Source organism: Salmo trutta, chromosome 27 (genome assembly GCF_901001165.1).
Source record: "Salmo trutta chromosome 27, fSalTru1.1, whole genome shotgun sequence".
NCBI classification, from domain to species: domain Eukaryota; kingdom Metazoa; phylum Chordata; class Actinopteri; order Salmoniformes; family Salmonidae; genus Salmo; species Salmo trutta.
The window spans coordinates 1,539,070-1,683,248 of NC_042983.1; the positions used below are offsets into that span (position 1 = coordinate 1,539,070).

At 41.9% G+C, this 144,179-nt stretch overlaps 2 protein-coding genes across 50 annotated transcripts; one reads left to right on the forward strand and one right to left on the reverse strand.

Annotated features, from left to right (window-relative positions):
- Positions 1-12,183: 12,183 nt before the first annotated feature.
- LOC115164110 (calcium/calmodulin-dependent protein kinase type II subunit beta) lies at positions 12,184-104,098 on the forward strand. Of its 49 annotated transcripts, none has more exons than XM_029716238.1 (26): positions 12,184-12,575; positions 29,258-29,352; positions 45,764-45,823; positions 46,068-46,109; positions 46,642-46,696; positions 47,050-47,115; positions 54,646-54,718; positions 63,599-63,701; positions 63,871-63,954; positions 64,257-64,351; positions 65,370-65,492; positions 65,711-65,794; positions 66,173-66,215; positions 67,712-67,804; positions 78,152-78,189; positions 81,522-81,554; positions 83,700-83,777; positions 86,460-86,504; positions 90,028-90,073; positions 93,859-93,942; positions 97,014-97,160; positions 97,493-97,675; positions 98,778-98,853; positions 98,999-99,093; positions 99,376-99,609; positions 99,748-104,098. In XM_029716238.1, the coding sequence occupies exons 1-25, from the start codon at positions 12,514-12,516 to the stop codon at positions 99,606-99,608; spliced, it is 2,136 nt and encodes a 711-aa protein (XP_029572098.1). In that variant the 5' UTR covers positions 12,184-12,513; the 3' UTR covers position 99,609; positions 99,748-104,098. The 49 variants fall into 49 exon arrangements, with proteins under 49 accessions (XP_029572098.1, XP_029572100.1, XP_029572099.1 ...); XM_029716240.1 differs by having other exon boundaries at positions 78,155-78,189; XM_029716239.1 differs by lacking the exon at positions 54,646-54,718 and adding an exon at positions 59,602-59,674.
- Positions 104,099-105,787: 1,689 nt separating this feature from the next.
- On the reverse strand, positions 105,788-112,221 carry si:dkey-174n20.1 (retinol dehydrogenase 11). The gene is made up of 4 exons (XM_029716291.1): positions 111,809-112,221; positions 110,045-110,287; positions 109,430-109,732; positions 105,788-106,247 (listed from the first exon to the last, which is right to left on the reverse strand). The coding sequence occupies exons 1-4, from the start codon at positions 111,954-111,956 to the stop codon at positions 105,988-105,990; spliced, it is 954 nt and encodes a 317-aa protein (XP_029572151.1). The 5' UTR covers positions 111,957-112,221; the 3' UTR covers positions 105,788-105,987.
- Positions 112,222-144,179: the final 31,958 nt, after the last annotated feature.

Below are 144,179 nucleotides of genomic sequence, written 5' to 3' on the forward strand. Positions count from 1 at the left end.
CCAAATACCTCCGTTTTGTTTATGCGTACAGATCACTATCCAAAGGCATAACGCGTGATCGTAAAACAAGAGACAAAAAGTCAAATAGTTCCATTACCGTTCGTAGAAACATGTCAAGCGATGTTTACAATCAATCCTTAGGGTCTTTTTTAACATAAAACGTCGATAATATTCCAACCGGACAATAGCGTATTCATTACAGAAGAAAAAGAAGGAGCAGAGGGCCAAACGTGCCCTCGCAGTAAACAACTCACTGGTCCCAGGTAGTCCACTGATAGACTGAGCTTCTATTCTCTGCCCAGTAACAGGAGATGCATGAAACAAGTTTCCAAAGGCTGTTGACAGCCAATGGAAGCCTTAGGAAGTGCAAAATGACCCCACAGACACTGTAGTTTGAACAGCGATTAGATAGAACTACAAATCACTTCCTGGTTGGATTTTCTTCTCAGGTTTTTGCCTGCCATATGAGTTCTGTTATACTCACAGACATCATTCAAACAGTTTTAGAAACTTCAGAGTGTTTTCTATCCAAATCTACTAATAATATGCATATCTTAGTTTCTGGGAGTGAATAGGAGGCAGTTTACTCTGGGCACGTCAGTCATCCAAGCGACTCAATACCGCCACCATCCATAAGAAGTTAAGTGCTTAGCCCGCAGCCTGTGTCTTCTGCGTGTATACTTCAGATAAAGGCAAATTTAGTACGACATCCAGGAACTTTATGTATACTAACTATGACCAATAAGCATACGATCAGCTCAATTCACGTCACAAATAGTACGGTTAGTATGAGTATTCGAACACAACTTATGTAATGTAATGTCAGAGGAAGATTTGCATAGCTAACGTTGCACCTGCCTATAAGGTCTGCTACTAGTGCTAAAACAACATGCTTGTTCTCGTAAGTCTTGTGTATTTTCTAGGGTAAAAATACATGTAAAAATGGTACTCGTCTAGCCTGAGTACCAGTCTTTTTAGCTAACATGCTACAAATTAGTGTCAGCAAGCACTCAGCAATGTAATGCTGGTTGCGTAGTCACGGCGTCAGCATTACTGGCCTGAGTCTATTCTGCACTTAGTCACTCTTAGTATAATTACTTCCAAACTAAAGTAATTGGTTCACAGGCTACTTAAAAAACCTGGTGGATGTCACAGCTGTCGTGGAAGATAGAATGGGACCAAGGCGCAGCGGGTTGCGTGCTCAACATATTTATTATAAAAAATGCAAACACCACGGAAAAACAATAAACAAACTAACGACAGAGACGCAGACTCAACAAAAGCAGTGCTCTCAAACAACTACCCACAAGTGACAAACAAAACACACACCTATTTATAGGACTCCCAATCAGAGGCAACTAGAAACACCTGCCTCCAATTGAGAGTCCAGCACCCAACCTACACATAGAAAAACTACCCTAGAACATACACATAGAAATACAAACATAGACCAGTGACCAAAAAAAAACGTAATACATAAATAAACTACCCTCTGCCACGTCCTTACCAAACCCACTTCACATTGGTCACATTTTGAGTATGTCAAACTACAACCAGATATCAGTTGTCTGTCCTGGAATTCACCTAACAATCATTGACAATGTAATCAGTGCTGTGTGTATCAACTCTACCTTTTCTACAGATGAAGGACAGAAGAGAAAGCTTGTCATGGAGTCCCCTGACTAAAATATAGGCTGATACAGATGTCTAAACTGAGAGGCCGTGCACTCAGCATAAAATTATTCAAGATTAGGCTTACTTTTCGTCTTTTTGTTTTTATTGAATCGAAGGGGAACTGTCTTACAGTGAATATGGAACATCATACGAAGGGATGACAACTAACATGTACCAGCAGACAAAATGCTGATGGGTACCATATCTGTATTGGCTTGTGAATGACAACAGAATAAGAATATTTGCACATTGTTACAGTACCAGTCAAAAGTTTGGACACCTACTCATTCAAGGTTTTTTCTTTATTTTTACTATTTTCTACATTGTAGAATAATAGTGAAGATAAACTATGAAATAGCACACATGGAATCATGTAGTAACCAAAAAAGTGTTAAACAAATTAAAATATATTTTGTATTCTTCAAAGTAGCCACCCTTTGCCTTGACAGCTTTGCACACTCTTGGCATTCTCTCAACTAGCTTCACCTGGAATTCTAAATAAATCAGTGTCACCAGCAAAGCACCATCACACCTCCTCCTCTATGCTTCACGGTGGGAACCATACATGCGGAGATCATCCGTTCACCTATTCTGCATCTCACAAAGACACAGCGGTTGGAACCAAATATCTAAAATTTGGACTCATCAGACCAAAGGACAGATTTTCACCGGTCTAATTTCCATTGCTTGTGTTTCTTGGCCCAAGCAAGTCTCTTCTTCTTATTGGTGTCCTTTAGTAGTGGTTTCTTTGCAGCAATTTGACCATGAAGGCCTGATTCATGCAGTCTCCTCTGAACAGTTGATGTTGAGATGTGTCTGTTACTTGAACTCTGTGAAGCATTTATTTGTGCTGCAATCTGAGGTGCCATTAACTCTAATGAACTTATCCTCTGCAGCAGAGGTAACTCTGGGCCTTCTTTTCCTGTGGCGGTCCTTGTGAGAGCCAGTTTCATCAAAGCTCTTGATGGTTTTTGCGACTGCAATTTAAGAAACTTTCAAAGTTCTTGAAATTTACTCACATTGCCTGACCTTCATGTCTTAAAGTACATGATTCCATATGTGTTATTTCATAGTGATGTCTTCACTATTATTCTAAAATGTAGGAAATAGTCAAAATAAAGGAACCCAGGAATGAGTAGGTGTGTCCAGACTTTTGACTGATACTGTATATTTAAAATATATATTGGGGACTGGAAATTATGCAGACAATTACATTGATAGATGCCACAATACATCTGCAATATTAAAGCTGAGCTATCCTCTAAAATATCAGCTTCCAATAATTATACTTCACAATAGTGTTATCTAATTTGTCAAAGTAAGTTACATTCTGTATTTGTACAAGTGATGAGCCTGTGAAAGCTGTTGCCGTTGACAGGTGAAGGTTGCTGGCCGGATACTTGGCAATACTGTTCCATTCATAGGAATGCTCACAGCAAGAGCATGTGGGCATTATGCTTATAAGGGCTCCATTGCTGGTCTTCTCTATGCTGCATGTTCTGCTGCAAACTGGACATCTCTTGAAAAACTGCAGCAGGCAATCTTATTAGGTGGTGTTGACTAGGAGGGACTGTGACAGGGTAATATAATAGACAGCCAAGTGGTAAATTGCATTTTGTTCTAAAGAAAGGATGAAGCTTTTTGCTAATGCACTTCACAACCAAAATGACTAGTTGTATCTGCTTGGCTGGGGAATAAGCCTGCTAGTTTATCAAGCTGGGTATTTTTTAATACAACTTTTCCCGTAACACACTACCTGTCGTTGTTGATTAAGCCTTCTGTGTCATCAGGGCAGTACCTCAGGTCAGCATCAGAGGCTTCATAATGGAGAGTCTTTTTCTTAGGAGTTGAGGGACACTCTGGCAAAAACGGAGGTGGCACAGGGATACTTGTGTCGCATGATACTTTTATTCTGAGGTCTTGCCTGATAAGCTGTGAAAATAACGTTTAGCAGTGAATTAAATTATTTTTGGAGGTCGCTAAACCATTGCAAACACATTGCTGGACATGGTATGATACCCACCTTTGTTCCTTCTGGTAAGTCCCGGCATCCGTTCATGACCAAACGATCAGTCTGGCACCCAACTGTGCAATTTGTCTAACAGAAAAACAGGGTCAACGATTGTCATCATCCCTCAATTTTAAACACAGCTTGAGAAATAACAATCTCGTTTGGAAGCCAATTCTATGCTTTACAGATGTAGTGACTCCAGATTGGATTAGATTCAGGCCGGAGACACCGTTACCCTATGCAACCAACGGTGACATGTTTTGTTATGGGTTGGGTTTGTTGCTGCTGGTTAGTGCACTGTTGGCTAATAGCTGCATCCAGTGCTATAGAAAAAAGAACGAAACCGTCGATCGAGATTATATTCCTTAAAAGCGGCAACACTTTCTTGCCATATCAGATATATCGCCTTATATCCAATATTAGTAAAGTATTTTCCTGTCCACACGACATTCAGAGTCCACTTTTCTCATTTTCGCAGCACTCATTTTTCAGGTCAAAAGTCGTCAAGCAATGAAGTGGCCCTTGATCCGGCTCGAAGGAAATGTTTCGGCCGGCGGGTAGAGCGTTGGGCCAGTAACTGAAAGGTTGCTGGATCAAATCCCCGAGCTGACAAGGTAAAAACATGTCGTTCTTCCCCTCAACAAGGCAGTTATTAACCCACTGTTCCCCGGAGGCCGTCACTGTAAATAAGAATTTGTTCTTAACTGACTTGCCTAGTTAATTTAAAAATGTTATTACAATTTGATCTAGCTACTGGTATACTCACCACCATGGCTGATGTTTGGATGATTTACAGGTGGATCTTGGCAAAAGGGGGCATGAATTGTTGCCATAATTACAATCCAAACCCTACCTTAAATTACGTGGGACGCACTTAGGTTCCAAACTCTGTTTTAGACGAGACTGACTTTGAGTAAAATTATCCTATTTACACTTTAGTCAATTTTGACACTAGAATAAATGTTTCTGACTCATATCGATGCCACACAGGCTGTTTTCGAAGCGATTAGTTGGTTTTCAGGGGAAGTCATTCTTTAACAGAGAAACGTTTTCTGATCACCTGTAATAATCGACTTTTGACAATATTCCTTTTGTTTAAGTAATATAAAGTTAGGTGGGTTGTCTATTGAGACACCCAACAGGGGGACAGGCTGCACTGAGGGAGGAAGGGAAAGACGATCGCCAGAGATGCAGAACATTCAGGACCAGATCACTAAGCATTTCTGCGGTGAAACAGGAACTCCTGAAACAGTAGGTGCCATTCCTCAAGAGCTACAAACACATCCAGACAAGCTCCAGAGCCCAGTTCACACTGCCAGGTCCTCAGCTGGTCTCAGGAGCGCTGATAGACATGGCCAAACACTTGGGAAACCTGCAGTTCAGAGTCTGGGACAAGATGCAAGGGATCATCAAATATACTCCTGTGAGTATATAACACTGCAAACCCCTGCCTCTCACTGTCTGATGATCTGAGCAGTGTGAAACACCTTAGCCCAAAACATGCAGCTCCCTGACAACCCAGAGAGGAACAGGTTTAATGCCCAGGTTCTGGCATCTGAGGGGTTCAGCTGGGAGGTGGTGGAGGACCACCCTCACTGGTATATAGGCGTGGCCGAAGAGTCAATCCACAGGAATGGGGAAGGATTTACAACCTGGACTGTACAACTGAGGAGTGGTAACCTGTAGATTTCGCTCTGAAGAAGATACCCCAGAGGATCAGACTGCAGCTGGATTATCAGGGGGAGGTGTCCTTCTACAACACCAAAGACATGACACATCTACATTCATAAAGACACATTTACTGAGAGACTGTTCCCATACTTCTCTAATGGAAAGGCTGGTGATGCCAACCACCCTGATATGCAAATCTGTCAACCAGAGGTGTCTGACAGTAAATTCATTTTTCACGCATCATGTTCAAAACATCTATACCTGACTTTGTTGAGCTTCACAATAAATTGTAGATACTTTTGAATGATTTGGAGATGATGTGCGAAAAATGATAATATTGGTCTTATGACTTGAATGGGATTTGTGCCACAAATGCTGAAACGTTAGCACGTTAGCATGTGGAAACGGTGCCCGTGAAACTAAACCAAAACATGGATTTGCTTTCATACCTTGTCCATAGGCTGCTTACAGCAAAAGGAAACCAATTTGTCCTTTTGTTATTTGGGTGAACTATCCCTTTAAAGATTGAATCAATACATGGGAAGCCTTTGTATGACAGCTGTTCTGATTTGCATCAAACTGATTTATACAGACATTATTTAACATAAATCAACATCAAACTATATACAGTGAGCTCCAAAAGCATTGGGACAGTGGCACATTTTTTGTTTTGGCTCTGTACTCCAGCATGTTGGATGATACAATGAGGTTAAAGTGCAGACTGGCAGCTTTAATTTGAGGGTATTTTCGTCCATATCGAGTGAACCGTTTAGAAATTACAGCACTTTTTGTACATAGTTCCCCATTTTAGGGGACCAAAAGTATTGGGAATTTCACTTATGTGTATTAAAGTTAAGTATTTGGTCCCATATTCATAGCATGCAATGACTACATCAAGCTTGTGACTACAAATTTGTTGGATGCATTTGCTGTTTGTTTTGGTTGTGTTTCAGATTATTTTGGGCCCAATAAAAATGAATGGTAAATATTGTATTGTCACTTTTATTGTAAATAAGAAAGAATATGTTTCTAAACACGTCTACATAAATGTGGACGCTACCATGATTACGGATAATTTTGAATGAATCGTGAGTAATGATGAGTGGCAAAGTTAGACGCACAAATATCATAACCCCAAGACATGCTAACATCTCAGCATTGCATTTGTGGTGGTGGGGGGTAATGATACTGTATTTCTGCATCTAACTTTCTCACTCATTAGTCACAATTCATTCAGAATGATCTGTAACCATGGTAGCATCCACATTAATGTAGAAGGTTTTAGAAACATTCTATTCTTATTTACAAAAAATGAATCAAATGACACAATACATTATTTACCATTAATTTCTAACACTTTATTTTCTTTCATGTTAGCTTGAGACTCATATGGTGAGTGGAGGCTGGCTAACCACAGGGAAAAACAACTTTATAAGAATTTTGTTCGTTTTTCCCCAAAGTTACCCAATTGTGTTTTTCTCTGGGTTGGAATGGACCATGTGGATCATGCAAGTTGTCAAATATAGTAGAGTAGGAGGTTTTCTAAACTCTCTGGTTAAGGTCCCTTTGGTTAGAAATTTGACAATAGAATGAAACTGTTCCAGTATTCTATCAAGTCAGACACACAGCCCTTAGACCACATCCTGTAACGTGTAAAGGAAGTTATTTGACAGCAACATGATTTACTGTTTAACTGTTGCACACCACAATCACCTGTAGGCTATTCATTGACTGTAAAGACATATCTACAAAATGTTTTATGTTATATTATTTGTTTTAAAATTGCTTCATATTATAGCATGTATTATAAACTGGGTGGTTAGAGCCCTGAATGCTGATTGGCTGACAGCCGTGGTATATCAGACCGTATACCACAGGTATGACAAAACATTTATTTTTACTGCTCTAATTATGTTGATAACCAGTTTATAATAGCAATAAGACACCTTGGGGGTTTGTGGTATATGGCCAATATACCAATTCTAAGAGCTGTGTCCAGGCACTCGTCTGCTTAAGAACAGCCCTTTATAACAAATATTCAGATGAAACTTATTGTGCTATTTAAATCAAATCAAATCAAATCAAATTTATTTATATAGCCCTTCGTACATCAGCTGAAATCTCAAAGTGCTGTACAGAAACCCAGCCTAAAACCCCAAACAGCAAGCAATGCTTGTGAAAGAAGCACGGTGGCTGGGAAAAACTCCCTAGGAAAAACTCCTGAGAAAGGCCAAAAACCTAGGGAGAAACCTAGAGAGGAACCAGGCTATGAGGGGTGGCCAGTCCTCTTCTGGCTGTGCCGGGTGGATATTATAACAGAACATGGTCAAGATGTTAAAATGTTCGTAAATGACCAGCATGGTCAAATAATAATAATCATAGTAATTGTCGAGGGTGCAACAAGCACGTCCGGTGAACAGGTCAGGGTTCCGTAGCCGCAGGCAGAACAGTTGAAACTGGAGCAGCAGCATGGCCAGGTGGACTGGGGACAGCAAGGAGTCATCATGCCAGGTAGTCCTGAGGCATGGTCCTAGGGCTCAGGTCCTCCGAGAGAAAGAAAGAAAGAGAGAAAGAGAGAATTAGAGAGAGCATATTTACATTCACACAGGACACCGGATAAGACAAGAGAATACTCCAGATGTAACAGACTGACCCTAGCCCCCCGACACATAAACTACTGCAGCATAAATACTGGAGGCTGAGACAGGAGGGATCAGAAGACACTGTGGCCCCATCCGATGATACCCCCGGACAGGGCCAAACAGGCAGGATATAACCCCACCCACTTTGCCAAAGCACAGCCCCCACACCACTAGAGGGATATCTCCAACCACCAACTTACCGTCCGAAGACAAGGCCGAGTATAGCCCACAAAGATCTCCGCCACGGCACAACCCAAGGGGGGGGCGCCAACCCAGACAGGAAGACCACGTCAGTGGCTCAACCTACTCAAGTGACGCACCCCTCCCATGGACGGCATGGAAGAACACCAGTAAGTCAGTGACTCAGCCCCTGTAAAAGGGTTAGAGGCAGAGAATCCCAGTGGGAAGAGGGGAACCGACAAGGCAGAGACAGCAAGGGCGGTTCGTTGCTCCAGCCTTTCCGTTCACCTTCACACTCCTGGGCCAGACTATACTTAATCATAGGACCTACTGAAGAGATAAGTCTTCAGTAAAGACTTAAAGGTTGAGACTGAGTCTGCGTCTCTCACATGGGTAGGCAGACCATTCCATAAAAATGGAGCTCTATAGGAGAAAGCCCTACCTCCAGCCGTTTGCTTAGAAATTCTAGGGACAATTAGGAGGCCTGCGTCTTGTGACCGTAGCATACGTGTAGGTATGTACGGCAGGACCAAATCGGAAAGATAGGTAGGAGCAAGCCCATGTAATGCTTTGTAGGTTAGCAGTAAAACCTTGAAATCAGCCCTTGCCTTAACAGGAAGCCAGTGTAGGGAGGCTAGCACTGGTGTAATATGATCAAATTTTTTGGTTCTAGTCAGGATTCTAGCAGCCGTATTTAGCACTAACTGAAGTTTGTTTAGTGCTTTATCCGGGTAGCCGGAAAGTAGAGCATTGCAGTAGTCGAGCCTAGAAGTAACAAAAGCATGGATTAATTTTTCTGTGTCATTTTTGGACAGAAAGTTTCTGATTTTTGCAATGTTACGTAGATGGAAAAAAGCTGTCCTTGAAGCAGTCTTGATATGTTCTTCAAAAGAGAGATCAGGGTCCAGAGTAACGCCGAGGTCCTTCACAGTTTTATTTGAGACGACTGTACAACCATCCAGATTAATTGTCAGATTCAACAGAAGATCTCTTTGTTTCTTGGGACCTAGGACAAGCATCTCTGTTTTGTCCGAGTTTAAAAGTAGAAAATTTGCAGCCATCCACTTCCTTATGTCTGAAACACAGGCTTCTAGCGAGGGCAATGTTGGGGCTTCACCATGTTTCATTGAAATGTACAGCTGTGTGTCGTCCACATAGCAGTGAAATTTAACATTATGTTTTCGAATGACATCCCCAAGAGGTAAAATATATAGTGAAAACAATAGTGGTCCTAGAACGGAACCTTGAGGAACACCGAAATTTACAATTGATTTGTCAGAGGATGAACCATTCACAGAGACAAACTGATATCTTTCCGACAGATAAGATCTAAACCAGGCCAGAACTTGTCCATGTAGACCAATTTGGGTTTCCAATCTCTCCAAAAGAATGTGGTGATCGATGGTATCAAAAGCGGCACTAAGATCTAGGAGCATGAGGACAGATGCAGAGCCTCGGTCTGACGTCATTAAAAGGTCATTTACCACCTTCACAAGTGCAGTCTCAGTGCTATGATGGGGTCTAAAACCAGACTGAAGCGTTTCGTGTACATTGTTTGTCTTCAGGAAGGCAGTGAGTTGCTGCGCAACAACTTTTTCTAAAATTTTTGAGAGGAATGGAAGATTCGATATAGGCCGATAGTTTTTTATAATTTCTGGGTCAAGATTTGGCTTTTTCAAGAGAGGCTTTATTACTGCCACTTTTAGTGAGCTTGGTACACATCCGGTGGATAGAGAGCCGTTTATTATGTTCAACATAGGAGGGCCAAGCACAGGAAGCAGCTCTTTCAGTAGTTTAGTTGGAATAGGGTCCAGTATGCAGCTTGAGGGTTTGGAGGCCATGATTATTTTCATCATTATGTCAAGAGATATAGTACTAAAACACTTTAGTATCTCCCTTGATCCTAGGTCCTGGCAGAGTTGTGCAGACTCAGGACAATGGAGCCCTGGAGGAATACCCAGATTTAAAGAGGAGTCCGTAATTTGCTTTCTAATGATCATGATCTTTTCCTCAAAGAAGTTCATAAATTTATTACTGCTGAAGTGAAAGCCATCCTCCATTTGCGAATGCTGCTTTTTAGTTAGCTTTGCGACAGTGTCAAAAAGATATTTCGGATTGTTCTTATTTTCCTCAATTAAGTTGGAAAAATAGGATGATCGTGCAGCAGTGAGGGCTCTTCGATACTGCACGGTACTGTCTTTCCAAGCTAGTCGGAAGACTTCCAGTTTAGTGTGGCGCCATTTCCGTTCCAATTTTCTGGAAGCTTGCTTCAGAGCTCGTGTATTTTCTGTATACCAGGGAGCTAGTTTCTTATGACAGATGTTTTTAATTTTTAGGGGTGCAACTGCATCTAGGGTATTGCGCAAGGTTAAATTGAGTTCCTCGGTTAGGTGGTTAACTGATTCTTGTCCTCTGACGTCCTTGGGTAGGCAGAGGGAGTCTGGAAGGGCATCAAGGAATCTTTGGGTTGTCTGAGAATTTATAGCACGACTTTTAATCTTCCTTGGTTGGGGTCTGAGCAGATTATTTGTTGCAATTGTAAACGCAATAAAATGGTGGTCCGATAATCCAGGGTTATGAGGAAAAACATTAAGATCCACAACATTTATTCCATGGGACAAAACTAGGTCCAGAGTATGACTGTGGCAGTGAGTAGGTCCAGAGACATGTTGGACAAAACCCACTGAGTCGATGATGGCTCCGAAAGCCTTTTGGAGTGGGTCTGTGGACTTTTCCATGTGAATGTTAAAGTCACCAAAAATTTGAATATTATCTGCTATGACTACAAGATCCGATAGGAATTCAGGGAACACTGCATATGGCCCAGGAGGCCTGTAAACAGTAGCTATAAAAAGTGATTGAGTAGGCTGCATAGATTTCATGACTAGAAGCTCAAAAGACGAAAACGTCATTGTTTTTTTTTTTGTAAATTGAAATTTGCTATCGTAAATGTTAGCAACACCTCCGCCTTTGCAGGATGCACGGGGGTATGGTCACTAGTGTAACCAGGGGGCGAGGCCTCATTTAACACAGTAAATTCATCAGGCTTAAGCCATGTTTCAGTCAGGCCAATCACATCAAGATTATGATCAGTGATTAGTTCATTGACTATAACTGCCTTGGAAGTGAGGGATCTAACATTAAGTAACCCAATTTTGAGATGTGAAGTATCACAATCTCTTTCAATAATGGCAAACTTTGACACTCTACTTTGTGTCAAAGTTTTACAAGGACTCTCTCCTCACAAGTGTCATGATTAAATATATGATCAAGAGCCTCACATACAGCATATCGTTTGGTTATTGTGCTGCCACAGAATGAATTGTGAGCAAGGCCTCAAAAAAGCTTCAGAGCTGCGAGAAAATGTCTATATATTATTGAAACAATGTTGCGATTGTTTGTGAGAATGCCAACAGGTGTGGTTCCCGTGGGGGAAAGATTCTATTGGGGAAAGGTTCCCGTGGGGGTTGCCATGGAAGCCAAGAAGGGGAGTGAGGGGTGTGTGTGTGTGTGTGCGTGCTCAAACACACATGCATGTTGGGGTCTGGGAGAAGAAGTGTGTCCATCTGATGAATGGGCATGTGCCTGAACTCAATTTTATACAGTAATCTCACCCATTCATTTCTAATGATCGGTCATTTTTGACCGGGAACATCACAGGTGTACAAAAGTTAAATAAAACACACAAAATGTAATGAAAATCATCCAAATGTATATTGTGTGTTCAGATGCCCTGTGTGGACAAAGTCATGGAACTTTATGACAATCAGGTTAAACGAACTACATTTTTCAGAGCGAGAACTTCTAATTCGACCGGAACACAGCAGGAGGGTTAACATAATGTATGTATTAGGCTATTGTTTGTACTACATTGTCATTACGTTTTATAGCTGTAGTGAAATCTACATTATGCGCCTTACGCAAAACACAAATAACCTAGGTCTTAAATTTGTCCCTATTTGGAAGCACTGGCGCCGCGATTACGTTACCCAGGCACGCAGTTAAGCGCAGCGCCCAATCGAGGGCAGCGCTGAGCAGATCGAGCTATAGGGCTTTGGAGCGCTTCGCTTTGCACAGTCGAGTGAACTGGTGAGGAACGATACAGTACACAACAGTTGAAAAATAGTGGGGGAGACGAGAGTAAACAGCCACCTTAGACGCACGCCTGCCATCCTTATCAAACCATACCCTTATACGGCAGCCGATAGGTTATCTTTGAGTCGCCTGCAGCGCAGAAAGAGTTCTCATATTTTGAGAAATATCTGGCTACATACCGCGCAGGAGGATCATAACAAGCAAAGGAGCAGCCGTGAGAGAAGCACGAGATACGGAGACATGGCTGTGACAACCTGTACACGATTCACGGACGAATTTCAGCTATATGAAGAGCTGGGAAAGTAAGCCTGTTTGTTTTAGTAATTTGCAGTCGCTGACTTGTCATTTGCGTGGGTGTGGATGCGGGTTTGTGTTGTTGCGGTGGTCTTTTTCGGGGTGACAGCGGCGCAAGGCAAGGGTGACAGCTCGCTCAAAATACGCTCTCTTCACACACACACACGAGATTCTTGTTCCCTGCGCTCTTAAAAATATTATGACAGTTAGTTGGTCAATGTGTCTGAACAAAGCTCTCCATAGGCATTGGGTAATATTGCTTTGGTTGGCGAGCTCTCTCTCCCTGGCTCCCCCCATCACCCTATCAGCAGGCAACAACCACAGGTAGCGGTCCAGGAGACTGACATGTTGAGCTGTCTATAAATGGGGCGGCTGTTTGGTGTTTTGCTGCGCTGCAACTTTCGAGCAACCCCCGCAGAGAAAGATGTGCAGTTTTATTGCTAATCTCATGCTATTTTACAAATTTTTCCATGAGGTTGAGAGAGAATGTTGCTGTTTTAGAGCAAATGTCCTGCTATTCTACACATTTTGCCATGAGGCGTAGAGAAAATGTTGCTGTTTTAAAGCTAATGTCCTGGAATTTTAAATTAATATTTTTAAGCACTTAAAAAAATAGCATGGACCAGAATGACATGCTCCCCCACTACTAATGTTTCTGCAGTGAGGTTTCACCAAATTCAGACAACGATTTTGTAATTTATTTGCAGACAATTGTTGTTTGCAGCTCAAGAAGCAGTAGTAGCAGTATTCAAATCAGGGAGCGAACGTTTCTTGCACCGATGGGATTCGGTTCTAAACATTCACCAAAAAGAGGCCACCGGTTGAGAGAGGCCGATTGAACATTCATCTCAAATTAACTTTCATGTGTTTTTTTCACAACCTGAGCCTCTGAGTTTTATGCATATTATGTCAGTAGCCCATTCATAGACACTAACTACCTTTAGCACCCATTGATGAAGGTATGTTTTTCCCGGGGGACTTTTGTTGACCTTCATACAACCGACTGGGGTCATTTTGACCACAGAGGTATATTTGTCATCATAGCCCAATGGTGGTTTATTAAATTGACTTTGTCAATCAACTTGTTTTTAATCAATTGAACATTCTAAATCATTGTTTAGTGTTTCTGTTAGGGCTGGGAGATATGGACAAAACATATAATTTTGATGGTATTTGATGTTTTTGAATAGTAAAAGATCTAAATATGCTTTCTGAGTATCTCCTAACCCTATTTTGGCAACACATAAATTATAAGTGATTTCAATGGGTCTTTCTCCATTTCTACTAGAGGTCGGCCGATTAATCGGAATGGCCGATTAATTAGGGACGATTTCAAGTTTTCATAACAATCGGTAATCTGTATTTTCGGACACCGATTGGGCGATTATTTTTTATTTTTTTAAATATATATATTTTTTTATACACCTTTATTTAACTAGGCAAGTCAGTTAAGAACACATTCTTATTTTCAATTACGGCCTAGGAACGGTGGGTTAACTGCCTTGTTCAGTGGCAGAACGACAGATTTTTACCTTGTCAGCTCGGGGATTCGTTTTTGCAACCTTCCGGTTACTAGTCCAACGCTCTAACCACCTGCTTTACATTGCACTCCATGAGGAGCCTGCGTGGCAGGCTGACTACCTGTTACGCGAGGGCAGCAAGAAACCAAGGTCAGTTGCTAGCTAACATTAAACTTATCTTATAAAAACAATCAATCTTAACATAATCACTAGTTAACTACACATGGTTGATGATATTACTAGTTTATCTAGCGTGTCCTGCGTTGCATATAATCGATGCGGTGCCAGTTAATTTCTCATTGAATCACAGCCTACTTCGACAAACGGGTGATGATATAACAAGCGCATTTGCGAGAAAAGCACCAATGTACCTAACCATAAACATCAATGCCTTTCTTTAAAATCAATACACAAGTATATATTTTTAAACCTGCATATTTAGTTAGTATTGCCTGCTAACATGAATTTCTTATAACTAGGGAAATTGTGTCACTTCTCTTGCGTTCCGTGCAAGCTTTCAGGGTATATGCAGCAGTTTGGGCCGCCTAGCTCATTGCGAACTGTGTGAAGTCCATTTATTCCTAACAAAGGCCGTAATTAATTATGACATAACATCGAAGGTTGTAGAATGTAACAGCAATATTTAGACTTAGGGACTTAGGGATGCCATCCGTTAGATAAAATACGGAACGGTTCCGTATTTCACTGAAAGAATAAACGTTTTGTTTTCGAAATTATAGTTTCCGGATTCTACCATTTTAATGACCAAAGGCTCGTATTTCTGTGTGTTATTATGTTATAATTAAGTCTATGATTTGATAGAGCAGTCTGACTGAGCGATGGTAGGCACCAGCAGGCTCATAAGCATTCTTTCAAACAGCACTTTCGTGCGTTTGCCAGCAGCTCTTCGCAATGCTTCAAGCATTGTGCTGTTTATGACTTCAAGCCTATCAACTCCCGAGATTAGGCTGATGTAACCGATGTGAAATGGCTAGCTAGTTAGCGGGGTGCGCGCTAATAGCGTTTCAAACGTCACTCGCTCTGAGACTTGGAGTAGTTTGTTCCCCTTGCTCTGCATAGGTAACGCTGCTTCGAGGGTGGCTGTCGATGTGTTCCTGATTCGAGCCCAGGTAGGAGCGAGGAGAGGGACGGAAGCTATACTGTTACACTGGCAATACTAAAGTACCTATAAGAACATCCAATAGTCAAAGGTATATGGAATACAAATCGTATAGAGAGAAATAGTCCTATAATTCCTATAATAACTACAACCTAAAACTTCTTACCTGGGAATATTGAAGACTCATGTTAAAAGCAACCACCAGCTTTCATATGTTCTCATGTTCTGAGCAAGGAACTTAAATGTTAGCTTTTTTACATCAAATCAAATTTATTTATATAGCCCTTCTTACATCAGCTGATATCTCAAAGTGCTGTACAGAAACCCAGCCTAAAACCCCAAACAGCAAGCAATGCAGGTGTAGAAGCACGGTGGCTAGGAAAAACTCCCTAGAAAGGCCAAAACCTAGGAAGAAACCTAGAGAGGAACCAGGCTATGAGGGGTGGCCAGTCCTCTTCTGGCTGTGCCGGGTGGAGATTATAACAGCACATGGCCTAGATGTTCAAATGTTCATAAATGACCAGCATGGTCAAATAATAATAATCATAGTAGTTGTCGAGGGTGCAACAAGTCAGCAATACAAGAGTAAGTGTCAGTTGGCATTTTCATAGCCGATCTTTGAGAGTATCTCTACAGCTCCTGCTGTCTCTAGAGAGTTGAAAACAGCAGGTCTGGGACAAGTAGCACGTCCGGTGAATAGGTCAGGGTTCCAGCAGGTCTGGGACAATAGGTCTGGGACAGGTAGCACGTCCGGTGAACAGGTCAGGGTTCCATAGCTGCAGGCAGAACAGTTGGAACTGGAGTAGCAGCACGGCCAGGTGAACTGGGGACAGCAAGGAGTCATCAAGCCAGGTAGTCCTGAGGCATGGTCCTAGGGCTCAGGTCCTTCGAGAGAGAGAAAGAAAGAGAAAGAGAGAATTAGAGAGAGCATATTTAAATTCACACAGGACACCGGAAAAGACAAGAGAAATACTCCAGATGTGACAGACTGACCCTAGCCCCCCGACACAAACTACTGCAGCATAAATACTGGAGGCTGAGACAGGAGGGGTCAGGAGACACTGTGGCCCCATCCGATGAAACCCCCGGACAGGGCCAAATAGGTAGGATATAACCCCACCCACTTTGCCAAAGCACAGCCTCCACACCACTGGAGGGATATCTCCAACCACCAACAAACCATCCCGGGACAAGGCAGAGTATAGCCCACAAAGATCTCCGCCACGGCACAGCCCAAGGGGGGGCACCAACCCAGACAGGAAGACCACGTCAGTGACTCAACCCACTCAAGTGACGCACCCCTCCCAGGGACGGCATGGAAGAACACCAGTAAGCCAGTGACTCAGCCCCCGTAAATAGGGGTAGAGGCAGAGAATCCCAGTGGAAAGAGGGGAAACCGGCCAGGCAGAGACAGCAAGGGCGGTTCGTTGCTCCAGCCTTTCCGTTCACCTTCACACCCCTGGGCCAGACTACACTTAATCATAGGACCTACTGAAGAGATATGTCTTCAGTAAAGACTTAAAGGTTGAGACTGAGTCTGCGTCTCTCACATGGGTAGGCAGACTATTCCATAAAAATGGAGCTCTATAGGAGAAAGCCCTGCCTCCAGCTGTTTGCTTATAAATTCGAGGAACAATTAGGAGGCCCGCGTCTTGTGACCGTAGCGTACGTGTAGGTATGTACGGCAGGACCAAATCGGAAAGATAGGTAGGAGCAAGCCCATGTAATGCTTTGTAGGTTAGCAGTAAAACCTTGAAATCAGCCCTTGCCTTAACAGGAAGCCAGTGTAGGGAGGCTAGCACTGGAGTAATATGATGACATTTTTTGGTTCTAGTCAGGATTCTAGCAACCGTATTTAGCACTAACTGAAGTTTATTTAGTGCTTTATCCGGGTAGCCGGAAAGTAGAGCATTGCAGTAGTCCAACCTAGAAGTAACAAAGGCATGGATTAATTTTTCTGCGTCATTTTTGGACAGAAAGTTTCTGATTTTTGCAATGTTACGTAGATGGAAAAAAGCTGTCCTTGAAACAGTCGTGATATGTTCTTCAAAAGAGAGATCAGGGTCCAGAGTAACGCCGAGGTCCTTCACAGTTTTATTTGAGACGACTGTACAGCCATCCAGATTAATTGTCAGATTCAACAGAAGATCTCTTTGTTTCTTGGGACCTAGAACAAGCATCTCTGTTTTGTCCGAATTTAAGAGTAGAAAGTTTGCAGCTATCCACTTCCTTATGTCTGAGACACAGGCTTCTAGCGAGGGCAATTTTGGGGCTTCACCATGTTTCATTGAAATGTACAGCTGTGTGTCATCCGCATAGCAGTGAAATTTAACATTATGTTTTCGAATGACATCCCCAAGAGGTAAAATATATAGTGAAAACAATAGTGGTCCTAAAACGGAACCTTGAGGAACACCGAAATTTACAGTTGATTTGTCAGAGGACAAACCATTCACAGAGACAAACTGATATCTTTCCGACAGATAAGACCTAAACCAGGCCAGAACTTGTCCATGTAGACCAATTTGGGTTTCCAATCTCTCCAAAATAATGTGGTGATCGATGGTATCAAAAGCAGCACTAAGATCTAGGAGCACGAGGACAGACGCAGAACCTCGGTCTGACGTCATTAAAAGGTCATTTACCACCTTCACAAGTGCAGTCTCAGTGCTATGATGGGGTCTAAAACCAGACTTAAGCATTTCGTGTACATTGTTTGTCTTCAGGAAGGCAGTGAGTTGTTGCGCAACAGCTTTTTAAATTTTTTTTGAGAGGAATGGAAGATTCGATATAAGCCGATTAGTTTTTTATAATTTCTGGGTCAAGATTTGGCTTTTTCAAGAGAGGCTTTATTACTGCCACTTTTAGTGAGTTTGGTACACATCCGGTGGATAGAGAGCCGTTTATTATGTTCAACATAGGAGGGCCAAGCACAGAAAGCAGCTCTTTCAGTAGTTTAGTTGGAATAGGGTCCAGTATGCAGCTTGAAGGTTTAGAGGCCATGATTATTTTCATCATTGTGTCAAGAGATATAGTACTAAAGCACTTTAGTGTCTCCCTTGATTCTAGGTCCTGGCAGGGCTGTGCAGACTCAGGACAACGGAGCTTTGGAGGAATACCCAGATTTAAAGAGGAGTCCGTAATTTGCTTTCTAATGATCATGATCTTTTCCTCAAAGAAGTTCATGAATTCTTCACTGCTGAAGTGAGAGCCATCCTCTCTTGGGGAATGCTGCTTTTTAGTTAACTTTGCGACAGTATCAAAAATAAATTTCGGATTGTTCTTATTTTCCTCAATTAAGTTGGAAAAATAGGATGATCGAGCAGCAGTGAGGGCTCTTCGATACTGCACGGTACTGTCTTTCCAAGCTAGTCGGAAGACTTCCAGTTTGGTGTGGCGCCATTTCCGTTCCAATTTTCTGGAAGCTTGATTCAGAGCTCGTGTATTTTCTGTATACCAGGGAGCTAGTTTCTTATGACAAATGTTTTTAGTTTTTAGGGGTGCAACTGCATCTAGGGTATTGCGCAAGGTTAAATTGAGTTCCTTGGTTAAGTGGCTAACTGATTTTTGTCCTCTGACGTCCTTGGGTAGGCAGAGGGAGTCTGGAAGGGCATCAAGGAATATTTGGGTTGTCTGAGAATTTATAGAACGGCTTTTAATGCTTCTTGGTTGGGGTCTGAGCAGATTATTTGTTGCGATTGCGAACATAATAAAATGGTGGTCCGATAGTCCAGGGTTATGAGGAAAAACATTAAGATCCACAACATTTATTCCATGGGACAAAACTAGGTCCAGAGTATGACTGTGGCAGTGAGTAGGTCCAGAGACATGTTTGACAAAACCCACTGAGTCGATGATGGCTCCGAAAGCCTTTTGGAGTGGGTCTGTGGACTTTTCCATGTGAAGATTAATGTCACCAAAAATTAGAATATTATCTCCGATGACTACAAGGTCCGATAGGAATTCAGGGAACTCGTTGAGGAACGCTGCATATGGCCCAGGAGGCCTGTAAACAGTAGCTATAAAAAGTGATTGAGTAGGCTGCATAGATTTCATGACTAGAAGCTCAAAAGATGAAAACGTCATTATTGTTTTTTTTGGGGTAAATTTAAATTTGCTATCGTAAATGTTAGCATCACCTCCACCTTTGCGGGATGAGCGGGGGATATGGTCACTAGTGTAACCATATTGCACTTTTACTTTCTTCTCCAACACTTTGTTTTTGCATTATTTAAACCAAATTGAACATGTTTCATTATTTATTTGAGGCTAAATTGATTTTATTGATGTATTATATTAAGTTAAAATAAGTGTTCATTTAGTATTGTTATAATGTCATTATTACAAATACATTTTAAAAAATCGGCCGATTAATTGGTATCGTTTTTTTTTTTATACCTCCAATAATCGGTATCGGTATCGGCGGTGAAAAAAAATCATAATCGGTCGACCTCTAATTTCTACTGTTCAATCCAACTCCAAACAAAAATAATTTTCAGCATTTTCATACATATCTGCATTTCCTGCACTTTTATTATCATTTCCACACTGTACCATGCTGCATGATATGGGCAACAAATCTGTCACTCAAGAAGAGAGCAGTTGCTGGACTACGGAGTCACAAGCACTTTCTTACTTTCTTGACGTTCACTCTGCATGGTCAGATGGATGCAACAATGTTGGTGACATGCTGCTTTCCACAAGCGTTCTATAATTACACTATTAGTGTGTGTATCTTACTGTCTGCAAACTACTGTTTCCTAGTTTATTGCTAAAATAATTTGTGTTTTTCTGGAGTCATAATACCAGGTTATCCAAACACTCTTAGAAAAAAGGTGCTATCTAGAACCTAAAAGGGTTATTTGGCTGTCCTCATAGGAGAACCCCTTTGAATAACTATTTTTGGTAAAACCCTTTGCAGAGAGGGTTCTACATGGAAGCCAAAAGGGTTCTACCATTCCTATTGTTTCACCAGCAGCGACGCTAATTCTGGCTATGGGGTAAGTAAATAAAGAAAACTAAGCTATATTTTTGGTCATTGTCTTTTAGGATCAATGGACGAAATGTTGACGCACCGGCCCTTTAAATGGCAATCGTTTTTATCACATAAATATGACAATGTAAATTTAGGACCCCTTTAGGTATAAAAAATATATATAAATCAATTATTTGATTAAAATATTGAATTTGGCCTTTAGTACCAATTCCCATAGAAACACATTGAATAACACATTCATAAATGGCAAAAAAGACAGTCAAAAAAGAAATCATAAGAAATAAGGTTTTGAAGTATCTGTCCTATATCTAGGAGCTATAAGAAAGCTCAGGAAATTCGTTTTTTTAATACACATATTTAACCCCTTTTTTGGGGTGTGCACAAAACTACCTCCATACTTCCATTCATTTTATAAACCGGGTACCAGTAACCTTCAGACGAGTCCCGTGACACTTTTGGGGGGTCGTAGAGCAAAACGGAGACCACCATCGTGTTTGTGAGAGTCTCCCCTTTAGCCATTTTCGTGAGACAAACACCGCTGTAGCTCAACCATCTTCCACCGCAGATGTGGAAGGCCGCCATGTGGTGGATTGAGAAGCAGCCAAAACAAAAAACTGACGGATTGGTTTTATTTTTTTTATTATGTTATTTATATTGACAAATGCATCAATAGACTCTAGGAGTTATTGCCACACTAAATCCAACAATTAAAGCATGGATGGTGTTGTAAAGCTGTCTTTACTGTATGTCTCCAACCCAGAGCATATAAAGCATTGAGCTACAGTATAAGCCCACTTAAACCTTGTCGTAAAGCACAGGAGCTGCATATACCATGTGCTGCCTTTCCTTTTTCTCTCAGGTCCAGCACCTGTGGATTATTTTGGGATGTGCAATTACACTGTTGAAGCTAAATCGTAAACCACCAGACTTGCCTTCCGTAGCTCTAACTGTAGTGCTGCTGTGGGTTGTTACGTAGGCCTGCTGTAGCTGGGTCATTCCATGAAATTGGAGCCTTTTGGACATGCAAACTTTTTAAGAAATTCACTTTAAAATATCTCTTCATTCAACATTCAGTTGCATGGTGGATATGTTTAGCCTACAGACTTAGAAGAAGAAAAAATATCTCAGGCATTAAATCCTGTGAACTAAGAATATGTTATTTGATCTACACTTGTAAAGTACCACAATATATGTCAACCCTCTTACAGACACTTACAGTTGAAGTCGGAAATATACATACACTTAGGTTGGAGTCATTAAAACTCATTTTTCAACCACTCCATAAATTTCTTGTTAACAAACTATAGTTTTAGCACGTCGATTAAGGACATCTACTTTGTGCATGACACAAGTAATTTTTCCAACAATTGTTTACAGACAGATTATTTCACTTATAATTCACTGTATCACAATTCCAGTGGGTCAGAAGTTTACATACACCAAGTTGACTGTCTTTAAACAGCTTGAAAATTCCAGAAAATTATGTCAGAGCTGTGGAAGCTTCTGATAGGCTAATTGACATAATTTGAGTCAATTGGAGGTGTACCTGTGGATGTATTTCAAGGCCTACCTTCAAACTCAGTGCCTCTTTGCTTGACATCATGGGAAAATCAAAAGAAATCAGCCAAGACCTCAGAGGAGAAATTGTAGACCTCCACAAGTCTGGTTCATCCTTGGGAGCAATTTCCAAATGCCTGAAGGTACCACGTTCATCTGTACAAACAATAGTACGCAAGTATAAACACCATGGGACCACGCAGCTGTCATACCACTCAGGAAGGAGACGCGTTTTTTCTCCTAGAGATGAATGTACTTTGGTGCGAGAAGTGCAAATCAATCCCAGAACAACAGCAAAGGACCTTGTGAAGATGCTGGAGGAAACAGGTACAAAAGTATCTATATCCACAGTAAAACAGGTCCTATATCGACATAACCTGAAAGGCCGCTCAGCAAGGAAGAAGCCACTGCTCCAAAACCGCCATAAAAAAAGCCAGACTATGGTTTGCATCTGCACATGGGGACAAAGATTGTACTTTTTGGAGAAATGTCTGATGAAACAAAAATAGAAATGTTTGGCCATAATGACCATCGTTATGTTTGGAGGAAAAAGGGGGAGGCTTGCAAGCCGAAGATCACCATCCCAACCGTAAAGCACGGGGGTGGCAGTATCATGTTGTGGGGGTGCTTTGCTGCAGGAGGGCCTGGTGCACTTCACAAAATAGATGACATCATGAGGAAGGAAAATTATGTGGATATATTGAAGCAACATCTCAAGACATCAGTCAGGAAGTTAAAGCTTGGTCGCAAATGCGTCTTCCAAATGGAAAATGACCCCATGCATATTTCCAAATTTGACACCAAAGTCAAGGTATTGGAGTGGCCATCACCAAGCCCTGACCTCAATCCCAGAGAAAATTTGTGGGCAGAACTGAAAAAGCATGTGCGAGCAAGGAGGCCTACAAACCTGACTCCGTTACACCAGCTCTGTCAGGAGGAATGGGCCAAAATTCATCTAACTTATTGTGGGAAACTTGTGGAAGGCTACCCAAAATGTTTGACCCAAGTTATACAATTTAAAGGCAATGCTACCAAATACTAATTGAGTGTATGTAAACTTTTGACCCACTGGGAATGTGATAAAATAAATTAAAGCTGAAATAAATAATTCTCTCTACTATTATTCTGACATTTCACATTCTTAAAATGAAGTGGTGATCCTAACTGACCTAAAACAGGGAATTTTTACTTGGATTAAATGTCAGGAATTGTGAAAAACTGAGTTTAAATGTATTTGGCTAAGGTGTATGTAAACTTCTGACTTCAACTGTATGTAACTTCCCAACTATTATTTAAACGCATGTTTGCGATTAAATATTTTAAAAAGTATTTGTTTAAGTATGTATCCCTTGTACAATGTAAACTGACATAATGTCAACCTGATTAAGTCACCATTGGTCCTCTAACTGTCACCAAAAATGTCATACTTGTCGTTGAAGATGTTGTATGGTAGATAGAAGGACCAAGGCGCAGCGGAAGTGTGGATACTCATATTTTTAATGTTCAAAAAAAGGAGTAGAGCATCCACTTGAAACAAACAAAACAACAAACAATACTCGCAACAGTGTGGCAGGCTCAAACAAACGCAGCAGTGCTCGCAACAGTGTGGCAGGCTCAAACAAACGCAGTGCACACAACAATTCCCCACAAACCCAAAAGGCAAATCAGCCACAACCCTCTACAGCTGTGCCTGATTGGAAGTCACACGGCCAAAATTAATGAAACCACAAAACACACAGACTCTTCAGCCACGTCCTGACCCAACTACACCCTCTACTGGTCAGGACGTGACACTAACAGGGTTGACAATTAGAGGGTTGAGGTTTTAGCATGGGACCCACATGGTGTTCATCAAATTAAGAATTATTTACATGTTCTAGGGCTGGGCGATATGGCAAATAAATTATCCCGACATCTATATATTTTCATTCGATAACGATAATTATCACGATATTAATCAAATCATGTTTAAAAGGTGCATATCTTCTTCAAACTCAAGAATGCCTGAACAAACCGTGGTTAGAGCGTTGGGCCAGTAACCGAAAGGTTGCTAAATCGAATCCCCGAGCTGACAAGGTAAAAATCTGTCGTTCTACCCCTGAACAAGGCAGTTAACCCACTGTTCCCCGATAGGCCATCATTGTAAATAAGAAGTTGTTCTTAACTGACTTGCCTAGTTAAATAAAGGTTAAATTTTTTTAAATTATGTGAGCTACACATACAATTATACTTGAAGGAAAATTGTTCCATGTTTGCGGCCAGGGAGCACGTACCTGGGGTCAATTAAATTGATAAGCCTCTTGAAACCTTTCTTTCGACTGTGCTAATTGGTAGCATGTCCTTAGCAATCCAATGCATAATAGCATTTGTGATCTCTTTGTCTTTTCGATGTTTGCTTGTAGTGCATAAACACTCTGTGTTGACTGCTTCGGGCTAACATCCCTAGATTGGCTGGTGCTTGAGGGACGTTTATCAATACCAACGCGCAAACTCAAACTTCCTCCATGTTCCATCGAGTGATTTTGCTTCAGATGTTGAAAAAGGTTTGTCGTATTACCTGACTTCGGAGCCACCTGTCTACGGCACAATTTGCACCGAACATTGCTCTGCTTTTTGTCGGACTTCAAAAAGCCAAACCACTTCCAAATTACTGAAACAGTTTAACCCTTTATATCAATCATTTCTTCATTGGGAGCTGCTCCTTCTCCATGGCTATCACTGCCACTGTTTTTCGCCTATATCACTCATTTTTCGTGGTTAGTTGTGGCTACTCTATCACTCGAGGTGCTAAGTGGTTTTTAGTGGGCATATACCTCTCCAGGTGCATATTGTCACTTCTCCACACGCTCCTGCTGCGTCACAGAGGTGAAATGGACTGCTGTACCTAATTAATCTATATCGACATTATCAAAAATGATTCTAAACGTTTTTATATTGTTATTGAGGGAAGTAATTACCTCGATAATAATTGATATTGATTTATCGCCCAGCCCTAGTTGATGTGTTTGACCAACACAGTCAATGATGATTAAAAAAATTAAATAGACCAAAAAAAAATAGTACTTACTTCATTTCCCACCATACTGTTCAGAAGACCCAAATGATGTAACCTGCTGTGAATCATTTCTCTTGTGGGAATGGTACCTTATTTTAAAGGGGTAAAATGTTTGCGCTAATCACATGAATACAAATAATAGTCTTCTGAAATTACTTTGTCGAAACAGCAAAATCACTAGGCCTTTACAATGATGGTGAAATTTAGTCATCTTTGGATTAATTTGACTGAACTCTTCCTAAAAGTGATACAGGGTTGACAGAGGGACATGTCAAAATGCTGCATTTTGGCACTTTATCAACCCTTTATTTAAATAAAAAATCAGATTTATTGAATTCTCCATGTGGACTATATTAAAGTGCACTTAATTTAGTATAACAGATTTTTAATATTGGCGCATCATTTCTACATAAAATATCAAAGGCACTCATTTCGTGGAACGGCCGAGCTGTGATTGTAGTGTTGCTTTTAATTCAATCACTTTTTGACAGCATCCCTTTTGATTTGAACTAAACCTTCCATACATATTAGAAGTGCTTAGAAAGTGACTGTTTGGACCTGAATGCCAAAACATTCAGTTCACCCATTTTGCATACCTCACCATACCATGAGACATTCATGTCTTCATCACTGGAAAAGATAAACGTTTGAGATTGATATTTTTTAAAAGCTTACAAACAGGGTGTCAAACTATTAAAAAATAACATTCATGTCCATTATCTTGTAGCTTTCTAACTGTGTTGCACTGTGTTATGGAATAGGCTAAGTAGGCCTATGCTGTTTCTCTCTTTGGTGTGTGTATGCCTCCCAAAAAGAGACCTGGCCAAGTGTGAACTTTCCAGGCGCAGTTGTTGTTGGTCGTGGTGTCTGTGAGTCTCGTGTGTGTGTGTGTGTGTGTGTGTGTGTGTGTGTGTGTGTGTGTGTGTGTGTGTGTGTGTGTGTGTGTGTGTGTGTGTGTGTGTGTGTGTGTGTGTGTGTGTGTGTGTGTGTGTGAAATATGAAAAAGAGTAAAACGTGTGTGTGTGTGTGTGTTTCAGTGTGTGAGTGCGTCTCTCAGTGTGTCTCTCTCCAGTCGCCATTATATGTAGGGTGTGTGTGTGTGCTCGTCCATGTGTCTCTACCAGGCCCCATTACGTGCACTGAGTGTGTAGCTTTCTGATTTCCCAGCAGCCTTCAGTCATTCCAGCTATGCGGGGCGAGGTGCAAGTGGCCCAGAAGAGGAGGGGAAAGGCCACATGGCCCCCCTCCCCCTTCACCCCTCCATGCCCCAGTCGGCTGACAAGATAAATCACTTTAACGTCTCTTCAGAGACATACAGGGAAGAAACAGGAACAAATAAAGAGCACTGTGTTAAGATATTGACTCTGGTAGCTGGGAGCTCTGCCTAGCCCACCTGCACACACAAACCAGCTGTGCTCAAGGCAGGGAAGACATGCAAGGAGTGTGGGCTCCACTCGGTCGTCCTTATGGATGTTGTTGAATTGTTTGTTGAAATATGTGACAACATGAATGTGTGTGTCTGTGAAAGTGTTAATATTCATGTCTGGATAGCTGAAGTTTAACCCTTGCTTTCCCTTTTCCAAACGGTGTAATATTTTCCAAACGGTGTAATATCAGTGATAACGTCAAGCACGCCCCTCATTCTCATCGACGGGGTTGCAGTGGAGCAGGTTGAGAGCTTCAAGTTCCTTGGTGTCCACATCACCAACAAACTAACATGGCCCATGCACACCAAGACAGTCGTGAAGAGGGCACAACAAAACCTATTCCCCCTCAGGAGACTGAAAAGATTTGGCATGGGTCCTCAGATCCTCAAAAGGTTCTACAGCTGCACCATCAAGAGCATCTTGACTGGTTGAATCACTGCCTGGTATGGCACTACAGAGGGTAGTGCGGACGGCCCAGTACTTCACTGGTGCCAAGCTTCCTGCCATCCAGGACCTCTATACGGTGTCAGAGGAAGGCCCTAAAAATTGTCAAAGACTCCAGCCACCCTAGTCATAAACTGTTCTCCCTGCTACCGCACAGCAACCGGTACCGGAGCGCCAAGTCTAGGTCCAAGAGGCTTCTGAACATCTAATCAAATGGCTACCCAGACTATTTGCATTGCCCCCCATCTCCCCCTCTTTCACACTGCTGCTATTCTCTGTTGTTATCATCTATGCATAGTCACTTTAATAACTCTACCTACATGTACGTATTACTTCAACTAACCGATGCCCACGCACATTGACTCAGTACCGGTACCCCCCTGTTTATAGTCTCACTATTGTTATTTTACTGCTGCTCTTTAAATACTTGTTACTTTTATTTCTTATTCTTATCCTTATTTTTTAAAATTGCATTGTTGGTTAGGGGCTCGTAAGTAAGCATTTCACCTGTTGTATTCAGCGCATGTGACTAATAACATTTGATTTGAAGGAGAAAGGAATGTCATGAACTGGTGCAGTTAGTACAGTTTGATTTAGTTCAAACTGATAAAGCAAGTATTTGTAACTAAACTGCTCTGATTCTTTTTGAATGTGGATTTTTGTACTTCAGTAATATTGACATGAAAAGAAAGTGTTTGCAAAACAGATTTTGCAGCGGACATACTTGGTTTAAAAAACAACAACAAACAAAACAGCACAAATGCTTTTGTGTTTTTACCTTCTCACGTGTCACACTCACACACTGATCTTACAGTGTTTGCTGACTTTGTGGTGGGAACCTCAGGGGAACCTATTATCCAGACTCTTATAGTATATTCTATTACCACCATTAGCACGCCACCCAAGGACAGAAGGCAGACACACTGCTGTGCTGGCAGAAAATGTTATTAGAAAATACCCCTTGTATAACATTCAGAGAAACTATGGCTCCTTCATTGCAATGTTAATGTTATACACTGTCATGACGTGCCCTGGGGGGAGGATCATAGCCCCCCCTCTCTCTCTCTCCACAGTTTTATGACTTTACGACAGGTCATAAATACCTGGTAGAAACTGTCATGCAGTATTGAGAGAGTCTACCAGAACTAAGAGAGACTTGGCCAAACTCCTAAATCCCCAAAATGGGAGAATTAAACAATATTTCCACTTCCGAGAATGTGGGAATGGTCCGTGGACAGATAAGGGACAGTTATGATGGTGATCTCATGAAGGACAGGAAACACACATAACGGTATCTCTTAAAGTGTACATTTCCCAGCTGTCAGGTTTACATCTAAATATTGTGAAATGTATGTGATTAAACATGAAACTATTTGTGAAAATATGTAATGTGATATTAACCTTCTAAATTAGAGTATGGATTTTCATATAAAGATTAACTAGTCAGTGGCCACACCCCCATAAGCCCAGACATCACATTAGCCGTCATAGAACCACAACCTTCTTCGACAGCGGATAAAACCCACTCCTGAAGAAATTCGCAGCAGACTAGAAAACATGCAGCTGACGCGTCATGTTGAAGTAGTTGGCACTACAACTCTACCAAAGGACAAGACCATACCACTTGGAGCTTTGGCTACACGGCTGGAAATGGTTAAACTCTGAGACTATCAATCACTACAGAATAAGAGCAAATCTTAGATGTATAATTACTAGTCTGCAGCTAGACATTACGTAAGTCTAGAACGAGAATACAGACAAACGACGAAGCATCTATTCTATGAGAACATTTCTGAATGGTACTCTGAAGCACCCATTCTAACCACCTACAACCATGAAAGACATTGTGACTTCTGGGAAAGTTAAGCAGAGACTCTGATGAACCCTACAGGACAATCGAGGATTTCAACAGAAAAGACAACAACGACAGACGGGCGTAAATATATAAACATTGCAATTATTCTCGAATGAGCGGCCGTTCATGCACAAAGGATTAGCATTTCAATAAATATAATTCTAAACTTTGTGTAGTGAATCCATTTTGTCTTTCCCGCTCTTTCTCAGTCCCCACCCATTTCCTTTGACTACCAAGCCGTCATATCGGCTTAGCCCACTACGGGCTTTTCTATCATTGTTGGTAACTAATATCTACTGTTTGTTTGTGATGCATTTCTGTGATTATTTAGTTAGTTAGTAAATAAACAATTAAGCCAATTTGCATATAGCTGATTCGTTATGGAAACTAGTATTCGTGCAGACCAAGAATTTTACTACATTTGGAATGAGACTAATGAGGTAAAGATTAATAATAATTAATAGAAGACTGTACTCGATAAGATATGAAAATATCTGAAGAGTCGATTCGGGAAATAGAGACTATAAAAAAATGATGTGGTGCCCCGACTTCCTAGTTAATTAAAGTTTACATGATTAGCTTAATCACGTAATAATAATTACACCTCGAGAATTGATTTGATAAAATAAGTCTTCACATTTAATGATAGTCCAGACACGTCAACACTATGTAATATGTCTAACCGGATGTTCTGTTCCTTTTGTCTTTGTTTACAGGGGAGCCTTTTCAGTGGTGCGCAGATGTGTCAAGCTGTGTACTGGACAGGAATATGCCGCCAAAATAATCAACACCAAAAAGCTATCCGCAAGAGGTAAGCATTTTTAAGCTCTGTGCTGTCTTTTTTTAATGTTTACATTTAGGTTGCACTGCTGTATCCTACTAACCATGAACCATCTGAATAGGCCATGATCCAGTGTTGCTCAACCTTGGGGGACCCCTATTATTAAAACTATTTACAAACACCTTATATTCATCAGCATTAAAAAGATGTATCCTACCGTACAGTATATTGTCATGAAAAAGCATTGGCCTGTATTTCCCACTCGTATTTCTCATTCGTTGTAATGTTAATCAGTATCACACATGTTGGGTAACTGTTTTAGAAAAAGCCAAGGCCAAATGCCATGGCCATGAGATCCACTCAGGGCCTCTAGGTCCACAATGACTGCAGGGTGTGTTTCACGCCTCCAGCTGCACAGTGTAAATCTCCTGCTGCCCTCTCTGCCTCGTAACTGGAGCCCTAAGGCGGCTCTGCCCTGCCAGGTGTCAGCAGACCTGGGTTCAAATACTATTTGAAATCTTTCAAATACTTTTAGCATTTGCATGAGCCTGCCTGTGGTGCCAGATGGACGGAGTTTGCAGTGTTCTTCTACAGCTATTTAATTGGGTCCATTGCACCAGGCAAACTCAATCAAGCACAGCTAAAGTATATGAAATGATTTCAAATAGTATTTGAACCCAGGTCTGACAGACAGACAGACAGACAGATGAGGGCTACTTGTTATTGTGGTAAGCAAACATTTCAACAGGTATTAGTGGGGGGATCCTCCTGGAACTTGAAGAGGCCGGTGTTGTCTCTCTCTCTCTCTCTCTCTCTCTCTGTCTCTGTCTCTGTCTCTCTGTCTCTCTGTCTCTGTTTGGTGGCAACTGTCAGACCAGTTTTAGAATGACACAACAGGGACTTGAATCTGGGTCGTTGGGGTCAATTCCACTTTTGACTTTGGGAATTAAAATGGCTGACCCCCACTCAGCTGGACACTTTTTTTGTCCATTTTAAATGGTTGTGTTGCCTCAGGATGATCAGATGTCATAGATCTATTTTGATACAAATTATTAAGTTTGATTTGGAATTTTTTTGGTATTAATTTCCAGGTTGTTATTTATACAGGAGCTGAATTGAAGATACAAGGACTAGTTTATCTCCAATCTTTTTAGGCAACAGTTTGTTTTGAAGGCTCTGGCTGGCTGTCCTTCCACGTAGTGGGCCTGGGGATCTAGGAACACATTAGTGAATGTAATGACATTACTGCCATGACCAGATTATCCTGCCTGCATTACCATAAGGCCCCGGCTAACACTAGTCACGCAGATTGACTTGATGAGACTGTTACACACCAGAAGTTTTAATCAGGGCAGAGAAAAAGGGGGAGAGAGAGTCGAAACAGCAGGTCCAGTCTATGTTTCAACTTGTCAACTTGTCAAAGGAGTAGGCTGTCCTTGTAAATAAGAATTTGTTCTTAACTGATTCCATATGTGTTATTTCATAGTTTTGATGTCTTCACTATTATTCTACAATGTAGAAAATAGTAAAAAATATAGAAAGATTCTGGAATGAGTAGGTGTGTCCAAACTTTTGACTGGTACTTGCTGGAACGGAAAATATGACGCTGTACAACGTGACGGTCGGCTGTACAATACTGGGCTATTTAGCTAAAGAATCCCCGCAGGGCACGAGGAAGGAGTAGTATGTCCTTGTAATAAGAATTTGTTCTAGTTAAATAAAGGTTGCACTAAGAGCATAACATTCCTGCCCTCTAATTTTCTAATTCTTGTCTAACCAATATCCAAACAGAGATTAAGTGAAAATAACAATCTCATTTATTTATCAAGACCAGTCCCCATGATTGCCTCAGAGGAGTGCGAAATGGTGGTAAAATAGTTGGACTTTTGCTTCTAACTTCAATATGCTCTTTAAATAAATAAGACCTACACAATTTTTAACAGCACATTACTCAACACTAGTGAGACTCTTACTGTAGGCCTACCATAGGCGAAATATTGGTGTTCTCTTTTTCAATGACGTGACTCTCTGCCAATAATTACATTTAGAGGATTGGAGGACTCTAAATTAGTATTTAAGGGGCATTTTCTGTTAGGATCTGTGACAGTATGAGAATATCTAAGGGGCTTTTATATAATTCAAAATTAATGAATATGTCACGGTTGTCGTAGGAAGGAACGGACCAAAGTGCAGCGTGTGTGTCGTTCCACATTTTATTTTCACTGTGAAACTATGCAATACATACAAATAAACTGAATAACAAAAACAACAAACCGTGACACAGAGATGAAACATACACTAACTCAAAGACAATCTCCCACAAACCCAGATGGGAAAAACACCTACTTAAGTATGATCTCCAATTAGAGACAACGAGGACCAGCTGCCTCTAATTGGAGATCATCCCAAACAAAACCCAACATAGAAATACAAAACTAGAAAACCCCCCTGTCACACCCTGACCTACTCTACCATAGAAAATAACAGCTTTCTATGGTCAGGTCGTGACATAATAATAATAATAGTAATAATAATCGCTTTGTTTAAAAAGTAACAATATTTTGGAGATTTTGTTTACATTTAACATAGAGTGAGCGAGAAAAAGGCAATTCTTGAACATGGGGTGAGACATTCTCACTAATTTGTCAATAAAGCCAGTTTGTTATTTAGAATTATTTATTTCTGGAGAAACCTAACTTGATTATTTAGCAGATATCACTTGCTTATATTCATGAAGATGATGAGCGATCGGCAAAGGCAATCTGTAATCTGCTGGCATCACGTCACAACATCAACATCACTCTAATTACAGTCAGAAAACAGTTGAAGAAACTTGCGTGGACTTATGGAAAGGCTCGGTAAGAAATGTTTTATATATATACACTGCTCAAAAAAATAAAGGGAACACTTAAACAACACAATGTAACTCCAAGTCAATCACACTTCTGTGAAATCAAACTGTCCACTTAGGAAGCAACATTGATTGACAATACATTTCACATGCTGTTGTGCAAATGGAATAGACAACAGGTGGAAAATATAGGCAATTAGCAAGACACCCCCAAAAAAGGAGTGGTTCTGCAGGTGGGGACCACAGACCACTTCTCAGTTCCTATGCTTCCTGGCTGATGTTTTGGTCACTTTTGAATGCTGGCGGTGCTTTCACTCTAGTGGTAGCATGAGACGGAGTCTACAACCCACACAAGTGGCTCAGGTAGTGCAGCTCATCCAGGATGGCACATCAATGCGAGCTGTGGCAAGAAGGTTTGCTGTGTCTGTCAGCGTAGTGTCCAGAGCATGGAGGCGCTACCAGGAGACAGGCCAGTACATCAGGAGACGTGGAGGAGGCCGTAGGAGGGCAACAACCCAGCAGCAGGACTGCTACCTCCTCCTTTGTACAAGGAGGAGCAGGAGGAGCAATGCCAGAGCCCTGCAAAATGACCTCCAGCAGGCCACAAATGTGCATGTGTCTGCTCAAACGGTCAGAAACAGACTCCATGAGGGTGGTATGAGGGCCCGACGTCCACAGGTGGGGGTTGTGCTTACAGCCCAACACCATGCAGGACGTTTGGCATTTGCCAGAGAACACCAAAATTGGCAAATTCGCCACTGGCGCCCTGTGCTCTTCACAGATGAAAGCAGGTTCACACTGAGCACGTGACAGACGTGACAGAGTCTGGAGACGCCGTGGAGAATGTTCTGCTGCCTGCAACATCCTCCAGCATGACCGGTTTGGCGGTGGGTCAGTCATGGTGTGGGGTGGCATTTCTTTGGGGGGCCGCACAGCCCTCCATGTGCTCGCCAGAGGTAGCCTGACTGCCATTAGGTACTGAGATGAGATCCTCAGACCCTTTGTGAGACCATATGCTGGTGCGGTTGGCCCTGGGTTCCTCCTAATGCAAGACAATGCTAGACCTCATGTGGCTGGAGTGTGTCAGCAGTTCCTGCAAGAGGAAGGCATTGATGCTATGGACTGGCCCGCCCGTTCCCCAGACCTGCACCTTTTCCCCTTTCCACATGTTAAAGATTCCAATTCATAAAGTGTTTTTAGTCACAATCGGCCCCAACCCCAATTAATACATTTGGGCACAATCGATAGCGTGCTGGACTTAGGGCTAGAATGTTGAGGGTTCGAAACCTTCTTCCTGCTTGTTTCATTACATTATTATGCCGGTCTCAGAGCAAATATCCTGGATTGTCACTCCCATCTCGTTCCTCGCTCTTTTCCACGCATCATTCAGCACGCTTGTGGGCGTGCTGGCAGGATGTACTGTTTTTTATTCTGTATATATGAATTACAAATCAGCCTTTACTTAAATCCTGTTTCTAGTCTATTAGTTACAATGTGTAATCATTGATGTCCCAGGAGCAAGAGTGGTAAACACTGTTGAAGTGTATAATTGTAATACATACATTCAGACACAGCATCATTCAAATAATGGAGTTTGATACACCTGGTATTGGATATGACTGAAAAAAACGTACTAAATAGGGATTTTCGTAAATTAACTTTATGACCAAAAAATATACATAGTCGTTTGTCTCTACAGTAACTAACATTTTCCTCTCAGTTGTAAATTTTTTTGCTTGACTCGTTATGACGTTATAACTACTTACATTTGCTTCCCCCATAATGTTTTGTCAGCCATCTTTGCTGAAGAAAGTCACCACGGACGGGTGGCTGGAGTCAATTTCGTCATTGGAACCACTCGATATGATTGGTCATATAAAAACATTGGGACCCAAATGCATAATGAGTGCTCTAACTCCCCCTTGTGGTGGTCTGGAGCAATGAAGCCCTGACGCTGGGCACCTCTAAGTCCCGCTGTGTAAGCTTGCAACTTTTAAAGGAGGAACCACTGGATTACTTTCGATTACTAGAAAGTATTTTACTCAATTATTTAGATCAATGGTGAGCTCACCCGTGATGTGATGAATTATAAATAGTAATTGCTATTAGCTAATTCATATTGTGGTTTCTGACAGCCAAGAGTTATCTAAATACATCAATCTTTCCTCAGTTGCACTAGCACTAGGACTAATGTAGCCTACATTTTCCGGTTGGTTGATTGTGTGTGCTGTCGCTACGTCTGTGAATGAATGAACACTGCATACAAAAATAAACTGGTCAGGACATAACTTTGTAAGGACTATGTTTTGTGCAAAATGTTTCTGTGAAAAAACAGTGTGGCTAGCTCAAATGCTGACTGTTGAAACTGAATGTTCTAAATAGCGTTCTAATCATACGGGTTTGAGTGTATGCTGCAAGGACCACTGTAGAATCATCACACCCGTTTGTTGGTACATGTGAAAAGGTTCATTATAATCCACATAATAATTCTAATTTCCTGTTTCTGCAGGGTTATTTTCCTGCTGTAGAAAACTGGCTCAAATTAAGTTTCTACATCTGTATATACAGTGCATTTGGAAAGTATTGAAAGTATTCACGTTTTGTTACGTTACAACCTTATTCTAAAATTGATTAAATAAATAAACATCTTCATCAATATACACACAAAACCCCATAATGACAAAGCCAAACAGTTTTGTAATTTTTTTGCAAATGTTTTAAAAATAAAAAACAGATACCTTATTTACATAACTATTCAGACCCTTTCCTATGAGACTCCAAATTGAGCTCAGGTGCATCCTGTTTCCATTCATTGTCCTTGAGATGTTTCTACCACTTGATTGGAGTCCACCTGTGGTAAATTCAATTGATTGGACATGATTTGGAAAGGCACATACCTGTCTATATAAGGTCCCACAGTTGACAATGATTGTCAGCTCACAAACCAAGCCATGAGGTCGAAGGAATTACCCGTAGCGCTCCGAGACAAGATTCTGTCGAGGCACAGATCTGGGGAAGAGTACCACAACATTTCTGCGGTACTGAAGGTCCCTAAGAACACAGTGGTCTCCATCATTCTTAAATGGAAGAAGTTCGGAACCACCAAGACTTCCTAGAGCTGGCTGCCCGGCCAAACTGAGCAATCAGGGGAGAAGAGCCTTGGTCAGGGAGGTGACCAAGAACCCAATGGTCAATCAGGCAGAGCTCCAGAGTTCCTCTGTGGAGATGATTGTCCTTCTGGAAGGTTCTCCCATCTCTGCAGCACTCTACCAATCAGGCCATTATGGTAGAGTGGCCAGACGGAAGCCACTCCTCAGTAAAAGGCACATGACAGCCCGTTTGGACTTTGACAAAAGGTACCTAAAGGACTCTCAGGCCATGAGAAACAATATTCTCTGGTTAGATGAAACCAAGACTGAACTCTTTGGCCTGAATGCCAAGCGTCATGTCTGGAGGAAACCAGGCACTGCTTATCACCTGGCCAATACCATCCCTACGGTGAAGCACGGTGGTGGCAGTATCATGCTGTGGGATTTATTTCAGTGGCAGGGACTGGGAGACTTGTCAGGATTGAGGGAAAGATGAATAGAGCAAAGTACAGAGAGATCCTTGGTGAAAACCTGCTCCAGAGCGCTCAGGACCTCAGACTGGGGCGAAGGTTCACCTTCCAACAGGACAACGACCCTAAGCACACAGCCAAGACAACACAGGATTGGCTTCGGGCCAGGTCTCTGAATGTTCTTGAGTGGCCCAGCCAGAGCCCAAACTTGAACCCAATCAAACATCTCTGGAGAGACCTGAAAATAGCTGTGCAGTGATGCTCCCCATCCAACCTGACAGAGCTTGAGAGGATCTGCAGAGAAGAATAGGAGAAACTCCTCAAATACAGGTGTGCCAAGCATGTAGCGTCATACCTAAGAAGACTTGAGGCTGTAATTGTTGCCAAAGGTGCTTTAACAAAGCACCGAGTAAAGGGTCTGAATACTTATGTAAAGGTGATATTTCTAACCCTGTTTTGCTTTGTCATTATGATGTATTGTGTGTACATTTGGGGAGGGGGGGAACAATTTCATCCATTTTACAATGAGGCTGTAATGTAAAAAAATGTGGAAAAAGTGAAGGGGTCTGAATACTTGCTGAATGCACTGTAGTATGAAAAGAAAGGAAACATTACGTCTAGTTGTGCTGTATTGTACTGCTGTGTGTACAAAACCCTCAGAACAGCCTAAATTCCTCAGGGCATGGACTCTATGAGGTGTCGAAAGCATTCCACAGGGATACTGGCCCATATAGTGCTTCCCACGGTTGTGTCAAGTTGACTGGATGTCCTTTGGGTGGTGGACCATTCTTGAGCATGAAAAGCCCAGCAGCGTTGCAGTTCTTGACACATTCAAACTGGTGCGCCTGGCACCTTACCCCGTTCAAAGGCACTTAAATATTTTGTCTTGCCCATTCACCCTCTGAATGGCACACATACACAATCCATGTCTCAATTGTCTCAAGTCTTAAAAATCATTTTTTTAAACCTGTCTCCTCCCCTTACACTGATTTGAAGTGGATTTAACAGGTGACATCAGTAAGGGATCATAGCTTTTGCCTGGATTCACCTGGTCAGTCTATGTCATGGAAAGAGCAGGTGTTCTTAATGGTTTGTATACACAGTATATATACTCTCTACCTATATGGCAGAAGATAGCTAGCTGTGTGTTATGTATCTACTGTACCTCAATGACCTAGTATTTGAGTTGATGGGATGTAGGCTACAGGCTTAGATCAGTGGTCTCAAACAGCGGTACTAGGACCCCTGGGGGTACTTGGCCAATCCACAGGGGGTACTTGAGAAGACTCATGAGACCATAGGCTAACTGGTAAAATGCACATGAGGGGGTACTTCACGGGTACTGTTCTTGATGTTTCACTACATGGACTTTAGTCAACATATTTCCCATTCAAAGATACATTTCATTCTGGTGTAACAAATGGACATGAACATGATTTTGACTTGCCAAATCGTATTTATGTTTTTGTTCAAATCAAATGTTGCAAGATATGATGAAATAGGCACTAGAGTAGGAGGATTTCGAGGAAAAGAGAGTGAGATTGACAGATGAATGTGTGTGTGTGGGGGGGGGGATAGAGATAGAGAAGGCACCCCAGGCACTTGGAAGCTGCGGGCCATGCGTCTGTGCTTCTACATGCCTTTAGCACGGGACTCTCATCTGACACACACACACACCCACCCACTCACCCACCCACCCACCCTAATGCTAGCATACTGGACTTCTATTGGATATAGTAGAATATTCAGCCTGTCCCTTGTTCCCTTATTCATGAGTAAGGTGGAAAATATGGTTGCCTTCCATTCCAATACCATGATGAGTCACAGTCATAAACTCTTCTCATAGACACCATTAGGTTAGAACAAACTCAGTCATACATTACAAATGCCGTATCTTAATTTGAACCAGTTTCTCACCGCAGGAAAATAATTCTGCAGCAACTGGAACTGTGAATTATTATGTGGATTATAATTCATATACATTTTTTTGTAGGTGCAAATCAAGTCTGGACATGGACGATATATTGGAGATAATATTCGACAATTACTTGAAACAATTGAACATTATGAAACATCGAAGATACCAGGCCTGCTCTTCATAGCAGATTTTGAAAAGGCGTTTGATTAAGTACGACTAGAATTTATATATAAATGCCTAGATTACTTTAATTTTAATGAATCTCTTATACAATGGGTTAAAGTTATGTACATCGACCCCAGATGTAAAATAGTGGTAATGGTAAATAACGGTTATTTCTCAGAAAGTATTGAGCTTTTAAGAGGAGTAAAACAAGGCTGTCTGTTGTCTCCATATATATTTATGGCCATTGAAATACTAGCTATTAAAATTAGATCCAACAAGAACATCAAGGGGTTAGAAATCCAGGGGATAAAAACAAAAGTGTCAATGTATGCCGATGACTCTAGTTTTGTCTTAAATCCGCAATATGGATCCCTGCACAGTCTTGATCACTTTTCTAGCCTCTCTGGATTAAAACCAAATTATGACAAGTGTATCATATTACGTATTGGATTGTTAAAAAATAGTGTTTACACTACCTTGTAGTTTACCAATAAAATGGGCGGATGGTAAATTAGATGCACTTGGTAAGGACATCTCAAAAAATATAAATGAATTTACCACAATTAATCGCAGTAGAAAGTTAGCAAAAATAGATACGATTCTGCAACCATGGAGAGGCAAATACTTGTTTATTTATGGAAAAATCACATTGATTAACTCTTTGGTCCTATCACAGTTTACTTGCTTACTAATGGAACTGCCTACTCCAGATAACTCATTTTTTAAATAATATGAGCAAAAAAATATTTTGTTTTGTTTGGAATTCTAAGCCAGACAAAATTAAACGTGAATATGAGTTTGGGGGGCTAACGTTTTAAAATATTAAAGCTTTAAACCTCTCACTAAAGCTTGACTCATACATAAGTTATACTTAAACCCAAGTTATACTTAAACCCAGTAGATTATTAAGAAAGGCTCATCCTTTGTTCAAAAATGGCATTTTTGCCTTTATACAGATTACAACTTATCATTTCCGACTACTTGAAATGTACATTTTGTTTAAAGTATCGCCCTTTCTTAAACAAGCCATACAAAGCTGGTTACAATTTCAGTTTTATCCTACAGAAAAGATAGAACAAATGTTATAGTTAAACTCAAATATACTGATTAATAAAAAAACATTCTTTATGGACAAAAAAGTATTATATTTGTTAGCGATATTATGAATAGAAACAGAGGAGTTTTATGTCACATATGCAGTTATCGAAAATATATAAGAATATCTGTTCAATCCAAACTTACAACCATCTGATTGCAGCACTACCACAAAAATGGAGGTGGCAAGTGGAAAAGGGAGAAGGTAGGGAACTTGTTTGCCTGTCATATATTAAAGATACAAATTAGCTGAAAGGAACTGGCATAAATATAAAAATATACCAGTTTCGTTTGAGGACAAAATATTGACCGCTGTGCCATACAGGTTGCAAAATTAATGGGAAGAGATGTTCGATGTACCAATTCCATGGCATTTGGTTTATGAACGGGTACAAAAAAACTACACTTGATTCAACACTTAGAGTTTTTCAATTTAAATGATTATATAAAATTGTTGCCGCCAACAGAATGCTATATATATATATATATATATGGGGCATAAAACAATCTCAGATCTGTAGATTTTGCTGTGAAGAGACCGAATCAATAGATAATTTATTCTGTCACTCAGAAACTTATTCCAAAGTCTGTCTGCAAGCTGAAAATATTTGCACTGTAATTCTGTGGACCTAATTCAGATGTCATAACAATATGCCCAGCGCTTCAGGCCTCCTCCTCAAACCTCTCTCGCTCTCTCCCCACCCGCAAAATGTCAGTCCCATCTTGTCTGTCCATCACGCATGTAAAGAACTAGCTTTCCTGTTCTATCCACGCTGATTGGTGAAGTAATGTAATGAGCTAAATGTAATTTAAAAAAAAAATGATTTCACAGGTTAAAAAGGAACAGAAAGGAACAATATATACCAGTACTTTTTTGGGGGGTTGAACGAGTTCAGAATTGTAATTCTCTGGTCGGAACAGTGGAATGGAATGAAAAGAATAGTGTTTCTGTTCAGAACGAAACAATTGGAAAATAATTTCAGTTACAACCCTTGGTTTAAACTGTCCAGTCCAGCAGACGAACAGTTAATGTCAGCTGCCACATGTCAGGGGTAGTGGGGTGGGGCTGTTGGCACAGCCCGCAGCCAATCCGAGAGCTTGTTTATTGATGTGGAGACTGGGCAGGGTTGCAGGAGGTCAGCTATTGGGCCAATATATTCTCAATGGAAATATGAGACACTGTTTAGGAGATGATAGAGATTGGCAATGAGAGAGTGTGCGTGTGGGTGGTGTGTGTGCTGTTTCCGAATCACCTCCAATACAGTTGCAGTAGGATGACCTGTATTTAGGCCTATTTGTGTCATTATCTGGGTGTAAAATGACTGACTGACTGGGAGAAAATGGCCAAATTGTATCATCTCCCCATATGCTTCTTATGGCTATTGTGTCTTGGCATAATGAAAATGACAAGTGGTCATATTTTGGTTTGGTATTCCTTGAAACCCATGTCAATCTGGTGGAATATGAGATGTGGTGATGTGTTTGATACAAGTGTGTGTTTAATGTATTCCTTTATAGTCTTCTCCTCTTTCTTCTCCTTTCCTCAGTGACATGATGAGTCGCAGATAGTCAGTCTTCCCTCCCACACTCAAGCATGCAAAAACCTCAAACAGAGAGCACCACCAAAATAATGTTTACACACACTCAATATCATAGACTTACTCACAGTATCAGACATGCATGCCCACACACAGAAACACACACAAATGTATGCACACAAGGGCAAAGTCACACTTTCTGTCTCGCTCTCATTCACTCTCACATGCGCATGGAGGCATGAACACACACACGTACAGAGTGGAGTTCATCGATCGCTGTGGGGTTTTTGGGCAGCAGCGAGGTCGTTTCTGTGGATTTTCTCACCCAATGAACACATTGCTCATGCTCTTCTCCCCCTCCGTCCCCTCAGGACCCGTCCTCCACCTCCTTCTCCCCTCCTCTCCCTCTCCTCTCCTCTCTTATTTACTCTGCTGCATCACAGAAAGGGAAGGCTGGGTGGATATAGGCTAGGCTAGCTGCTTCACAGCTGAACAGAAAACAGCTACAGCTACTATGGTGACAGCGAGGTAGAGATGTACTGGACAAGCCTAGCTTACAGTTGACCGTGGTTTAACCTAAACACACACGGTTCATATAAAATTCAGCTCGCTATGGTATTTGTTTTTTTGGTGTGGAAATCTTGACCCTGCCCAGCACACCTAACCCACACTCTCAATGTACTGTCAGTCCAAAGACTAACCCATCTTGAATGTGACATTAGTCTGACACTTTACTGTATGTCTACTAGGGATGCAACGATACAGTGGGCCCACGGTTCGGTATGTATCACGGTTTGTGGGCCACGGTACGGTTTCGGTATCTTTATATTTAAGAAAAGTGTGAGCTTGTATGACTCTCATACAGGGGACAAGTTTGCAACACGTAGCTCTTCATCTCCTTATCCAGTACATAGTGAACCGTCACAGTGATGTAGCTTTGAATTGCTCTGGAGGTCCAGCTATCAGTGGAGAGAGTTAGATAGGGTGTCTGTGAATTAGTTTTCAATTTCTCTCCTGATGTTTCATAGAGTTTAGGAATTACTTTGCTGCTGACATGTGTGCCGGAGGGTACATTGTAACGCGGTTCAATTTATTTCATCAGGTGACGAAATCCCTAGTCAGTAACCGCCGAATAGGGCCGCAAATCTTTGGCTATGAATACTCCCACTGCTTTCGTTATTTCTTTATGTTTTTCTGAATTTGTCACAAATTGTTGTTGGAAGGCAGCAGCGAGTGATTGTTGTGTTTTCGCTAACTTGTGGACTCTCCTTGCGTCAGCTCCACCTGCAAGGGATACGGCTGGGTGATGGCGACGTAAATGACACATCATGTTAGAAGTGTTTCCACTCGAGTAGCCGACAGTGTCAAAGCAATGCTCGCAGACTGTACTTTGTTTGTTTACGGTCTTCTAACCCTCGTTATCGTATTGAACGCTGAATCCAAAATGTTCCCACATAGCGGGTTTGAAAGACGGCGGTACCTCTTCAAATTAGCTTCTCTCTGTCTCACTAGCGCTCGCCATTGTCACGTTGGAGCTGAGAATATTTGTTTTTAGTTTCCCCTCTTTTCATGGGGCCCCTTTAGGGAGGTTTCCTACTGAAATGTCATTGCAAATCTTCCATTGGTTGTATCAGGGGGAGGGGGTTGCGCTCAAAGCGGTTCCCACATTTTGAGACATTGCTGTGGAGTAACGTTTGTCAGCCCTCAGGAGACCCCTAACGGCCTGGGGCCTCAAGCAGTTGCCTGCCAAACCTGTTCACAAGTTGCGTGTATGGTTCTGTGGACCTGAATGTACAACGTGCGTGTAGTCTGCAGCGCAATAAACAAGTTTTGGAAATTCTAGGAAAATGACAGGCATATCGTAATTCCGCGGTTCATGTGTGCGTATTGAACCATAGGGAGCGTACCGAACGGTTCGACAACATACTGTGTACCGTTGCATCCCTAATGTCTACACACAAACACCTGCTGTAGTAACACACACAAATAATTATATAATGTATTGGTAATCCTGTGGTCCTCAGTATATCGGGATTTAGGTAGCTGGTTTCCTAACAAGTGTCTCTGTCTGTGGCCTACAGATGTAGGATCTTAATTTGATCACTCTTTTGTTGCTGCGAATTTTCCTGCATAACAGGAAATGCAAAATGTCAGGCTTGATTTGCCCTAACAAAAAATGCATCAACCCCTACAAAAAACTCCTTAAAACTCATTAATTATAATACACATAATAAATCACATTTCCTGTTGCTGCAGGATTCTTTTCCTGCTGTAGAAAACTGGCCTAAATTAAGATCCTACATCTGTATGGGCCATTTTGGAGTAAAACATGGACTATTACGAGACCAGATCTGTCTATTGATTGAACAAGCAGATTCAGTCAATGTCTGTCTGCTACAGGTTTAGCTTTCATCGATTGACAGAAGGTGGTAAAAGACAAAATAAGATCTTCCCAGTCTGAGTGGAAGTGGGCAGTGGGTAGTAGGTACACAGTGCAATTGTATTTTTAGCAGTGCTTATGTGAAGAGGCTTTGCTATTGACAAAGACCAGCTAGAAAGAAAAAGACAATCAAAATAACTTTATTCATGAGTGCTGGCTGTCTTTGGTTGGTTTGTTGCTGGTCGATGGAGAAGCTTTTGGGTACATCTCAACTCTCTTCCTCTCAGAAACTCTTGGATGCATCTCAATAATCTAATACTCTCCTCTTCTGTTTTCCTTCATCTGCACTGATTTGATATGGTGGTTGCCTACACCACCAGCCTACACGAGTTTTCACCTGTCCAGTTCTTTCACACCAATTAGGATGAAGGAAAGGAGACAAGGAGAAAGAGACAGAAACTAAAACAGGAAACGCCCGTGCTCAGGTCTGTTCAACGCTGGTCCGACCAATCTGATTCCACACTTCAAGATTGCTTCGATCACGTGGACTGGGATATGTTCCGGATAGCCTCAGACAACAACATTGATGTATACTCTGATTCGGTGATCGAGTTTATTAGCAAGTGTATAGGTGATGTTGTACCCACGGTGACTATTAAAACCTTCCCCAACCAGAAACCATGGATTAATGGCAGCATTCGCGCAAAAATGAAAGCGCGAACCACTGCTTTTAATCATGGCAAGGCGACCGGAAACATGACCGAATACAAAGTGTAGCTATTCCCTCCTCAAGGCAATCAAACAAGCTAAGCGTCAGTATAGAGACAAAGTTGAGTCGCAATTCAACGGCTCAGACACGAGACATTGGGTCTAGAGTCAATCACAGATTACAAAAAGAAAACCAGCCCTGTCGTGGACACCGACGTCTTTCTCCCAGACAAACTAAACAACTTCTTTGCTCGCTTTGAGGACAATACAGTGCCACTGACACGGCCCGCTACCAAAACCTGCGGGCTCTCCTTCACCGCAGCCAACGTGAGTAAAACATTTAAATGTATTAACCCTCGCAAGGCTGCTGGCCCAGATGGCATCCCTAGCCATGTCCTCAGAGCATGCGCAGACCAGCTGGCTGGTGTGTTTACAGACATATTCAATCAATCCCTATCCCAGTCTGCTGTTCCCACATGCTTCAAGAGGGCCACCATTGTTCCTGTTCCCAAGAAAGGTAACTGAGCTAAACGACTATCGCCCCGTAGCACTCACTTCCGTCATCATGAAGTGCTTTGAGAGACTAGTCAAGAATCATATCACCTCTGCCCTACCTGACACCCTAGACCCACTCCAATTTGCTTATCGCCCCAATAGGTTCACAGACGACGCAATCGCAATCACACTGCACACTTCCCTAACCCATCTGGACAAGAGGAATACCCATGTAAGAATGCTGTTCATCGATTACAGCTCAGCATTTAACACCATAGTACCCTCCAAACTCGTCATTAAGCTTGAGACCCTGGGTCTTGACCCCGCCCTGTGCAACTGGGTTCTGGACTTCCTGATGGGCCGCCTCCAGGTGGTGAGGGTAGGAAACAACATCTCCACCCTGCTGATCCTCAACACTGGGGCCCCACAAGGGTGTGTTCTCAGCCCTCTCCTGTACTCCCTGTTCACCCATGACTGCGTGGTCATGCACGCCTCCAACTCAATCATCAAGTTTGCAGACAACACTACAGTGGTAGGCTTGATTACCAACAACGACGAGACGGCCTACAGGGAGGAGGTGAGGTCCCTCGGAGTGTGGTGTCAGAAAAATAACCTCACACTCAACGTCAACAAAACAAAAGAGATGATCGTGGACTTCAGGAAACAGCAGAGGGAGCACCCACCCCCCTATCCACATCAACGGGACAGTAGTGGAGAAGGTGGAAAGTTTAAGTTCCTCGGCGTACACATCACGGACAAACTGAAATGGTCCACCCACACAGACAGCGTGGTGAAGAAGGCGCAACATTGTATAAAAGTGATAATGCTCTCGAAGCCGGTGTTTAGAGGATACAGTATATTGGCATATTTTTCCATGCCTAACAACACCTGTGCCAATATGTCCTCCAAACATCGATTTCTCGGGCATTATCACTGAATTGGAACTATATCACTTTTTTTCTCTCCACAGAACATGTTGGTATCCATTTTTTGTTTGTCCAGAGGAAACCAATCTGTCAAAATATGCTAGCTCACGTCTAAATTCGCTTGCTTACCTATTAGCTAAATGTTTATTTTTAACTTTGCTATAATTATATTTTCGAGGCTCATGATGTTGTCATGGAAAATATTAATGTTATTTCCAACAACCAATGAGCAACTTCGCCATAAACCCATCTGCATATTGAACGTTGAGATTTTAGAAAAGCCCGTTTCTTTTGCAATGACATGGAGTGGCAAGGAGTGGAAAGTTAGCTCAAAAGACTGGTACCCAGACTAGAGACATTCAATCCCCTCCTGGATCAAGATCCCCGTTGCCCCAAAAATTTGTGGGGTGCACTTCCGGTAATACTGTATACCCCGGTATGGTACAGAAACGGTATGACGATTTGAACATCTGTTTACCGCCAAACCCTAGTACAGGCTTATGTAACTTTTATGATAATCTCCAACTTGCATTTCATGGCAGTTAGTCAGTCACTAGGCAGTCTATATTTTGTCAACTCCACTCTGTTAGAAATATTTTTATGTCTGTGTCCCTCCCTAGTCCAAGCAACCAGTGGCGCTGTACTAAAGAGATGCTGACATACAAGTTGCATCCATTTGTTCTGTTACACTTATGTGCATTTGTGTATTACGCCAAAATAAAGTGTAGTCAATGTATATAACTTTATATTGCATCTGTTACAGTATTCAGGTCTATGTGGGTAAGTGTTTGTTATTTCCTCCTCAGATCACCAGAAGCTAGAGAGAGAGGCCCGTATTTGTCGCCTGCTCAAGCACTCCAACATCGGTGAGTCTTTCTGTAAATAACCAACGAACCAAAGCAATGTCACCTACCTACAGTATGCTGCAATATGCTGCTTCAATCTGCTATTATCAATCTTCAATATATCTATATCTATCTATATACATACATGTATACATATATTCTGTAATATAAAGTTTGCTGATTCAATGAATCTATCATCTATATGAATCTCTAAGCCGGCACAAAGTTTTGATATCTACGTCTTGTTTGACTATTCCACATTCAGTACCATGGCGACGGAAGGCTCAGGTTCCTGGGTCTGGCCTCGGTGCGTTTTGATTTATCCTTCCGTTGCCATGCATTATTACTGGCCAAGTATGAATAAAAGGCTTTTTAACGTTTCTACGCGTGGCGTGCGTGAGAGTGCCTTGAGTTTACATTTTGGGGAGTTTTTGCCCCCTAATGCTTTTGCAGTGTTCGCACTACCTGATTGTTCGCACTTCTTCTTGTTGCTTGTTCCAAGTCATTCTTTATCCCCCGTTTTCACAAGAACGTACAACTCTCGGACAGCTACTTTTGTATCAAAGAAGCGCTCTTCCACTGTTTCGTTGAGCCTTATACTGTACACTTTAATCCAAATGCCATGATGTGTTTGAAATCAGAAGGCTATTTGGAAAAAGGTTTTACTTGCAATGATCTTGATATGTGGTTGTTTTAGCTATTTTGGTTGAATGCACCGATTGCTGATTGATGCTCTGGATAAGAGTGTCTGCTAAATGACTAAATGTGAATGTATACAGATTTCATTTGACCCCTCCATGGCTTAGTTCTCCCTCTCTTTCTCTCTCTCTCTCTTTCAGTTCGTCTTCATGACAGTATATCAGAGGAAGGCTTCCACTATCTCCTGTTTGACTTGTAAGTTCTCTCTCTCTCCTCTCCTTTTTTACAAATGTTTTACCTCTTTACACCTCTGTCATTTGTCTATCCACTCACTAAAACCCCCCTACTCTTTTACACTACTCTCCTCTCTTATACCCTCCCTCCCTCGCTCTCTCCCATGAGATTCCGCCGGTTAACCGTACTAGTTCTAGTTTCCATGGTAACGGCTTGCACTGGGGATGAGCGGATGAGAGAGAGTACGGTTGCCAAGGGTAACGGGAGTCCTGGTGTAGCAAGCCGGCGCGAGAGGGGCTTCAGACCTGACTGAGAGGAATGCTGATGAGCTGCTCTCTGATTGGTTAATGAGCTTGTCTCTGATTTGTTGGCAGGGTGACTGGAGGGGAGCTGTTCGAGGACATCGTAGCCAGAGAGTACTACAGTGAGGCTGATGCCAGGTAAGACTGGCACATACAGTACATGTCTCTCTCCCTCTCTCTCTTTCTTTCGTTCTTCTGCTCTCGCTCTCTCTTTTTCTCAGTTTCTCTCTCTTTTCTCTCTTTCTCTCCCTCTTTCCCTCTCTCTTTCTTTCTCTATCGCTTTCTCACTCCATCTCACTTTCTTGTTCTCCTTTCACTATCCCACTCTCCTTTTGCTTCTTCCCTCCTCTTCTACCTTGTTTCTTATCCACACCCTGAATCTCAATACCCCAGTGTTTCGAAAACCAGAGGCGCAACATTGCGAGACTTTCAGGGCCACTTGCGAAGTAGACTCGGCAGACTAGACCAGGGTTTGGGGTTGGCAAGTCAATGGGAGAAGTAAAAAATCCGTACATAGTTGTTAATTTTCTCTTTTTTTTTTTTACAAGTTTTCATTTTCAGCAACTTTATATCAAAGGAGTGTTTTTGATTTAACGGCTTGCACATGTGCATTTTGGGGCAACACGACCGTTAGACCCGGTGACATGTTTCTGCACATGAGTTTAGCTAGAGCTAACGCCGCCATGACATCGCCTACAAGTGTGATCAGGGATTTGAGAGGCAGTTTTTCTGCCTATCTTCAAACTGTACTGTCTTTGTCAGTACCTTGAAGCAGCTTCCTATTCTCAGGTCTGACTTGGTTTGATAAGGTGCAAGAGAAGCACTATTATCAAAGGCTCTGGGAAAGAGAAGTGGAATATCATCGCTGTCAGATATCTAGCTCTTTGAGATAAGCAATAATAAGGACATCGGACCAAGGGAAGGAAGCCAGTGGAGAGTATTGAGATTGACCCCATCTGTGTCTCAGTAGCCATACTGTCTAGTCCAGTCAGATATGAGCTATAAGCACTGATCTGGAGACTGATATTAGAACAGTGAAGCTATACACACCCTGTCCTTCTGCAGTCTCTCTCTCTGTGCTTCCTGTATCCTCCTCTCTATCTTTCTCTCTCTCTCTCTTTATTTCTCCCTCTTTCGTTGTCTTTGTCATTCTCTTTCACTTTCTCTCACTCATTTTCTCTCCCCTTTTCCCACATTCTCTCATTTTCTGTCATCTCTCTCTTCCTTTCACTGACGCAGTGTGGCTACCTCTACAGCTACCCTAGCAGTACTGTAACACACATATACACACACACCACAGGGCAGGGTGGGGCAAGGTCATTGCCTTATCTCTCCAGTGAGTGTATTCAGACAGTCTTTCACTCCTGATATTACAACCCACACACAATGGCTGTTTGGAGGAGGCACATCACACACATTGGTTAGTGTGTGAACTGGTAAGGGAGAGTGTGTGTGTGTGTGTTTGGACCTGTGTGTGAAAGTTGGGGTGTGTGTGAAACAAAGTATGTGTGAAGACAAGTGTGCATCTGTCTATGCACTGAATGTCAATGTGTGAATATGGAGAAGATGAGAGTAGGTGTGTGTGTCAGTCATCCAGGTCAGCCTTGCCCCCTGTTTCCTAGGAGACCAGCAATAACTGGGCCTTTTAATTAGCTGACATAATTAGTCACACACAAAAAAAATGTATAGCTTAAAATTGTAGATATATTTTTTCTGTCATGTACTGGAGTTGCCATGGCAAAACACAAAACAGGATATTAATTGTTTTCTGGCATTAGACACAAGCAAAATGTTTTCGACGTTGTTAGCTAAATGAATATATGGGCAGTGTGAAGAGTGTGACTGTGGTTTCTCTGTCCTCCGAGAGAGAGAGAGGGAGAGTGTGCGCGCGCGCCACGGAATGTAATCAGAAAATTTCCCTCTACTCACTGATTAAAAAGCACTTAAATGTCCCCTTACGGCCTATCTAATAACCACAGACTGTCTCCAATAAACTCACTGAGCTGATCCATAACAGAGCATTATTCCACTCTAGGGTTGCAAAGTCTGCGGAGGTACTGTAGGGGGTCTAGGTTTTTTTGGGGGGGGGGTATTTTTTTATGCGAATATATGTTTTATTTTATAAACCTCCCTAGCTGCAACAGAATACCATTTGTATGTCACTGCGTCCAGTATGAAGGAAGTTAGAGGTAGTTTCACGAGCAAATGCTAACTAGCAATGACTGGAAGTGTACAGGAACAGTTAGTCTCCTAGCTGTTCCTTGTTCATCCAACTCTGGGGAAGTACATACATGGCTTCATTTCCAAAATCTCAAACTATCCCTTTAATATGGAGGAAATTACAGTCATTGGAGCCAATTACATAGTTTTTTCTGTGTAGAGAATTCTTAGGCCAGCCGTCTAAGTGCTAATTTTCGAGATGGAAAAACAGTTTGTCAATGTAAACCACCAAAACCAGATAGAAAGCATGCAGAAAGGATATTGAACTATATACACTGCTCAAAAAAATAAAGGGAACACTTAAACAACACAATGTAACTCCAAGTCAATCACACTTCTGTGAAATCAAACTGTCCACTTAGGAAGCAACACTGATTGACAATACATTTCACATGCTGTTGTGCTGTTGTGCAAATGGAATAGACAAATAGACAAAATGGAATAGACAACACCACTTCTCAGTTCCTATGCTTCCTGGCTGATGTTTTGGTCACTTTTGAATGCTGGCGGTGCTTTCACTCTAGTGGTAGCATGAGACGGAGTCTACAACCCACACAAGTGGCTCAGGTAGTGCAGCACATCCAGGATGGCACGTCAATGCGAGCTGTGGCAAGAAGGTTTGCTGTGTCTGTCAGCGTAGTGTCCAGAGCATGGAGGCGCTACCAAGAGACAGGCCAGTACATCAGGAGACGTGGAGGAGGCCGTAGGAGGGCAACAACCCAGCAGCAGGACCGCTACCTCCGCCTTTGTGCAAGAGGAGCAGGAGGAGCACTGCCAGAGCCCTGCAAAATGATCTCCAGCAGGCCACAAATGTGCATGTGTCTGCTCAAACGGTCGTAAACAGACTCCATGAGGGTGGTATGAGGGCCCGACGTCCACAGGTGGGAGTTGTGCTTACAGCCCAACACCATGCAGGACGTTTGGCATTTGCCAGAGAACACCAAGATTGGCAAATTCGCCACTGGCGCCCTGTGCTCTTCACAGATGAAAGCAGGTTCACACTGAGCACATGTGACAGACGTGACAGAGTCTGGAGACGCCGTGGAGAACGTTCTGCTGCCTGCAACATCCTCCAGCATGACCGGTTTGGCAGTGGGTCAGTCATGGTGTGGGGTGGCATTTCTTTGGGGGGGCCGCACAGCCCTCCACGTGCTCGCCAGAGGTAGTCTGACTGCCATTAGGTACCGAGATGAGATCCTCAGACCCCTTGTGAGACCATATGCTGGTGCGGTTGGCCCTGGGTTCCTCCTAATGCAAGACAATGCTAGACCTCATGTGGCTGGAGTGTGTCAGCAGTTCCTGCAAGAGGAAGGCATTGATGCTATGGACTGGCCCGCCCATTCCCCAGACCTGAATCCAATTGAGCACATCTGGGACATCATGTCTCGCTCCATCCACCAACGCCACGTTGCACCACAGACTGTCCAGGAGTTGGCGGATGCTTTAGTCCAGGTCTGGGAGGAGATCCCTCAGGAGACCATCCGCCACCTCATCAGGAGCATGCCCAGGCGTTGTAGGGAGGTCATACAGGCACGTGGAGGCCACACACACTACTGAGCCTCATTTTGAGTTGTTTTAAGGACATTACATCAAAGTTGGATCAGCCTGTAGTGTGGTTTTCCACTTTAATTTTGAGTGTGACTCCAAATCCAGACCTCCATGGGTTGATAAATTGGATTTCCATTGATTCTTTTTGTGTGATTTTGTTGTCAGCACATTCAACTATGTAAAGAAAATAATATTTAATAGGATTATTTCATTCATTCGGATCTAGTATGTGTTATTTTAGTGTTCCCTTTATTTTTTGAGCAGTGTATATACAGTACCAGTTCAAAAGTTTGGACACACCTACTCATTCAAGGGTTTCTCTTTATTTTTACTATTTTCTACATTGTAGAATAATAGTGAAGACCTCAAAACTATGAAATAACACCTGACCGAACCGGCTGAAATCGATCTTATGTGTTTTGAAATTGTGTTTTTTACATTGGATAAAGCTAGACTCAGAGCTACAAAATGGTATATCATACACTACAGTTGAGGAACAATGGGAAAATAATTATGCTTTGAAAGTTGATAATCTTGTAAACTCACTTTTGAGAAAATGGCCTTTGAATGTTTTGGTACTACTACTCGAGAGCCATTTGTCGACATCCATTCAGCATCGTTCACACCGTCTTAAGTTTTAGCACCACCTATCTCTTTAAGGGTTGATCTGAGCGTTATGTACTAACAACAGCAGTCAAGCACCCAAGCTAACTTGCCAACTACTTCCAGACACAAATGAGAGAACAGCTCACGGAACATTACTCTCCCTAGCAGAGCTGGTTAGGCTGTTATGTTATCCATAGCGTTGGTGACTGCAACTGTGCTGTCAGACTGTCTGTTCGAAAAATTCAGAGTGTTTTGCGTTGAGTGCACACTGGACGCTCTGGCCGATGAGTAGGGTTGATTCGAACGTTCTGACCTCACAATGGCAGTCAAGCACCCAAGCTAACTGGCTAACATTGGCTAGCTTGCTAGCTACTTCCAGACACATAATGAGAGAACACCACACTCTGACCATTTTACTCATCCTAGCAGAGCTGGTTAGGCTGTTTTCATGTTATCCAGAGCGTTGGTGACTGTAACTGTGCTGCTGGCAACAATTTAATTCAGATTTTTTGCCAATGTTTACTGACACCGGCATATTCAACGGGTGTTGAGCGTTCATAAATTCATCAGTTATTCTGTGTTTTGGCACACTCAGACCAGAGTGCTCTGAAATTGGAGTAGATGGCCAGACTGAATTTACGAACGCACCCGAAATGGTTACTTGCATAGTGTTGTATTTTGTTAAGACATGTGACTAGCTAGCAAGGTAAACAGTAAACCATAATCCCTACTCATGACATTACTACCCTGCATGAATCTGCAGGTAGCTAACCAACCAGGTTCAATGTTCGCTAGCTAACATTAGGCTATAGCTAGCCAAGCAAATGGCTCTGCGATATGAATAATAAAACCATACACGTAATGTTAGCTAGTGAGCCAGCCAGCTAACATTAGCTAGCCAGCTAACAGCATACTTTAACTTAAATGAAACCACATTCTGTCAATATTAGAAACGTGTAATATCTGAAAATGTAGCTAGCTAGACTATCTTACCCTTATACATCATTCATGGATGGACGCGTCTCCTGTTGGATGCCATGGTTGCCCTTAGTTTGAAGATGTAATCCAGAGACCGGTGTTTTCTCCATCTCCTTAGCTATCATACTCAAATTCCACTGATTTCAAAACTTGGTCCTCCAGAAAGTGGAGAGAAACACTTGCAGTTTTACTACACGATAAAAAATAAAAGCCGCGTTAGACAGGATTACCTAGACATACTGACCAGCTCAAATAGACAGAAGCATGCTATATGGCAGACCAATCCCAACTTATCTCTCAGCATTTCCAGCCCACTCATTATCTCAGCCAATCATGGCTTTTTCTGTGGCTAAACCAACTATGCTTGTAATTTAAAAATGTTATTCGTATTTACAGATGGCATACAAGTTTGTTATTGAAGGCACATGAAAGTTCACATGTTCGAGAAGGCATTTCTGCGAAAAAAAAAGTTTACTTTCAAATGTCTCTCCTGTGAAGTAGTGACCCGTGACATACGCCTAGTTTCCTGAAACGGGTCACATATGGAGTCATGTAGTAACCAAAAAAGTGTTATACAAATCAAAATATATTTGAGATTCTTCAAAGTAGCCATCGTTTGCCTTGATGACAGCTTTGCACACTCTTGGCATTCTACAATGTAGAAAATAGTAAAAATAAAGAAGAACTCTTGAATGAGTCGGTGTGTCCAAACTTTTGACTGGTATTGTATATATTTTATTTTTATACCATCTTTGAGAATCAACAATCAAATAAAAGCCAGACCGTCAGGGAGAATCTGCTTTACAACAGGAACATGTTCTTTACGCTGCCAAGATACCTTTCTAGCTAATAGACCAAGTTAGAGTTTACACTTCCTCTTCACATGAATTGGGAGGTCAAAATAATGACTCTCAACTAGTTACTTCTACTTGCCAGTATCATTCACCTGATGATGATCAGACAAGATGTGATTTTTTGAGGGGGGGGGGTCACTAATATGATGGGGGTTCCTGGGTTGCCTGTTTGTTCCTGTGCAAGAACATTTTGAAATCCCCTGGTATAAAGTACTTTATAAACTGGGTGGTTCGAGCCCTCAATGCTGATTTGGCTGATAGCCATGGTATATCAGACCGTATACCACGGGTATGATGAAACGTTTATTTTTACTGCTCTAATTACGTTGGTAACCAGTTTATCATAGCAATAAGGCACCTTGGGGGTTTGTGATATATGGCCAATATACCACGGCTAAGAGCTGTATCCAGGCAATCCACGTTGCGTCGTGCCTAAACAGCCCTTAGTCGTGGTATATTGTTACAGATACCTCCAAAAACGACTTAAGTAGTACTTTATTTTAACTTAAGTACTTAAGTGCTTGCCATGTCCACTTATGCGTCTGTGTGTGTCTGCATTTTCGTGTGTGTGTGTGTGTGTGTGTCCTCCCACTCAGTATCCATCCTACAGGCTGTCTTCCTGTTCTGCTATTAGTCACATTATATCCTGCACATTTAACTCCTTCACCACACACACACACACACACACACACACACACACACACACACACACACACACACAAGTGGTAAGGCACATTAACCCCTTCACTGCACACACAATGCAATTTTTTCCATCCACTCGTTGGTTAAAATAACAGTTACACATCAATCCACTGCTCTCCTCTCTCTCTCTTTCTCATTTTCTGTTCTCTGCCTTGTTCACTTTTCTCATGTCAGTCTCTTACTCTCCCTATCTCTCCCTCCTCTCTTGCCCGCTATCATCTCTTATTCCCTCTTTTCTCAAGCTCCATCCCTCCTTTTCTCGCCGCTCTCCTCCCGTTCTCTCTCCTCCCTCTCTTCTCTTTCTCTACGTTGTGAGCACATCTGGCTGTGCTGTTGTTGATAGTCTTGTGTCTCATCATGTTGAAAACGGTTTTGTCTCCTCACCCCTCACTGCATTCATCCACTTCTTCTCCTCCTCCCATCTCTCTCCATCTCCCCTCTCCTCTTCCTATCGCTCTCTTTCTCCATCTCCACCTCCCCTCCCTACTCTTTCTCTACCCTTCTGGCTCCAACATATCTGCCATCTCTCCTTCTCCATTTCTCTGTTCTATCCATCAAATGTGCATTCTTTTTTCACTCTTCAATATTCCGTCCATCTCACTGTTTTACTTGCTTTTCAAAATCATGTTCACCTGCCAATATTTTTCACCTGTCCACATTTCTCCTCCACCCTCCCATCCTCTCTTCTTCCACCTTGCCTCCCTCCATCTCTCCCTCTCCTCCATCTCTCCCTCTCCTCCTCTCTGTTTTGTCTTCACAGTCACTGTATCACTCAGATTCTAGACAGTGTTCATCACATTCACCAACATGACATAGTGCACAGGGACCTGAAGGTCAGTATGTGTAGAGACCAGCTGCACTCCTCTTCCTCCCTCCTTCCTCTGCCCGACATCTCCACCCCTTGCACCTCTGCCTGCACCCTCGTCCCCTCCGTCTCAGTCTCCCTGTCTGTTCGTGTGTTTTTCTGTCAGTCGTTCAGTCTGTCAGTCTGTCTGTTGCTGTGTTGGGTCTCGATGTGCTTGTTTATTTTATTCTGAGGTTCCTGCATTTGCCTTTCTATGTTGCTCTTGTTGCACTGACTGTCTGACTTCCCCCTCCATCCTCCTCCCTAAACCTTTGACCCCTCATCCCTCTCCCCCCTCCAACCTCCTCAACCCCCTCAACCCGCCACCCCCACCAGTGCACATGCCCAGCTTCTCAGGTTTCAGCGACCGTTTCTCACTCCCAAGGATGCGTCCCAAATGGCACCGCCTGAAAAACAGCCATCATTCACCTTTTATGGTGACAATAATGCTTTTATTTGCTGTATACTTTGGAAGTATTGGAATTAGGCCACGACGGTATCTAAATAGCAATGGCGAACTTGATCGAATGTCTTGTTGGCAGAATGTTTTCTTTTGCAGAGAGAGACATTTGTTGTATCAGAATGTTTCCAAAAGACAAAAAAAACTATTGCAAATTATTGTGGACCTGTAAACAGATTGTTTGAATTCAATAATGTTTTGTGTTTACTTTTAATCTAACCTAAATATGCTGCACTGCCCGGGAAATCTGAAACATTGTCTACTCTGAATTTTTTACTACAGTAGTCTACACACTTCAATGCAAATTATCAACTGTCTGTTCACCTGTTAAATTCTACTGTGTTATAAACTGTGCTCCTTTTCTAATACATGGAGCATTAACTTGAAATTATTATAGCTTATCAATAGGCCCAATTAAATGAAAGATGCGCATGGAAATCTGTTGTAATAAGTTATTCTGCAATGGTTATGATATATGTATTATGTTTACAAATGAAACATCGTCTACTCGAGAAATTTGACGTTACAACATTCAGAGAGAGCCTACAAACGTCAATGGAAAAGGTTCTACTGTTAAACTGCGCTTCGGGATCGGATCGCATAGAGCAAAATACTTGAAATAGCTCACCTATTTACTTCTGTAAAGTGGGTCCAATTAAATGAGAGAAGGGACGAATGGAAACCTAACTTGTTGTAGGCCTGGTAGGCTATTTCACAAGTATGAAACCATATCAGTCAGAAAAGGTGAGGAATTTATTCCATGATCATGGAAATGAAATAAATAATAGGAAATAGATTACTATTTAGAATTATTTTCCAATGCAAATATAAAATAAATAGATTTTTGCTCTTCTCACGAATGGCATCTTATTATATTCAGCTATCGGTTTGTTTGTATGAATAAGAGTGTCAGGCTAGGCTACTTTTGCTTTCTTGCAATGCAATATTTCAGCCAGTAGAAACTGTGGCTGAAATACTTTTTTCCCTCACTGTAGCAAGGCAGCAACAAACAACAACACAGCATGGTAGAAACACAACATGACAACAACATGGTAGCAACACAACATGGTAGCAGCACAAAACATGGTACAAAAATTATTGGGCACAGACAACAGCACAAAGGGCAGGAAGGTAGAGACAACAATACATCACGCAAAGCGGTCACAACTGTCAGTAAGAGTGTCCATGATTGAGTCTTTGAATGAAGAGATTGAGATAAAATTGTCCAGTTTGAGTGTTTGTTGCAGCTCGTTCCAGTCGCTAGCTGCAGCGAACTGAAAAGAGGAGCGACCCAGGAATGTGTGTGCTTTGGGGACCTTTAACAGAATGTGACTGGCAGAACGGGTGTTGTATGTGGAGGATGTTGTTTACTATATTCATATGTTATATACTGTACTCTACAGTGTCATATATAACGTCATATATATTGTCTTGGAGTGAGACAGAGATGTACAGTTGAAGTCGGAATTTACATACACCTTAGCCAAATACATTTAAACTCAGTTTTTCACAATTCCTGACATTTAATCCTAGTAAAAATTCCCTTTCTTAGGTCAGTTAGGATCACCACTTTATTTTAAGAATGTGAAATGTCAGAATAATAGTTGAGAGAATTATTTATTTCAGATTTAATTTCTGTCATCACATTCCCAGTGGGTCAGAAGTTTACATACACTCAATTAGTATTTGGTAGCATTGCCTTTAAATTGTTTAACTTGGGTCAAACATTTCAGGTAGCCTTCCACAAGCTTCCCACAATAAGTTGGATTAATTTTGGCCCAGTCCTCCTGACAGAGCTGGTGTAACGGAGTCAGTTTTGTAGGCCTCCTTGCTCGCACCAGCTTTTTCAGTTCTGCCCACAAATGTTCGATAGGATTGAGGTCAGGGCTTTGTGATGGCCACTCCAATACCTTGACTTTGTTGTCCTTAAGCCATTTTGCCACAACTTTGGAGGTATGCTTGGGGTCATTGTCCATTTGGAAGACTCATTTGTGACCAAGCTTTAACTTCCTGACTGATGTCTTGAGATGTTGCTTCAATATATCCACATAATTTTCCTACCTCATGATGCCATCTATTTTGTGAAGTGCACCAGACCCTCCTGCAGCAAAGCACCCCCACAACATAATGTCACGCCCATGCTTCACGGTTGGGATGGTGTTCTTCGGCTTGCAAGCATCCCCTTTTTCCTCCAAACATAATGATGGTCATTATGGCCAAACTGTTCTATTTTTGTTTCATCAGACCAGAGGACATTTCTCCAAAAAGTACAATCTTTGTCCCCATGTGCAGTTGTAAACCGTAGTCTGGCTTTTTTATGGATGTTTTGGAGCAGTGGCTTCTTCCTTGCTGAGCGGCCTTTCAGGTTATGTCGATATAGGACTCGTTTTACTGTGGATATAGATACTTTTGTTCCTGTTTCCTCCAGCATCTTCACAAGGTCCTTTGCTGTTGTTCTGGGATTGATTTGCACTTTTCGCACAAAAGTACGTTCATCTCTAGGAGACAGAACACGGTATGACGGCTGCGTGGTCCCATGGTGTTTATACTTGCGTACTATTGTTTGTACATATGAACGTGGTACCTTCAGGCATTTGTAAATTGCTCCCAAAGATGAACCAGACTTGTCGAGGACTACAATTATTTTTCTGAGGTCTTGGCTGATTTTATTTAGATTTTCCCATGATGTCACGCAAAGAGGCACTGAGTTTGAAGGTAGGCCTTGAAATACATCCACAGGTACACCTCCAATTGACTCAAATGATGTCAATTAGCGTATCAGAAGCTTCTAAAGCCAAAGATTTTAATTTTCTGGAATTTTCCAAGCTGTTTAAAGGCACAGTCAACTTAGTGTATGTAAACTTCTGACCCACTGGAATTGTGATACAGTGAATTATAAGTGAAATAATCTGTCTGTAAACAATTGTTGGAAAGATTACTTGTGTCATGCACAAAGTAGATGTCCTAACCGACTTGCCAAAACTATAGTCTGTTAACAAGAAATTTGTGGAGTGGTTGAGAAACAAGTTTTAATTACTCCAACTTAAGTGTATGTAAACTTCCGACTTCAACTGTAGGTAGATATCTTTGTCTAAGTGCATGGACACACACACACCCCTCCCCCCTACACTCGCAATAACATCTGCTAAACACGTGTATGTGACCAATAAAATTGGATTTGACACACACACGGTGCTGCCTGCGGATGTGACCTGGCTAGTATTTATTCATTGGGAGAAGACTAGGGATCGTAATATATAGCCCTGAACTTTACTGCCAGGCCAGTCCAAGCCAGAGTCAATCAGCTAGCTAGCTCACACCAAGACACTCCCATAATATCCTCTTTCCTTCCTTCCCTCTCTCTCTTTCTCAAACTCTATTTCTCCCTTGTTTAAGCTCTAATATTCCTCTCTTTTTGCTCTCTTCTTCTCCTCTTCTTTCTCTCTCTCTCTCTCACTTGGTGTCATTATATCTCATAGACAGTATATGAGTTCTTTATTGCATTCTGAAAAGTAAATATTCTATGTACTATATATTTTAGACACACATAATGATTTACTGCAGTCTATTTCAACACACATCTTCTGCAGATGTCACTGCTAGATAAGTATGTTGCATCAATAGATTGAAATAACTACACACTGCAGATCGTTTTACTTAGCGTTGGCTCTTAGAATTAAGTCGTTTTTACTTTTATTTGGTATTTTGCTTGACAGACAAAGAACCCAACCAACCAATCACTGAACCTTTTTTACCCTCCCTTTCCCCCCGAAAACACACACGTACGCACATGTACATGCACGCACACACACACACGCCTGCATCTCAACACAGTCCCTCTCTCTCTCACACAGCCCCTCCAACCCAACATGCGTGTGCATGCAGCAGCACACCTCCCTGTGTTGGATCATGATAATATAAATACTACCTATCTATGCACACATGTACCTGGCCTCCTACCATATATCCGTCTCCTCCCCACATAGATACATGTTCATAAATTCTCATACCTTTTCATAAAGTCATCATACATTTGATGTTGACTTCTCCTTTTTACTTAAAAGTTGACCATTGTTCTTTCATTTATTGGATGGGTGAAGACCAGTTATATGGTGGGATCTCCAGTCCACAAAAGGCACCACCATATTGCTCACATCTATACAATTATTTTTAGATTAGTGGTCACCTAATTGGTAGCTAATATTTTAGATAATTGGTCACTCTTATTGCCAAACCATTGGGTGATAACTTGGCCATGGGTTGGATGAGGCCACAAGAAGGTGTGTCTGTGTGATAGAAGTTGCGCCCCCCCCCCCCCCCCCCCCCCCCCCCCCCCCCCATCCCCTGGCCTTTGCACGGGAATGTAGCAATGCCGTTCAGACTAACATGCGCCCCCTGGTGTTTGCATGCAGTCATTGCATCCAGCAGATCCTGGAGGCGGTGCTACACTGCCATCAAATGGGCGTGGTGCACCGAGACCTGAAGGTGAGTGACAGGTATCACCTTACTGCCTGTATGTTGTCTCCTGTGTGTGTCCAATGTGTATGTGTGCGTGTGTGTAACTGTTGCTCCTTCAGCGTGTGTCCAGTGTGTGTATAGGTGTGTCTATCCTCTATTTGTGTGTTGGTGTAAGTGACATTTTCCAGCATCACTGTTTGGATTGTAGCTTTAGATAAGTATTTTGTCTCATCTGTTATGCTGTAGCTTGTCAGGCCTACCCATCAGTTTTCATATTAAAAAGCAATCAAAAGCAGTCAGTTGGCCATGGTCAGTCTCCTGTTTTCAGGTCAGATTCTCCACCTACTTTAGCACCGTCTCTCTCTGCACCATGTGTTCTGTGACCTTTGGCCTATCTGGTTGTGTCTTGCCAAATGCTGCTCGCTCCCCTATCTCTCTCCTGTTGTTGAAACAGCACCTTTAACCCTTGCCAAATGCAGACCCTCTCTTTCCTGTCCTCTTGTTGAAACAGCACCTCTCCTAGTCTGTGGAGAATGCCAATATGCGTGCTTGTTACGCTAGCTGACTCATGGCTCTTCTATGCTAGGCTAGGCTATGCCATGCTATGCCTTGCTAAACTATACTATGCTATGCTGTACTATGCCAGCCCTCTCTTGGAACAGGGTTTGTTTCTCCTACTCTTCAGCCTAGGCTGCTGTATTACAATTAGCCCCATGTTATTCTGTTTCCCAATAGCCTACAGATTTCTAAATAGCAATCGCTTTGTCCAATTTATTTGTCTCTATGGTGCTTCCAATGGAGTTGTATAGCTTCCAGTGAGACTGTATTTATAGATGAAACTACTGCAACAGAAGCGGTTGCCGTTTACTGAGTCTACTGTGATTGGCTTGCGGTCAGGGCAGTCCTTTCCTGTTCTGTCCTATCCTGTGTGTCTGTGTGTATGCTTGGGGGTCTGTGAGCAAGCTTGTGTGTTATAACAATTATTCTATTATTCTATAGTCTATGGGCAATTCCACAGTAACAAAGTGATGCTGAGACTCAGATTTTTCACTTTAAAATGTATGTAAAATAAAAACCATTGATTGCAAAGTTAAATAAACCATAAACCATAAACCTCAACTTTTTGCACAAGGACTACTTTGAACAATTTCCGCCATATTTGTATTTTTTTCCAAAAACACATTTACTTGAACAGTGCAGATGGTGTCAGAATTACGGCACAAACAGAAAACAACACAATTCTGCTACCAAACTTTGTATCTGCACTGTTCTTCAAGGAAATATTTTTTTGTACAATGTTTAATGGAAATTGTTAAAGAGCAACTATCCTTAAAAAACAACTTCTCATTTAGAAAACAGCCTATGTGGCATCGATATGAGTCATAAACATTTATTCTACTGTCAATATTGACTACAAAGTGTAAATAGGATAATTTTGGTCATAAAGTCAGTCTCATCCAAAATTGAGTTTTGTGAGACTTGTGGTTGCGACTCCATCCCAATGTAAATGAATGTTGGATTCCATGGAATTGCCCTTTATGCTAATGCCAGTGGCATGCCCAGGCCCCCTGGGCTGTGGCAGCATTCCTCTTGAAGTAGTGTTGTGTTTATCAGAACTGTTGTGGCTATTTCTTTATTTAGCGGCCACACCTATCAGGTTACGGTCCGCAGTACTGGGGCAATTCACCCAGTAGGTCATAGTGTGATATGACTGAGGACAACCTCTGAGAGTGTCTGAGTGGCGAGAAGAACATTCCCATGGTGGAAGCGCGAATCAGCAAATAACAAATCAAGTTGGGACCACCAAACAGTTATGAATAATTGATTAGTGTGAAAAGTAAAGCACGACTACAAAGAAGGCACACTGTTCTGTTGATATGTTTCTTCTAAAGTCCCAAAACAGAGAAATTGGGCTAAATTACTTAACCCAGTCTCTGGTTTCACAATTGGAGTGCCATTTCAATGGAGGCCTGTCTGCATCTCGTCTCTCTCTCCTCTCCTCCACTCCCTCAGAAGGAATCTGAGCAGATAGAGTCATGTCTGGAATGTTGCAACAGATCCCACTCTGCTCTGCGTGGAAAGGAAAGATGGAGAAAGAGAGAGGGAGAAAGAGAAAGAGAGAGCTGGGAATCGTTCCATCCCAAACACCCACACACAGGCCCTCACTGCTCTCCAGCGCAGCAATCTCTCACACTCGCATTCCCTCACCTAACCCACTTTATTTAGTGTGTGTGTGTGTGTGTGTGTGTGTGTGTGTGTGTGTGGAGGGAGGGAGGGAAGGACCTAGATTTGTGTGTTGCTGCAGAGGGCTGCTATTATGCGATGTGCAGAGAAAGATGTTTGTCTGTCCCTGTGTCTGTCTGTCTGCGCGTGGTGAATTTCTGTGTGTTTGTGCGCGTGGCCTGGACATTGTGTGTTCGGATATTGAAATCTATTTATTGGAAGCTTGCGGTTAATCTAAATTCCACCCACAATCATAGCAGGGATTATCCTAGTGCTTGCAGTGTTGGCAAGTTTGAACTTCCTCCATGCAAATGAGTAAACCCTGAATCATATGATGTGGTTGAGGGGGAGATGACACCAAGGTAACCGCCTCAGGATTACAGTCCCTCTCTCGTTCGTTCTCCCTTGCCCTCACTCTCTTTCTCTCTCTTCCCTCTCCTTCGCTCTCTCTTTTGCTGTTTTTCTCTCTCTCCCTTCACTCACTCGCTCTCTTCTATCTCTTTCCCTGTCTCTCTCTTTCACTCTCTTTTTCACTCTTCCTCCTCTCTCTTTTGAGGTCTTTCTTTTCCTCTCCTTCTGTTCTCTCTCACTCTCTCCTCTGCTTCCGAGCAGCGCAGAGCCCAAGTTTTGTTGTCATTGCCTCATTTGGGGCAGCGGGTAGCCTAGTGGTTAGAGTTTTGGACTAGTAACCGAAAGGTTGCTAGATCAAATCCCTTAGCTGACAAGGTAAAAATCTGTCGTTCTGCCCCTGAACAAGGCAGTTAACCCACTGTTCCTAGGCCGTCATTGAAAATAAGAATTTGTTCTTAAATGACTTGCCTAGTTAAATAAAGGTAAAATAAAAAATTAAATGTTCAAGTCAGTATTATTATGGCTCCAAACAAGTTAGGAAGAGAGGTAGAGAGAGGAGGGATGAAGGGGAGATGAGGGAGAGCGGGAGAAGAGGGGTAGAGAGGGAGGGTGTAATAATGAGACATGAAGAGGAAGACAGGCTGCAATGACATGAGCTACTGCAATGCAGGGTCAGCACTGACACTGTTAACACAGTGTTTATACCTCACACACTCTCTACAGGCGTGTGTGGGTTTGCGAGGGAAGTAACAGAGAATGTGTGTCTGAGATAGTGCCTCACTCTCTATCATACAAACTATCTAGGTGAAGTAAATATGCCAGAAGTCATCCTTTATACCTATCCAGTCCCTTCAGATCTGCAAACATCCGAGCGATGGGAACTAAGGGAAGGGAATAGGGTGACACATTTCTATTGTGTAGAGTGATGTTGGGCTACAGTAGGTCTACAGCACAGTAGCCTTGCAGAGAGAGAGAGAGAGAGAGAAAAGGGGCCAGTGGGGATAGCAGCCCATTATTAGAGTCCCCCTCTGACAGAGAGTAATGAGGCTGCTCTATCTGGGACACAGAGAGAGAGAGAGCGGAGAGAGGAGGGGCGGGGCACCACCAGCTCCCCACACCACAGCCCAAACCAATATACCCTAAACCACAGCAAACTATAGGTGTTCCAGTGTGTGTGTTTTCATGTGGTACATCTATGTGTTTTTTCTGTTACTGTTTGTGTATGTGTGTAAATAAACTGCGTGGCCATCTACTGTTACAAACACCACATGAGTGTTTGGATGTCTGTCTGTCTTCCATCTCTCCCCCTCCTCCTTTCTCTTATAGTTCAAAGCAGGAGTAACCTTAGCGCCCCTCTCCTCCCCCTCCACCCCCTAGCCAGAGAACCTGCTCCTGGCCAGCAAATGCAAGAATGCTGCCGTCAAGCTGGCTGACTTTGGCCTGGCCATCGAGGTACAGGGGGATCAGCAAGCCTGGTTTGGTACGTTCTGACCCCAGATCTGTGGTTCTGACTGTACTACACCAACATGTTTCCAACCTTTATTCATCCCACTAGGGGTAACATGCTAAGCTTGGAGTGAGGAGTTGTTTGTGTGTGCGTGAGTGCGTGCGTGCGTGCATGTGTGTGTGTGTGTATTGTCGTGCTGCAGGATTTGCTGGCACACCGGGATACCTGTCCCCTGAGGTTCTGAGAAAGGAGGCATATGGCAAACCTGTGGACATCTGGGCCTGCGGTGAGCATCTCACACATTTACACACACACACACACACACACACACACACACACACACACACACACACACACACACTCTTTTTGGCACACAGAAACACGCACACACAGAAATTATACACACATGTATACCTTCACACCCAGACACAAATGCTTGGACACAAAAGCAAAGTAAATATTCATAAAAAATGCTGATTCTGTGTTTTTCTCCATCTGTGTGTTTCACTCTCTCTCCCGTTTTCAATCTCACTCTCTCTCTCTCTTGCGTTCTCTGTCTCTCACGCTCGCTCTGTCTCTCTTTCTCAGGGGTGATTCTGTATATCCTGCTGGTGGGCTACCCTCCCTTCTGGGACGAGGACCAGCACAAACTGTACCAACAGATAAAAGCAGGGGCATACGATGTGAGTTATACAAGATCGGACTAGGCCTGCTCTCCTCTCCATTGCTACCTGCTGTCCTCTCCTATCTTCTCTTGTCTTCTCTCCATTTTCTCTATTCTCCTCACCCCCTCACTCTATTCCTTTTCTCCTTTTCTTCCGCCGTGTCCTCTCTTTATTTGTCCTTTCCTCTCCTCACTCCCCTCTACTTCTTAACTTTCTCACTTTTACTGCCACACTGCTCTCTGTTTGCTCTCCTGTTCTCTCTTTCTTTCTCTCTTTTTCTTTTCCTCTCTTTTTGTACACCTCATCTTACATACTTGACCCTCTCCCTATTTCGGTCGCCCACTCTCTTCCCTGCAGCGCCTCCTTTCTATCTCTCCCCCCGCTTCTTTTTTAGAAGTAACTAAATCACCTCATTAATATTGTAGAGGAGCGAGAAAGTGCCTACAGTACCTTGAGCACATTAGTCCCATTTTTGGAAAGAATCTCATGGAGATTGTCATTGAGCTATGATGACGTTTAACACCCCAAAACCTATTATTAAAAGACACATTGTCCCAGATCGCTTCCTGACAATTTGCCGTCACATCCCAATGTTATATATTTATTTGTTAATACATTATTTATATAGGACATACATGATCTTAGTAAGGATGGTGCGATAGTACACTTTTACACCACATCCATAAACACAGTCTTATATAGAGAGGAGTACCCAGTATATTTACTAAGGGTATTCCGCTGGCTGTATGTCTGCTGGCTTTCTCTTCTACCTGATACTTAGCTATATAATTGATCATTCAATGTAATTGATTGGCCAGCGGGTGTACTCACCTGGGACCTGTTCAGAGCAGTGGGAAATTTGAAACATTGCCGATTTAGAATTTTATTGATTACCACTGTAATACTTTTCAATGATAGAGTATTATATAGACAAACGGAGAGTCCAGAAGCCTAGAACCTGATCAAGCCAGTGTGTGTGTCTGTGTTTGTTTGTGTCTGTGTTTGTGTATGTCTGTGTGTGTGTGCCTGTGTGTAGTTCCCCTCCCCAGAGTGGGACACGGTCACTCCAGAGGCTAAGAACCTGATTAACCAGATGTTGACCATCAACCCTGCCAAGAGGATCACCGCCCAGGAGGCCCTCAAACACCCATGGGTCTGCGTAAGTACACACGTCACTGTGTATTGCAATATATCCAGGAGAGATAAACACCCACTCATATACCTACACACAAAGACGCAAAGATTTAACTACGTCTCTGTGACTTTTGACTCATGTGACTTACATTTCCTCTGTTTCTTTTCTCTCTCTCTCTTTATCTCTCTTTCTGTCTTGTCTCTCTCTTTATCCCCCTGTCTCTCTCTCTCTCACACACACAGCAACGATCTACAGTGGCGTCCATGATGCACAGACAGGAGACCGTGGAGTGCCTGAAGAAGTTCAACGCCAGGAGGAAACTGAAGGTCAGTGGATCACGTTGGTATTCTGTGTCTGTTTCAATTCATTTGTGAGTGGTTTTCAGACCTCAAACGTTTTCTCAAGTCAAGACGATTCCATGCCACTTGTTCTATAGCCACAGCCTGTTATGTAGCTATTTAGCTACATTGATATTGATTACTGCATTGTTGGGTTTAGAGCATGTACGAAAGGCATTTCACTGTCATTAAAACGTGAAACTAGCTATATACCTGAATCTCAAATGAACGGAAAAGATTTGCACAATATCATAGTCTGAAGTGTGGCCTGTTGACATGACTCTGTCATATCAAAGCAGTCTTGGGTTGACCGTCTCTTCTCTTTCCTCCTTCCCTACCCTTTCCTCTCTTCTTCTCCTCTCTCAGGGGGCCGTTCTCACGGCTATGCTGGTTTCACGGAACTTCTCTGGTAAGTGGTGCATCAACACACACACCTACTCTTTACTTCGTGTGGAACCTGCAAGGGTGTGGGGCTCTGGCTAGAAGTTGCCCCACAGAGTCAGGATCAGCTAACCCTCCCTAAAGTCAAGGGGTAAAAGGCCACTGACAAGATGCACACAATGTGGCAGCTATTTGGAGATGAGAAGTTGAGTCCAGTAGCAAATGTAGCAAATATGTGCATTTTCAACAGTATATAACTCATTTTCCTATGCTACACAATCAGCAGCGTGTTGGTCGGTCTGTCTGTCTGTCTGGAAGGTTGGTGCTTCAGTGAACATGAGTCACTCTGATCGGTAACAGCAGGCCTTAAATTGTAAAATGATCTGAGGTCCTCCCCTGGGTTTATCCACACACATACACAAGCACCTACAGACACAAGCACGCACACACACACCTGTGTGCCGAATCCCCACTCCAACACCCTCATCTCCTCAGGAAGAGGAGCCATTATTAGAGTTAGGTCATCCAGGGATGAATCACAGAAAAGAGATGGATATGAGAGACAGAGAGATGGATGAGGGAGAGCAAGGGGAGACGGGTTGATGGATAAGGTAGAAAGAGGAGAGGAGAATGATGGATGAGGGAAAGGGAGATGTGAGTGAAAAGGAGAGACGAGAGAAAGGGGGAGATACAGATGTAGGATCTTAATTTGATTACCCTGTTGCTGGAGAACTTTCCTGCAATGCAGGAAATGTAAAACTTGTAGTGTATTTGAGGTTTAAAAAGGCTTCTGAAGTTTGTAATTTCAACTTTGATTTTCCCCTACGAAAAGTGCACCAACCACTACAAAAATGTCCATTAAGTATAGTACACATTAATAATTCACATTTCCTGTTGCTGCAGGATTATTTTCCCGCTGTAGCAAACTGGCTCAAATTAAGATCCTACATCTGTAGATACGGGAGAGGGTGAAGAAGGCTTAAGAGGTAGAGTAGGATGTGAAAGAGAGAATGAGAGGCGAGATGGGAGGGGGTGTTAGAAGGGATGGAAAGAAAGAGGGGCCGACAAGAGAAGTGAAAGAGAAAGGCTTCAGTATCCTTGACATCTCCTTCTAACCCTTATGAACTGTTCCATTCGGGTATTGGATGATGGTGTTAGATGTATCACTAGGATGTGTTTACTCCTTAACGTCACTTCGCAATGAACTCCATTGATGCTTTATTTCAGTGTGTTGGTGGCAGTGATGTGTACAGTATAGAGGAAAATAACCTACATTGGGAGAACTTGGACAACTTATGTCTTCTGTGTCATGAAGATATTGTGTTGGATTGTGTTTCTCTGTGTGCTCTAGTAATCCGCCTCTCTTTTGGACTAATGAACCATATTTGTTTCCCTCTCTCCATTTCTTCCTTACTTCTCTGCCCTCTTCCCTCTATCCCTCCAACCTCCTCCTCTCCTCTTCCCTTCTCTCTACTATTCCTCCCCTCTTTCTCTGTGGTGACTGTGTGTGTGGGACACTAACAGTCGGCTGTCGCTCCACCGCTCCAATCAGTATCACTGCCGCTGCGGCAGCTGCATCCGCGGCAGCGGGCTCCACCACTGGGCTGGTGGAACAAGGTAGCCTGGCACACCTGGGGGTGCTACCCTCCTCACTCCCTCCCTCCCTCTTTCCTTTCCTTTTCTCTTCTCGTCCTCTCTCCTTTCCTCCTAGCATGGGTGTTCAGAGCATGCCACTTCCATCACCACACCTCATTGGCCACCTGGCCTCTTTCTCTCCACTCACGAGCTATTCCTCTTCTCCTGCTCCATCTCTCCATTCCTTCACTGCACATAGCAGCACAGTGGAGCATGCCTGACCCAACAAGACCTGTCCTTCTTATCCCTTTCTGATCTCTCTTTGTCTCTCATTCATTTTCCTTCTAACACACCATTCCATACCGCTTCAATCTCATCTTCATTTGCCTCTTTTCATTTAATACCTCTATTTCCTTCCTTGTTCCCCTGCTCTACCTCTTTCCTCAATTTTTCTCTGTTAATAACACTGGAAAGTTTACCCCCCGTCATTTTAAGGATGGAACGGCCCATGTGCTGTCGGTGAATGCTGCATGGGGCACTGGACTGGTGCATGCATTCTAACACAGGGGGTTACAGGGATATGACGCGTGGTTAACACAGTGAAAGATGCAAGGTTGGGGCTTCTCATGAAAAATAGTTTTTATATCTGTAACAATCCAAAGTTTGTGTGACATAACAACAGAAGGATGATGGTTTGCCAGTAGTTGAGTGTGTAATTGCACCACAATTGATGAATACAAATTCTTTAGAATAACCACTACACGCTTTAGTGTAGGGAGAGATTCCATCAGTCTTCTAAGTACATAGTTATTGTTGGTTACTGTACTGTATGTTCAGCAATACTAGCATTGGCTAACTATTCAATTGAATGTTTATACTGTTTATAGCGTAGGGATAGAGCTGATGCAATCAGCTTTGCTGTCCTCTCCACTTCCCACTGTCTCCACAAGACTGATCAAATATTGGAACTTCATACTGACCTGTCTGTCTCTCTACATTAGATCTACTCCTCCTCCACTAGAGAGGCAGAGACAGACGCACAGGATCCACAGGATATAGTTAGCCTCTCTAGAGGCAAATAGAAGTTCACTGAAATGTTTCTTCTTATGAAAAACCAAAATGATTCTGACTTGATGCCTTCATCAGGATGCTTACAGACTGGCACCAGACGGACAGGCAGGTACAAGACAGACAGACAGGCACAAGACAGACAGACAGGCACAAGACAGGCAGACATATACAGAATGGCACAAGACAGACAGACACAAGACAGACAGACAGGCACAAGACAGACAGACATATACAGAGTGGCACAAGACAGACAGGCAAAGGTTTTTACAAATCAGCCTCCATCCTTGCTTCTTCCTGTAGGGCCTGCTATTTACAGGAATGTAAGTGACCATCTTAATGGGTATTAACCAATATGACCCATTGTCTTCTTCTCTTAATCTCTTCCTCCCCTCTTTCCTTCCTTCCTTCTTGCTTCTGTAATTTGTGGCAAGGTAAGGAGCCTTCTTGCTTCCTCTACAGCACGGGTAAGCAACCCTGGTCCTGGAGTGCCGAAGGCACTTCATGTTTTTGATTTAACCGATCTGGAAGACCAAGTGTGTTGAATTTAGTCAATCACTGAACTGGTCAATTAGCTCAGTTGGTCAGGTGTGGTGCCTAGTTGGAACAAAATGCTGAAGTACCTATGGTACTCCAGAAACAGGGTTTCCTACCCCTGCTATACAGGGTTTAAGAACAGCATGACCTTTGGGTTTACAGGTTGGGGCAAAACACCATGGAATTCTACTTTCTCTCATTTTATGGAATCTATCTGAGCGATCTGAGAGTGAGTGTAACTGCAACCAATGATGTATGTAAACACAAAGAGGGCTAAATATTTTTGTCTATGACTGCAACTCAGTGGTTGTTCTGCAGCTCAGACCACTTCCATTCTAGAGTCTGTCTAAGCTTTCTGAAAGTGTTCCAGAAGCTTCTATTTATTCAGATAGAAGGCTCTGGTCTGTTCTATAGTGGAAGGAAAAACAATGTCAGTTTATTGGAATAAATGTTGTGTGAAAAATGCTAGGGCAAAAACATCCCTCTTCTCTCTTTCTTCCTCTCTTACTCCTATCCTCTTCCATCCCTCCCTCTCTATCTTTCTCTCTCTGAGACTTCAAACAAGATGTGAGAATGCACTTGACACTGTTATGTCCCTTAATGAAAACATGCCAGTGAGAGGCAGTGGAGGAAAACTCCACACAAATCCTACCGCTCTTGACATTCGAACAGTGCTCTTTGGATAACAGAGCTGGGCCCAGTTTCCCAATAGCAATGGAACTTAGGCTTACGAGTGTTTTAATGATGCATCTTTCCTACAATGGCCAAAAATGTAACGTGTTTCCCAAAACACCACGCAGAGAGAACGTTCGCTAAGTGCGTCGTTGAGGCATGTGTCGATACTGATAGGATCGAAAGAAAGGCAGTGCTGCTCTCGGATCAGCTTTCTCCATTCAAATCTTACCTTAACTTTATAACTATTCCACAATACTGCCGACGGATCAGCTCCTAGAGAGATATCACCTATGGCTGCAAATATGGAGGCGGCTTATTCTAATGCATATCTTATAATAATGCACTAAATGAAGATTTGTGCTCATTGTGCACGGTAGGCTACACATCATGAAATATATTGATGATAAAATGATAGACAGCCAAATAAAACGAAATTGAATGAAAACCGTGATCCAGTCGTCTCGGGTTTTCATTTGAAGCATCATTTTATCATTCGCTTGTGTGTAACAATGCACAGACATTGGTAACATTGTATCTGTTGTCCACTTTGAAGTTATCGGCAGTCACAGAACGACAGATAAACGTTGATTCTATGTTTGACAAAGATCTTCTGTGTGTAAGGTGACGCGGTGAAAGGCTTGTGCGTAATGACGAGAAATCAGAGTCGTGTTGGAGCTAGGAACACAAGCATTTCGCTACACCCGCAATAACATCTGGTAAATATGTGTATGTGACAAATAAAATTACATTTGATTTGATATAAAGTGACGTGGTACGGAACGCATCGAACCGTTGAGTCATAGTAATTAGGTTTCTCCAAAACTGCTCTCTGATGCCTCTGATGCTCATTAGTAGCCTACCAAACTTGCTAATGGCCAGTCTCTAATGACCGGTACTCAGCGCTCTATTGTCCCTCTAGTGACTCTGACATCAATGCAAATGCTATTGAAAATCAAATCGAACACTTCATGAGAGCCCTGGCATTCAGAGTTTGCACGGAATAGGGTCACCTGTTGCGCAGCGAGAGCCAGCTCCTCATAGCTGGTTGATGCATGGAATAACATTTGTGTTCCTGTTGCACAACGTTTCTATAGGCTTATGCTATGCAATTGCGTGAGAAAACAGATTTGATGGTCTCTATTAAAAAGAGGATCCCACCAGCATTCTATAGGCCTACTATATTTATTTCTCAACTTTCCATATATTAAGCACATTGCTTCTCTTTACAACCACAGTAGCCTACCTGGCTGGCATGAAAAATGAACCGCGGGAAAAGCATCCTCCATTTGCTATTCAGGTGCACACGGATTATGTCTTTTTTCTCCCTGCCCTTGTTCCGACAGGTGCATGATAATGGCCCATTCTAAATCAAAACTAATTCCGCACATATTGTTTAGTTTATATAAAGACAACATTAAATTGACAATAGTCTGAATGGTGAGAATATTATTACTTGTGAATGAGGAGAATATTATTACATTTACATTTACATTTAAGTCATTTAGCAGACGCTCTTATCCAGAGCGACTTACAAATTGGTGCATTCACCTTATGATATCCAGATTATTACTTGTGAATGAGGCCCAGTGCGACTTTTTCAAATCATACTGTAGTCCCATGCATCATGTTGCCTAGCCCATAGGCCTATATGTTTTGATAAGGGTTGTGACGCAAATGGCCAAATAACTTAAAAAGTAGCCTATAGGCACAAGACCCCTGGAACATTGTTGGAGAGCCAATAGCCTACAGAGCCTAGTGAAACATCTTCTTATAAGCCCAGCCACTGCGCAATAATGTGTGACTGGCCAGCTTTCTCACTCAAGGACATTCAGAGACTTGAGGATTCCAAATCATGTCCAATCAATTGAATTTACCACAGGTGGACTCCAATCAAGTTGTAGAAACATCTCAAGGATGATCAATGGAAACAGGATGCACCTGGGATACATTTTGAGTCTCATAGCAAAGGGTCTGAGTACTTATTTAAATAAGTTAATTCTGTTTTTTTATTTTAATGCATTTGCAAAAAAATCATTAAACCTGTTTTTGCTTTGTCATTATGGAGTTTTGTGTGTAGATTGATGAGGGGGAAATTAATTTAATCAATTTTAAAATAAGGCTGTAACGTAATACAATTTGGAAAAAGTAAAGGGGTCTGAATACTTTCCAAATGCACTGTATATTTTTTTGCTAAATTCTTTAAAAATGAAGCTCATTAATCCGCTTTACAAACGGTGTAGCCCACCTGGCAAATCAAAAACATAATTGCACGTAACCTCCATTCGCTATTCGAGTGCAGGCTACGGATTATAATATTTTTTTTGTGTGGGCCATTCTGAATAAGAAATAAATCCACTTATATATATATATATATATATATTAGTAGGCTATATGTAAAGACCAGATTAAATTGAGAATCATCTGTGTGAGAATATTATCAAGTCCTTGTCAAACTGTGAATGAGAAACTGATGAAGTGTGTGCAGTCTGCGCAAGAAACAAGGCAGAGCGCTTCCCTTTCATACAACTTTTTTCAAATAATTAGTTGCATCATGCAGGCTTAAAATGTATTAGAAATTAACACATATTTCCATAAAGTTTGTATCCCAACTAAAGTTGCATAAATAACTATGGAGGACCTGGGGCCGGATTCACAAAACCTTCTTAAGAAGAAATGTATTCTTAACTGGCATTTTTTCCTTAACTATAGACTTAAGAAGAAAGTTAAGCAAAGTTGCTATTCCTCAATAAAGTTATTGGAAATGTTCCTAAGAAAAAAGTTAAGAAGAAATGGGATTCTTGAAAATGATGCTTTAGGATTTCTTCTTGGAAATGTACTTAACTTTAGGACAGCTAAACCCTTGTCTTGAGATGAATGGGTACTTTTGTAACCATTAATGTTTTCTTGCGCCACAGAAACAGTTGGCTACCGGATATTTAAATACAGCAAGAATAACAATTAAACACGCATTATCTAGCTAGTAATTAACAATATATTACAATATAGAACTTGGCTAACTTAGCTAAGTTAACGTCGTTAGCTATGTTGGCTATAATGTCTTTACATGTTAGCTAGCTAACGTAGCTAACTAACTTACCGGTCGCGCAGTCCCTCTACCACAATCTCTATGATGGACGACACTGTCACGACACTGTCACCTCACGGCTAGTGCGAGGAGCAGGATACACTGGACCGTAGAGGCGCACTGGCGGTCTCGAGCGCAGGACTGGCACCGCCCGTACTGGCTGGGTGCCCACTTCCCCCTGGCAAATGCTGGCACTGCGCACACCGGCCTGAAAATACTTGGCCTCGCCACAGTACGCATTAACCCGAAGAACGGGACCTGTCCAGTCATAGGTTGCTTAACAAAAGCACAGGGATTTGGCTTGGGGCTTAATCCTCGCCCAGCCAAACTACCCGTGTGCCCCCCCAATTTTTTTTATTGGGGCTGCCTCTCCGGTTTGAACGCCAACCGTGTTCCCCTGTAACATTCCCGATCCTCTTTCGCCTTCCTCCATGGGCCCACTCCGGCCTTAATCTCCTCCCAGGTCCATGACTCCCGATAGTCCATCTGTTGCTGCTCCCTCCTCCGCTGCTTGGTCTGTGTTTGGTGGGAGATTCTGTCACGGGTGTCGTAGGGTGTAGACCAAAACGCAGCGGGAAAATGTATACTCATCTTCTTTTTATTAGTGAAGAAGGAAAAACACAAACAACGTATACAAAAACAACCGAACTAGACAGTCTTGTCAGGCACACAGCAAAACAAGAAACAATCTCCCACAATTCCCAAACCAAACACACTCCTAAATATAGGACCTTCAATCAGAGGCAACGATAGACAGCTGCCTCCAATTGAAGGCCCCAATCCCCATTACCAAAACATAGAAATACAAACGCCTAGACAGAACATAGAAATAAACTAACATAGAACGATAACCCAAAACCCTGGACTAATAAATCAAATACCCCTCTACATACACAACCACCCCGAACCATATAAACCAAATACCCCCTCTACATGAACACATACACAAACACACCCTAAACCACATAAAACAAATACCCCCTGCCACGTCCTGACTATAAGAACAAATAACCCCTTTACTGGTCAGGACGTGACAGACACCTTCTCCTCCAGCTGGTCCACATAAATGGTCTCTCAGCTCCCTTCTTCTTAGCAGCCGACTTGATGTCAGAAGACTTCCTTTTTACGGCGTCACTGTCCCTTGCCATACCCCTGATGGCAGAGACAGACTCGGCCACTCTCGCCCTCCTCTCTTTTTGGTCTCTGCAGTGAACCTGTAGTTATCAAGTCTCCCCAACAGCAACCTTTTCCTGGCTGCTATTTCCTCCACCATCACTTCAAGCTCTTGTTTACTGAAGTTTTTATTGCGCTTTCCTTGGTTATCCATTTTTTGTTTTGATGTACAGTAGCTAACGTTAGTCTGATGGCTATAATGTGTGAAAAATAATGTTTTTTTGTTTGTGTGTGAAGGGTTCGCGAGCCAACTAAAACATTTGTATTCTCGAGACATTAAGCAAAAAAATTCATGTAATAAAATTGAAATATCAACACTTTATTATAGTGGGCCAAATCCTATCATCCCTGTCACATAGGCTTATTTATTGGTTTCAACCACGTCACTAATGCCAATGCCACATAAGAAGATATTTACGAAGTTCTTAAGAAAGATATTTATGAAGTTCCTAAGAAAACTAGAAATCCCTAAGAACATTTTGAGGAATTGCATTTACTTATCTTTTGAACTTCTTTTTTTTTCTTAAGCAGCTTCTTAAGTTTTCTCGGAAGTAATGTTTTGTGAATCCGGCCCCTGTTTCTTTGTTAACCGCTCAACACAGAATAGCCGTATGTGCTCATTCCCTCTGAAATAGTTTGGGGAAAAATATCCTTTCTATTTTATTCACCTATATTCAATTGTATTGTTCTTATTGCATAGCCAGATCAGGGCCTGACATAAGGACGACTCTGAATATGCTATTCTGTTCTTCTGAAATGTTCTTCAGCTCACCCTTTCCATAACCACTCAGTGTGAAAGGGAAAATATCATGCTCATGCTCTGCTCCCTTGCGCAAAATAGCCTACAGCTGTTTCTGTCGGCTTCATGGCTTTAGGCTATGCTTAGAAGCCAAAGATGCAAAACGTATTTGTTAATTAACGGTCAATTACCGTGAGACCGGCAGTTATTTGCATGACAATAACCGGCTGACAAAATGTCATGACCGCCACAGCCATAGTTTTGGGAAATATCTCAGAGATTTAATGATGCTCATATGAAGGTTCTAGCGATGAACTTAGCCTTAAGATGCTTTTGGGAAACAGGGCCCATGTGATTATCGTGCTGCCCGATGTACCTAGTAAACTGATGAATTTGCACATTTAGCTATCTGTATGCTGGTAAAAATGAGTTTCTATGTCAATTGAGGAAGATGGAAAGAGGAATGGGATACTGTGTAGGAAGGAAGGGGAAAAGCAGAGGAAAGTAAATTGCGAGTGTTGCATTATCCTCTCGTCTTTCATTTTGTCTTCCTTTCCCTCTTCTCTCTCTGTCTCTCTCTCTGTCTCTCTCTCCACACCCACCACCATGTTTTGACTTCTAAAGAGCGGGCTCTCCTGTCTCATCACCATCTCCTCTCCTCTCGTGGCCTCAAACACACTTTGAACAGGCTTCTCCTGCTTGCTTCCAATTCCTCCAGAAATTAGTTTCTCATGGAAGTCAAGCCTCTATTTAAAATTCACTGCAGATTTGTGTGCATTGTGTGTAGAGAGAGAGAGCTAGACAGAGCTACAGAGAGAGAGAGAGGGGAGAGCATGAGCTATATAGAAAGAGCTAAAAAGGAGGAGAGAAGAGAAAAATCCAGAATGCCAGAAATAGTGTTTTATGTAATGCGGTAGTGTTGATGTTGTGATAGGATGTGATTAGACTGTCAATGGGACTCAGGACTTTAAAAGTAGCAGTGGAGCTGATGATGTCTCGTAGAGTTAGGGGACTGAGACTGGGACAGTCTTACTCTGACAGGTATAGAGCCCACCTGCTTGATGAGACAATGTCGATTGACAGCAAGGTAAAGGATGCACAAGCGCAGTGAGATGCCACGTGTGCGTGCGTGTGTGTTGGGAGGCAGGTTTGGGTAGGTAACTTTCTAAATGTAGTCTGTTACAGTTACTGGTTACCTGTCCAAAATTGTAATCATTAACGTAACTTTTGGATTACCCAAACTCAATATTGTAATCTGATTACTTCCGGTTACTTTTAGATTACTTTGCCCTTCAGAGTCATTAAAAGAAGAAAACAATTTATATTACCAATTGAACAACATTTATTGCAGGATAAATCAATATTAGAGTTTATATAGCTGGCCATAAATTGATGTTGCATTTTACTTTATGGGTTGGTTATGTAGGCCTCTTCTAACCCATTGCTTTCTACTATTGATAATACAATAAGGCCATATCTTTACATTAAAAAACAAAGTCTCTCAGATTTTCAGTCATTCCAATGAATTGAATGACCCTTGTTCTTCAACTTGGAAATATAGATTAGCCAAATTGTTTTAGCTGAGCATAGCCCAAAAACTAGACTTAATAACCTACTCTGTTGTTTATGTTTTGTTGTCATGGAGGACTGATTGGGGTCATTGCTTCGAGTTGAAAAAGAAATGCTGCTCTCATGGAATGGCATGCTTTGAGCACTACCGAAATGTGCTATTTGCGTGTGAAAAAATGAATGTCATATGCTGAATTTGCTATAGGCCTATTGTTTTTTTGTTTTTTTACGTTTACGTGTGCACGTTTGAGCATGTGACCGTTAGACCGATGGATTTTTTTGGGGAATTGGCACAAATTGGATTTAGAATTACATTTGTGAACAGCCATCCACAACAACCACAATTGCGCTATATAGTGATATTCTTATCACACGTAGGCTACATGCTACATGACTGTCATTTTTACCTCCAAGCATTTATTCAAATTGGATGTATAATCTTTGGGTGCCGACAGCAGTCGCACCATTGGAATACATAGCTTGGACTATAGCCTACAAAAGCCTATTCCTGCTCTTTTCCCGCGATCCATCAAATGCATTTGGTGTGTCGTCATAGTGGTCTCTGACTTGTGGTCAGACTCGCTCAGGCAGAAACAAACTTAAACTTGCGCCTTTTTTCAATGCTGATTTTGAATGTCATTGAGAAAACAGAAAGGTGTCATTTTTTTGGCAAACATCCTTTCTGAACTTAAAAGTAATCCTAGAAGTAAGCATCTAGTTTTTCAAAAGTATCCGATTGCAACATTTTCGCTGGTAATGTAATGGATGGAGGACCCATTTTGGACTCTAGCCCTGAAGGGGACCAGGGGGACAAACTCAAGAATCTGTCTCTTTCTCTCCAAAATTCGTTTTCTATCTCTGCCTCATTAACTAATTAACCAGTTCCCTAAAATGAGGTTCTGTTGCCCACGGCAACAACCCACATCAACTCTCGCTGGGCCTAACCCAGGAACAAGTATGTGTGTGTGTCTGTTTCTATTACATAGGTTCACACGTGTGTGTGTGTGTGTGTGTGTGTGTGTGTGTGTGTGTGTGTGTGTCCTGGTGAAGTAGTTGGAGAGGATACTGACTGTTGTCTGTATGACATTTCTACTCTCCTCTCCCACTAGGATGTAATGGTTTAGTCCAATAAGGGAATAACACATTGTCCACTCCTAATGTTATTGTCCTACCGACAATGGTACTTAGGAAGCCGTCAATTGTTGTGTTTTAATGAACATTGTGCTCCTCAAGCAGTTTTATACGAGGACCATGAATTTAATCATATCACAGATGACTGCCTTGTCCCCTCGGTACCATAATGCTAGCAATTAATACCTCTAAGCTCCTACTGTCTTTGATTCTCTTTCACCTCCAGCATTACAATACACAGTCACATTAACTTTCCTATCTTGTCAATAAAAGGCCTCAGTTGCCTTCTGTTTGAATTGCAGTCAAATGAACATGACTCCTACAGGTTGATGCCGTTGTCTCTATGTGATCTCTCCTGTGTTCTCGCTGCATCTCTGACCTGCTGTCTCTCTTCTTTTGTTTCCTATTGCAGCAGCCAAAAGTTTGCTCAACAAGAAGGCAGATGTCAAGGTAAGGCCCTGTTCAACTTACACGTCCCTGCTCCAAACCTTCCCTCTTCCTCCTCCTCTTTCTCTTCTCTTAACTTATCAGGGGTTTAGGCCCTGGGGCCGGATTCACAAAACCTTCTTAAGAAGAAATTTCAGTTTCAGTAACAGTTTTTTCCTTAACTATAGACTTATGAAGAAAGTTAAACAAAGTTACTATTCCTCAATAAAGTTCTTGGAAATGTTCTTAATTTTTTCCCTGTTTCTTCCTGAGAAAAAAGGTAAGAAGATAATAAGGTGTTAGGATTTCTTCTTGGAAATGTACTTAACTTTAGGACAGCTAAACCCTTGTCTTGAGACGAATGGATACTTTTGTAACCATTAATGTTTTCTTGCGCCACAGACACAGTTGACTACTGGATATTTAAATACAGCAAGAAAACAAATTAAACATGCATTATTTAGCTAGCTAGTAATTAACAATATATTACAATATTCTAGAAGTGTTAAATATCTAGCACTATCTCGTCAATTTACAAAGAAGAACTTTGCTAACTTCGCTAACGTTAACGTTGTTAGATATGTTGGCTATAATGTCGTTACGCGTTAGCTAGCTAACATAGCTAACTAACTTACCGGTCGCGCAGTCCCTCTACCACCATCTCTATGATGGACGACACCTTCTCCTCCAGCTGGTCCACATAAATGGTCTCTCAGCTCCCTTCTTCTTAGCAGCCGACTTGATGTCAGAAGACTTCCTTTTTACGGCGTCACTGTCCCTTGCCATACCCCTGATGGCAGAGACAGACTCGGCCACTCTCGCCCATCCTCTCTTTTTGGTCTCTGCAGTGAACCTGCAGTTATCAAGTCTCCCCAACAGCAACCTTTTCCTGGCTGCTATTTCCTCCACCATCACTTCAAGCTCTTGTTTACTGAAGTTTTTATTGCGCTTTCCTTGGTTATCCATTGTTGGTTTTGATATAGCTAGTCTGATGGCTGTAATGTGTGAACCATAAGAAAATATCCAAATCCCATCATCCCTGTCACATAGACTTATTTATTGGTTTCAAGCACGTCACTAATGTCAAGGCCACATCAGCAGATATTTACGAAGTTCTGAAAGGTATTTACAAAGTTCCTAAGAAAACGACGAATTCCTAAGAACATTTTGAGGAATTGCATTTACGAAGTATCTTATAAACTTCAGATTTATTTTCTTAAGAAACTTTTTACGTTTTTTCGTAAGTCATGTTTTGTGAATCCGGCCCCTGGTTCTTTTCCTCTTCTCTATTCCCTCTCTGGTTGTGGCTATCTCCCCCCCATCCCTCTCATCCCATCCCTCTCTCTACATCTCTTTCTCTGCTTTTGCTTAGCTTGCGTGTTTCTGTGTAGCTGAAAGTGTCTCTTGCTCAGTGATTCGTGAACGTCCTGTCTTTATGTCAGTGTGTGCTGTGGTGGCTGACTGTGGTGTGTGTGTGTGTGTGTGTGTGAGAGAGATGTGGGAGAGAGTGTTGACTGAATTTGCAACCATCACAAAATAGTGGTTTCAAGTGTAGTGTGTGCATCCGTTCATGCCTGTGTCTCCTCGCTGCACCCCGTCTTGTCCGCTTTTTTGTCGATTTTATGCCATCTGTCACTCCAGCATTCTTTCTTTCTCTCTTTTTTTCCCATCTCATCCCTCGGTTCTTTTTCTTTTCCACCTCCCCCTCTATCACGGTTTCCATTTCCGGCTCACCCCATCTGCTCTTTAACCATTTGAAACCCTCTCCGGCTTGCTGACGAGCCTTAATGAATCTCTGTCACCATCCTCACCCCGTCTCACCTAATGCACCAACACATCCCACGCATTGTGTGTGCGTGTGTATGTGGGCGGGGGGAAAGGCAGAGCGGATGGAGGTTGGGGAATAGTATGATCATGTTTGTTCTTGTGAGTATGTAAATTAGGGAGCTTGTGTACTTGTAAGTGTTTGTGTGTATGTGTGTGCACGTGTGTGTGTGTTAGTGTTTGTGTGTGTGTTCAGTAGGGAATGTGACACCAGTTCCAGGAATAGACATGAGTCTGAACCCTGGAAACTGACCGGACAGAAATAGACTCTCTCTCAAACACAAACACACAACACACACTTCCCCTGCTCTTCTCTGTGCCGCGCTCATCATTGCCTAGCAACAGACCCCCCCGACACACTCAGCCTAACCGTTTTCAAATATTTAAATTGTGTTTTTCTTTCCTCCCCCCTCTCTTTCTCTCTCTTCGCTCCCTCTCGCATAATTATTTCCCTGGTTGTTTGGCTCCTCTGACCCCTCTCCTTGTCTCCTCTGACCCCTCTCCTTGTCTCCTCTGACCCCTCTCCTTGTCTCCTCTGACCCCTCTCCTTGTCTCCTCTGTTCTTTCTTGTTCTGTAATGCAGAACAGGAGAGCACCTGACATTTTCCACCCCAGTCAAACACCAGCTTCAGCCGCATTGTGCTCTCTTCTCTTCTCTTCTGTGCTGTTCTGGCACTAGCTGCTACTGCACTGCTGTGAGGCTGCTGTGTCGCATCCCTCCAATAGAGTTCCAGACACTTGTAGAATCTATGCCAATGCGCATTGAAGCTGTTCTGGTGGCTCGTGGTGGCCCAACGCCCTATTAAGACACTATGTTGGTGTTTCCTTTATTTTGTCAGTTACCTGTAGATTGCAAATGCAGATAGAGGTTATTGTTCTGCTTTTTAATCATAATGGATGCCACTTTTGAATGTGTATTAAATGGATATTTTCCTTCATAATAGATGAGACATAACAATGGTATTCATGAGTTCATCTGACTTTGGGGAAGTAGATAACGGGCTTCATTGCCAAAATCCTGAAGTATCCCTTTAACAAATCAGTTGCATAGCTTCTCTTTGCTACGTAATTGTTTCTCCTTCCTGCTCTTTTCTTAAAGAAAGACTCTTTTCCTTCTTTCCTCATCACAAAAGAATGATTGATGATTTTACTCCCAGTCAGGGCTCCTCCCTAGCTGCTCCCAAACCTTTCTCTTTTTTCTTTTCCTTGTATTCCTCATGCCAATCCATCCTCTGTTCCCGTCCTCCGCTTGCGCACCCTCCTTTTTCTTTCTTTCTTTCTTTCTTTCTTTCTTGAGAAACCATAGAAGTTACATTTTCTATGTGAGATCCTCTTTTTCCTCTGCTTTCTTGAACGGGTGAAATTGAACTTCTTTATGGTGGTTTTGAGCCTATTGGTCCACCATGCTCACTAACCAGGGTTCTCATTTTATTGGACATGCTCATCCTTCAGTACTTGCCATTCATCTGTTGTCATCCATTATTTCTTTCTCTCCCTCCTATCTTTCGCTCGCCCTCCACCGCCTGGGACAGAAACGTAAGTCCAGCTCCGCTGTGCGGCACATGGTGAGCATGCCATTTTTAACATCCCTGGACCTCCCTCTTTCTCCCTCCCTCTTTCTCCCTCCCTTTTTCCCCACTCCCTCATTCCGCCTCTCCACTTTTCTCCTCGATTCTTCTCTTTCACTCTCCTCATCCACTCCTCTTCCCTCTCTCCACCTCTACTCCCATCTTGAGTTTGCCAGAGTCCTACATGGACCCGCTCTTTATATTTCTTCCCTTTTCCCCATCTTATGAGCTTGGAGTTCAGTTCATCTACCTAACCTAACTTCAACCTCGACCTTTCCCTTCTGAAGAGGAAAGTGTGCTATGTCGGAGCATTATATTCCCAATTGGAGAGGTTAAGCATGGTTTGCCCGGGCCTGGACTGCTATTTGTGTGCCGTTGTCTGTGGATGATCAGAGTGTCCTCAGAGATGTCCCAGTGGAACTCGAACCCTAGACATGAATGCACACACACATCTATATGACCTCTCCTTGCCATGCTCTAAGGATCTCAGCTGTGTGCTGTATGACACACTGCAGCTGGAGAGATGATTGGAATTTGAAACCGGGTTTTACTTAAACGTGTTAGAAAGTATCTCTTTGTATGTGTTTCTGTGTTATGGATGAGCTACTGCATATGAAGATCTGATGGTTGACGAGTGAAGCTTTGTCTGAGCTGTAGAACTGCTTCGGTTGATTTGTGTGAGTATGTGACTGCTTATGTGTGTTTTGTGGCTGTATTTGTATTTGTGTGGATTTTCTATAGATGTTGATTTGTTATCGGTGTCTGTTTGCCAGCCCTGGTGCAATTTTCGCTCACTGATGACTGTGTGTGTTCTCTTGCTCTCTGTTCTTGCTCTCTCACACTCTCTGTTCTCTTTCTTTTTCTCTCTGTTCTCTCTCTGTTCTCTCGCTCTCTCTCTCTCTCTCTCTCTCTCTCTCTCTCTCTCTCTCTCTCTCTCTCTCTCTCTCTCTCTCTCTGTGTTCTCTCTCTGTGTGTTCTCTCTCTCTCTTTCTCTATTCTCCCTCTCTTTCTCTCTGTTCTCTCTGTCTCTCTGTCTCTCGCTCTGTATGTCTCTCTCTGTCTGTGTTCTCTCTCTCTCTGTCTGTGTTCTCTCTCTCTCTGTTCTCTCTCTCTCTGTTCCCTCACGCTGTTCTCTCACTCTCTCTCTTTCTCTATTCTCCCTCTTTTTCTCTCTGTATCTCTCTGTCTCTCTCTCACTGTGTTCTCTCGCTCTCTCTCACTGTGCTCTCTGTCCTTTCTCTGTTCGCTCACGCTCACTCGCTCTCTCTCTGTTCTCTCGCTCTGTATGTCTCTCTCTGTCTTTGTTCTCTCTCTCTCTGTGTTCTCTCTCTCTCTCTGTTCTCGGTCTCTCTCTCTCTTCTCTCTCTCTGTTCCCTCACGCTGTTCTCTCACTCTCTCTCTTTCTCTATTCTCCCTCTCTTTCTCTCTCTCTCTGTCTCTCTCTGTCTCTCTCTGTGTTCTCTCACTCTATCTGTTCTCTCGCTCTCTCTCTGTTCTGTCGCTCTCTCTCTCTGTTCTCTCTCGCTCTCTCTCTGTTCTCTCTCTGTTCTTTCTCGCTCTCTGTTTTCTCTCTGTTCTCTCGCATTCTCTCGCTCTCTCTCGCTCTCTCTGTTCTCTCTGTTCTCTCGCGCCCACTCGCTCTCTCTCTGTTCTCTCGCGCTCACTCGCTCTCTCTCTCTCTGCTCTCTCTCTCTCTGTTCTCTCATTCTCTCTCTGTTCTCTCGCTGTTCTCTCTCTGTTCTCTCGCTCTTTCTGTCTCTGTTCGCTCGCTCTTTCTGTCTCTCTGTTCTCTCGTTCTCTCTCTGTTCTCTTTCTCTCTCTCTCCATGGTTAACACACGGGTAACATCCTGCTTGACCGTCACCGCTGCTCTGTTTCCCTTGATCTCCTGTGATGCTGTATTTTATCTTACATCTTACACACCATGCCAGCTAAAACCATCACTTCTCTCATCATCTGGTCAAACAACGATCAAGGTAGAACAAACGCTCAGTGAAAGATTTCGAATAGTACTTGAACCCAGGTCTGTTTTGTTTTAACCCCTTCACCACCACCACCACGACCCATTCATCACCCATCCACAGTATCTCACCCCACCAGCCACTGTTGTTAACCCTGTGTTGTCTCCCCTCTCCCTGCACAGCCCCAGACACCACAGACAAACAGCACCAAAAACAGCATAGTCACCAGCCCCAAAGGAAACGTCCCTACTCCTGTTCTGGTATTTACTTTTAATCCTCCCTCCTCCCTCTGCCCGTCTGTCTGTCAGTCTGTCGGTCTGTCTGTCCGTTTAACCGTCTATCTGTCGTCTTCTTTTCAGACAGTTTGTCCGTCCCTCCCTCCTTTCGTCCTATTTCCTTTTCTCCCTCCCTCCCTTTCCTCTGTCGGTCTCAGTTGTTTGTTGCCACTTTAGAGCAGCTGTGGTTGGCTAGATGGCTCTTCGTTGTCTCTGTCAAGTGTGTGTCAGATGCTTTCTGTAGGAGAGAAGCCAGAAATGCCAGGTTGTGTCAAAAAGTGCTTCGCTGTTAAAGATTGCCACCGTGTGTTATAGAGATTTGCCAACTGTTGCTTCACTGTAACCAACTGTTACTGTGTGCGTTTCCTTCCATAATGTTGCAGTCTTTGATCATTTTGGTATTTCGACAGGACAGGAGCAGAGATCTGAGACTGTGGGTGGTTGTTTGTCTCGTCTGACACTCATCTCTCTTCCCTATAGCAGAGATCGACAGAACATTGGTGAACATTATGCCAATAAAACTGCTAGATGGTTGTAAACTACTTGGAGCATGGTGCAACAACAGAGTTTCAATGTGGGTTTGTTTTCCACGTTGGTTAGATATCCGGAATATATTCACTCTTAAATAACCTTGGATAAAAGTGTCTGCTAAATTACCATATATTACTGAATCACTGCCTCTCCTGTGACTAGTTGTTAGTTTGGGTGGCCTATAGTGAACCATGTGGTGGATCTGCCTGACTACTGGGGGATATGAGGGCACTAGACACTTAACAGGGATCAGGCCAGTTAGAGAAGAGAGCTGGAGAAAAATGGGGGAAAATGACAGGCATTCTACCATACACAACACCAGCACAACACATGCAGCCGTATATCAGCATATTTTTAGGCGCCCTCACATTTGCCCTTTAATGCTTGGTGTTTGTGTGTGTGGGGGGGGGAGGGGGGGACTTCTGCTAGTGGAGCTCATTATTGTGCTATTTGGTGCTGTAACCTCTTCTATTATACTGCAGTTCCTGTAGTGGATATAGATACTGATACTCTAAGTAAAATCTCACATACTCTCTCTTTTGATGCAGAATATTTCCCCCAAACTTATAGACAATGGTTTAGAGGTACAGGAAGTATAGGTAACAGTTGTAGTATTTGAAAGCCTCTGGAAAAGACCTAGTTGTTATGCAGTCAGGCTTGTGCATAAAGTATGAGGCAGTGTGAGGTAGACTAGGTTTATGAGTGCCCGGCAGTGATAATAAGCCTTATCCTCTTTAAAATATCACACAAACCCCTCTTCTTTTTTTAAACTGTCAGTCAGTGAGTCCCTCCCTGACTTGTTCTCTCTCTGCTTGTTCCTCAAGCTGTTGCCCCGGGTGACAGTAGTCATGACAATAATGTCATCCTCATGCAGGAGACAGCTGGCTGGTGATTGGTCATCGGAAGGTGTCACATCCGAGGAGGAGCGCTCAGAATGGTGTGGCTGGAAAGTGTGTGCGTGTGCGTCCCTGTGTGGCGTGTGTGTCAAACCCGTCTTGTACACAACTGTCAGAATAGAGAGAGAGATGACGGGAGAGGAAACGGAGTGAGATTGAAGAGGAAATAGCATTACAAGGATAGAGTCGTTATCTACTTAGCTGTTTAGATGTTTACAAAAACATCCTTCTAAGGCAGGTTGGGTCCTGTCAGACTGTAATGGTATTTCGGAGTAGCTGTTATTGCATTTACCGTGACAGCACTGCAAACTCTTCTGTGCCGCGTACACACACTCAGTTGCAGACACTGATGTACCCATCCACTACAGTACAACACTCGAATTGTAATGACCTCAGTCTCCAGTTTTGGACAAAACCACTGTGCCGACGAACGGCTAAAAGCAGCGGATGACCTCGGTGGGTTAGTGATCACCTGCTGGGTGTCGATGAACGGTGGCGATTAAACATGTAGAATCGTCGGTAAATGCTGGCCAAAGGGAATAGGACGGCCACCCGATGCCTTCGAGTGTTCGTCATACTCTGGAAATGAACCAGCTGTAGCTGCCAAATGTGGTGACTCTATTTCGGGAAAGTTTCCATGAGATTGTGCCCATATTACCAAAAATGTTATACGTTCAAGAGGATAACTGTAGTTGTGGCCTCTTCATACTGTATGGTTTACTGTACATTATGTGCTTTTGTGCGGCGCAACATTCCTGCAGGGTTTTTGTGACGTTATTGTGTGTGTGTGTGTGTGTGTGTGTGTGTGTGTGTGGGTGTGTGTGTGGGTGTGTAACTGTGTGGCACAGACTTTTCTCTCTGCGTTTCAGCAATGTTTCTCTCCCAATGCTCAGAGCGTGTGTGTGTTTTTTGAATTGACAAAAATTGACTGTCCTCAGCTCATCCACCCCCTCAACTCTATCACTCCAGAAGAATCTTCATCCCTCCTTCACCTCCAGCCTTAACCAGTTTTCTCGCCTTTTGCTTCATCATCATTCTACATACATACCTCTCGCTCTCTTTTTCACACTTTCTCTCTACCTGTTTCCCCTCCCCTCTTTTTCTTTTTTCTACCTCTACCTCTCTCTCGCATCTTTCTGTTTTCATCCTTCCCCATCTCTCTCTTTTTCTCCATCTCTCTCTCGCTCTCTCTCTCCATCTCCCTCCATATCTCTCTCCCTCCATCCCTCTCTTTCTGTAGGAGCCTCAGACCACTGTTATCCATAATCCAGTGGATGGGACTAAGGTACATCCCCCTTCTCCTGTCCTCCCTCTCATTCTCTCTTTGATCTGCTTCCCCCCCGTTCCACATCTTTGTGTCTGTGTCATTACAGAGGCGTGTGCTGTAGGCTCTGTGTGCCTGTGTTTGTGTGTGTGGGTGTGTGCAATTATGCACTGTTATTTATGTTTTATCCAGCACCCGCTTAGCACATCTCTAATAGCGTCTATAATGAGTATGCAGGTGTGTGTGTGTGTGTGTTTGCGTGGAGACAATTTCAACACACTAATGTCAATTGGAAACCAATAGTTTGATTGGTTAAACTTAGATCTTTGAATGTAAAAATGTGCTCAATATTAGTCCATACAGTTCTTCAGGGACTTAAATGTGTTACAGATAGCGACGGACAGATTTCCAAACCATTTTTTTTATTAACACCTCTCATTCACTAACCTTTCAAAGTAAACCGCTATAATTATATCCCTTTATGATGTATTTATTGAGGTGCAAAGTTACTTTACACTGAGGCAAATTCTTACAGAACTAAATCTGTCCCTAAGTGTGTGCGTGCGTGCGGGCGTGCGTGTGGGCGTGCGTGAAATTTCAACCACAGGATTATGTCATGGTAACCAAATTTCAACATAGACACACACCTTGTATAAAACATGTTGAATTTGTACCTTTAAAACAACGTCAGATCTTCAACGTTACGTCCACTATCAGGAAAAAAAACTATAGGCTGGGCAGGACCTCCTACTGGAGAATTGATCTATCTACAGCTACCCATTGGTCTCCCATCAAGGGTTTTAACCAAGCCCAGCCCAGCTATGATGTTTGACTATTACCAATGTGCTATCGTGAGAGTGATGGTTACGAGATCTCCACTTAGAAACTAAATAGATTCAATGTTGCTTTCGAAGTCATTCCAAATAATAGCTTTTACAGAGCAAATAAAATGTGACCATACTTTATCAATGATGCTATTTAGGTCTATATAGCATTTGCAAAGTCATCAACAGCTATTGTTTCAATTCAACCCAGAATGCAACAAAAAATGGACAATACAATAGGCCTAGGGTTTCAAGCTCTAGTTGATTTAAAATGCAATGATCCTTAGTGAGCCTTTTGGTTGTCAACGCGTTTGAAGGAGATGTATGTACTGCTTGGATAGTTCCATCTGTACCACTGACTTAGTCTAGCTTTAATTCCAGTTTGTCTACAAATGAATAACTGATATGTTCTAATCACATCTCCATCTCAACCAGAAATCTTTAAAAAAAGGTTCATTTGATTTAGTCCAGTTTTTTAACTTAGATTTTTGGTTGAGATGGAGACTTGAATCCAACATATCAATGATTAATTTGTAGACAAACTAAAGCCAGACTAAGTCAGTTGCACAGATGGAACTATCCAAGCAGTGGATACAGTACATCTCCTTTAAATGTTGATATTTGGTTGCGTTGACAACCAAACTGAATATAGGTTGTAATCTCATTGATCAATGTCTCAACTAAATATTACCCAATTATCCATGTTGAAATGATGTGGAGTGCCCATTGGAAACAGCCTAATCTTGCAATAGCTCACATTCTGTTAAGTGGAATGAAACATGAGCGCAGCAGTCAGTCGGTCTGCTTGACCAGGCTAGGGTTGACATTGTGAGCTTGTACAGTGTTTATGTTTGTAATGTAGGCTATATGTATCAGCTGGTTTCATGACTATTTCCTTCTGTCTATCTATCTCTCAATCTGTTTCATCTGTTTGTCAGTGACAGTCTCTTTTCGTGTTCTGTATGTAGCTATGACTGCATCCCAAATGGCACCCTTTTCACTCTATATAGGGAATAGTGTGCCATTTGTTGCACATCCTATGTCTGGGAGACGGAAGAACAAACACACACACACACACACACACACACACACACACACACACACACACACACACACACACACACACACACACACACAGGTGACCTCTTCTCTCTTTCTCACACGACACACACTCAATCACACACTCCTCTGTGGAATTCTCCAGTGTAAAAGTGTTCCAAATGAGGGCCCAGTATCCATATCCTATCATGCTGGGGAATAGACCCATTTAATCCACTAATTGGAAACCAGAGCTCCTTAGGCTTGCATCCCAAATGGCACCCCATTCCCAACATTGTGCACTACTTTTGACCATGGTTCATAGGGCATTGGTCAAAAGTAGTGCACTGTATAGGGAATATGGTGCCATATAGGAAAAAGTCTCAAACTTTTCCTCTGGCAGGTCAGGGGAGAGATACAGACACAGCATTTCGCAGAGAGCAACAGTTTAGGCTAGTAGTGTAATGGAAGATAATAGATTGGTGAATGGATGCCACATTGATGCCTGCCACATATAATTAATGTATCTCTGTGGCCTGCCCTCACATCTCTATCCAGTGGCAGGCTGCACAGACATAGACAGATGACGTGGGAGTGAAGATAGAAATGGAATGACTAAAACGGGTATCCCCATTCAGGTCAATGTTCTGTGATGGGTGGTGATTCTATTTCTATGGGAGTGGAAGTGAACAGAAGGGGCGAATGGTTGGAAGCTGTAGCTGGGAATTCATGTTTCCTCAGGAAAGGCAAGACTATGTTAACACCCATACTCTGGTGGTATTAGAGACACACACACACACACACACACACACACACACACACACACACACACACACACGTTGATGGGATTAGGCAGCAGGGGGACTGGAAGGTGGATGGGATGAGGGAGGGGACAAGCTGAGGTAAAAGGTTAGAGGTTAGATCCTGAAGTGATGCGGCTTTCTGTGGGATGCCCATGGGTGAGTTTACTGACATGAAACAGGTTCACGCTTTCAGCTAAATGTTTTTGTCAGATGTAATGTCATTTATTGAAGTCAAGGTCTGTTCATTGTGTACTGTGTCTCTGTGAGCCGTCCTGAATACTGTAGGTGTCTCCTACAGTAGGATCTTAATTTGATAACCTTATTGCAGGAGAACTTTCCTGCAATGCAGGACATTTTTTCCTTGTAGTGTATTTGAGGTTTAAAAAGACTTCTGAAGTTTGTAATTTCTACTTTGACATTTCAGACTTGATTTTCCCTTACGAAAAAATCTAGCAACCCCTACAAATATTTTCGTTAGCTATAATCCACATAATAATTCACATTTCCTGTTGCTGCAGGATTATTTTCCTGCTGTAGCAAACTGGCTCAAATGAAGATCCTACATCTGTATACCTCAATCCTTGTTGGTCCCTCTCAGACAAATATGAGACATTGACTAAACTTACACTCATCCCAAAGGTGTTTGTCTGTCATTTGATTAATTGATTTTAATTAATTGAACGTGGATTTGATTTAACGAAGCAGTAACAAGAGTGGCAATTGAGTTAGAGACTTGCATGTTTTGTGTGTTCTTAAGAAGTGTGTGTTTCAATAGCTGTGTGGGTGTGTGAATGTGTGGGTGCATTTGTGTGCCTGCGCGTACGTGTGTGTGTGTCGAGTGTGTTCCTCTCTGATGGTGCTTCTCCCTCCCCTCTGTAGGAGTCATCTGACAGCAGCAACACTGTGGAGGACGAAGATGTCAAAGGTAAGAACTGGAGACCCTAGGAGACAGTAGAGAGACAGGTCAAGGTAGCGTACTGTACCCAGTAGAGTACACAGGAGCTGAGTATAGAGAGAGACAATATAATGTGGGTTGAAATAAGATCTGTGTGGACGTTGTCAGGGTTTGTGTGTATACGTGTCCTTCTGAGCTACTGTACAAAGAGGACCTGCTCAAAGCAGGTTATAAGCCGTGAATGCAGCATTTCATTGTGCGTGAAACCACTGCTAGACCCTGTCGCCAAATCTACACTGGAGTTGCTTACCAAGAAGACAGTGAATTTTCCTGAGTTGTTAAGTTACAGTTTTGACTTAAATCTGCTTGAAAACAGAGAACAGAGCCTCATGTCTTGCTCTTCATTGAAATCAGAGGGCTAATATTAATACTATGCATGCCACTCTCTCTTGGCTAAGAGCTGAGGAAAGACTGACTGCATCACTTCTTGGAAATTCCTAGTTGTTTGCATAGTCAACTTACACACAGCACTGACACACACAAAACCCACCAGACATGCCACCAGGGGTCTTTTCACAGTTCCCAGGTCCAGAACAAATTCAAGGAAACGTACAGTATTATACAGAGCCATGAGTGCATGGAACTCCCTTCCATCTTATATAGCTCAAGTGAACAGCAAACCTGGTTTAAAAAAACAAATAAAGCAACACCTCCCCACACAACGCCTCTCCCCATGTGACCTACTTGTTGTGTGTATGTACTGACATGTACAGTATGTGTAACTGATAGATGCACACACACACACTACAGTGCATGTAGATGTATGTCAATTGTAGTCTTTTGTCTGTAATGTATTTTTCTTTATGTGTCGGACCCCAGTAAGACAAGCTGTCACCGTTGGCTAATGGGGAAAACTAATATATATATATATATATAAAAAAATCTAAAAAAATCTATGAAAGACTTGAACATTTCTGTTTAGCCATGAACCCCAACACCTTGACAGATCTTGAAGAATTTTTTAAAGGAAACATTGGCAAATATTGCACAATCCAAGTGTGAAAAGCTCTTAGACTAACTCAAGAAGATCGCTGCCGAAGGTGTTTCTAACATGCATTGACTCAGGTGGGTGAATACTTATCCAGTCAAGGTATATTAGTGTTACATTTTTCATACATTTTTTTTAAATGTAATTTTTTTTCTCACTTTGACATTACAAAGTATTTTGTGTCGATCATAGAATTTTTTTCTCAATTAAATCAACTTTAATCCCTCTTTGTAACACAATAGAATGTGAAGAAATCCAAGGAGGGGGGGGAAATACACACTGTACAGATCTTCCAGTCAGAGCTGGCACTGACAGTGATGTAGTCCCAATGAGGTGTGTATGTGTGTGTCCATGAGCTGAGAACAGTAAGATATCCCTAAAGCAGGTCACTAATGTGGTGGTCCAGTGTGAAGTATTACAGTAGAGACTGTATTGCAGGGTTTCCCAACTGGCGGCCCTGCAATATGTTGGACATAAAAGACTGTCAAAACCTCAGGAAACCAGCTCCAAGTGATTTTAATTTAAGAAATCTGTTCCCAAGTATTCCCACACATAATACAGAGACATATGACCGTATACAAATGTAAGCAAGGTTTGAAATTATTATGTTTTAGTCAAACGTTTGAGCTTCTTGCGGGTCAATTTGCAATCTACAAATTATTTGTAATTATGTTCCGGCCCCCAGACCATCGTTCAAGAAAAAAAGTTGATGATCCTTGACATATTGAATTGTACCTTCCTTTTATGCTCCAACCCCAACACTCTAACCCCCAAAGTAAGAGTGAGCTGTTTTGTACCGTCCTTCTCTGTGCTACTGCTAAGTATCCAGCTCCCTGCACTAGTAGCCCCCCCCTTAAGCAGGCCAAGGGCACCTTGTGTGTATATTTAGCCTGTGGCAGGAAACAGAGCCGCGTGGAGGAGTTGGAGACACATTACTGTTGCAGCGCCACCTGGGATACATAGCACTAGAGCGCGTATAGATGTACTGTTACTGTAGCGTAAGTCTCACTACTTTAGTCTGATGTGATCATGAAATGAATCTACTCGATTGAGGTGAGAGAGAGTACGGCATGGGAGTTTGGTTGGATTTGTGTGCTCATGTTTTAATAGGTTATCTGGTTGTGTGTGTTTGGAATTCTTAGATTGTAAGGGTGTATATGTCTGTGTGTTTGTGGGTATAATGTATGTGTGTGTTTGTGTGTGTGTTCGTGCGTGCTTGCGATTGTGAAGAGACAATGAAGAGTCGACTGGCATGTAAAAGTGAACTGGATTTGCTCATAGTTTATTTTGGGTTGGTGGATTGTTGAACTGTGCAGAAAACCTCCTCCTGTACTACAGTACACTATATATCTGTATGGTACGGTATGTTCCTGGTATGTTCATCAGTACTCTCTGAGTAGGAGATCACTTGTTGCTCTTCCTCCTGTCTACTGTATTCAACAGTATTACTGTATTAGACAGTAGACAGATCACTAGACCCAAGCAGTCAGAGGAAGGACATTGTGCTTAGTTGGAAAGCCTGTGCTGTAGACAGATATGCCTAGCATACAGATGCCGGTATTAATCTGCGTTACTACTATTCCCAATTATCATGGTCTGCGTCCGAACTTACACCCTATTGCCTACATAGTGCCCAGAGCCCTGGTCAAAAGTAGTGCATATACACTGAGTATACAAAACATTAAGAACATCTGCTCTTTCCATAACAGACTGACCAGGTGAATCCAGGTGAAAGCTATGATCCCTTATTGATGGCACATGTTAAATCCACTTCAATCAGTGTAGATGAAGGGGAGAAGACAGGTTAAATAAGGACGTTTAAGCCTTGAGACATGGATTGTGTATGTGTGCCATTCAGAGGTTGAATGGGCAAGACACACTCAACAGTTTCCCCTGTGTTTCAAGAATGGTCCACCAGCCAACGCATTCAACAGCTTGTCGAGTCCATGCTTCAACAAATTGAGGCTGTTCTGAGGGCAAAAGGGAGGGGTGCAACTCAATATTAGGAATGTGTTCCTAATGTTATATACTCAGTGTATAGGGAATAGGGTGGGACACATCCATAGTCATTATCACTGTGACCATAATTATATGGGTGACAGCCTGGCCATTAACTTCCCAATAAACCACACAAGCAATTAGGTACCTTATTGACATCTTACCACTACATAGACGTAAGGGGAAATGGAAAAGACATGGGGAGGTGTTTAATTCCTCACACACACACACACACACACACACACACGCACACGCGCACACGCACACACACACACACACACACACGCACACGCACACGCACACGCACACGCACTCGCACGCACACGCACACACGCACACGCACGCACGCACGCACACACGCACACACTCACACGCACACGCACACACACACTCACACACTCACACACTCACACACACACGCACACACACGCACGCACGCACGCACTCACACACACACTCACACACATTCTGCCTTTAAATTCGTATAATAATACATTTGTTCTACTGGTACAGAAAATAAACTTGATTAAATACAGAGCTTGGAAATCATCAGTAGGTTTTTTATCCTTTTGTTTTCCATCCACCTGCTCAAGCTTGTGTTTCTTTCTTTTGTTAATTCATTCTTTCATTCATTCACCCTCTCCTTCTTTTCCCTCTATCTCTTCTCATTAATCTGTCGTCGTGTGTGTGTGTGTGTGTGTGTGTGTGTGTGTGTGTGTGTGTGTGTGTGTGTGTGTGTGTGTGTGTGTGTGTGTGTGTGTGTGATCAGGGAAGAGTATAGACAGTTCAGTTAAGACCGAGTCCCAGCCTGACACCTTTGCCCCACAGCCCCAGGTCCCCCCCGCTGTGTACTGTAAGTCAGCACACCCCGATGTGCAGTGTGACGCACACACACACATAAAGAGAGACACATATACCCACTTCCGTATAGATGCTCAGACACACAAGACTTAGGGCTAACACAACCCCCCTGTGTGTATACTAACCATCATATCATATTTTTAGAACACTGAAACCTTGAATGATGAGTGGCTTGACTAGGGTTGCAAAGCTACCGGTAATCTACCGAAGTTGCCAGAATCTTTGTTGATTTTGGTCATTAACAGAAAATGCATGGCAATCTTTGGTAACTTTGGTAATTTACACTTTAATAACTATTTTAAAAGTATTCATATATATATATATATTTCTGTGTCCGTATGTTCTATGAGTTTCTAGTAGATAGACCATGTGCTTCAAGAGAAAATAATGAAATTAAAATAGCATCTAATCAAATAATTCAGTTAATGTAAAAAGCATCTAATCAACATCTTTATTGTCATCATTTTTTCGTCAAAGGGCAGTGGGCCGGATTCAAAACCATTTAGACTCTGGCATACATGTGCACAGAGGCCACACAATGGCATCCTTTAAATTAACTCTGCAACTCTTCCAACTATTGACTTTTTTCACAACTGCCGCCAGATTGACACCAAAACATCAATGACGACAAATATATATTAGTAAAATAAATGTGTGTAAAATACATACATACATACATACATACATACATACATACATACATACATACATACATACATACATACATACATACATACATACATACATACATACATATACTGAGCAAAAACATCAACGCAACATGTAAAGTGTTGGTCCCATGTTTCATGAGCTGAAATAAAATATCCCATAATCTTTCCATATGCACAAAAACCTTATTTCTCTCAAATGTTGTGCTCAAATTTGTTTACATCTGTTAGTGAACATTTCTCATTTGTCAAGATAATCCATCCACCTGACAGGTGTGGCATATCAAGAAGCTGATTAAATTGCATGATCATTATACAGGTGCACCTTGTGCTGGGGACAATAAAAGGCCACTCTAAAATGTGCAGTTTTGTCACACAACACAATGCGACAGATGTCTCAAGTTTTGAGGGAGCGTGCAATTGGCATGCTGACTGAAGGAATGTCCACCAGAACTGTTGCCAGAGAATTTAATGTCCATTAACATTTTTTTATTCATGTGAAATCCATAGATTTGTTTTTTATTTCAATTGACTGATTTTCTTATATGAACTGTCACGCAGTAAAATCGTTGAAATTGTTACATGTTACGTTTTAGATTTTTGTTCAGTGTACTGTATATAAAGGATATTTCATGCAGAAACCTTCATATTAAACACCAATGACATTCACTTTAGGATAATGTTTAACTGCTTTGTCATTCTATTTTTTATTTAACACATTTTTTTCACATAATAAGGCCACACAGAGGGCCAGAAATAATAACTGTGATCTGAAGTACCCAAAAAGCCCACTAGATGTCATTTTATAAAATTCAAAAAATCTTGAAAGTTACCAAAATTCTGGTCATTTACTTTGAAAGTTGCCACTAAAATACACTCCCTTTGCAACCCTAGGCTTGTGTGACCCCATATGAGTTTTTTTACTGGAACAAAAAGGGGCTTAGGTGTTGGGCTCGTCAGGGAGCGTGGCAATGGGCGCTGCGGCTGAATTTTAGAGAACATTTTAGAGGCCCCCATCTTGGCGGTGTAGAGATTTTTTATAGATTTATTTTTCAAGTCAATCTCCTGCAATTCTACACAATTCTCCATGGAGCTGAGAAATGTTTGCAGTTTTAAAATGACCTTCCTGCAATTCTACACATTTTGCCATAGAGCTGAGAACAAATGTTGCCATTTTAAAGCACATTTCCTGCTATTCTACATATTCTGCCATGGAGCTAAGAGAACATTTTCCTTTTTAAAGCTAATTTCCTGCGATTCTATGCATTTTGCCATGGCTAATGCTGTTTTTAACATAATAACAATTTCAATACTGCAAAAATGATTGTTTTTGTCATTTTTTATTTTCCCTGACTGTCTATCTAATTGTGGTGATTGTTAGTTCTCAAAGATTATATTATTGAAAAAATATATAGGTTGATTAACTTCTCTACATATTTTATTTCTGGTTTATGTCGTTTAACCTTTTACTGCAGTGGGCTAAATCAGGGTAGTCTTAAACAAATCTACTTTGAAGCAGAAATATACAACTCACACACATGGTTGTGGGCTTAAAAAAAGACACCTGTACCATGTCAGATATAGAGTTGAAATGTATTCAGTTTTGAGTTTTCATCCCAATATTACACTTTATATACATCACAGAACACTGAAATATATCAAAACTTTTCGACATAGAAACACTGGATTTTCGTCCGTTTTTTTAATAATCTTTATTCATTATGAAATAATGAAAAATATTAGTAACATTCCACCCATGAGGCCAAAGAGGGCACTTTTGGTCATTGGCTGCAGGAAAGGGCTGCGTTTACACTGAAAGTGTTTGTCCATCATGAAAATCTATTTGGACTTAGACGGCCCCAAAAAAAACGCTTAGGCGGCCCACCCAAGGATTTCAAAGGCCAATATAAATGTCAAACACAGTCCTGTCCTTAGACTGTTGTGAATAAAGCCTGTATTAGGAAAAGATGACTAGATACACCACACTGTAACATTCAACTCAGTGACTAAAATGAACCTAGCCTATAAGCATAATTTAGCCTAACCTAGCATACAATAGCTGTCTGTGGCATCCATGTAGAGAGATTTAAAGTGATCTGATCTGATGCATCTCCTCACTCACTCCTCCCTCTATCTCCACCCGTCCATCCCCCTCTCCTGTCTTGATTTGGAGCCATCCCTATTCCGCCCACAATGTGTTTGTGTGTGTGGCAGCTCACTGTCTCCCTCGTGTGGACAAATACAGCACCGCAACCTTGCAGCATCATAGTCCCAATGGACGCATGCAGGGATTCTGTTTCTGCTTGCGCTATCCTTATTTATGGCATGCCGTCTTCTGTGTGAATCTATTCAGTTTCTTTTTCAGTTCATTCATATCCCCCCCTTCCCTGTCCAGCCACCAAGCTGTCAGACCTGTTTGGCGTTGTACGCAAGGCGTCAGGGCCCATGTCTGACGGGGAAGGGGCCACCAGCACACCTCCACCCCCTCCAGCCAATCCCTCTGTCGCCGCCTCCCCACCCATGACTCACACCCCCATGCAGCGTAAGTAGACTATAGCAGGACCAGAGTATTTAGATAAACAGGGCCGCATCAGAAATGGAACCCTGTTCACTCATAAGAGAAGGATCTGTGTTTTGAGAGGTCTTCATGAATATGTTTCATATTCTTCCTTCTAAGTCAGTTTGTAATAACTCAATTTCGAATGGAACATGTCCCTTTTCTGGTTATACTTTAAACTTACATTTTTTATTTGTGATTTTTTTCTACTCCTACACCTTCTCCCTCTTTCTCCTGCTCCTTTGCTCTCTCCCTTTCTCACTCTCTCTCTCTCTCTCTATCTCTCTCTTTCTCTATACCTCTGTCCCTACGACCAGTGTCCCGTCTTTCAGACCTAGTGAGCAATGTTCGCCGGTCGCCTGCCCCAGCCCCTCCCCCCGCCAAACCTGCGCCCCCCGAGGTAGAGGTGGCACCAGCCCCCAGGCCCACCCCCCCCTCATCACACCCCACCTCCCCTCCTCCCTCCATGTCCCCCTCCAGCCTCTCCCTCACCTCTCAGAGTGAGTACTGGACATGACCCCTGACCCCAGAGTGTCAGCCAATCAGAAGGCTTTACTCACAGTATGGTATAGTGCATGCATGTAGTGACACCACTCGTGTTTGGTAAGCACTGCAAAGCCCTAACGAGGTTTTCTCTAGCATTATATATCAGGCGAGGCTGGCCTCTTGACGAGCTCAGTTGGGTAAAAGGGGCCTCTAAGCTTTTTGGTTTGAATAGATTGTTTTGGTGGGTTTGCAGCGTGTTTTGAGTTTTGCTGTAAAAGCCTTTATTTGCTTTAGGGTCTTTGGATCCTACCTAGGGGAAACAAGGAAAACACAACTAACTGTGTGCTGTTTTTTTTCTTGTTGGAAGTGAAAATGGTGAGTTGTGTGGTGTGACATGTAGCAACTAACATTCACTGCAGAGTGATATTGTGCTAGAGTTATCAACTGGTTGTGTTTGTTTGTCGTTTTGTTGTTGGTTACAGGTTTTGTTTTCAATCGCTGTGGTGCATTTTCTAAAATCTTAGTACAAAACTCAGAACTTGTAACGCAAGTCTCATATTCAAAACCTTTTATTGTTCATTCATTTTGTTTGGATACATCTTTCACCACACAAACATGAATCCAAAATATAAGTTTACTGTGAAATACTATGAGAACATTGATTTCATCACCAAAACACAACATAATGATATCTTCTCAATGTAATGTGAGCATTGCATTGTGAAAAGCAAATACTTTATATGAACATGTATTACAATGCGAAACATGTATTTCTAGATGAAACTCTGATTTAAGTTTGGTGAAAAGGAGACTATATGAATTTGTGTGTTTTACTTAAATATGTGCTTAGAGGTATGAAACAACTGTCTTTTTGATGATCATTGTGAAGGTTGACTACATACTTTTGAAAATTGCACCAAAGTGATTGAAAAAAACTGCAATACAGGATTTGTTGCTTATTATAAGCGTGATCAAGATTGTTGGTTTGTGTGTGTGTGTTTGTGTGTCTGAGGTGGATACTGTGCACATTAACCGCACACAACTAGTTCTCTCCACTGGCGTGTGTGTGTGTGTGTGTGCGTGTGTGTCTGACTCTATGCTGTGTTCCTCCTACAGCACGCAAACAAGAGATCATCAAGATCACTGAACAGCTGATCGAGGCTGTCAACAATGGAGACTTCGAGGCATACGCGTGAGTTCATCAGTGTGTGTGTGATGGTTAGAAGAAGGATTTTATGATTGATAGTCATTTTTAGTGTGAGCATGTATCAGAATTTGTGTGTGCGTCCGTGCGTGCCTGTGTGTGTACGACATGAATGCGTGTTTCCTCTCCCCAGTAAGATCTGTGATCCTGGTCTGACCTCCTTTGAACCTGAGGCCCTGGGCAACCTGGTGGAGGGAATGGACTTCCACAGATTCTACTTTGAGAACCGTAAGAACTGCAGAGATGCTTTATATTCTATTGGGGGATAACACATGCACCTAATCCAGCACCAAGGATTGGGGGAGCACCAGAAAGCGATATCATTCTGTAGTTTGGGACTCATTTTCTTGAAGGACCTTTTGATCTTTAGATATGGAATGACCGAACCTATTCTCTCAAATCACCATTTTGACTTAGTGTTTTACTTTCTGTGTCCCTTTCTTTACCATTCCCTCCCTCCCTCTCTCCCTCCCTCCCTCCCTCCCTCCCTCCCTCCCTCCCTCCCTCCAGTCCTGTCTAAGAACAGTAAGCCTATCCACACCACAATCCTGAATCCCCACGTCCACCTGATTGGAGAGGACGCTGCCTGCATCGCCTACATCCGCCTCACCCAATTCGTTGATGGCCAGGGCCATCCACGCTCCAGCCAATCAGAGGAGACTAGGGTATGGCACCGCCGGGACGCTAAGTGGCAGAACGTTCACTTCCACTGCTCGGGTGCGCCTGCCGCGCCACTCCAGTGAGGTGTGTAGAACATGTTTGTATCCTGTGTGTGTACACACATTTACAGTCATGCACAGACACGCTGTTTTGAAAACTTGTTTTCAGAAATGGAAGATGTGAAATGGAAATGTCTGTTAAATTGTGTCTCCTGTGTTTCAGGAGTAGAATGCCATAGCCACAGCTAACAAGAGTGCTCTGCTGGAGAGAGATAGAGGGAGAGCAAGTCCAGTGTCGGGTGGCTCTGAGTCCGCAGCGCCAGACGTCTCCCACACTAGATACCTAGCATGCATCTCTTCTTTACGACTACCTGTCACCACCCGCCACTGTACCCACTGACAACCATCTCAACAACCAACCAACCATCCGACAACAATCTATTGTTTTTCCAACAACAACCCCCTTCTCCCCCTCAAGCCCAAACTTTGGACAACTCACGTTTTGCCCCTTTTCTCCAATCCCAACTCCTCCAACCCAACCACTGCCACACCTATGGCCAATATTGGGCTGTGGGTAGGGAGTGTTTCAAGGGGTATGTTGGGGTGTTTTCTTGGCCTCATTGTGCATTTGATTCTTTGTCTTATGTCACATGATGTTCCCTCTTCTTCCTCTTGTGAATCTTCACTTGTGTTGCGTAACACTACACAGGAAATACAGTATGTAAAGTTTTAAGTAAAATCTATTATTATTATGATTATTAATATTACACAATTGAAATTGTATATGTAATTTGTATAATTCAAATGATTGATGCCAGTGGTTTCTAGAGTTGAAGGAAATATTTTGTTTTCTCTATCTTTTTAAGGAAGCATGTTGTTTTTCAGTATTCACAGTGGCTGTTTTCTATTGTGGCTTTTAAGTGACAAAATGGTATTGGCAGTTTTTTGTATAAGCTTCTTGTAATTGAATCTATTCTATTATACTAGACCAAAGCTCATGTTTAAGAAAAAAAACTTTTGGGAGGAGGGGGTTGTTTGACGTGGTGTGGAGGAAGCGAGTGTGTGAACGTTAGAAGTGCGTGTGTGCGCGCGCGTGTGTGTGTTTCTGTGCGTACGTGTGCACGTGCGTGTGTGTATGTGTGTGTGGAACCAAGTACATGGGAGTGTATTAGTCCATAGGTGGCCGGTTTGATCAACTGGTTTGAATTTTCATCTTTGTAATGTGAACAGCTGGAAATGGGGTTGGCTTGGTTTGGTGTCTTCCGTCGTCCGGTCACAATCAACTGTACGAAACGAGATTCAACAGTAACAGAGGCTTTTATTGTATTTCACATTAATCATGTTTTTGCCTTTTTTGTGTTTATTATTAACATATCTCAGAGGATAGACCTACCGGTTCTCTCTTACTCTCTGGTGTTGGCCGTTGGTGTGTGGGAAGGCTCTGTGATCCCCAGTGCTCCCGGTGGTTCGATTAGATATTGCTGTACACTGCACTGCACACACTGCAAATGAGGCCTCTATAGAATTTTACAGCCGCTGTAGAACAAGTGAATAAACAATACCACAGCAGTATTATGCTATAGTGTCCATACATATCAGCTTCACTATTTATTATTCAACATCTTAAAACAGTTTTGCGGTCTCTTTAAAACAGTACAGTACCTATAACACCTCTCCCATCTCATCTTTCTGTACAGGGATGCTTTATAGAACCTTTGGTGAGCAGAGATGAAGCCTTACACACTTAAATCCATACTGCGTCACAAGGTGCAACTGTCCATTCTCTCACACGTCAACCTTGAGCCAGTTGCACTCTGAACCTATATAAAATCTGGAAACTGCATCACTACTGAGGTCCTGCATTGCATAGAGCCGTGCCTAGGGCTCCATGCCTGTTTAATATGTTTAGTGGGGTTTAATGGAGAGCTAACAGACAGGCTGTTGGATTGGAGAGATGTGGGCCTGTGCAGTCTGCAGGTAGCAGGTGTTTTAGTGGTGAGGTCAAGTAAATGTGTGGGTGTTTACTTTGCATACACCTTGTCCCTCTCTCCTGTGGTCTCTAGTTGTTGCTGCTCATTTTAGAGTGGAGAAATGTGACTGAGGTCTCAGGGTATCCAGAAGACTGTGTATAAGGGGATAGCTCTTGTGTTGGTTTTCCACATGATGGAGAGGAGAGGAGAGGAGTGGAGAGGAGAGAGAGAGAGAGAGGCTTTATTTCAGCGGTCCTATCAGTCCTCTGCCTTCAGTCCACGACTTACTTTTGTTATGATTTTTATGTATATTATATTTTCACATTTGTAATTTCATCTTCATTGACTTGTGTTACTATTGCATGTTATTGACTAGTGTTACTACTCATTGTGTTTGTGCCAGCGAGAGATGGACAGATGGATTTACATGTTTTAGGAAGAGATGGCTTCACACCCATGCATATGAAGAAAAATCAGCTCTGGAGTGTTTGGTAATGTTGCAGGCCGACTATATCACAGTTGTTGCATTTCATCAACAAATGGTTTGCGTGTCACATCGTGGACTGTGCAGTCGGGTATCCGATTACTATAATATATTATAGGATGGGGTTAGCCGATATGTTAAATACCTATCCAGACATTGTGAGATCTGTCAGGTGTCTGCAACATATAGTCAGCCAGGAAGTTGATCGAAGTTTCACATTGTGGATCTAAGTGAGTGTTTTTTTTTTGTTGCCGTCCTACTACCATAGTTGTTATGCCTGCCTGTGATTGGCTGCCTTTGGAAGTGTCTCATCACTATTGGCCTGACAATTTTGACCATCTCAATGGATAGTGAGGCGGTCAGCCGGTTGGTTAGTCCTCAGGTTTATATTTATTTTATTATTTATTTATTTATTTTATTGGTCAGTTATGTGCTTTTTCTTCAATGTTTTATTTAGTTTTTCCCTCGATATACAGCTCACGTAAATGTTAAATTACTCTCTGTTGCATTGTGATTTGGGGCGGCAGGTAGCCTAGTGGTTAGAGCGTTGGGCCAGTACCCGAAAGGTTGCTGGATTGAATCCCTGAGCTGACAAGGTAAAAATCTGTCGTTCTGCCCCTGAACAAGGCAGTTAACCCACTGTTCCCCGGTAGGCCGTCATAGTAAATAAGAATTTGTTCTTAACTGACTTGCCTAAATAAAGGTTGAATTAAAAAAAATGTAAAGGGAGGTCCTCTTCTAATGTCCCTATAAGTGTTCCTGAGTGATCGAGCTAACCAAACATGTGAACCGACCTCTTCCCCCTTTCCAAAAAAATAAGAAATAGCAGCATGTACAAAGCAGCATGTATTAACTAGCATCTTAGCTGGCATTTCTTTGCATGATAGTCAACAGGACACTAGTTTTGGTGTTAACCCTGATTTGTCTTCTAATTTTTCATTTTCTACTGAATGCTGGTATACTAAACCTTTCTCAATCTATTTTCTGAGCTTTTTAAGTGCATAAAACTATTTTTGTCTCGAGACGACATAACAAAGATAGATGAGAGGCTGACTTTGATAGTGATGATTATGACAAGGATGATGAACATGTAATGATGATTCTATAGCATGCTTTTATATGGAGCTCAATGTTGTCAATCCAGAGTGTCTTACTTTTATACATACAGTAGAGAGAGGATTTCCAGTGGATTTCCAGTGACTCCTGCTCAACTGAACTTGCATGGGGGGGGAAATCCTAACTTCCACTTAAGTACATTTTTAACATAGTATTGCATTGATGTCACTGGTACTGTAGACTAAGTGGACATTTTACTTACAGGGAATGCATAATCTCAAACAGCAACAATCAAATATAGCAGAAAATGGAGTAGGCCTAGATGGGCTCAAAGATGCCCTCTGGTGGTTAAAATGAGCATTTAATGGCATGCACTGCGACGTACTGAATCCTAGCCACAGCATACTGCACAATATACTGCAGTATGACACAACTTTTAAATGAGGAACCACTGTAAATGGGAGTTAGGATTCAGCCCTTTGAGAGGAACAGCACTCAATAAATACTTACTCAAAAAGGATACATAAAGAACACCTGCAGTTCCTATGTAACCCCACTAGAGAGCACTCTTACATGTAATAAAGCACAACTAGCTGATAGGGGGGCAGATTTGCCTGAGATTGTAAAGGCTGTGGAAGTAACTTTCCAAAAAGCAAACCTTTGAGCAATCAGTTCCAATAGACTTTAGAGGGAAGAACACACTGGACTATGTTTCTTTTAGTTAATTTCGGAAACATTTTAAACAATAGGAATACAAAGTGCATCCATCCAGTGACTAGACCACCTGTACTGACAACACTGAGCTAGTATCTCTGTAGTATGTATTTAACTCTTTTCCTAGTCCCTCTGTTTAAAAACTTTATTCAATCATTTCTCTGCAGTTGGGTCTTAGTTTTGTTTTTGTCCATTTGGGTTTCTTCTGTAGAATATATTGAACCTATATTTCTCTGATTCTTCTGATTATTGTGCTACCCCAATGTGCTACATGTGTTTCTCTAACTTAAGGAAATGTGTTAAGGTGTTATCAATAAAATGACCATTTAAATAAAAATAAGTTAATTCCTCCTTTGCTTTTTATTGATGAGAGGAGAAATCAGTTTCAAGTTTTTCAATGGTTAATCCAATACAGAGATGAGCAAATAATATTACAATAATATGTTGACATTTAATATAAAAATATATATATATATGTCACAAGTGTAACTAGGCTAACAGTTTATACTTAAGATTCATACTTGGTTGATGTAACAGGATGATGATTCATGTTAAATAATATCTGATATTATTCAAATCAGAATATCATATTTGATATTGATTAGTAAAGCATATACAGATAAAGCATAAGGCTACCCATGTATTATTCATTCAATATTTAAAAGTCAATATTTATTTTGAAAAATTATTTTTGAAATAACAAAAACTAATGAGATAAAAATCATACAGTATGCACAGAACAGACCTCTGGAGAAATGATTTACAAATACAGACAATCTCAGATCCTCCTTATGTCATCATCTCTCTGTAAACACACACTGTCATTACTCTCCTGGAGTTAAACTTGAACTGATCACAGACATTATGCCCTTGGCCTTTGCCCTCTTAAGTTCTATTCAGGGAAATGAGTCTTGTGTAGAAATCTGGTGACTTGTAGTACAAAGCTTATCTATTCCTTTCATGAATCTTCATAACAAACCAGAGGAGGTTGGTGCCACCTTAATTGGGGAGAACAGGACTCGTGGTAATTCTTTTTTACATTTTACATTTTAGTCATTTAGCAGACGCTCTTATCCAGAGAGCGACTTACAGTAGTGAATGCATACATTTCATACATTTAATTTCATGCATTTTTTTTTTTTTGTAATGACTGGAGCAGAATCAGTGGAATGGTATTAAATACATCCAGCACATGGTTTCCAGGCGTTTGATGCCGTTCCGTTTGATCTATTCCGGCTGTAATTATGAGCCAGAACAGTTACATGTAGATGACGGAAACCCAGCAGTGCAACATCCCCAGCATGAGAGCAGAGTTACAACCCAACCCTAAAAGCATTACTCTGTGATTCGCTACGCATAAATAAACAGTTCTTAGTGTATATTACCAAAACATAAAAACATATTCATTAGAAACCAATGCATTAATATTTATCACACACCTCATCGGGACTACATCGCTGTCAGAGACGCCTCTAATTGTCAGATCTGTATATAAGGGTAGATAGCGTCACCGGGCTTTGCTATAGAGAAGTATGGGAACAGTTTATCAGTAAGCGTGTCTTTATGTGTAGATGTGTGTCATGTCTTTGGGTTCATAGGACACCTCCCCGCTGTCATAGTTCAGCTGAACACTGATCCTCTGGGGTCTCCTTAGAGGGGGAGTCTTACCACCTGCCCAATACTCACTGCTCTTCAGCCATAAAGCCCAGATTCCATACTTTAGGCATACATAGAACTCCCATCTTCCTGTTGACTGACTCTCTGGCTACACATATAACCCCGTCAGGGTGGTCCCCCACCTCCCAGCTGTGCTTCCTGAGCTGAACCCCTCAGAGCCCAGCTCCTGTCTGGGTTGTCAGGGAAATGCTGCCTTTTGCCTAAATTTCTCACCCTGGTCAGACCATCAGATATAGCCTACATTCAGCAGTGTTGGGTTCCAGAATCACAGGAGTGTATTGGACGATCCCTTGCATCTTCTCCCAGACTCTGAACTGCAGGTTACCCAGGTGTTTGGCCAGTGAAACATTGCAAGTCAACAGTGCGAGGGAATGTATTTTTTATTTGAGTCATTAATATTTCAACAAACCTGGAAAACACTCCTGAACTGGAAATCCAAAACTGAATATCATACCCCTTAACCATTGTTTTTGTTTTAAAAAACAATAGTAAAACAGAGTGATATTCAGTGAGTATTCCAGGCTAAAAACGTCTACAAGCCTTACGAAGCCTTCATCCTTTCTCAGGCCAGTTTGACCAGTCTCTCGCTGGCCTCCCACAGTTTTTTGGCCACACCGGCGTCTCTGGCGAAAGGTCTCAGCGTGGTGGGCTGGCAGTCGGTGAAGTATCCCCCACTGTGCTTGGCAGCCTCGTCCGACACGGCGCAGTAGACCACGGTCTGAGCGCCCATCTCACACGGCACGAAAAACATGAACATGATCACCTGCACCAGCATACGGAACAGGATGGAGTAGTGATCTGTCCAACTGCTCTGAACATAGCCTGGAAAACGGAGGGAGATGTAAGTGTGATGCATAAAATAATTCCCACACACTGATTCTGTGCCCCAAAATGGAGGTATCCAGTAGCTATCCTTGTTTTAAAATGTGTTGTCTTTTCTTTTTTACGTTTTTTATCACTTACCAATTAACTTTCAAATCGACAAGAGAGTTGTGCCTCCATTTTCTGAAACCATGTGTGTGTGCATGCCACTGTGAGACAGATAGTAAGCCCATCTCTTCCATCATCCTGGCCATTTCATTATGTGACTATTTGATCTATAGCTATGACTGTATTCGTATAATCTACAGTATACAGACCAGTGTTTCCTCTGAAAATTGTAGTTGCAGAGGGGGGAGTTTATTTTATATTATAAATGCTTCAGTATACTGTGCAGATCAGAGAAAAAAAGTTAGATCACAATAAATGTCTTTTTTTAATGCAGTTATTTTCCATTAGCAGCAGGGCTCTAGACAGTTTTTCCAGTGCCAAGACATGATAGAAGTTACATATTTCATCTAACATGAATGCATGATAAGATGTTTTATTGTCACATGCACCGGATAGGTGCAGTGAAATGTGTTGGTTTACAGGGTCAGCCATAGTACTACATCTCCCATGGAGCAAATTAGTGTTAAGTCCCTTGCTCAAGGGCACAACGACAGATTTTTCACCTTGTTGGCTCGGGTATTCGAACCAGCAACCGTTCAGTTACAGGCCCAACGCTCTAACCGCTAGGCTACCTGCCACCATGATGGATATTTTGATGTGCAAAATGTCAAAATAGGATTCAGAATTATCAAGATGTATTTTGCCTCTTTTGAAAATATTATTTGCTTGCAACTTTTTTTGTGCATATTGGCCTAGGCTAATATATGCTACATAAATAACCACCTGAGGAAGTAGGAACTCAAAACACATTAGCTAGTTTGCTAACTCTAAATATGATATTATAGCTCATAGACATTTATAATTTAACAGTAAAATGATTGTCCTACAAAAACTTTCCATGGGTAGGCCAATAAATCGCAAATGGCGAGCTCCGTTCCGTTCTGCCACTGCATCATCTAAATTACATAGGCTACTCCGTTTGTAAGAGTTGAGAAATATGTATACTTACAGAAAGCTGAGATTACCCCCTAAAGCTTGGGCCCCCTCACCAGATGGCTTATGACATGTTCATATGCTATGGCAAAATGTTTAGAATTACACTAAATTAGCTATAAAACTGCACATTTTTCTCCCATGGCAAAATGTGTAGAATTGTAGGAAATTAGCTTTAAAACAGAAACATTTTCTCTAAGAAGTTAGCTGACTAGGTGAGAAGGGTGAGGGTTGACTAGTGCAGGCAGGTAAAAAAAAAAAAAAAAAAGTTACACCTTTATTTAACTAGGCAAGTCAGATAAGAACAAATTCTTATTTTCAATGACAGCCTAGGAACAGTGGGTTAACTGCCTTGTTCAGTGGCAGAACAACATGTTTTTACCTTGTCAGCTCGGGGATTCGATCTTGCAACCTTTCGGTTACTAGTCCAACGCTCTAACCACAGGCTACCTGCCGCCCCAAAAGGTTGAGACTTTACTAATTGAAGGGTGAGGATGAGGAATGACAAAGTTCCTAATATGTAACAGTGACTGGCACATATTACGGAGTTACATATTAGGAACAAAGTTCCTAATATGTAACTCCGTAACAGTGACTGGCACGCTCAGCCTGTCTCTCCAGTGACTAGAGCCCTATCGAGGACGGTGTTGTACCCGGACTAAATAACCTGCAGAACGATGTTGTACCAGGACAGATTCAGACCCCTTGACTTTTTCCATATTTTGTTACATTACAGCCTTATTCTAGAATGGATTAAATTGTTTTCTCTCCTCACCAATCTACACACAATACCTCATAATGACAAAGCAAAAACAGGACATTCAGAGACTTGTCCCAAAGCCACTCCTGCGTTGTCTGGCTGTGTGCTTAGGTTCGTTGTCCTGTTAGAAGGTGTACCTTCACCGTAGGGATGGTGCCAGGTTTACTCCAGACATGACGCTTGGCATTCAGGCCAAAGAGTTCAATCTTGGTTTCTTCAAACCAGAAAATCTTGTTTCTAATGGTATCAGAGTCCTTTAGGTGCCTTTTGGCAAACTCCAAGCGGGATGTCGTGCATTTTACTGAAGAGTGTCTTCCATCTGGCCACTCTACCATAAAGGCCAGATTTTTTAAGTGCTGCAGAGATGGTTGTCCTTCTGGAATGCTCTCTAATCTCCACAGAAGAACTCTGAAGCTCTGTCAGAGTAACCATCGGGTTCTTGGTCACCTCCCTGACCAAGGCCCTTCTCCCCCGATTGCTCAGTTTGGCCGGGCGGCCAGCTCTAGGAAGAGTCTTGGTGGTTCCAAACTTCTTCCATTTAAGAACGTTTTTGGCACCCTTCCCCAGATCTGTGCCTCGACACAATCCTGTCTCGGAGGCCTATGGACAATTCCTTTGACCTCATGGCTTGGTTTTTGCTCTGACATGCACCGTCAACTGTGGGACCTTACATAGACAGATGTGTCCCTTTCCAAATCATGTCCAATCAATTGAAATTACCACAGGTGGACTCCAATCAAGTTGCAGAAACATCTCAAGGATGATCTAAGAAAACACGATGCACCTAAGCCCAATTTTGAGTCTCATAGCAAAGGGTCTGAATACTTATGTAAATAAGATATTTGTTGTTTATTTTTAATACATTTGCAAACATTTATAAAAACCTGTTTTTGCTCTGTCATTATGGGGTATTGTGTGTAGATTGATGAGGAACATTTTGTATTTAATCAATTTTAGGTAAGGCTGTAAGGTAACAAAATGTGGAAAAAGTCAAGAGGTCTGAATACTTTTCGAATGCACTGTCTGTAGAGGAAAAGTGAATGTGCATAACAAAACTGTATTGAAAGTACATTTTGTAGAAATACTATGTTTTTGCAGTGGCAGCAATGATTTTACCATGGCGCAGGACCACAGCTAAATTAATACATCGTTAACGCTGACACAAAGTAATGCATCAAGCCTCACCAGGGTGCACAGCGTAGGTGGTCACCCTTTTCCTCTCTGTCATCTTGGCCATTCGATTATTTTATATAGTCATAATCTATCATTGTATTAGTGTGACAAATGTAATCTCAGTTTACAGTAGTGCTTCAAGCCTCACCAGGGTGCACAGCGTATGCCGTCACTCCTTTGCCCTCCATCATTCTACCCAGCTCCTGGCTGAAGTAGATGTTGGCCAGCTTGCTGCGGCAGTAGGTGAAGAAGGGCAGCAGGTTATAGTTGAGGTCCTGGAAGTCTAACTTCTGGTACTTGTAGTTGGAGCAGGTGAGCGTGACCACGCGGCTGGGGGCCGAATCCTTCAGGCGGCCCAACAGTAGGTTGGTCAACAGGAAGTGGCCGAGGTGGTTCACACCGAAACACATGCTGAAGTTGTCCTCCGTCCAGTCCAGCACGCTGGGCATGGCTGTGAGTGGAGAGGTGAGGTTAGCTAGCAAGATTTCTTAATGTTTGAGTTTACTACCTCTGAATGCCAAAGAGTCTAAGGCAGGTGTGTCAAACTCATTCCATGGAGGGCCTAGTGTCTGCAGGTGTTTCCTTTCAATTAAGACCTAGACAACCAGGTGAGGGGAGTTCCTTACTAATTAGTGACCTAATTCATCAATCAAGTACAAGGGAGGAGTGAAAACCCACAGCCACTCGGCCCTTCGTGGAATGAGTTGAACACCTGTGGTCTAAGGGCTTCTTTATGAGGGTATCACAGACTCCTCTCTCTCACCTGCGTTGTTGATGAGGATGTCCAACCTCTTCTCTCTCTGAAGGAAGGTCTTACAGAAGTCTTGTATGGAGCGCATGTTGGCCAAATCCAGCTCCATGTGATGGACGTTAACGTTGTGACCCCTGATCTTGATTTCCCTCACCGCCTTCTCAGCCTTGTCCACGTCACGGCAAGCTATGATGACACGGGCACCTCGCGTCGCCAAAGCAACCGCCGTCTCTTTGCCGATGCCAGCATTGCCACCTAAAAGAGACAGGTAGGGAGGGAGAGAATGGATGATGATTATTATTACAAAGCCATAACGTCCAATGATGTACCTCTAATGTACAGCAAATGATGTGAAATAGACTACAGTCTAAAAAACTAAAAGGTAATGTATTAATGTGAAATAAAATATCATCAATTAAACATCTGAATAAGGGGGGGTAAGGTTGCTAACAGCACTGTGACTTTAAAAAATACATCAATCCTCCCTCTGAGAAGGTTTACACTAGATAGCACAGCCACAGTCAAAATTGGCTATATCGTAAAAATTCATAAAAACAAAAATGCGCTTTTTGGTCTTTATTTCAAGTATGGATTAGGCATAAGGTTAGTAGTGTGGTTAAGGTTAGGGTTATAATTACATTTTAAAAAGAGATTGTAGAAAAATGGTTTGTGCCTGCAGTAACTAGTAACAACCCTGAGAGGTGTTACCTGTTTTATTTCATGGTAATAAATCAATTCATGCATCTCTCAACTTCATTGCTAAAATCTCAAACTATTCCTTTAATACGGAGGAAATTACAGTCATTGGAGCCATTTACAGTTTTCTTCTGTATAGAAAATTCTTAGGCGGGCCATACAAGTGGTAATTTTCAGGATGGAAAAACAGTTTTGGTGTCAACTTAAACAACCAAAACCAGATAGGAAGCATATTGAACTATACATATTGTTTTACAATACCATCTTTGAGAACTAACAATCAAATAAAAGGTCTGGGAGTATAGAAAATTCCCAAAACAGGGGAAATGCCCAATGATTTTGGTATATTGCTTGAGCAGGCAAACACAGCATTACCCTTGGCAAAATACATAGAATTGCAGAACATTGTCTTTCAGCTCCATGACGAACTGTAATTGCAGGGAATTAGCTTCAAAACTGCGAAATGTTCTCCCAGCTCAATTGAATTTTTTTTAGAATTGCAGAAAATGTGCTTTACAGAAAAATGTTCACTATGCCACCAAGATATCTTTCTAGTTAATAGACTAACAGTTACCTGTCACTCACAGGAGGTTGGTGGCACTTTAACTGGGGAAAACAGGCTCGTGGTAACGGCTGGAGCAGAATATTTGAAATGGTAGCAAGTATAGCAAACACATGGTTTCCATGTGTTTGACATTCCATTATCTCCGTTCCAGCCATTATGAACTGTCCACCAATGCGGTCACAATAACGAAACTGTACCAAATCTATTGATTTTACAATGTTTATTACTTTTTATTGCCATCATCATTTACCTGATGAGAAGACACGATTTCAATTGTTTTGCTAATGGGGTTCGCCGGTTCGACTGGGTGGCGGTCCCTGGGAAAGAAAAGCTTGAAAACCTCTGAGCTAACAGACGTACTGCCAGACACTCTGTGGTTCTGCTATGATTGTAGCTACACTATGTGCGATTGGCGATACGTCTATATGGCTAAAACAGTTCATATCGGCGCATGCGCGGCTACTAGCTAGCCAATTTGCTAGCTAGGTAGCTAGCTATCTATCCTTCTGCCTTACCAGTAATGACAACCGTTTTCCCATCCAGTCTTTTCAAGTCCGTACAATACCTCCTCATTTTCATCCATTTCAAAATCAAATAGCAAACTAATGAAGTAATAATCGTGAACAAAATATACATTTTTGCAAGCGAGCTGGTTAGCCACATAAAATAATCATGGACGCTCTTCTTGCAAAGACGTCAATGAATGAACTGAAAACTAGCTAGAGGCTAGTAAACTGTAGTTAGCATTCTGGTCGACATCAGACACGATACATCCATGGCGTACATATAAATGATTCGTCTTAGTAACAGTTCATAACGATTTCCCTACCAAACTATAAAATAAAAACTGCTCCAATAACGTATTTCAATATATATTGATAGCCAGTTGCTAGCTCACAGACAATGTGTAATTGCGCATGCGTGGAAACATTCCGCAGTTCAGTTCCGCCACAATTTGTTCTCTATGGCATCAAGGACCGGGCTACCTACTAGAGAGGGCTGAATTCCCAAGGGTTTTTCATGCTGCGCGCTGTCAAACAGAAGATTTTGGGATTCAAATATTGTTGTCCCACAGATTATTTGGAAACGGCCGTCTTTCTGCTTTGTATGCGTTAGACTACCTATTGTATTAAAAGCACATTTTTCGCATTGTTCACACTAGTTTGGTGTGCGAGTTGAAGCGCGTCTATGTGTGGTCTCATTGAAAAATAGTAGACTGCCTACATGTTTGGAGATTCACGTGGCAGTTCAATTAAACATGAAATGTGTCTGTAAATACATATTTGATAATGGAAAGAAGTGAAGGGCGCTCAACCAACGTGAGTCGAGGTGCAATAAATTGTTTTTATCGTTATTGAAAAGGCACAACTTGTGCATTGGATGCGCCTTTCATTTTCAATACCCTAAATATGGATAACCCATTTATTTGTCTCTGCCTGTAAATCGTTCTCCTAAAATGTAGGCTATATCCTATATGCAAAACGTAGCAAGTGTCGCGGTCATCATTCTTGCTGCTTCGAATTCCGTAGCCATAACTGCGATATCACATGCGCGTGTGCATGAGCCGAGAAGCACCGGGAAGTTATCATTCCAAGGAAATGTACTTCCTAAATATGATTAAAGTATAGTTTAGGCTACTACATTGATCACCTATATTTGGTGTGACAGGTAGTCTAGTGGTTAGAGCGTTGGACTAGTAACCGAAAGGTTGCAAGATCGAATCCCCGAGCTGACAAGGTGGTAATGCACCCTAAGGTTGGATGCCAGCTGCCCAATAAACCCCACAGAAGAAGAAGAGGCTGGGGCGACAACGGTAACTAGCTATAGCTAGTACATACCGGTAGAGTGTCCTTCGCCCCCCTTGCCTGTCGGGCACTGTTTTCCCACTGTTCTGTTAATGATGGCGAGGGTAGGTGTTTGGCAAAAGGGAGCGAAGGAGGGAGTGCTAGTTTAGCCAGCTGGTCCTGAGGACTCCGGTACACAGCAGGCGGGAGGTGGCACCGTGTTTTAGTACAGCTATTGGGATACTCCACTCGTGAGTAATTTATTTTATAGCGGTTGTGACAAATTGATCGGTTTCTGTTTTCTTCCCCCAAATTTGTCTCTAGCTTTTGAATGGTTGGGTATGAGCTATTATGACCCCATGCTTGAAAGCTATGACTCTCAGGAACACGAACATATCTTCTATTTCCCCTGATGCTCACAAACAATGCAGGACACGTCAGAAGAGACTGTAAAAAACAACGCAATAAAAATGATGGCAATGCATATATTTTTTATATACACAATTATTACGTGAGGATCTTTCCTGATGTTTTCCTGAACTTTCCAATTCCTTTCTGATGCATTTCACTCACTTTGTGATGCAAATTTTAAAAAAATCCACCCATATCCAAGACGTTTGACATATTTTGTTATTAGCCTTATGAACATATAAACTTGGTTGCAGTTAGTATCTGTGCTAGAATGGTTAGAAAGTCCATAAAATAAAGAAACAAATACTATACATCGGTATTGGTCGATATTGCAAAGAAAATATCAGATACACCTATTGACCCAGAATTTACACATTCTTAACTTGAAAGTGAAAAACAGAAAATATTTAGAAATGAAATGGTTAAATATTTTTTAAACAACTCCCCTTTTCTGGGCCGCAAATTGCTTTTGACAAACAAATCCCTTTGTTGAATTTAGAAATCCTGATGTGGCCCTCGAGCCAAAATTATTGCACATCCCTATTTCATATATCATGACTGGCCTGTGAGGATCAGCTCTACAGAGATATCTCTCCCTCCCGCAGAGGGGGAGAGGTATGGAGGTGGGGGGTTTTATGACCTCACGCCCATTGTAAAATATAAGGCAGCAGACCAACTCCTTTCTGGTCTTTAATGTGAGAGATCAGAATGTCTGTGTGCCTTATGAAGAGTTTACAGCCCAAAACTAAAACATCAAATACATGGACTTTGGGACAATATATTTCATCAGCCAAATGGGTGGAATGGAATATGAAAATTAATGTCTATTTTATGTGATTAAAAGTTAATGAGGACGTTATAACGAAAACATTGTAACTTGAAGAGATTTCATAATGTGTTTTTGATGTTCACATACTGTATGTTGTGTAGAAAATATCCAGATCAAAGAGAATGTTTTTGTGACAATGAGGCTGTGATTTTAGTTGTCTAACGAGAACATAGTAAATTGTGATACCTTGCCTCGTGACTAGCTACGCCCCGTGAACCCATTGAGCGTGTCATAAAGACGGAAACACCCCCTTTCTACCCTAGGGTATAAAACATGTGAGTTGAGAATTAACATACTAGACTAGAGGACCACGCGCTGCAGGTCCACGAGTAGTCACGACCCCGAAACACAACACGAGGTTGAAGAGGACAAAGGAACCTCTTAACAATCAATGCTACGATTGAGTACTGTATCTAAGAAGGTGAATTCAAGAAGGACCACTCGGTTATTCTCTTGAAGTCATCGGTTGTCTACACTGCTTTCATTCCCAAGCTGGGAGCGTCGACACGGCTGATTAGCCTCCTCAGAAAACCACTCTCACAGAATGAGTGCAAGGAAACCGACAACTAAGAGAAAAGACATCGTGACATCTTGTGGACAATCAGAGACTTACACTCGATAACGAAGGAGACGGCCATTGAAAGAACAAAGAGTCGGTCGAACCTATCCCTCTAAGCGGAACTCGGCCCATGAAGAGATACCCAACGGAGACCTTCAACACTTAAATACATGCATTACAATTCTTACCCATAAGAGCGGCAGTTCGGGTCAAGGTGTTAGGGCTAAACTAAGCATAGTTTACAAATGTATCCAAGTGTTGCTTTTCTCTCTTGCTCTCTCTCTCTTTAAATCTCCATCTTGTGTAACATGTGTTGGTCCGCATATTGGTCCGCTAGGGACCTGTTGTCATTGTATTAAGTTCTAATCAATAACCTAGGGTGTGTGTGTGTGTGTGTGTCTGATGTTATAAATAATCAACTCAATTTGTGTGGTACGGAATGAATAGTGAGACCTGGGTTTGCGCAGATTTAAAGGATTATGCGACGTTCAGAATGAGACTGATATGAGGAAATGATTGACTGCTATAATATCGAGATTCTGATTTATTATTGAGTTCATTCGGGAAACGGTAACTCATTAAACAAACTCTTCCCGTGGTGCCCCAGGTAACTAATGAGTTGATTGTTACAGGATTAACTACGAACAGCTCTTCATTCAGTAGCCATGATTGTGTTAAATAGACATGGGCTGGGGCCTCAGACTGTCCTCTGCTTGGGGCCTCCAAATCACTAAGTCCACCCCTGCCAGTAATGTCAGGGCAGTGTGGAGTGGTGCCATTGTTTGCATTTATAAATCAATAAATACATGTTAAATGTTTTACTTTAGTGAACTATCCCTTTAAAAATGCTAACAGTACATATCTGATGTTAGAGAAGCTTCCATTGAAGAATACTCTCTGAGTTCAATTTGATAGTAACTCTCCAACCATGTGATTTAAAACCATAACAAGTTAATAAAAAAATGATGATCAATAACATCAAAGTCTGCACTAAAATTTAACAATACAGCTTAAACTATCATCTTATTATCAATTTATTTTAGCTAATCATCAGTCATCAGTGCAGTACAAGTTGAATGCCTTTCCCTGTATGCAAGCTGAAAGTCAGTAGTTAACTTGTTCTTTAAAAAAATAGCATTTTATTTGTTCAAACACAAAAATGAATTGGGTTTTCTGCCCATAATAATTTATAATTTAAGGTGCTCCAAAGTTTTCCCATAGTTTTTATGCCATTTATTTTGTTTTGGTAATATACACTACATTACCAAAAGTATGTAGACACCTGCTCGTCGAACATCTCATTCCAAAATCATGGGCATTAATATGGAGTTGGTCCCCCCTTTGCTGCTACAACAGCCTCCAATCTTCTGGGAAGGCTTTTCACTAGATGTTTGAACATTGCTGCGGAGACTTGTTTCCATTTAGCCACGAGCATTATTGAGGTCGGGCACTGATGTAGGCGATTAGGCCTGGCTCACAGTCGGCATTCCAATTCATCCCAAAGTTGTTTGATGGGGTTGAGGTCTTGGCTCTGTGCAGGCTAGTCAAGTTCTTCCACACCGATCTCGACAAACCATTTCTGTATGGACCTCGCTTTGTGCACGTGGGCATTGTCATGCTGAAACAGGGCCTTCCCCAAACTGTTGCCACAAAGTTGGAAGCACAAAATTTCCCTTCACTGGAACTAAGGGGCCTAGCCCGAACCATGAAAAACAGCCCCAGACCATTATTTATCCTCCACCAAACTTTACGGTTGGTGCTATGCATTCGGGCAGGTAGCGTTCTCGTGGCATCCACCAAATCCAGATATGTCCGTCAGACTGCCAGATGATGAAGCGTCATTTATCACTCCAGAGGACCTGTTTCCACTGCTCCAGAGTCCAGCAGTGGCGAGCTTTACAACACTCCAGCCGACGCTTGGCATTGTGCATGGCGATCTTAGGATTTTGTGTGGCTGCTCGGCCATGGAAACCCATTTCAAGAAGCTCCCGAAGAACAGTCCTTGTCCTGAGGCAATTTGGTCTCTACAGCCAATGAGAACTGATATTGCTTTGGAGTAAAGCTCTGCAGCATTGGTGAAGATACACTTACTTGTAATGATCGTATTTTACAGATCCAACACTATTGGTATACACTGGTTGAGTGATAACCTGGGTCATGTTACAGGCATTAATCACAGTAAGAAGCTTCCTCTTGAGAGGACAACTAGATGATAACCAGTCAGTGTGCAGATCGCCAAGAAAATATATTTCTCTGTTAGCATTAGAGACTTTACCTAATATAAGACACATATTATCCAGATACTGACAGTTTGCAATTGGTGGCACATTAAAATAATAGATGGGTCTCTCTTGAAAAGTATATTTGTATCTCAATGAGACTTAAATAAAGGTTAAATAAAATAACAAGAATAGAAAACTGTATAGGTTGTTACGAGGCAATGTGTATATCATTTAGTTGTGTTAATAAGGGAAGCCGTTTTTAGTCTGGTCTCTCTGTGCATCTCTTCTCAGTTTTTATGTGCTACAGGTGTCATATTGAATAATGTGCTGCTTTATCTCTTCAATACAAAACAAGTGCCAGTGCCAAACTGCTATTTCTCCCTGTTAACAATTCTTCTTCTCTTTACTCTACACCCTTCTAGGTGCAGTCCTGGGGGACCCCCATTTTATAACGTTTGACGGCGTGAAGTACACTTTCAATGGGAAAGGAGAATACTACCGTGTTGACTCCCCAGGCAGAGGGCTGAGAATTCAGGGCCGGACAGAGCAGGTGAAACTAGAGAACTGTGAGTTTTCCCTCTGCTGTGAAAGGGCCAGTAGTGTCTATGCACCCTCTCATCCCTAGGGTGGCTAGACTGGCTACATCTCTGTCAGCCTCTCTGTCTCAGCTTCTCTGTCTCTGTTTCTCTTTGCCTCTGTCTATATCTCTGTTTCAGCCTTTCTATCTTTGTCTCAGTCTTTGTTAAGGTGCTCAGGGATTCAGGCTCATCTCGAAAGATAAATAATTCTGTAATAGTTTGGTGGTTTGATTGTGTTGTAAAGATAATGAATGCATTCAGACCTACATGTGTTTAAATGGTAATTACACCTTTTTACTTCTAAACAAGTTTAAATACATTTTATTCTACAGAGTGCTAGCTAGCTCTTCTTCCCAGAGAGGTGTCATCTCAGTTCATTTTCTCTCACACACACACACACACACACACACACACACACACACTCCATGTATTCTCTTTTACACAACAACAGAGCGAAGCAGTCTGGGTCTTGAGATACTTCTGGGAGTGAAAACATTTTGGCGATGTAAAAAAACATCTTATTTCCTCTTGCTTGGGATCTGAGGACCCATTGCTCTTAGCTAATCTCTCTGGGGGTCAATCTGAGTCTAGCACAGCTGCTATGAAGCTACGTTGGTTAGGAGCTCCTACAAACCCAATACTTTATATAAAGCCAATCCAAAGCCAAATCAGTGAAGAATGCCAGATGTCAGTGATGTTCAGCTCATTATTTTTGACAGATCAGTAGAACATCTGGATTGGGGCTGATGTTGCTGAGAGCTGTCAAGTTAATATTACATTATATCTTATGTATATTATATTTGAGGTTATGCTATGTGTATGAAATGTAATCCCTTACAGTAGGTTATGTTAAAGTGTGTCCACACTTTAGGCCTACAGTAAAGGCAATTTAGCGTTCAAACAAGTGTCATCTATGGTATCTTAGCCAATATTTTTCTGTGAATATGCTATTCATATGAATCTCTTGGTCCCTTAGCTCAGGGTTTCCCAAACATGGTTTCCCCCATGCATATTATGGTATATTACTGTAATGTGTCTGTGTGTAGCTGGTGTAGATGAGTCAGGCGCAGGACAGCAGATATGAGTAATGTAAGCAATTTTACTCACAGTAAATAACAAAACACGTCAATAAATCCCAGGCCACAATTACGGACCGCACTACAATAAACAATCACTCACAAACAAACATGGGGGAACAGAGGGTTAAATAATGAACAAGTAATTGGGGAATTGAAACCAGGTGTGTAAGACAAAGACAAAACAAATGGAAAATGAAAAGTGTATCGGCGATGGCTAGAAGGCTGGTGACGTCGACCGCCAAACGCCGCCCGAACAAGGAGAGGGACCGACTTCGGCGGAAGTCGTGACAGTTACGTTATGTTATTTATGAATCCCTCAAGGTATCTTAGCCAAGGCTAATAGTCCATCGGCTGTGACTATAAGTGAGAATACCTCTGTCATAGAGGTGCCCCAGGCAAAGCAGCAGGATCATCTGGAGGTGTTGAGGAACCAGCAAGTCCTCTCCTTCACAGAACAGTGATGAATAGACCTACATGGTGAGAGAGAGAAAATCAGGCATCGCTATAGTCTTGTTTGTGTAGTTTGCTTTTTTATGATTTCTTTAAAAAAAAATTCATCATCAACAAACCGATATCAAGATAATTTAGAGACAAATCCTTACTTGAGGAATGAGCGAACAACCTAAAACTTCTGCACACATCTTCTACATTGAGTTATCTTATGTCCATGTATCTAAAGTTAGGATTCAGCCTCTCCCTCTGAAGATGCGTTGCGTTCTCTGTTTGTCTTCCCTCTAGGTGTTTTCTGTACTCTCCGACACCGCAGAACATGACCGTCATGTTCTCTTCAGGGGTGGAGGTAGAGGTGCGGGGGCGAGAGGGGCCACCATGGCCCTTACCGTGCTGCTCCCCCAGACTACACCAACCTCACCCAGAGGCTGCTGGGACAGATTAAGTCTGACCCTTCAGATGACCTGCTGACCGGCCTGGGAGAGGTCGTCTCCCCTGACAACCCCAGCCCTGAGGAGATATTCTCATTCGGAGCTGGCTGAGTCAATGGGCCTCTCTCTGCATTGAAACTAACAGTGCATCTCAGTTATCCAAAGCTCTTTCTCAAGCCCAAAACAAATTCAGTAACACTTCTTACTTTAAGGGGGTATTAATAAGACCTTTATAAAACCAATCATAACAACTTTATGAGTGTTGCATTATCATTCAAACCAACCTTCATAGCACATTGTTTTCCTTCATTGCATAGACAGGAACAAAATTGTCAAATGAAGGTTATGAAAAGGATTACAAAATGAAAGTAACATGCAGTGTAGAAATAAATGTAGTTGTTTCAACTAATTATTATTAAGTAACTGGTTCCACAGTCTTTTTTTTGTTTACTCAACTTTTCGGTCCAAGTCTTACCTGAACAACAACAAAAATATGTTGGCCAAATATTCTGCCCTCGCAAAATAGTCCCCTTCTTAAGCTTAGCAGATAGATAGCAGATAGATAATTTAGATTATTTATTGCCACTGCTTCATAGGTACAGTAATAGTGACTGAAGTGAGTAAAACAGAAATATATAAAGAAAAGAACAATGAGCATGACTTATTGTATGCTATGCTAGCTGAATACTAGGCTTGGTTCATGCAAATATTCTGGGTAGCCATTTGAGTAGCTGTTCAAGAGTCTTATGGCTTGGGGATAGAAGCTGTTAAGAAGTGTTTTGGACCTAGACTTGGCGCTCTGGTACTGCTTGCCTATGACTAGGGTGGCTGGAGTCTTTGACAATTTTTAGGGTCTTCCTCTGACACCGCCTGGTAAAGAGGTACTGGATGGCAGGAAGCTTGGCCCCAGTGATGTACGGGGCCATCCGCACTACCCTCTGTAGTGCCTTGTGGTCGGAGGCTGAGAAGTTGTCATACCAGGCAGTGATGCAACCAGTCAGGATGCTCTCGATGGTGCAGCTATAGAATTTTTTGAGGATCTGAGCCCCATGCCAAATCTTGAATAGTCTTTGTTGTGCACTCTGCAGGACTGTCTTGGTGTGTTTGGACCATGATAGTTTGTTGGTGATGTGGACACCAAGGAACTTGAAGGTCTCAACCTGCTCCACTGCAGCCCCTCGATGAGAATGGGGGCGTGCTCAGTCCTCCTTTTCTTGTAGTCCACAATCATCTCCTTTGTCTTGATCACGTTAACTTCTTCGGGGTAGGGGGCAGTATTCGGAAGTTTGGATGACTGAGGTGCCCAAAGTAAACTGCCTGTTACTCAGGCCCAGAAGCTAGGATATGCATATAATTGGTAGTATTGGTGTGAGCCATGACCAGCCTTTCAAAGCACTTCATGGCTACAGATGTGAATGCTAAGGGTCGGTAGTCATTTAGGAAGGTTACCTTAGTGTTCTTGGGCACAGGGACTATGGTGGTCTGCTTGAAACATGTTGGTATGACAGACTCAGTCAGGGACAGGTTGAAAATGTCAGTGAAGATACTTGCCAGTTGGTCAGCGCATGCTCAGAGTACACGTCCTGCTAATCCGTCTGGCCCCGTGGCCTTGTGAATGTTGGCCTGTTTAAGGGTCTTACTCACATCTGCCAAATTACTGCCACATCTGACGAGCGTCGGAGCCTGTGTAGTACGATTCAATCTTAGTCCTGTACTGATGCTTTTCCTTTTTGATGGTTCGTCTGAGGGCATAGCGGGATTTCTTATAAGCGTCCGGGTTAGAGTCCCGCTCCTTGAAAGCGGCAGCTCTACCCTTTAGCTCAGTGCGGATGTTGCCTGTAATCCATGGCTTCTGGTTGGGGTATGTACGTATGGTCACTGTGGGTACGACGTAATCGATGCACTTATTGATGAAGCCAGTGACTGATGTGGTGTACTCCTCAATGCCATCGGAAGAATCCCAGAACATATTCCAGTCTGTGCTAGCAAAACAGTCCTGTAGTTTAGCATCTGCGTAATCTGACCACTTCTTTATTGATCAAATCACTGGTGCTTCCTGCTTTAGTTTTTTCTTGTAAGCAGGAATCAGGAGGATAGAATTATGGTCAGATTTGCCAAATGGAGGGTGAGGGAGAGCTTTGTACGCGTCTCTGTGTGTAGAGTAAAGGTGGTCTAGAGTTTTTTTTAAATTTTTTAATTTATTGATTTTTTTGAAATTAGGTAAAATGGATTTAAGTTTCCCTGCATTAACCTGTTTGGTATAGGGGGCAGTATTGAGAATTTTGGAAAAAATATGTTCCCATTTTTAACTGCCTCCTACACCAACTCAGAAGCTAGAATATGCATATTATTGTTCAGGTTTGGATAGAAAACACTCTGAATTTTCTAAAACTGTTTGAATGGTGTCTGTGAGTATAACAGAACTCCTATGGCAGGCAAAAACCTGACAAGGCTTCAAGCAGGAAGTACCCTGTCTGACAAGGAGTCGTGCGTCTTACCTCTTTTTATTGAAAAGTAAGGATCTTAGCTGTAACGTGACAATTCCCAGGGCTCCAATAGGCTCTCAGAGCCCGCGAAATAACTGAAGGTTTACGAGGGAACCTCAGGTTGAAATATATTATCGCCTTTTGTAAGTGGATGCTCGGAGGACCTTTCAATGATGCGCGTGCATGAGTCGCTTCTGAGGAGAAATTTTATTCGGCTGTTTAGGCTCAATGCATACTCCCGGTCGGAATATTAACACTTCTCTACGACATAAATGGCATAAAAATTGGTTTTAAACAGCGGTTGACATGCTTCGAAGTACGGTAATGGAATATTTAGACATTTTTGACACGCCAATGCGCCATGCGCGACACCGCGAAGAAGCATTCTAGAACTCACGAACAAAACGTCGCTGTTGGAACATAACGATGGATTATTTGGGACCAAACCAACATTTGTTATTGAAGTAGAAGTCCTGGCAGTGTATTCTGATGAAGAACAAGCAAGGTAAGAACATTTTTCTTATAGGAAATGTGATTTTGGTGGAGGCTGAACTGGGTGGGTATCTAAATAGCTAGCCCTGTAATGCCGGGCTATGTACTTAGATTATTGCAAAATGTGCTTCATCCGAAAAGCTATTTTAAAATCGGACATATCGAGTGCATAGAGGGGTACTGTATCTATAATTCTTAAAATAATTGTTATGCTTTTTGTGAACGTTTATCGTGAGTAATTTAGTAAAATCACCGGAAGTGTTCGGTGGGAATGCTAGTTCTGAACGTCACATGCTAATGTAAAAAGCTGGTTTTTGATATAAATATGAACTTGATTGAACAGACATGCATGTATTGTATAACACAATGTCCTAGGTGTGTCATCTGATGAAGATCATCAAAGGTTAGTGCTGCATTTAGATATGGTTTGGGTTTATGTGACATGATATGCTAGCTTGAAAAATGGCTGTGTGATTATTTCTGGCTGGGTACTCTGCTGACATAATCTAATGTTTTGCTTTTGTTGTAAAGCCTTTTTGAAATCGGACAGTGGGGTTAGATTAACGAGATTCTTGTCTTTAAATAGCTGTGAAATAGTCATATGTTTGAGAAATTGAAGTTATAGCATTTCTAACGATTCAAAAATCGCGCCACTGGATTGAAGTGGCTGTTACGTAGGTGGGACGAAATCGTCCCACATGTACCAGAGAGGTTAAAGTCCTCGGCCACTAGGAGCACCGCCTATGGATGAGTGTTTTCCTGTTTGCTTATGGCCTTATACAGCTCATTGAGTGCAGACTTAGTGCCAGCATCGGTTTGTGGTGGAAAATAGACCGCTATGAAAAATTTAGATGAACTCTCTTGGTAAATCGTGTGATCCACAGCTTATCATGAGATACAAAACCTTGAGACTTCCTTCATATTAGATTTTGTGCACCAGCTGTTGTTTACAAATATACACAGACCGCCACCCCTTGTCTTACCGGGTGCATGTGTTCTATCTTGGCGACGCAGCGTAAACCCCGCCAGCTCTATTTTATCCATGTCGTCGTTCAGCCACGACTCTGTAAAACATAAGATATTACAGTTTTTAATGTCCCGTGGGTAGGATATTCATGATCGTAGATTTTCTATTTTGTTATCCAATGATTGAACGTTGGCTAATAGGGCTAATGGTAGAGCAGATTATCCACTCGCCGCCGGATGCTTACAAGGCACCCCAACCTACGTCCCGGATGTCTCTTTCTCCTGCAAATCACGGGGATGAGGGCCTTGTCGGGTGTCTAAAGTAAATCCTTCGCGTCCGACTCGTTAAAGTGTTATATTTCTTTTTTTTTTTTTTTTACTATATTTGCAAAAATGTCTACAAACCAAGGGGCTTGAATACTTTCCGAATGCACTGTATGTTGAAAACATTATGTTAAAATCACTGTGTGTGTAACTAGTTCCACAGCCTGTTTTAGGTAAGATGCCCAATTTATTATTTTTTATTTTTTGGGGGGGGGGGGGATTTCACATATGAGACAATTTGAGCAAACACATCATTTTAACTTGACTGAATTTTGGCTTACATTTTCTCAAGTTGAAGCTAAGCACATATTTTTCTTTTAGTTCAGGTATTTTTTGGGGTTCAGGTAATACACGAAAAGTTGAGGAAACAGGCTGTGGAGCCAGTTACCTTATTATAATTACATTAAACTATGAATTATAAACAGCAATTTCTCCATTTAACTGTTCACTCTCTCTAACTAAAATATTCTCAAGGAACAGAAGAGAAGTTTTGCACTCCCTCCCTCAGCCCAGCCAACCACCTGTTTAGAGTTAAAGGTCTTCTAAAGGGTTTTAATAGATGACACGAGAGATATCCAGGGCAGGCCATGACCACATGGTGTGAGAGAGTGGGACCAGACTACATGGCAGGAACCCAGTGGTAGCCTGGCCGGCCTGAGCCACAGACACACATCATGATAACATTCCACACAACCCAGAGAGATAAGGAGAAACGAACAGAGTTTCCCTCATACGCTCAGATGCTCAAATTATTTTACTTCTCATGCACTTGCCCTTGGATCAAAATCTCTTGTTTCAGTTCAGTGTTCCTGATAACACTTTCAGTGAACCATCTGTGTAATGGTTATATATTAATTTACAATATACTGTCTAGTATAATATAGTATTACAGTGGATATTTTGGCTTTTATACACACTGTCATAAGGAACCATGAATTCTTATGATAATGCACTATGCCCTTTTGCAATAGGTTTCTGTTCCTTTATAATAGTATTCCATTAATATTTTCTATAAGGAACATATGGGAAGCATTTCATCTAATTAGTCCTTATTTTTCTTTGTCCTGTGGAAACTATGTTAGTGAAACTATGTTTAGTGAAATTATGTTAGTGAAACTATGTTAGTGAATGAGTGCATGACCCTGCACCTGTGCAGTTTGTTGCTCAAAACAGGACTTCTTTGTAGTTAAAACTAAGTAAACACCAGATGATGATCCGAGCCGGTATTCATAAAGAGGCTTGTAGGAATGCTGATCTAGGATCAGTTTGACATTTTAGATCATAATGAATAAGATTAAATTGACAGGGGCGTCCTGATCCTAAATCAGTGCTCCTACTGTGAGATGCTTGATAGAGTATGGACCCACGTTCCCCCTGTCTTATTCATTATAATCTGAAAGTCAAAACTGATCCTATATCAGCACTCCTACTCTGATAGGCTTCATGAATACAGCCCCTGATCTTAGATCAGCACTCATTATGAATACGGGTGATGTTGTGTTGTATTCTCCACAGGGAATCTATTCACCTTCGGCAATAAGTACCTGTTGGACACATACTACTATGTGAAACACGACCCAGCCTTCGTTCCGGCCTTCTCTGTGTCCGAAGATGCAGCTGATCTTCTGGTTATGGACATGCTGAAGATGTGCTTTGGTGAGGGAGCTCTTTCTTTCTTCCTTCTAATATATATTTTAATTGTGTTTATGTATTCTATTGAGATAGGAAAGGTAGGAGAGATTGACAGTCAGAAGGGCATGGGTTGGATTCAAACCCATGCCGTCTTAATGTTAGCCTATGGTGTACATAGGCATTAACCACCGGACCACACATGGCATGGGAGCTCTTTCTTTCAAACAGTGTTATATAGGCTGCTTCCTAAATGACACCCTACCCTATTCTCTTTATACCGTACTATTTTCGACCAGGGCCCATAGGACTTAATACAGGTATCACCAAATAGCACCCTATTCCCTTTATAGGGAAGAGCTCCCAAAAATGCTCCCAAAAAAGCCAACTGACATTTACTCTTGAGGTGCTGACTTGTTGCACCCTCGACAACTACTGTGATTATTATTATTTGACCATGCTGGTCATTTATGAACATTTGAACATCTTGGCCATGTTCTGTTATAATCTCCACCCGGCACAGCCAGAAGAGTACTGGCCACCCCTCATAGCCTGGTTCCTCTAGGTTTCTTCCTAGGTTTTGGCCTTTCTAGGGAGTTTTTCCTAGCCACCGTGCTTCTACACCTGCATTGCTTGCTGTTTGGGGTTTTAGGCTGGGTTTCTGTACAGCACTTTGAGATATCAGCTGATGTAAGAAGGGCTATATAAATACATTTGATTTGATAGTACACTATATACAGGAATACAGTACTGTTTGGGACGCACCCACAGTTTTCATTATATGACAATCAACAACATTCAAACAAGGAATAACATACAACATAACACAATTAAATACTGTTTTACAGTATATTGACATTTTCATTTATAGGTGAGGGGGCCCAGTTCTGCAAATATGAGACCCTGACCACCTGTAGTCTGGCTGTGGGCAACGCCACCCTGCAGTCCTTGTACTGAATGGGGTGAGTTTACGTTAGCTTGCTAAATCACGATTTTCTTAAATTCAATTTTGATTAAAAAAATATACATAATCGTTTGTCTCTACATTAACTAACATTCCTGTCAACTGTACATTATTTTCATGATTCGTTATGACGTTATAATCACTTACATTTGTTTCCATCCTAGTATTTTTGTATGCCACCTTTGCTGAAGAAAGTCTCCAGCCTTGGGTCTCATAGCATCATATTCGTCATGGGAAACACTCGATATGATTGGTCATCGCCCAGCGGTCGCCACTGGTGATTTGCAGTTGGGAAAAGTTTATCTTTTTCACCGCCTCCCACACCACTTTCGCACCGCTTTCCTTCCATTGATATGAATGGGAAGCGGTGTTTCACCGCGCAGCAGCCTGTGCTAGTGTATCATGCCTGTTAGAATTAGAGATTCCAGCGACTGACCAACCCAGGCGGTGCTGACCGTACAGTACCGAGTCAATATGCTGGGGTACAAGGTAATTGAGGTACAGTGCCTTCAGGAAGTATTCACACCCCTTGACTTTTTCCAAATTGTGTTGTGTTACAACAGTGGTCACCAACCAGTCGATCGTGATCTCCAAGGCATTTCTAGTCGATCGCCAAACATTGTTGTACACACCCAACGATAAAGCCTTGTGTTCCTATTTATTTTTTATTTTTTGTCTCGGGCTGTTGGTTGTACGTGCAGCCATTTCATCTGCCCTGCGTGCCGGGTAGGCAAACTGTTGCCATTTCATGTGTCTGAAGGTACAAACTCTGCCTTCCGGGTGGGCCTGGAGAGGAAATCAATGCCACCGCTTGCCAATCAGATTGCTCAGATGACCTAGAAGGCTAGCATCCCGGAGTCACCTCTTCCCTGTTGATGTTGAGACTGGTGTTTTGAGGGTACTATTTAATGAAGCTGCCAGTTGAGGACTTGTGAGGTGGACCAAACCTACATTTGTTATTGAAGTAGAAGTCCTGGGAGTGCATTCTGACGAAGAACAGGAAAGGTAATCAAACTTTTCTAATAGTAAATCTGACTTTGGTGAGTGCTAAACTTGCTGGGTGTCTAAATAGCTAGCCCTGCGATGCCGGGCTATCTACTTAGAATATTGCAAAATGTGCTTTCACCGAAAAGCTATTTTAAAATCGGACATATCGAGTGCATAGAGGAGTTCTGTATCTATAATTCTTAAAATAATTGTTATGCTTTTTGTGAACGTTTATCGTGAGTAATTTAGTAAATTGTTAGTAAATTCATCGGAAGTTTGCGGGGGGTATGCTAGTTCTGAACGTCACATGCTAATGTAAAAAGCTGGTTTTTGATATAAATATGAACTTGATTGAACAAAACATGCATGTATTGTATAACACAATGTCCTAGGTGTGTCATCTGATGAAGATCATCAAAGGTTAGTGCTGCATTTAGCTGTCTTCTGGGGTTTTGTGACATTATATGCTAGCTTGAAAAATGGGTGTCTGATTATTTCTGGCTGGGTACTCTGCTGACATAATCTAATGTTTTGCTTTCGTTGTAAAGCCTTTTTGAAATCGGACAGTGTGGTTAGATTAACGAGAGTCTTGTCTTTAAATAGCTGTAAAATAGTTATATGTTTGAGAAATTGAAGTAATAGCATTTCTAAGGTATTTGAAAATCGCGCCACAGGATTCAACTGGCTGTTACGTAGGTGGGACGATTTGGTGCCACCTGCCCTAGAGAGGTTAACTTGGGTCAAACATTTCGGGTAGCCTTCCACAAGCTTCCCACAGTAAGTTGGGTGAATTTTGGCCCATTCCTCCTGACAGAGCTGGTGTAACTGAGTCAGGTTTGTAGGCCTCCCTGCTCCTTGCTTTTTCAGTTCTGCCCACAAATTTTCTATAGGATTGAGGTCAGGGCTTTGTGATGGCCACTCCAATACCTTGACTTTGTTGTCCTTAAGCCATTGTGCCATAACTTTAGAAGTATGCTTGGGGTCATTGTCCCATTTGGAAGACCCATTTTGCACCAAGCTTTAACTTCCTGACTGATGTCTTGAGACGTTGCTTCAATATATCCACATAATTTTCCCTCCCTCATGAAGCCATCTATTTTGTGAAGTGCACCAGCCCTTCCTGCAGCAAAGCACCCCCACAACATGATGCTGCCACCCCCATGCTTCATGGTTGGGATGGTATTCTTCGGCTTGCAAGCATCCCCTTTTTCCTCCAAACACAACGATAGTCATTTTGGCCAAACTGTTCTATTTTTGTTTCATCAGACCAGAGGACATTTCTCCAAAAAGTATGATCTTTGTCCCCATGTGCAGTTGTAAACCGTAGTCTGGCTTTTTTATGGCGGTTTTGGATCAGTGGCTTCTTCCCTGCTGAGCGGCCTTTCAGGTTATATCGATATAGGACTCGTTTTACTGTGGATATAGATACTTTTGTACCTGTTTCCTCCAGCATCTTCACAAGGACCTTTGCTGTTGTTCCGGGATTGATTTGCACTTTTCGGACCAAAGTACATTCATCTCTAGGAGACAGAACGCGTCTCCTTCCTGAGCGGTATGACGGCTACGTGGTCCAATGGTGTTTATACTTGCATACTTTTGTTTGTACAGATGAACGTGGTACCTTCAGGTGTTTGGAAATTGCTCCTAAGGATGAACCAGACTTGTGGAGGTCTACAATTTATTTTCTGAGGTCTTGGCTGATTTCTTTTGATTTTCCCATGATGTCAAGCAAAGAGGCACGGAGTTTGAAGGTAGGCCTTGAAATACATCCACAGGTACACCTCCAATTGACTCAAATGATGTCAGTTTGCCTATCAGAAGCTTCTAAAGCCATTATGGAATTTTATGGAATTTTTCAAGCCGTTTAAAGGCACAGTCAACTTAGTGTATGTAAACTTCTGACCCACTGGAATTGTGATACAGTGAATTATAAGTGAAATAATCTGTCTGTAAACAATTGGAAAAATTACTTGTGACATGCACAAAGTAGATGTCCTAACCAACTTGCCAAAACGATAGATTATTAACAAGAAATTTGTGCAGTGGTTGAAAAACGAGTTTTAAGGACTCCAACCTAAGTGTATGTAAACTTCCGACTTCAACTGTATATATACGGTACCAATCAAAAGTTTGGACACACCTACTCTTTCCAGGGTTTTTCATTATTTTGACTGTTTTCTACATTGTAGAATAATAGTGAAGACATCAATACTATGACCTAACACATATGGAATCTTGCAATAACCAAAAAAGTGATAAACAAATCAAAATATTGTTGATATTTGAGATTCTTTAATGTAGCCACCCTTTGCCTTGATGACAGCTTTGTACACGATTGGTATTCTTTCAACCAGCTTCATGAGGTAGTCACCTGGAATGCATTTCAATTAACAGGTGTGCCTTGTTATAAGTTATTTGTGGAATTTCTTTCCTTCTTAAATGAAGACATTATAATGAAAACATGAACCTTTTAGGGACAGATGTCCCGCTAGCGGAACGCCTCACCAATATCCAATGGTAGAGCATGGCGCGAAATACAAATACCTCTCAAATGCTATAACTTCAATTTCTCAAACATATGACTATTTTACACCATTTTAAAGACAAGACTCTCGTTAATCTAACCACATTGTCCGATTTCAAAAAGGCTTTACAGCGAAAGCAAAACATTAGATTATGTCAGGAGAGTACCCTGCCAAAAATAATCACACAGACATTTTCAAAGCAAGCATATATGTCACAAAAACCAAAACCACAGCTAAATGCAGCACTAACTTTTTGATGATCTTCATCAGATGACACTCCTAGGACATTATGTTATACAATACATGCATGTTTTGTTCAATCAAGTTCATATTTATATCAAAAACCAGCTTTTTACATTAGCATGTGATGTTCAGAACTAGCATACCCACCGCAAACTTCCAATGAATTTACTAAATTACTCATGATAAACGTTCACAAAAAACATAACAATTATTTTAAGAATTATAGATACAGAACTCCTTTATGCAATCGCGGTGTCAGATTTTAAAATAGCCTTTCGGCGAAAGCACATTTTGCAATATTCTGAGTACATAGCCCGGCCATCATGGCTAGCTAATTTGACACCCACCAAGTTTGGGGCTCACCAAACTTAGAATTACTATTAATAAATTAGATTACCTTTGCTGTTCTTCGTCAGAATGCACTCCCAGGACTTCTACTTCAACAACAAATGTTGTTTTGGTTCCAAATAATCCATAGTTATATTCAAATAGCTCCGTTTTGTTCGTGCATTCAGGTCACTATCCGAAGGGTGACGCGCGAGCGCATTTCGTGACCTATCCCACTAAGCGGATCTCGGCCCACGAAGAGATACCCAATGGAGACCTTCAACACGTAAATGCAATGCATTACAATTTTTTACCCATAAGAGCGGCAGTTCGCGTGAAGGTGTTAGGGCTAAACTAAGCATAGTTTACAAATGTAGTCAGGTGTTGCTTTTCTCTCTTGCTCTCTCTCTCTCGTTAAATCTCCATCTTGTGTAACACGTGTCATATTGTGTTGGTCCGCTAGGGACCTGTTGTCATTGTATTAAGTTATAATCAATAACCTAGACTGTGTGTGTCTGTGTATCATATGTTATCATTTAGCTTGTTAGTAAATAAATAATCAACTCAATTTGTGTGGTAAGGAATGTTTAGTGAAACCCAGATTTGTGCCGATTTAAAGGATTATGCGACGTTCAGAATGAGACTGATATTTGGAAATGATTGACTGCTATGATATCGAAATTCTGATTTATTCTTGAGTTAATTCGGGAAACGGTACAGACTTTTCCTGTGGTGGCCCAGGTTACTGAGTTAATTGTTACATGATTAATTTTACCACGTAATAATAAACACAGTCAATTATTCGATAAATAGCATGTCATCACTTTAACAATAGCAATGTCACGACAAAATGATAGTCCCACTAAGCGCAAACCAGATGGGATGGCGTATCGCTGCAGAATGCTGTGGTAGCCATGCTGGTTAAGTGTGCCTTGAATTCTAAATAAATCACAGAGAGTGTCACCAGCAATCACAGAGAGTGTCCATGCTTCACGGTGTGAACCACACATGCGGAGATCATCTCTGCGTCTCACAAAGACACATTGGTTTGGAACCAATAATCTCAAATTTGGACTCATCAGACCAATGGACAGATTTCCACTTGTCTAATGTCCATTGCTCGTGTTTCTTGGTCCAAGCAAGTCTCTTCTTATTATTGGTGTCCTTAAGTAGTGGTTTCTTTGCAGCAATTTAACCACGAAGGCCTGATTCACGAAGACTCCTCTGAACAGTTGATGTTGAGATGTATCTGTTACTTGAAGTCTGTGAAGCATTTATTTGGGCTGCAATTTCTGAGTCTGGTAGCTTCTGTATAACACCCCTACCTTGTCACAGCACAACTGATTGGCTCGAACGCATTAAGAAGGAAAGAAATTCCACAAACTAACTTTTAACAAGGCACACCTGATAATTGAAATGCATTCCAGGTGCACCTTATGAAGCTGGTTGAGAGAATGCCAAGCGTGCGCAAAGCTGTCATCAAGGCAAAGGGTGGTTACTTTGAAGAATCTCAAATATAAAATATCTTTTGGTGTGTTATTTCCTAGTTTTGATGTCTTCACTATTATTGTACAATGTAGAAAATAATGAAAACCCCTTGAATGAGTAGGTGTGACCAAACTTTTGACTGCTGCTGTAGGTCGTTATGGGAAACACGAGGAGATGCATATAGAGTATGTCCAAAAATGGCAACAGCAAACATATTGTCCCCTATGAATGATGCGGAGCCCCCATTGGGCCAATCAAGGTCATTTTGTAAATGCCAGATCTCTATGGCATGACACATCATTCACCCAAGTTTAGTCAAAATCGTGCCAGTGCTTTCTGAGATATCGCGTGATGATGGACAGAGAGATGGACAGAGAGATGGATGGACGAAGACAGATTCACAGTCCCCTCCCTGATTTCATCGTGAGGGACAACAATCACAGTATGGTTACCCTGAAATCGTTTGATATTGAGATAAAAATGGCTGAATTGGTCTGCACGTTTTCTGCAATTCTACACATTTGGTCATGGGGGCGGAGAGAAAACGTTACAATTTTATAAGACATTTCCTGCAATTCATCCCATTTTGCCATGGGGTGGAGAGACATTTTTGCAATTTTAAAGCTAATGTCCTGGAATTCTAAACATTTTGTAATGACTTATGCCATGTTAACATGATATCTGAGTTAGAATGAGTAACAAAATCAATGTCGGTGCCATGGAGTATAGGGCCCCAGGGCACGTGCAGCTTGGTATTCGGCCATGATTACTACAAGTTTAGATATCTGGCTAGACTAACTACCAATCTAAAAATTGTTAGCAGACATGGCTAATTGAATTACTGTCAGTGGCTGAAATAACAACAGAAAAACTGCTGATAAATAATAACATTTTGGAAATTGCACCTGGTGTATTCTACTATTATTACTCTCAATAGAAAGTTGAGGTCCCGACTGAGTCCCCCCGACTGAGTCCCCCCCCCCCCCCCCCCCCCCGACCACTTATGTCACTTAGGCCTGGAACCGGCCCTGACGGTCAGATGTGTGGTCAAATTATGAGAACATCGGTAACCTGCACATCATTAGAAGTGCCAAGTGTGCTTGATAAATAGTGAAACTCAGCACAAATAATGACAAACTCAGCATTATAATGACATTATAATGAATGTAAGTGTCGATTTGACAACAGTTAAAAATAGTCAATTGTTTTCAGCTTGTGCTTACATGGTGTTCATATTCACACAATGGCATCAGTTGGAGCATGTACATGTCACATAAACAAGGAAAGCTGGTGACTGCGTTGCTGATGTTGTTTTTTGCTTGAGATTAATTAAATAAAGATGTTTTATTTTCACATACACCAGATAGGTGCAGTGAAATGTCTTGTTTTAGTAGCACGGCGCCCCTGGAGCAAATTAGGGTAAAGTGCCTTGCTCAAAAGGCACATCGACAGATGTAGGGCCTGCTCTCTCAGTGATGACATTTTGTGCGGATAATCGTCCAGTAGCATTTTCACCAGTTGTTCTATCCAAACAGTGCTGTCCCTTCCGCTCTCCTGTCTCACCGTTTCATTTGGTGGTGGTGTGAATACCTGCTCAGTGCGCACCGTTCTTGCTTTTTTGCGCTTAGGCCTGGAGGTGCTCAGAATCAGAAGAATAATCATCAGAGATGTCATCATAATTATTTTTTTCATTCAGATTTTGAAGCAATGCTAATGTTTTGATCTTCTTGCCATTGTAAATGATGCACGCTCTCACTGTGTACTCCAAGTAGGCCAGTGTAGACTGATAAGACTGCTTGTATCCGGTGGACTGATATAGGGTACCTACCATTTTGAGATTATAATTAGAATAGATCAATACAATAGAATGGCCTGCCCTGTTCTTCATTCACAATTGGTGATAACCCACTGTGCACACACTGGTTGAATTAACCATTACATAACTATTACATTTCAATAAAATGTAATAGACATTGAATTGTCGTCCACTCGCTCATCAACTCACCCATCTCCCCTTTTCTCTCCCATCATACTTTACTTAATTTATTAATTTAAGTTATTATACAAAGAGTGTACAAAACATTAGGAACACCTGCTTTTTCCATGACATAGACTGACCAGGTGTACCCAGGTGAAAGCTATGATCCCTTATTGATGTTACCTGTTAAATCCACTTCAATCAGTGTAGATGAAGGGGAGGAGACGGGTTAAATAAGGATTTTAAGCCTTGAGACAATTGAGACATGGATTGTGTGTGTGTGCCATTCAGAGTGTGAATGGCCATGAAAAAGTATTTAAGTGTCTTTAAACGGGTTATGATGGTAGATGCCAGGCGCACCGGTTTGAGTATGTCAAGAACTACACCGCTGCTGGGTTTTTCACGCTCAACAGTTTCCTGTGTGTACCATGAATGTTCCACCACCCAAAGGACATCCAGCCAACTTGACACAACTGTGGGAAGCATTGGAGTCAACATATGCTAGCAGCCCCGTGGAATGCTTTCGACACCTTGTAGTCCATGCCCTGACGAATTGAGGCTGTTCTGAGGGCAAAGGGGGGTGCAACACAATATTAGGAAGATGTTCCTAATGCTTTGTACACATTAGTTTCATATTGTTTAGGTTCAGTTTCGAGGCAGTTATTGGGATGATTATCAACTGGGCACGTCACCTTCAACTATTGGGAGAAGGAGGGGAGAAGTAGAGGCAACGGGGAAAACCATTACAAAAATGTCATGCCCTCCTAAAAGTAATTTTTTTACATTTTAGTCATTTAGCAGACGCTCTTATCCAGAGCGACTTACAGTAGTGAATGCATACATTTCATAAATGTAATTTATTATTATTTTTTATTTTTTTGTACTGGCCCCCCGTGGGAATTCAACCCACAATCCTGACGTTGCACACACCATGCTCTACCAACTGAACCACAGTGAAGACCAGTTTTGTTAGTGATATAAAGATTCTAACGAGAGTGTGTTTTATAGACTTATTTCGGAAAAGTCAAGGACGCAGGAGGGCTTTAAAAATCCTGAACAGTCCAAATGACTGCTTCAGCAGTTCTAGTGTGGGTTTTATAGTGAAGACATGTAATGCAACTGTAAAAATGTATTATCTTCTAATGAATGAAACCAGTCATGATGTTTTCTGATACAAACAAATCACTTCAAAAAGTAGGTTACCTTTGCACGTTCCTTCAAAATAATTCCAGCATCCGAACAGTGCACTGTGCACCCGCCAACTTTCCTTCAATTCGCAACTATCTCACAAGAGAAAGCATCTGAACGAGTGAAACATCGCCCCCTCTGTCTAACTACATGTATGCCATGCTGTTTTGGTCCAGACAGCGTCAGATAGATGGGCTACACCTATTGAGACAGAGGGGTGCTTCTTTCTTTGTCTCTGTCAAATAAATTATCAATATAAAAATATTTTTACGGTTGGGTTGCCCAGGCCCCCTAAGGCTCCGCCCATAACGCCGTCCCTGTGCTAACTGGGAAGTGTTTGTTCTAGAACGTTATGTATAGCTATGTCCCTTATCGACTGAGGTCAATGAATGAAGCTACAGCAGCCAAGGTGATAATGGCTGTTTTTGCTGTTCTCCAAAAAGCATTTTAAAGCTTTTAAATTGTGTAGAAATGCAGTAAATCAGCTTCAACTTTCAAAAAATTCCTTGAATGGGAAAACAAGTCCTTGGAGGGGGAGTTACCACCGAACATGTATCGAACTTGAATATGGAGCAATATCAATCACTTCAAATGGATTTATTTGAATAAATTAGGGCAGATAGAAATGAACAATTTAAACAATTATTCAATACAATGCATTGTAGTTTAAATGTTCAATGCTATTTGATACAATTTGCAGATTTTCCATGGCCACACATGACTGATTTTTGGTCCCTCCTTGACCACCCCATTAAAAAAATCCTAGAAACACTCCTGGCAGTCAGTCTCAGCCTTGAGTGAGAGCAGTTCCACTGACTGTGTTTTGTTGTAGTGCTCTAACATGGCCAGGAGATGGCAATGTTTTCCTGGATAAATTCCTATCTGTCTGGTGGAGAAGCAAGTGAAGTCCACTTATCTCATTTTTACCCCCTGAAGGCTACAACTGCTCAGTCTCTCATCTGTTCCATACTCAGACTATAGAGTCAGTCTTTATCTCCATCCTCTTTTCATTAGTCCTCTAGCAGAGACTTCCTCTTGACAGCTGTCTGATCATGCTGGATGTGGATAGATTTCATATCAGATCTGGACCGGGTCACAGCTGGATAGAATAGAACAGAACCTGATTTCATCTTCCTGGTCATGCATTGTAGTCATGCATTGCTATGTGGACCTATGAGTCTTATAATGTGATTTATGCCTAGTTTCAATTTGAAAACATTACTTTAAATAGAATTTTGAATAGACCTGTAGGAAACGTTATGCTGAAGTACTGTAATGCCCACAGAAGAACGTTGTTCCTTAACATTCTTGGAACAATTTGAGAACATGACTTTAAGTAGAATCATAAATAAACCTGTAGGAAACGTTACGCTGAAGTACTGAAATTCCCACATAAGAATGTTGTTTCTTAACGTTCTCTGAACTATTTGAGAACATTCCCAATGTCAAACCAGTTGAAGAACGTTCCTAGAACATTAACAGGATTTATATTAAATGTAACCATGTTTGAGCTTTTAGGAAATGTTCTGTAAATAATGAAATGCCAAGAAAATAATGTTTTTTTTGTCAAGTTCCTTAAATGTGCTGAGGATGTTCCAAAACCAACCCAGCTAGCACATTTGGTTCCTTGGAAGTTGTGGAAACGTTTTTTTTTGGTTTCCCAGTGGCTCTGGGAACAAAACCATAAGTTTCCTGATCGGTAAAACAGATATATTTTTAAACATTCTCAGAACGGATGTGAAAATTTTGTCTGTTCTGGGAACGTACATTTAAAGGTTGTAGGGAGGTTCTGAGAACGTTTTACTATGGTTCCCTGAAAGTTTTCCTGGGAGGTATTATCTGTCATGTCTGTGACTATCATTAAATGGGAAGACTGTATATTATCAAATACATTCTCTGTGTAATTTAATTACACGATTAAACTAATCATGTAACTTTAATTAACTAGGAAGTCGGGGCACCACGGAAAAATGTGGTTTTCACACACACTCATGAAATACATAATTACATTTCTTCCCAAATGAGCGGCGTTGTAGCACTAAGTGATGGGGACTTTGTTTATGGCTCTATCACTTCCTAAGTGTCAAAGGAACTGAAACAAAAAGGAATGAAAGCATAAACAAAATATATACAAAATATATTTATCACACTAAAATCATCTAATTGGACTGTATTCTATATATGTCCAACGTCCTGGCAAAATAACCCTATCATGGCATTGTCTAATGTCATATCTAGGGCATTCCTAATTTGCGGTGTGTTGCTTAGGGCCCTATCCTAAGTTGATTACTACATGATAAGTCTACAGCTGTAAAGCCCCAGCTTCGGGCAGTCTACAGGGATGACCTATGGACCCCTGTGGAGAAACTGGTGAGTACTGCAGCTGTAGAGTCAAAAGGCCTAAGAGTAACTTTTCAACTTTACTAAGTCTGGTATTTTGTTCGGACCCTCAAGTGATCCGAGCATAAATCCTTATTAAATGTTCCTCTGTACGTGTGTGTTTGTGCTTACACCAGCGCACAAAGAAACCAAGTATCCGGGTAGGCTGAAATGTGTTCAGAATGAGTCTGATGTCATCAGATAATTTACAGGTCAATGCCTGGCGGTCAGTAAGAATTGACGTCGACCTCAAGACATTTGTTAAGGGGACCTGTAGTAGTTTTACTACACGTCAATGTGTCTTACACCATTGTAGTGGTGGTAGGTATGAAGGAGTCTATTTCATAGCTATGTCATCCACAAAGGAGCTAACCTCACGACGGAAGTACTCTCTAAGCACTGAACCAGTTGTATGCAATGTGATCATGGTTCATGACTTCTAATAACTTTCCTCCTGAATGGAGGGTTCTATTTATTAGTGGCATGTGTGTTGACCATCAGAAGAGTTTTCTGGAGATTCCCTTACACGTGTTGCAATCTGGGTGACTACTAACTCCTCTGTTATCAATAGCAATTTGACTTGTGAGGTCTCTAACCTTCTTACTGATTGTGGCTGGACCGACTGTGCTGACATTGGTACTGGTACTCAAGGGGACCAGTTGTCCTACCGATTTATTCTGAAATGTTATTCTACTGGAATACATGATTAGAGCATTTTACTAGTTGTATTGTATTTCAACCTACACATGGCAAAGAATGACTATTTTTGCCATTTGTTTTGGAGGTGGAACGTCCACTGGACTTCTTTTATGACCAGTTTGGTACACCTCCGTAATATCTTCGATGTGTTCTAAGATTATCCCCGTCTAGGGGCCTGTCTGCTCCTCACTGTTCTCATAGGGAAGTTTACAACTAGATTTGTTTTCTCCTCTGGCGGACTCGTACGGTGTTGCATGTAGTCTCGACCCCCCCCCATCGGCCTCGATGAGGCTCATCATGGGTCTGGGCTACTATTCCCCCCTTTGTGTCTCGGGACTCCCCCACCAGCGGTCGATGTTGGTATCCGAGGTACAAACGAAAACATCGGACCCTATGTACGAGTTGTCAGTGGCCGTGTTGTTATGAGAATGGCTGTAACCTTTTCACCAAATCTCCTGGTGTTTGTGCTTCAAAACGCTCAGTGGCTGTCGAGGCCTGTCAGTCACCACAGCGTCCGCGTGTGGCAACCTCTTCAGTACCTGCGAACTGAGACGAGGATATCTGTCTGTGAAATAGCAAAGTATTTCACCAGTGGGAGTCATTAGTGTCATTGTAAGGGGTGACAGTCCCCCACAAAGCGGAAGATGTATCATCGGAAGCAGAGTACACACTGCGCATCTGTTTTACTTGCTGTGACGGCCGCAGTGCTTGCGGAAGTGTCCGAAGGGCAAGAGAAGTTCTCAACTACCGTAATGCACGACTTCAAGGAGGAGGGAAGTTGCTCATTCACAGAGACTGCTGGCTCGAAATCATGAACATTTATGGTCAATCAGGTTTGCTGATGGAATGTGTCGATATATCGTAATATATCCTTGGATCGGATTCTGCACGAGAGGATTCGAAACGTCTTTTTCCCAAGGGGTGCATTTGACAGATACCCCTCGTGAATGACTGTGTTGCAGCTAGCGTTAGGAGAAGACAGTGTGGTCAGTGGAGAAGGAACTGTGACCTGTGACCATACATGGTTGGTTTTCCAATCCATCAGTGGGAGTAACTGATCCATCAAGTCTGCTGCGAGTAGCAAGGGTTCAGATTCGAGGCTGGTAACATACACAGGATGAACGAGCGATACGTTCTGGAAGTGTAGTTTCAGCATGTTTCTCAATGTGAGAGGCAAGATAGTCTGAGTGAAACCTTGAAGTGTAGTGTCGCCTCGTTCCACTTTTAACCAACGTTGGCTTCAAAACCCTTTTGAGATCATCGAACAATGTTTGTGAGATGAGCGATATTGTTCGCAACGATGTGATGTGCCATTTCTGTTCAAGGTGAAAACAGATGGACTTTTCAGATTTTTAGTGGGCTTTGTTTTAATGAAGCTTTGATCTGTTTTTTAGGAACCTTTGTATCAGAGTCTATAGACAAAGCCTGTGGGCTTGTTTCTTGATCGAGCAGGCCCTGGATAGGATCTCGAGTGAGAGCGGGAGAAATGTGATTTTTAACTTCCTTGCTAAGGGTGTTAATTCCTGTGGACCTGGTGTCCGGCAATTCCCCATCTAGTCCTTGTGACTTATCTTTTACCCTTTTCTCAAATTTTTCTTGCTTTAATTCTTCACATAGTGGAACTACTAGAGAACATTGGTCTACGTTTTGATTGTCCTTGAACCCTTGATTACCCTTGTGCTCTGTCACTTTGTGTGAGTTGGGTGCAGGAACGTAGCGAACAGGTCGATTGTAGCGGTAGTTGTTTCGATGGCGACGTACTTTACAGTTATTTAGACCGTGGTGGTTATTGGATTCATGGTTTTGTGGTAGAAACCGTTTTTGTGAGTCATCTTTCAACGCTCCAATACCTGATAATGCACCCTCTAACTGGATTGAGTGCTCCTGGTCAAACTTCAAAACCAAGTTGTCAGGGCTCTTAGCTTGGCGAGCTTTTAATGCCTCAAAAGCTGTGCTTGCAAGCTCTCTGAGTTGTAAGATGGGCCCTACAGCCCACGTTGGCTTGCCTAAGTAGGTAATGAAGGTGGGATACATGTTCGACAGAAACATTTTGTTTGAATGGTAACAGCTCTTCCATTCTTGTTTCAGTGAGTAGTCCAAAGTAAGCTGAACAAAGCCTATGATAGTAAGCTTGTGGGTGTTCATTCCAAGCTTGTTTGACAGTGTTAGCCAGTGAGCTATTGTGTTTGTGAGTTGCAGAACCACTGAATTCAAATTTCAAAGCTGTGGTAATTTTAGCATAGTCATTTAGTACGTGTTGCTGTTGTAGACGAATTAACCGCATCACGTGTCTATTCGATGTTCGCTTCAACAGGTAAACCCTGACAGAACCGGTAGCGTTCGGGTAGCCATCCGATGCATCCTCTATGTCAGCTAGGAACGTCTCAGTATCGTTTGGCTGACCTGGAACAGGGTCAAAGGTGGGGAAATTTTTTACGAGTTTGTCAAGGCTTGTGTGCCAAGCAAGCGGAGAGGGTTGGCTTCATCCTGTGGGGAAATTGGGGCCGAAAGGCCAAGAGGAGAAGCCAAGCTTTGGCTTTGTTGGCAAAGAGGCGCCATATTACTCAGTGCCGAATGGCCAAGAGGAGAAGACTGGAGGACTCATGAGGGAGGCAAAGTCTGAAACCTTCTATTGTCTTCATTCCTTTGAGTACTGGGCTCCGGTTGCTTGGTTGGGTAGTCACGCTGTAGCACGTGACCGTTCTGGAATTCCACCAGATTGTACCTAAGGGTGGTATTCTGCTGCATTGCAGAGTCCACTTGAGTGCTTAGAGTACTGATTTTGGACACGTAAGTGTCACACTTGCTCCTTTCGGTCTCATACTTATCTGTCATGGTTTGCAGATAGAAGTCTTGAGTACGGTGCGAGAGATTCAGTGCTTAGAAATCAATATTTCCATCTTCATCACTTGAGTTCTCTCATCATTCATTAGGTCGGCGACTTCAATGAGTTCTGCTGATTTGTCATCCAACTTAGTCATTGTGTCCGTTAACTGATCGTCTTTGGTCTGCAGCATTTGGAGTAGAACATTGTTACTTTGAGTAACGTTCAACAAAATTGCCTGCATGTTATCAAATTGCGTGTTCCTGTTTGTAGATAACTCAACAGATTTATCTAGTTTGGAGTGGACTACATCATATTTAGTTTTGGCTAAATCGAGTTGTTCCTGTAGAAAACTATTTTGTTGATGAGTTTGTGCTCGTTCGTTGTCATAAGTATTTGCAGTTACTTTTAATTGTTCAGATTTCAGACGCAGTTCCTCGGTTAGCAGAATGCATTCATTTCCTGCTTTTGTCAATAGTTGCTCGGTTCGCTGTACCTGTCCCTTCATGTCAGCCATGTCTTGCACGTGCTTCTGCTGAGCACTGTGGTACTGGACTGATGCCAATCTTTGATGGTGATACATAGGGCTAAAGTGGAGAGAACCGTTACAAAAGCCTGCGTTCGATGGTTGATTTTGGAGAGCGTTGTTCGCAATTTCTGCTGTTTTTCCCCTAATGGCATAATTAGGGTTTGTATCGCTGCTGAGGTCAGAGATCAATCCATTTATGGTTGAGGGTTCACTAATTAGCAGGGGAGTGGGGACTACCACCTCTGAAAGCTTGCACATTATTAAAACATTTTAAATTAAAAAAAATATTAAAACCTGTTGGGGCCCAATTTGAACAGGTTACTTACTACTCTGGCCCAGAAACTAGAATATGCATATTATTAGTAGATTTGGATAGAAAACACTCTGACGTTTCTAAAACTGTTTGAATGGTGTCTGTGAGTATAACAGAACTCATATGGCAGGCAAAAACCTGAGAAAAAGTCAAGCAGGAAGTGAAAAATCTGAGGTTGTAGTTTTTTCAAGTGATTGCCTTGACTGTATACAGTGACTTAGGGTTCATTTTGCACTTCCTAAAGCTTCCACTAGATGTCAACAGTCTTTAGAACGGTGTTTGAAGATTCTATGGTGAAGTTGATGGGAATAACAGCACAAGGAAGTAGGTGTACCATTATAAGGCATGGGCTCAGTCATGCGCAAGGACTTGGGAGCGAGCTGAGTTCATATTCACTCCTAAAGAGAACGGATAGGTCCGGTTGGAATTTTATTCAAGAGATATGATAAAAACAACCTAAAGATTGATTCTATACATCGTTTGACATGTTTCTACAAACTGTAGTATAACTTTTTTGACTTTTCATCTGGACTAAGTAAGCATGCGCGTTGTGGATTTGGATAGTGAACCTAACGTGCGAACAAAATTGATTATTTGGACAGAAATATGAACTTTATCGAACATTTATTGTGGAGCTGGGGTTCCTGGGAGTGCCTTCTGATGAAGATAATCAAAGGTAAGTGAATATTTATAATGTAATTTCTTAGTTTTATTGACTCCAAGATGGCGGATTTCTGTTTGCTTGTTATTGGTGTCTTCTGGGCTGTACTCAGATTATTGCAAATTGTGCTTTCGCCATGAACCTTTTTTGAAATCTGACAAAGCGGTTACAATTAGGAGAAATGTATCTATAATTCTGTGCATAACACTTCTATATTGATCAAAGTTTATGATGAGTATTTCTGTAATATGTGTGCTCATTGTGCTCATTCAGGTTTGGAGGAAAACATTTCTCAACATTATGCGCCAATGTAAAATGCTGTTTTTGGATATAAATATGAACTTTATTGAGCAAAACATACATGTATTGTGTAACATAATGTCCTAGGAGTGTCATCTGATGAAGATCGTCAAAGGTTAGTGCATAATGTTAGCTGAATTTCTGGTATTTGTGACGCCTGTCCTTGCTAGGAAAATGGCTGTGTGGTTTTTCTTGTGTTGGAACTGTCCTAACATAATCTAATTTTATGCTTTCGTCGTAAAGCCTTTTTGAAATCGGACAATGTGGTTGGATTAACGAGAGTCTTATTTTTAAAATGGTGTAAAATAGTTGATTGTTTGAGAAAATGGAATTATGAGATTTTAGCTGTTTTGAATTTGCCGCTCTGATTTTCCACTGGCTGTTGTCAAAATCAATCCCGTTAACGGGATAAGAACGGGAAGTGGTCCCCTAGAGGTTAAAAAATGTCCTATTTTTCAAAAGTTTGGTTTTGGAATACGTTGGAAGCAGCGAAGACGATTTTAATCTATTTATAGACATTAATGAACCATCACTACTGTATCCGTAATGTAGGAGTTGAACGTGAATGAATTTGCAAAAGCAAATTGAATTGATTAATCAATGATAATGATTAATCATACCTGGATAGGCTATCTGGGAATTAAACTTTAATTAACCTGAAAGCGTTGCTTCATCTAGGTTAATATGGAAAAGTTTAAAATGTCTCATTTACTTGGAAGAACCTGAAAAGGTACACTACCTTTCAAAAGTTTGAGGTCACTTAGACATTTCTTTGTTTTTGAAAGAAATGCAATTTTTTGTCCATTAAAATAACATCAAATTTATCAGAAATACAGTGCAGACATTTGTTAATGTTGTAAATGACTATTGTAGCTGGAAACAGCTGATTGTAATGGAATATCTACATAGGCGTACAGAGGCCCATTATCAGCAACCATCACTCCTGTGTTCCAATGGCAAGTTGTGTTAGCTAATCCAAGTTTATCATTTTAAAAGGCTAATTGATCATTAGAAAACCCTTTTGCAATTATGTTAGCACAGCTGAAAACTGGGGTCCTGATTTTAAAAAAGGATCCCCTTAAACAAGGAAACGTTTTTACTAGTAATCGCCTTACGTTCAAACCTTTTTCGGCATTCTTCTTTGCTAGCACTAAGTTACCAGAATTTGCGGTAATTTTAGGAGAAAGACATGTCTGTGCCCTACTCACGCTACTGAAAACGCGGGGGACCGAGAATTATCG

Coding starts and splice junctions, on each gene's coding strand:
- LOC115164110 (XM_029716238.1), top strand. CDS start 12,514: ATGGCTGTGACAACCTGTACACGATTCACGGACGAATTTCAGCTATAT. Junction 63,955..64,256: donor TGTGGACATCTGGGCCTGCG/GTGAGCATCTCA, acceptor TCTCTTTCTCAG/GGGTGATTCTGTATATCCTG. Junction 90,074..93,858: donor GGAGGACGAAGATGTCAAAG/GTAAGAACTGGA, acceptor GTGTGTGATCAG/GGAAGAGTATAGACAGTTCA.
- si:dkey-174n20.1 (XM_029716291.1), bottom strand. CDS start 111,956: ATGTGGCTAACCAGCTCGCTTGCAAAAATGTATATTTTGTTCACGATT. Junction 110,288..111,808: donor GAAAACGGTTGTCATTACTG/GTAAGGCAGAAG, acceptor TGTCTCTTTTAG/GTGGCAATGCTGGCATCGGC. Junction 106,248..109,429: donor GGCATACGCTGTGCACCCTG/GTGAGGCTTGAA, acceptor TCCGTTTTCCAG/GCTATGTTCAGAGCAGTTGG.